Source organism: Chiloscyllium punctatum, chromosome 26, assembly GCF_047496795.1.
Source record: "Chiloscyllium punctatum isolate Juve2018m chromosome 26, sChiPun1.3, whole genome shotgun sequence".
NCBI classification, from domain to species: Eukaryota; Metazoa; Chordata; class Chondrichthyes; order Orectolobiformes; family Hemiscylliidae; genus Chiloscyllium; species Chiloscyllium punctatum.
The window spans coordinates 80,494,016-80,638,194 of record NC_092764.1 but is presented as its reverse complement, the minus strand read 5'-3'; the positions used below and the strand labels follow the sequence as shown (position 1 = coordinate 80,638,194).

The following is a 144,179-nucleotide window of genomic DNA, read 5'->3' as shown; positions in this document are numbered from 1 at the left end:
CCATTCCAGGCGTTATCATAAAGTTAAAAGATTTTTTTAAAGTACACAGAATTCCCCAATGTATCTGTTTTTTAGACCCAGATTGACTTAAAGCATGGTCTAGGTTTCTGTAGTTAACAAAGAATATTATTTATTACAAATGAACAGGCTCTAGCTACAGGGAAACAATTATGAGCCAGCAGCATATAGCTCCATGGGTTAAAACCCTAATCCCTTTATAAACTCTCCCATATACACATACACACACTGACACAGACAAGCTCAGAAAAAACCTGGGTGTTATAGGCAGAGGGAAAGACAAGGAAGATAGTACAGTGTTTCCTGTTCTCAAGATTCCTGAGATGATTCTTGCACTGATCAGAATACTGCTTCTCAGTTTCCTTTTCTGGATACCTCCACTCCTTTCCAGAAGACACAGGGTGGATTGCTCATACTTATAGAAACTTCCTAACATATTAATTAACTTGAAAAATCACACAACACCACGTTATAGTCCAACAGGTTCATTTGGAAGCATTAGCTTTCGGAGTGCTGCTCCTTCACATTCAGACTCACGGACACACTCTTTCACAGTCATACTCGCGCACACATATACACACAAATACAGACACATACTCTCTCACTCTCTCTCTCCCTTACATGCACACATATGTACACATATAAGTCTGTGGGGTGAATTTGCATTTGCAGATTTGTATTTGTAGATAGATTTTATTTTGTTTATAAAGCACACAATCTGTAGGCAGCTAGTCCAGGTGACATTTTATAAGTTCCTACTTTGGAAATACCACCAGTCTGTCTCAAATTTGGAATACATACAGATGCTAACATCACACCTTTAATGCATTGTCTGAGCTGAGATGTCACCTTTTTTTAAAACTTTACGTCATCTCGGGGATGTGACTTGAAAGAAGTTCTGGATTTACATATTAATGAGACCTCCAATCCATTCTAAGTGACTAAAGGCTTAACAGCAATCTAGGTTTATTCAGTACCTTACATCAGTTGTATGACACTTTGATCTTTTACTACAAATTCTGTGTCCTATGACCCTCCTCCACTCGCTACCTGATGAAGGAGCAGTGCTCTGAAAACTTCCAAAAAAACCCTTGGACTATAACCTGGTGTGGTGTGATTTTTAACTTGTCCACCCCAGTCCAACACCAGCACCTCCACATTTGGGCAGCACGGTGGCACAGTGGTTAGCACTGCTGCCTCACAGCGCCAGAGACCTGGGTTCAATTCCCACCTCAGGCGTCTGTCTGTGTGGAGTTTGCACATTCTCCCCGTGTCTGCGTGGGTTTCCTCCGGGTGCTCCGGTTTCCTCCCACAGTCCAAAGATGTGCAGGTCAGGTGAATTGGCCAATCTAAATTGCCCGTAGTGTTAGGTAAGGGGTAAATGTAGGGGTATGGGTGGGTTGCCCTTCGGCGGGGCGGTGTGGACTTGTTGGGCCGAAGGGCCTGTTTCCACACTGTAAGTAATCTAATCTAATCTAATCTGTAAGTAATCTAATCTAAAAAATTAGTTAAAGGTCACAGTGGATAGCAACTGCTGAAGTTAAAATCAATTGGTTTTCTTCAGGCTTAAAGTAATCGGGTTTTGCTGCAGAGAACAGAGAGAGATTTTGGTTTGGTGGAGATCTGGTGACTTCTCTGTATTTTGTTCAGAGTCTCACACCGTTCAACTATCGAAAAACCAATCACATTGTTGTTGGCAGAAAGAAGGTCTTTACTATCAATAACTAGACCTAGTCCACGGAACAATGAGTTACTTGTTATTAACTCAATGTCCATCTTAATCTCTACATATCCCATAACGCTAACTGGTCTGCACCTTCTCCGACTGCTACTTGAAACAAGGTGTGCAACTACTGCTTACAATGAGTGTTAAGTTACTTGTTCCAAAAATATACAATAATCCTTCAGCACAGTTCTTTTCCCATTTTAGTACATAATGAAAAACACAGTAAAAGTAAACAGATACCGTCTTTAAAATGCACTGCACAAAATCACCAAAGATCCTTCGACAGCACCTTCCATACCCACAAGTACTACCAACATCAGCAGATACATGAAAACATCACCATCTGAAACACCTCCTCCAAGCCATTCACCCTTCCTTATTTGGAAGTGCATGACCATTTCTTCACTTTCAAAATTCTGGAACTCCCACTCGAACAGCATATGGTCTGCAGCAGTTCAAGAAGGCAGTTTATCACCATCTTCTCAAGGGCAACTACATGTGGATAATAAATACTGGCCAGGTCAGTGATGCCCACATTGTAAGAATAAGTGAAACAATAGTTAGACTCCCTGTCACTATACAAAAAAAAAGAGTTTCCTTTAGTTTTCTGGCTAATATTTACACCTCAGTATCACCAAATTCAGCATGTTTGGCTGTTATTAAATTGTTGTGTCTGGATATTTGCTGCACACATGACTGCAGATACCAGTGCTCAAAGAGGAGTTCAGCTTCTAACACCAGTCTGTCCTCATTCAGACAACACAATCACTGAGGTGTCACCCTGTGAAAGTGCCAGTCGCTCTGTGGTACACTAACCTTTTAGTGTTTGCCAGATTGACTGTGTGTCTGCTCCCATCCCCAGCAACTCCAACAATGCACCTGCTGTGGTCTCTCAGTCAGCCAAGCCAGACTGTTGTTGCCAACGTTGAGGTGGTACAGTCCAAAACCAAGACCTGGCAGCCCAGAGCTACTCAGAAAGACATCTATATGAAAGACAGCAACCATTGTGGTAACAGTGCAGAGGAGCGTCAAGCCAGGCAAAATCATCAGCAAGGCAGGCAGTGAGGAGATATACCAGGGTGTGTAGTTCAGCTTTGCATTACTGAATGTGTTATAGTTGTTGTGGCATGTCTATTTTCTGTTGGTGGCTTTCATTGCAAGATTCTGGCCAAGAGAACCTGCACTTGCCTTTGAGCACTGGTATCCTGCAGCCATGATGGCAACTACTCAGTTACTGTATACATGAAGATAACTGTATTTAAGTAGAGTTTGAGATCCTATTTTTAGTGAGAGTTTTATTCCGGTTCACTACACTCCATAAACCTCACACCCCTCTGATTACAAATTCTCATAGTTATACAACCAATTCACACCCGGTTAACTTGGACTAGGGGCCTGTCGGGAGCAGTGAGTCACTGATTTGAACCTTTAAAAACTTACCTCGAGCACGAGAGTCCTCCATTTCTGTTTTCCAGCAGCAGCTTGAAGTGTGGGACCTCGGGACCAGGGGCCTGCTGGGAGCAGTGAGTCACCAATTTGAGATTTTATATTTGACATCAGAGAGCAGAGGTTTCTGGGAAAGGAGGGACATTTTTTTATTTCTGTCCAGCTATATAAGTGAGTGTTTTCTAAACCCAAGACCCTACCTTTGTAGGGCCTCCCACCCAACCACCTCCTCTAACCTTAAACACCAGGGACACAACAGGTAAGCTTCTTGTCTTTTTTACTTTGTGATAAGGGGGCTAGTAGGGATGGCAGTTCAGGGAGAGCAATGTTCCTCCTGCAGGATGTTTGAGGTCAGGGACGCCATTAGTGTCCCATCCAAGTGCGTCTGCAGGAAGTGCACCCAACTCTCACTCCTCCAAGACCGTGTTAGGGAACTGGAGCGGGAGCTGGATGAACTTCGGATCATTCGAGAGGCAGAGGCTGTGATAGATAGGAGTCACAGGGAAGCAGTTCCTCCTAGGCACAAAGAAAGCTGGGTGACTGTTCAAAGGGGAAAAAACAGTCAGTAGAGGGACTCCCTGTGGTTATTGCCCTGAAAAACATGTATATCAGTTTGGATACTGTTGGGGGGGGCCCACTTACCAGGGGTATGCAGTGGGGCCCAGGTCTCTGGCACAGAGCCTGTCCCTGTTGCACAAAAGGGAAGGAGGGAAAGGAGGAGAGTGTTAGTGATTGGGGACTCAATAGTTAGAGGGTCAGATAGAAGGTTTGTTGGGAACGAACGAGACTTGCGTTTGGTGTGTTGCCTCCTAGGTGCCAGGGTCCGTGATGTCGCGGATCGTATCTTTGGTGACCAGCCCCAAGTTGTGATCCACGTAGGTACCAACGACATAGGTAGAAAGAGGGATAGGGATGTAAGGCAGGATTCCAGGGAGCTAGGGTTGAAGCTGAGAGCTAGAACAAATGGAGTTGTTATCTCTGATTTGTTACCCGTGCCACGTGATAGCGAGGCAAGGAATAGGGAGAGATATCAGCTGAACACGTGGCTGCAAGATGGTGCAGGAGGGAGGGTTTCAGGTTCTTGGATAATTGGGGCTCATTCTGGGGAAGATGAGACCTCTACAAACAGGACGGTCTTTATTTGAACCACAGTGTTACTAATATCCTTGGTGGGAAATTTGCTGGTGCTATTCGGGTGGGTTTAAACGAGCTCAGCAGGGGGATGGGAACCTGAGGTGTAGTTGCAGTGCACAGGAGGATGAGAATAGGGAGGGCAGCGACAGGATTTCAGGGTCACAAGAATGTGCTGGCAGACAGTAAGCTGGTTTGAAGTGTGTCTACTTCAACACCAGGAGTATCTAGAATAAGGTAAGTGAGCTTGCAGCATGGATAAGTACCTAGGACTTCGATGTTGTGGCCATTTTGGAGATATGGATAGAGCAGGGTGAGGAATGGATGTCGCAGGTTCCAAGGCTTAGATCTTTCATTAAGAACAGGCAAGGCGGTAAAAGAGGGGGAGGTGTGGCCTTGTTAGTCAAGGATAGTACAACAGTGGCTGAGAGAACTTTTGATGAGGACTCGTCTACTGAGGTAGTATGGTCTAAGGTTAGAAATAGGAGAGGAGAGGTCACAGTGCTTGTAGTATTTTATAAGCCTCCGCAGACTTCCAGGGAGGTGGAGGAGAAGATTGGCAAAATGATTCTAGGTAGGAGTGAAAGGAACAGGGTGGTCATTATGGGGGACTTTAACTTTTTTTTAGATTACTTACAGTGTGGAAACAGGCCCTTCGGCCCAACAAGTCTACACCACCCCGCCAAAGCGCAACCCACCCATACCCCTACATCTACCCCTTATCTAACACTATGGGCAATTTAGCATGGCCAATTCACCTGACCTGCACATCTTTGGACTGTGGGAGGAAACCAGAGCACCCGGAGGAAAACCACGCAGACACTGGGAGAACGTGCAAACTCTACACAGAGAGTCGCCTGAGGCGGAAATTGAACCCGGGTCTCTGGCGCTGTGAGGCAGCAGTGCTAACCACTGTGCCACCGTGCCGCCCACTATTGACTGGAAACTTCCCCAACATTGACTGGAAATGCTATAATTCTAGTACATTGGATGGATCATTTTTGTCCAATGTGTACAGGAGGGTTTCCTGACACAGTATGTCGAAGGGCCAACAAGGGGGAGGCCACATTGGATCTGGTGCTTGGTAATGAACCAGGCCAGGTATTTGATTTAGTTGTAGGTGAGCACTGTGGAGAGAGTGACCATAATTCAATTATGTTTAGTTTAGCGATGGAAAGGAATTGGTACATGCCACAGGTCAAGAGTTATTGATGGGGCAAGGGCAATTATAATGTGATTAGGCAAGAATTAGGATGTATAGAATGGGGTAGCAAAATGCAGGGGATGCAGACAATCGAAATGTGGAGCTGGTTTAAGGAACAGATATTACATGTCATTGATGGGTATGTCCCTGTCAGGCAGGGAGGAAGTGATAAGGTAAGGGAACCATGGTTTACTACAGAAATTGCATCTCTTGTTAAGCAGAAGGAGGCTTATATGTTGATGAGACAAGATAGTTCAGATGAGGTGATGGAGAGTTCCAGATCAGCTAGGAAGGATTTACAGAGAGCTTGAAGAAGAGCAAAGAGAGGACATGAGCAGTCTGTAGCAGATAGACTAAAGGAGATCCCGAAATCTTTCTATAGGTATGTGAGGAATAAAAGGATTGACTAGGATAGGAATAGGACCAGTCAAAGACAGAAGTGGGAAGTTGAGTGTGGACCCTGTGGAGATCGGAGAGGTGCTAAATGAACATTTCTCATCAGGTTTCACTCAGACAAAGGAGAATACTGTAGAGGAGAAGAATGAGTTACAACATATTAGACTAGAAAGGATCAGTTAGTTGTGAAGAGGTGTTATCAATTCTAGAAGGAGTGAAAGTAGACAAGTCCCCTGGGCCAGATGGGATTTATCCAAGGATTCTCTGGGAAGCTAGGAGGAGATAGCGGAGCTTTTATCTTTGATCTTTGAGTTGTCATTGTCTACAAGTTTAGTACCAGAGGACTGAAGGAATACAAATGTTGTGCCCTTGTTTAAGAAGGATAGCAGAGATGACCCAGGTCATTATAGACCAGTGAGCCTTACTTCTTTGGAAAGGATTATAAAAGATAGGATTTATAATCATCTAGCAAGCAACAATTTGGTTTCAGATAGTCAACATGGTTTCATCAAGGGCAGGTCATATCGCGGAAACCTCATTGAGATTTTTGAGAAGGTGACCAAGCACATAGATCAGGGTAGAGCAGTTGATGTGGTGTACATGGACTTCAGTAAAGCCTTTGATAAGGTTCCACATGGCAGGCTGTTGGAGAAAATGCAGAGGCGTGGGATTGAGGGTGATTCAGCAGTTTGTTTTAGAAACTGGCTTTCTGAAAGGCAGCGAGTGGTGGTTGATGGAGAATATTCAGCCTGGAGTCCGTTTACTAGTGGTGTGCCACAAGGATCTGTTTTGGGACCACTGCTGTTTGTCATTTTATAAATGACTTAGACTCAAGCATAGATGGATGGGTTAGTAAGTTTGCAGATGACACTAAAGTCGGTGGAATAGTGGACAGTGTGGAAGAATGTGACAGGTTGCAGGGCGACTTGGATAAACTGTAGAATTGGGCTGAAAGGTGGCAAATGGAGTTCAATGCAATTAAATGTGAGTTGATGCACTTTGGGAAGAATAACAGGAAGGCAGAGTACTGTGTCAATGGAAAGCTTCTTGGTCGTGTGGATGTACAGAGGGATCTTGGAGTCCATGTACATAGATCCCTGAAAGTTGCCACCCAGGTTGATGGTGCTGTTAAGAAGGCATATGGTGTGTTAGGTTTTATTGGGAGAGGGACTGAATTCTGGAGCCGCAATGTCATGCTGCAACTATACAAAACGCTAGTGCGGTCACACTTGGAATACTGTGTACAGTTCCGGTCACCCCATTACAGGAAGGATGTGGAAGCATTGGAAAAGGTGCAGAGGAGATTTACCAGGATGTTGCCTGGTCTGGAGGGAAGGTCTTATGAGGAAAGACTGAGAGACTTGGGTCTGTTCTCATTGAAGAGAAGAAGGCTAAGAGGGGATTTGATAGAGACATACAAGATGATCAGAGGATTAAATGGGGTACACAGTGAAAGTGTTTTTCCTAGGATGATGACGTCAGCTTGGATGATAGATTTAAGACAGATGTCAGAAGCAGATTCTTTACTCAGAGCATGGTTAGGGTGTGGAATGCCCTACCTGCCAATGTAGTTAACTCAGCCATATTGGGGAGATTTGAACAATCCTTGGATAAGCACATGGATGATGATGGGATAGTGTAGGGGGATGAGCTGAGATTAGTTCACAGGTCGGCGCAACATTGAGGGCCGAAGGGCCTGTTCTGTGCTGTATTGTTCTATGATCTAACCCTTAACTAATATACCTATTAGCTGAGGGGCACTTGCAGAGGTAGTGTCCCTCCTTCTGAGCCAGGATGCTTGAGTCCCACCTGCTCCAGGGGTGTGCCTAAGCAGGTTGGATTCAAAATATCTAGTTCTGTCACTTATTTCTTTGTTCCGTTAGATCTCAGACTTCTCTTCAGATCTGTTTAGTTGGTAACAGGGAGTGCCCAGAGACTTCGATCTCTCTCTCTGAGGGTTCTGCAGCTTTGGATCTCCCTGCCTCAGAAGATGAGGTAGGCAGGGCCAGTGAATATTTTTAAAACTGAGGTGGATAGATTCTTGTCAGGCCATTAAATCAAGGGAATAAACAGAAATGTAGAATTCAAAACACAAACTGATCAGCTGTGATAATCGTGAATGGTAGAGCAGGCTTGAGGGGCTGAATGGCCTACTCTTGCTTTAGAGTCATAGACTCATACAGCATGGAAACAGAGTCTTCAGTCCAAACAATCCACGTCAACTATGTTCTCATAGAGATGTACAGCATGGAAACAGGCCCTTCAGTCCAACCCGTCCATGCCGACTAGATATCCCAATCCAATCTAGTCCCACCTGCCAGCACCCAGCCCATATCCCTCCAATCCCTTCCTATTCATATACCCATCCAAATGCCTCTTAAATGTTGCAATTGTACCAGCCTCCACCACTTCCTCTAGCAGCTCATTCCATACACGTACCACCCTCTGTGTGAAAACGTTACCCCGCAGGTTTCTTTTATATCTTTCCCCTCTCACCCCAACCCTATGCCCTCTAGTTCTGGACTCCCCCACACCAGGGAAAAGACTTTGCCCATTTACCCTATCCATGCCCCTCAGAATCTCGAACTAAACCTGTTCTACCTGCCTGCGCTTGGCCCATATCCCTCCAAACTCTTCCTATTCATTAACTTATCAAAATATCTTTTATACGTTGTAACAAAATTTGCATTTACTATTTGACTGGCAGTTCATTCCATGCATGAATCACTCTCTGTATGAAAAATTACCCCTCATGTCATTTTTAAATCTTTCACCTCTCATCTTAAAAATATGCCCTCTAGTTTTGAACTCCCACACTTCAGGGAAAAGGCCATTAACATTCACTTTAACTCTGCCCCTTGTAATTTTACAAACCTCAATAAGGTTGCCTCTCAACCTTTTACAGTCCAGTGAAGAGTTCCTGCCTTTCCTGCTTATTTTTCTATTGCAAACCCTCCATTCCCAGCAACATCCTCACATATCCTATTTAAACCCTCCTCCGTTTAATAATATCCTTCCTATAACAGGGTGACCAGAACTGCATATGGTATTCCAGAAGAGGCCTCACCAAAACATGACATCCCAACTCCTAAACTCAAATGTCTGTGCAAAGAAGGCAAGTGTGCTAAACATTTTCTTAACCATTCTGTCTACCTGTGATGCAGTTTCAAAGAATTATGTACCTGAACCCTTAGGTCACTCTGTTCCAAAACACGACCCAAGGCTCTACCATTAATTGCATTAGGTAAAAACAAGGACTGCAGATGCTGGAAACCAGAGTCTAGATCAGAGTGGTGCTGGAAAAGCACAGCAGTTCAGGCAGCATCCGAGGAGCAGGAAAATCGACGTTTCGGGCAAAAGCCCTTCATCAGGAATACAGGCAGAGAGCCTGAAGGATGGAGAGATAAATGAGAGGAGGGTGGGGGTGGGGAGAAAGTAGCATAGAGTACAATAGGTGAGTGGGGGAGGGGATGGAGGTGATAGGTCAGGGAGGAGGGTGGAGTGGATAGGTGGAAAGGAAGATAGGCAGGTAGGACAGGTCATGGGGACGGTGATGAGCTGGATGCTTGGAACTGAGGTGAGATGGGGGAAGGGGAAATGAGGAAACTGGTGAAGTCAATAAATATGCCACCTGTATGGGCCCCAGCTATGCCTGTCTCTGTGTTGGCTACATAGAACAGTCCATCTTCCGTAGTTATTCCACCACCACTCCCCTCCTCTTCCTCTGTTACATTGATGACTGCATTGGCGCCACCTCGTGCTCCCGCGAGGAGTTTGAGCAATTCATCAACTTTACCAACGCATTCCACCCAGACCTTGAATTTACCTGGACCATCTCTGATACTTCCCTCCCCTTCCTGGACCTCTCCATCTCCATTAACGAGGACCGACTTGACACTGACATTTTTTACAAACCCACCGACTCCCACAGCTACCTGGATTACACCTCTTCCCACCCCACCTCTTGCAAAAATGCCATCCCTTATTCCCAATTCCTCCGCATCCGCCGTATCTGCTCCCAGGAGGACCAGTTCCACCACAGAACACACCAGATGGCCTCCTTCTTTAGAGACCGCAATTTCCCTTCCCATGTGGTTAAACATGCTCTCCAACGCATCTCGTCTACATCCCGCACCTCCGCCCTCAGACCCCACCCCTCCAACCATAACAAGGACAGAACGCCCCTGGTGCTCACCTTCCACCCTATCAACCTTCACATAAACCAAATCATCTGCCGACATTTCCACCACCTCCAAACAGACCCCACCACCAGGGATATAGTTCCCTCCCAACCCCTTTCCACCTTCAGCAAAGGCCGTTCCTTCCGTGACTACCTGGTCAGGTCCACGCCCTTCCTACAACCCACTCTTCCTTCTTGGCACCCTCCCCTGCCACTGCAGGAATTGCAAGACCTGTGCCCACACCTCCTCGCTCACCTCCATCCAAGGCCCCAAAGGAGATTTCCACATCCATCAAAGTTTTACCTGCACATCCACCAATATCATTTATTGTACATTGGGAGACTGGACGCCTCCTAGCAGAGCACTTTAGGGGACATCTCTGGGACATCCACACCAATCAACCACACTGCCCTGTGGCCCAACATTTCAACTCACCCTCCCACTCTGCCGAGGACCTGGAGGTCCTGGGCCTCCTTCACTGCTGCTCCCTCACCACCCAACGCCTGGAGGAAGAACGCCTCATCTTCCACCTCAGAACACTTCAACCCCAGGGCATCAATGTGGACTTCAACAGTTTCCTCATTTCCCCTTCCCCCACCTCACCCCAGTTCCAAACCTCCAGCTCAGCACTGTCCCCATGAACTGTCCTACCTGCCTATCTTCCTTCCCACCTATCCACTCCACCCTCCTCTCTGACCTATCACCTTCATCCCCATTCACCCATTGTACTCTTTGCTACCTTCCCCCACCCTCCTCTCTGATCTATCACCTCCATCCCCACCCCCATTCACCTATTGTACTTTATGCTACTTTCTCCCCACCCCCACCCTCCTCTCATTTATCTCTCCACCCTGCAGGCACCCTGCCTCTATTCCTGATGAAGTGCTTTTGCTCGAAATGTCGATTTTCTTGCTCCTCGGATGCTGCCTAAACTGCTGTGGTTTTCCAGCACCACTCTAATCCAGAACCATTAATTACATTAGTCCTACCTTTGTGTAGGACAATACGTTGCATTTGTCCAAACTAAACTCCATCTATAACTCCTCAGCCCATTGGCTGAATTGATCAAGATTTCTTTATAACCTCAGATTACCTTCTTCACTGTCCACTCTTGCACTACTTTTGGTGTCATCTGCAGACGTACTGGCCATGCCTTCTATATTCTAATCTAAATCACTTATTTGAATGACAAACAAAAGTACAGATCCCTGTGGTCATAGGCCATCAATCTGCAAAACAACTCTCCACCACCCCCCTTTGGCTCCTACCATGAAGCCAATTTTGTAACAAAATGGCAAGCTAACCCTGAATCCCATGTGATCTAACTTTACTAATTAGTTCACCATGCAGAGCCTTATTGTATATGTTTCCAAGTTTCATACATTATATTGAATGAATCTCTTAATAATGTTTGTGCCAAGTGTTTTCCTCCTTTCCACAGAGGTTTTACCCATTGAATTGATACTTTGAGCCAATATTACAATCTCGTCTAACTAGCCTTACTGTATGAGTCACGTAAATGCTTAATAATATCAGAGAAATAGCCTAGTCTATTCAATTCTTATTTGGCTCAGTGGTTACTCACCTACTTTTGACCCATTATTGGGAATAATTTCCGGCAGATCCAAGTCCAGATAAAGAATTCTGGCTGGTCATGAGTGACAGTTCATACCTCCATTTAAATTAAATTTGTGTAACAAAGCTGGTTTCCACTATTCGAGGAAATCAAGCAGGTTGGTTGTTAATGCAAAATTGATGGCTAAGGCAAATTTCTAGCACAAATAGAATTCCTGTATTGTGTGTTCATGCATAGTGTGCAGGATAAGGAACTCACACATTAGGAGCTGATATCACTTTATCAATGTTTTTAATTTGTGTATTTTCACTGTTTAAGTACTGGATGACAAAGTAGGATATGAATTGTAAACATTCTTTTTAAATTTATTTCCATTAACCTAACCTTCCTGAGTGCAATCCAAATACTAAACAAACACTGAATTAGAAGTCAGGAATGCAATGGGTTAAGACCATAAGACATAGGAGCGGAAGTAAGGCCATTCGGCCCATCGAGTCCACTCCGCTATTCAATCATGGCTGATGGGGATTTCAACTCCACTTACCAGCGTTCTCCCCGTAGCCCTTAATTCCCCGAGACAACAAGAATCTATCAATCGCTGCCTTGAAGACATTTAGCGTCCCGGCCTCCACTGCACTCCGCAGCAATGAATTCCACAGGCCCACCACTCTCTGGCTGAAGAAATGTCTCCGCATTTCTGTTCTGAATTTACCCCCTCTAATTTTAAGGCTGTGTCCACGGGTCCTAGTCTCCTCACCTAACGGAAACAATTTCCTAGCGTCCACCCTTTCCAAAGCCATGTATTATCTTGTAAGTTTCTATTAGATGTCCCCTTAATCTTCTAAACTCCAATGAATACAATCCCAGGATCCTCAGCCGTTCCTCGTATGTTAGACCAACCATTCCAAGGATCATCCGTGTGAATCTCCTCTGGACATGCTCCAGTGCCAGTATGTCCTTCCTGAGGTGTGGGGACCAAAACTGGACACAGTACTCCAAATGGGGCCTAACCAGAGCTTTATAAAGTCTCAGTAGCACAATGGTGCTTTTATATTCCAACCCTCTTAAGATAAATGACAACATTGCATTCGCTTTCTTAATCACAGACTCGATCTGCATGTTTACCTTTAGAGAATCCTCGACTAGCACTCCCAGATCCCTTTGTACTTTGGCTTTATGAATTTTCTCACCGTTTAGAAAGTAGTCTATGCTTTTATTCTTTTTTCCAAAGTGCAAGACCTCGCATTTGCTCACATTGAATTCCATCAGCCATTTCCTGGATCACTCTCCCAAACTGTCTAGATCATTCTGTAGCCTCCCCACTTCCTCAGTACTACCTGCCTGTCCACCTAACTTTGTATCATCAGCAAACTTCACTAAAATGCCCCCAGTCCCTTCATCCAGATCATTAATATATAACATGAACAGCTGCAGTCCCAACACTGAACCCTGCAGGGACACCGCTTGTCACCGGCTGCCATTCCGAAAAAGAACCTTTTATCCCAACTCTTTGCCTTCTGTCAGACAGCCAATCCTTAATCCATACCAGTAGCTCACCTCGAACACCATGGGCCCTCATCTTGCTCAGCAGCCTCCCGTGTGGCACCTTATCAAAGGCCTTTTGGAAGTCTAGATAGACCACATCCACTGGGTTTCCCTGGTCTAACCTACTTGTCACCTCTTCAAAGAATTCTAACAGGTTTGTCAGGCACGACTTCCCCTTACTAAATCCATGTTGACTTGTTCTAATCCGACCCTGCTCTTCCAAGAATTTAGAAACCTCATCCTGTGCCATTCAGTGCCATAGATTTAATTTTGCTCTTAACTAACAAGGCAACCCAGCCCCCTCTGCCCGCCTCCCTGTCTTTTTGATAAGTTGAAAATCCTTGGATGTTTAACTGCCAGTCCTGAACCCCCTGCAACCACGTCTCTGTGATGCCTACCACATCATAATCATTCACGATGATCTGTGCCGTTAGTTCATCTGCTTTGTTACGAATGCTACGAACATTCAGGTAAAGTGCCTTAATGCTAACTTTCTTATCATTAGCGATATTGGAAGTCATAAGATGTCCTAAGTTATCCTTCCTTTTTGCTGCATTCCCAGTCTGCCTCGAGTTTAAATCTGCCTGCATATATGCTATCCTGCTGCTTATCTTTCCATTTAACTCCATACTCCCTGTCGCTTTCACTTTCCCTTCCTCCCAACTCAGAAGTTTAAAGGTTCATCCTATATTATGCAATTTCTGAAAAGTACTGAATATAAATGTTTGGTGTGATACACTTGAGCTTTCATAATCATTTTCTTGTGTGTGAGGCTTTGTGTGAATTTTTATAAGTACAATGATTAATGAAGTATTACAAACACTTATTGAATTCCCCTCAGCTGAAATGTGAACCCTTATGTATGCACTCTTTCGTGGACAGTTATACAATTGTTGCTGAGTTTCTTGGTCTATTATATTGTCTCACGTTTCCTTCCAACACTGTCATTGCCAGGATTAGTGAAACCTGCAGGAGGGGATCACATTGGCGAGGGAGGGAATTAGTGCACAACTTTGGGTGTACCTCTCGTGGTTTCAGAAACCTCTAACCTCCTCTGCTTAAGATTGGAGAGGGAGGGTTGATTGAATGCAACAATGCTCCTTCTGGTCTCTAATAATGTTGCAGTGGGTCACTCACATGGCAATCCACTCTGCACGAATACTGGGATCTTAGTCCCACGTCTGAAGATGAGTTTCTACTTAAGAAATTCCTGTCCAGTTTCTATGACCTGGTTTTTTGCTGTGGTAATGATACCAATGAAATTATCACTGTTTGCCATCATCTCTCCACTGAAGCTGACAGCAACTTTGGAAGTCTACACCTGCAAGAAATAATATGGATATTAAGAAGTTACTTTCAGTTCCATAGGGTGTGGTATAGAAAGTTCTACATTAAAAGTATACTTTAATAAAAGTATTCACTTTAATAGTTAATCATACAGAAAAGACTTTTAGAAAAACAAATCCCTGAAATGAAGTTCAAATGGGTTTTTTAATGGTCCACTAATTTTATAATTTGGTGAAACCTGCACTAACCCTAATTCATCAATTTTATTTTTGGGCAAGTCAAATCTCTCCATAGCATTAAAATATTCCCATTTTCTAAAAAAAGTTATTTCCTTTTTAATGTTTATTATTTTAACTCATCCCTTAACCCCATCATTGTCACTTATTTCCATGTTTGAAGGTTTAAACTGAAATCAAAGAGAATGAGTTTTTAACTTCCTGGTTTGATGGGTGTGAACACGTCAAAGTGATTGGCTCAGTTTTTCTGAGCCAAGATTTTGAAGTCTGCATATTTATATTTGCCGGCTCAAAGCAGTGTCCTTGTGAATTATTTTTCTCTGTTCACTGGATGTGAACATTGCTGTCTAGATCAAGATTTATTGTCCCACTCCGACTTGTCCTTGGGAAGATGGTGGCGAGTCACCATCTTGGAGCATTGTATTGCTTGTGATGTAAGGAACACCCAAAGTGCTCTTAGGAAGAAAATCAGGACTTTGACCAAGTACTTAATGAAGGTAAAACAATACATTCCAAGTCAGGATGATGTGTGCCTTAGAGGTATCTTGCAGGTAGTGCTCCCATGTAGCATTCGGGGTGGTATTTCTCAGAGTTGGAAGGTGCTGTCAGAGGAGCCTTGATGAGTTACTGCAGTGCATCTAATTTATCTGTACCCTCTTCATTGTTGCAACATTCTTCTTACAGCCTGGAGACTAAAACAGCACTCCAACTGCATGTTCATAACGTTTTATACAGGTTCACCATTATGTTTTTACGTTCAACACATTTTTCCATTGGTCCAGTATCTCAAATCGAGATCAGTGAAGTGTAACACACTGATCCCTTTACTGTTACAGTATGGCCTGGGTATCCAACAACATCACTAGGCTTGGGATGTGGGTGCTCCCTGCTGGTGCTGTCAATCAATACAGTCTCCAGTCTCTGATTGGGTAACAGGCTTGCTGGGAGTGGACTCCTCCATCTGAGGTCTTTGACTGCAGCTACTAGCTAGTTATGTGCCTGTGGAGGCCTTTCCTCGGTGAGCCAGAGTTCCTAGCTACCAAGTGCCCATTCAGTGCGGGAAACTTCCATCACCTCCATTACTTGGATTTTAAAGCAGGCTCAACTCCCAACTGCTAAAGCCAACACCAGTATCCTCAGCCTAACTATCACCCTTAACCAGGCGCTCACCTTAAACACTTCTTCAAACCAATGTCTCCAAATCACCACCTCAAACCATGAGGCCCATTGTGTGTAACTTTGAACTTGCATTTTCCATCTACTTGTTTGCATGAGTTGTGGGGGGGGGGTCTCATTTTTCCTAAATCTTCCATAGGTATATTTTTATTCTGTGATCAAAATATGTTGAATTATACAGTGGTTTGAACGTTCAGAGGAATCACAGTATAATTAAAGAGAACCTTTGATTGCTTGGATTAAATGTATGTGAAATGGCGCTTACCATGACATTATGCCATCAAGGTTACAATATTGTGACTCCTTTATTGCTCATCCCGAACTTACTGGGGAGGAGCAGGTGAGTATTTAAAACAAAGAATGACGGACAGAATTGCTGATGAAAAGCTTATTCCCGAAATGTTGATTCTCCTGCTTCTCAGTTACTGAGTGACCTGTTGTGCTTTCACCATTGCCACACTTTATCAACATTAATACCCAAGCCAGCTCTGTAATTATTTGAAAACCTGAGGGAATGACAAATCTATATCTGAAGAATTGATGGAACGTGACAATCAATTCAAACTGATTAATTCCAAACATGTCTGTTTACTTTTGAGCTCAGACTACCTGGGTTTTTATTTCCAGTCTCCGATCTCCTCAGACCATGAACTAACAAGGACAGATGAGCTGCCCTCAGCCTCTATCAGTCCCTGTTTCACTTGGTCACTCACAGCTGAGTCCCAGCAGCCTGACCACTCCATCGCCGTACAAATCTCAATAACTCCCCCCCCAAAAATTCACCGATCACGGTTATTTCAAGTGGAACATACAGAAAGAACTGGTTGACAGACAGAAAATGAAGAATAGGAATAAATGGGTCTTTTTCTGAGTGGCAGGCAGTGACTAGTGCGGAACTATGGTAATCAATGATAGGACCCAACAATTCACAAGATATATCAATGTTTTAAATGTAAATGCAATATCTCCAAGTTGGCAGTCAAAACAATGCTGGGTGAGAGTGTGAACTGTGAGATGCTTCAGTGTGATTTAGACAAAGTCAGCAAGTGGGAAAATGCATAACAAATGAAGGAGAATTTGGATAACTGTGAGGTTATCCACTTTGGCAGCAAAAACAGGAAGATTATTATCTGAATGATGATAGTTTAGGAAAGGGGGATGCACAACAAGACCTGGGTGTCCTTGTACACCATCCACGGAGAGTATAGCTGCAGCAGGTAGCGAAGAAGGAAAATGCTATGTTGACCTTCATAGTGAGGGGATTCAAGTAGAGGAGTCGAGATGCCTTGCTGCAATTGTACGGGGCCTTGGTGAGACTATGCCTGGAGTATTCTGTGCAGTTTTGGTCCCCTTAGCTGAGGAAGGATGTTCTAGGTGTGGAAGGAGTGCAGCAAAGGTTTATCTGACTGATCCCTGAGATGGTAGGACTGATGTATGAAGAGAGACCAGTTTGGTCAGGATCGTATTCATTGGAGTTTGGAAGAATAAGGGAGAACCTCATAGAAAACTATTAAATGTTCTCAGGACTAGAAAAGGTAAACACAGGAAGGATGTTTCCAGTGACCAGGGAATCCAGAACCAGGGGTGACTGCCTAAGGATATGGGTCATTTAGCACTGAGACAAGGAGAGATTTCTTCACCCAAAGAGTGGTGAGTCTGGGAAAGTTTTTTGCCACAGAAAGCAGTTGAGGTCAGAACATTAAATGTTTTCAAAGAGTTAGATATAGTTCTTTGGGCTAAACAAGTCAAAAGATATCTGGAGTAAGCAGGAACAGGTTACTGAGCTGAATGATCAGCCATGATCATATTAAATGGCAGCATAGCCACCTCAATGGGCCAAATGGCCTACTCCTGCTCCTATTTTCTATGTTTCTAACCATCATTTGTGTGATTCTCACCCTGTGCTCTCATATTCACAATGTTGATTTTCCAGAGAAGGAACCCAGTGGAAGATGCCTCTCAAAACCAGCTCCTTTCACAGACTGATCAACTCTCAATGCCTTCTGTTCTGTTTCTTCAGCTTTCACATTGGGAAAGGTAATTCATTTCTCAGCACTTCCTTTGTTTCACTTCTTTTAAAATCCCATGTTATTTTTGATGATTGTTTCAGGCTAGTGATCCAATGGGAAATGTGGATTCACACCCTAATGAATTATGCATCCCAATATGAACATTGGCCATAGTTAATAGTAATATTGTGTAATGCAATTTCTGTACATAATCAACCATTGAAAGACAGAAAGTTAACACTGTGCTGCACCACTTTATAAAAGGTAACATAACTAAGATAATTACAGAAATAAATATATAAGACAAATGCCACAACTGACTAAATGATTGGAAACTTCTCATGAGTTAATTTATCATTGTGAATCCTGTATTTTCCTGCAATAAGTGTAAGAATGTAAATAAATTCCACAGCAACATAGTCGTTCAATGTGATTAAAGTCCTCCCTTGTGAGCAGTATATAACATGGAATTCTGTTCCTGAGCTTCTTCCTTGCTGACAGGCTCAGGCTGAGGAAGGGAACAGACACGGCAGGAGTCATAGAATCATAGAGATGTGCAGCACAGAAACAGACCCTTCGGTCCAACTTGTCCATGCTGACCCATATCCCAACCCAAAGTAGTCCCACCTACTAGCAACCCTGCCCATATCCCTCCAAACCCTTCCTATTCATATACCCATCCAGATGCCTTTTAAATATTGTAATTGTACCAGTCTCCACCACTTTCTCTCGCAGGTTATTCCATACACACACCATCCTCTGAGTGAAAAAGTTGCCCCTGAGGTCTCTCTTATATCTTTCCCCTCTTACCTTAAGCCTATGCCCTCTAGTTCTGGACTCCCCCACCCCAGGGAAAAGTCTTTGTCTATTTATCCTATCCATCCCCCTCATGATTTTATAAGCCTCCAAAAAGTCACCCCTCAGTCTCCAACAGAATATTGTAAACTCTGTGAACACGTGATCTCTTTTCAGTGCAAAATCTCAGGCAAGCTCATTTCATCAAAGGTACAGGTTAAATTCAGAATGCAAATTTTATCTCTTGACCAATCTATTATCTCTACATTGTTGAACTGCTTTGGAATGTTAAGAACCAATTAAAAAGGAGTAGGAGTTGGCCATTCAGCCCCTTGAGACTACAGTGCCATTCAATTATGGCCATGGCTGGTCTTCAACCTCAACTCCATTTCCTGCTTCCCACGCCCCTTAATTCACAAAGCGATCAAGAATCAATCAGTATCTGTCTTGAACACATTCAGTGATGGAGCATTCTCACACCCCCACCCCCCCCACCCCCAATTCCAAAAGCTGGTAAGTGAAGAAGTGAAGACATTTCTCCTCATCTTAATCCAAAATGATTGACCCTTTTTCTGAGGCTTTACATCTGTGTGCTGGATTCTTATCCATGTGAAACAACCTCTCCAAGTCTACCTTAACAAGCCCTTTGAGAGTTGTGTATGGTTCAAACAGATCACCCCTCATTCCTCAAAACTTCAGACGAGTTAGGACCAGCTTACCTTGCCTCTACTCAACTTTTCATTCCAGAGACCAATCCAGTGGCCTTTTACTGTACCGCCACTAAGTCAAGTACATCCTTCCTCAGATTTGGCAACCAAATTAAGTGCAGTACTGTGGTATTTCCAGAAACCTATGCTATTGGAGCAAGACTTCCTTATTTTTGTCCTCTAAACTCCTTGCAAAAAAAAATGCCACTTGCCTTCCTAATTGCTTGCTGCTCACTTTCTGTGCTCCTTTGTTATGAAGGTTTGGGTGTACTGTACCTTTAAGAAAATTAAAAGCTAGCAGAACTACCAAACAGCACCAAGTGTTCTGAATAAGATACAATGTAACCTTTTGGTCCAGCAATTAGGGTAGCTGGTTGCCTGGAGATAAAAACAAATTTGAATTATGCCAATCAGTTTATATTATACCCCAGAAAAATAGCAACCTCCAATCAAGTTTGAATTTAGTATATTGACAATATTAAAAATCAATGACACAATCTGATGCTTTGAGGGTATAAGACCAGGAAAGATTGAACAGTTGAGGGAGAACTGCCAAAAGACCAATAGATGTAGTCTGCTAGTCAGAACTCTCTGAGAGAGACCTGTCTAGAGAAGGAGTTTGTACAGAGAAAAACATCAACACCAACCCAGAGAGCAGCTCTACAGAGGAAGAAATAAAGAGAAGACTTGACCATTGGCTGGTTTTGAAATTTGAATGGACTAGTATTATAGAAGAGAAAGTAAAAGATAGGTTAGAGGAAGGACTTGTAAATAGTTGTTAGAAATTATTCTCTGTCATACTTTAAGAAATAAAGCTGTTAGTTTTTACTTTAAATAGTCCTTGACCTCTTGAATTTTCACAGATAAGTCTTTTCTGTGGTGCTGGTTTAAATTAAGCAGGAGGGTATAGCCCATGATGTAGCACCTTATACAACTTTATCTGAGACTCTCCAAGCATCAACATTGACAGGTTTCATGCCCTTCAAAAGCATTTTGCTTTTCTATTTTTACTATAAGTGACTAATCTTCACTCACCCATATTATATCAGATCTGTCAATATGTTGCAGTGGGTGGCATGGTGGTTCAATGGTTAGCAATGCTACCTCACAGCACCAGAGATATGGGTTTAATTCCAGCCTGGAGCAACTGTCTGTGTGGAGGTTGCAGAAACAGAGTCAATGTTTGAATTGAATTGAATTGAAGTTATTGTCACGTGTACTGAGGCACAGTGAAAAGCTTTGTCTTGCAAGCAATGCAGGAAGATCACATAGTTAAGTAGCATAGATAGTAAATAATAGGTAAACAGTGGCAAAAACAAAAACACAGGTGCAGGTGAATGTTAAGAGTTTGTGAGTCCATTCAGTATTCTACCAACAATAAGGTAGAAACTGTTTTGAAACCGGCTGGTGCATGTGTTCAGGCTTCTGTACCTTCTCCTCGATGGTAGAGGTTGTAGAAAAACATTGCCAGGGTGGGATGGATCTTTAAGAATGCTGTCAGCCTTTCTTTGACAGCGGGCCTGGTACATGGATTCACCATTCTCTGTAACCATCTCCGATCTTGAATGGTACAGTTCCCACACCAGGTAGTGATACATCCAAAAAGAATGCTCTCGATATCGCACCCATAAAAGTCGCCGTTGTGCCAAATTTCCCTCAGCTGCCTGAGGCAGAAGAGACGTTGTTGGGCCTTTGTAACCAATGCATCCACATCAAGAGTCCAAGAAAGCTTGTTGTGGATGACCACTCCCAGGAGCTTGATATTCTCTGCTTGTTCCACCTCTGTGCTGTTAATGTGTAGGGAGGGCATGAATAACACCCTGCTGAAAGTCAGTAATGAGTTCCTTGGCTTTTCCAGCATTGAGAGTTAGGTTGTTCTCAGTGCACCATTTTTCCAGGTGATCCACCTCCTGTCTATAGTATGTTTCGTCACCATCTGAGATTCAACAGATGGTGTGTCATCAGCAAACTTGTAAATGGCATTAATCTGGTATTTGGCGATGCAGTCATGGGTAGACAGTGAGTACAGTAGGGGACTGAGTACGCACCCTGGGGGGCTCCAGTGTTGAGTGTTAGTGAGGATGAAATATTGTCCCCAATCTTCACTGATTGTGGCCTGTGAGTTGCAGAGAATGGGGCTTAGTCCAAGATCACTATCCAGCCCTCCTGTTGTCATACCCATAATGCAGTTTGTCAGTCATAGCAGCTGCTTGTTTCTTATCCACTGCATCTTCAGCAGAGAAACCCAGCATATGGAATTTCACCACCGCCTGTTTATATTCATTCATAGGAATGAATTAAGAGTTACTTGAAAGTGATTAACACAATACAAGTGTAAATAATGTGTTAATTTACAGAGCTTTAGAGTGTGTGTGTATGTTTATTGGCTTTGTCATGGGGATTTATTCAAAGTTAAGTGGGGTTATCAGGAGCTACTGCTGTGTTAGGGACATCTGGTCAGTATAGCCTTTCCTCATAAAGCAATCCGCTCATTCCAGGTATTGGTCTCGTCAATTTGCTTGAACTGTTTCCAATGCATTACCATCTTTCCATAAGTGCAGTGACCAATACTGTACCCCAGATACAGTCTCACTAATACCCTGTGGAACTGAAGCTTAACCTCCCTACTTTGGCATTCAAATTCCCTCGTAATAAACCACAACATTTTCTTCGCTTTCCTGATTGCTTACTGTACCTGCTTATTAATCTCCTGCAATTCACATCCTGCACCACACAGATCTCTCTGCATCTCAGAGCTTTGCAGCATCTCATCGTTTTGATGATATGCCTCTTTGTTATTCTTTCTGCCAAATCAGAGAGCTCCATCCTTTCCCATGTTGTACTCCCTTTGCCATATTTTTGCCCACTCACTTAACCTGTTTATATCCCTTTTTGAGTTCTTTATATTCTCTTCAAAACTCATTTTCCTTCCTGTCTTTGTGCCATCAGCAAAGTTAGGAAACATACTTTGGTCCCTTCATCCAAGTCTATATAAATTGGAAAGAGTTGAGGCCCCAGCACGAGCCCATGTCGTATCCTAGCCAGACTAAAAATGATCCACTTATTCCTACTCCCTCAAATTCTCACTCTGTTTCCAAGAGGCTGATTAATGTTTATTTTGTGATTGTATTTGCAGCAATAGTTGGTGCTGAGTTTATATTTTGTGGATACCTGAACAGTCACATTAATAAATCTCATCACTACATTGGCCCAGACCCATGTTCATTGAAAGTGTCTGTAAAGAAAACAGGCTTAGAAATAGAAGCTCATCTCTGTGGGAATGGTTCATCTTCCTGGACACAAGATCCTGCAGCACCTCCACCTGCAGCTTCATCAGAAATCTGCATCACCTGGAAAGGATCCGTTGGCCAATTCTACATAACCTGTGGTGATATTGGAAAGTCGTATCCAACTGTCATGTCCACTGGAGGGAAATGTTGTCAACATTTCACTCTCACCAATAGCAGTTCACACAATAGTTCACTGTTGCTGAGAGACATTATTTACATAAATCAGTCAGACTTCAGTCCAGTTCATATGGAAAATGCTTCTTATTTGGAATTTACTGGATCTGAAGGAGCGTGTGGTGAGTAGAATAATAACTGACACATTGTGAATCACATGTAGTTTTAAAATACACCATGGTTTATCACAGATAAAGAACAAAATAGAAATACGGGCCCAGGCTTTCTCTGTCTCTCCTACAACTATAAGAGGAGTTGGGGGATGTGCTACTCCCTGTCCTCAGCTCTGTGCATCTCACCCTCCCCTAATGAATACTTCCTTGTTATTCCGGGGTGTGGTCCAATCAGGCAGAATATTCCTGACCTCGACATGAATGTTAGTCTGTCAAAGAATGTAAATGAGAGAATGATGCTCTCCACCACATCTTCCCCATTCTGGATATTCAGACACTGTATCCAAGGTCTGCAGTCGGACGGTTGGTAGGTGGGGGTGCATTGGGACTTGTCTTGCTGTACAGCACACACCAGGACTTCAATCTACCACCTACAGCATGTGCCAACTGCACAATCGTTCAATCAAGTGGTCGTGTCAGAAACTGGGTATAACTCATCCTCAGTCCGAGTAAAGGAGAGCCATGGTCTATCAGTGGATCTTAGTGCTATGAGTCATGGTCATAGTGTTGATGTATATTTGGTTCTACAAATCCGGGTGATACCAGTTTCAGGACAATGGTAGATGCTTTATTATGGGACAGCCGGTGAGAGATTCTCAATGTCCCCAAAAGTAGCTGTGTGTCTATTTGTGGTGACACTTCTCCATGAATCTCTGCTTTACAAACAAAGAGAGTATTTTTATAGGAATTAAACAAAAGGTTGATTGTCATTACATAGTTTAAAATAGGCAATTATAAAATTACAAAGCCGAGTGAATGTCAATGTTCTGTGATAACAAGTGAATGGATTACAGGGACTGAATATTCATTCTTCATGATCATGTATTGATGGGAAGAGAGTAAAACAGAAGAGTTTTGCCTGTTTTCAATGAGGGATTCACATCCCTATGCTAATACAGAGGGGAACTATAATAATGGGAGTGGGAGGCAGTTTAACAGGGTTGTGGCCAAGGCTGTCAGTCTTGTCTGAGGATGATAAATACCTCTGTCTGAGGCTGCAGAGGAATCTACATGGGTGTCTCCAATGGATTCCTTTTCTAACATTCAGTCAGCCTCCTCCCTACTGAGCTGTTATGTCTATTCTATAAGAGGACAGACATGCAATTATTACTGCAGTGAGTCTCTCTGGTCGTGGAATGTTTAATCCTTGAGTCCCCAGTATGCCTTGGCAGAGAAGTAAAACATGGAACTAATCCCTTTGTGGCTTTCTAACTTCCTCAATAGTCCAGGGGCGTGGCCACGGTCAGTTGTCCACTTGGACCAGTGACAGTCAGGGGCTGTGTCTGACTGCAGGGAGGGGAATGGACAGCAGTCCGTCCTGTCAGGTCATCAGCAGCAGTCAGGGGAATTATGGATCATCACTCAGGGACCTGCAAAGACAGCAGACAGGAGTCTGCTCAGTCATGTCTAGGGACTGCTCATGGACATCCCGAAAAGCATATAAAGGCAATAGGAGTATACTTAAGAGCGAAATCAGGAGGGCAGAAAAGAGACATGAGAAAGCTTTGGCAAATAGGGTTAAGGAGAATCCAAATGAATTCCACAAATACATTAAAGACAAATAAACTAAGTTGGAGGAGAATAGGACCCCCTTAAAGATCAGCAAAGCTGCCTATGTGTAGAACCGCAGGAGATGGGAAAGATATGAAATGAATATTTTGCATCAGTTTTTACTGTGGAGAAAGAAATTGAGGCTAGAGAACTCAGGGAAATAAACATTGATATTTTGAAAATAGTTCACATTACAGAAGAGGAAGTGTTGGAGGTTTTAAAAAACATAAAGATTGATAAATCTCTGGGACCTGATCAAATGTGTTGCAGGTTGTTGTGGAAAGTTAGGGAAGAAATTGCAGGACAGAAATATTTGTCTCATCAATAACCACAGGTGAGGTGCCAGAGAATTGGAGTGTGGCTAATTCCATGCCTTTATTTGAGAAAGGCTAGAGGAAGGAGCCTGGGAATGACAGACCTGTGAGTCTAACACCAGTGGTGGGTAAGTTATACAGTCATAAGATGAAAGAGACATTCAGCATGGAAACAGACCCTTCAATATATGCCAGCCGGATATCCTAAATTAACCTAGTCTCATCCAGATCCCTTTTAAATGTGACTGTACCAGCCTCCACCACTTTCTCTGGCAGATCATTCCATACACACACCACCCTCTGTGTGACAAAGTTATCCCTTAGGTTCCTGTTAAATCTTTCCCCTCTCACCTTAAATGTATGCCGTCTAGTTTTGGGCTCCCCGACTCTAGGGAAAACACCTTGACCATTCACCCTATCCATACCCCCGTCATGATTTCATAAACCTCTATGAGGTTACCTCTCAGCCTCCAATGCTGCAGAGGAAATAACACCAGTCTATTCGACCTCTCCCTACAGCTCAAATCCTCCAAACCCGGCAAGATACTTATTAATGTCTTCTGCACACTTTCAAGTTTAACAAACATCCTTTGTATAGCAAGGAGACCAGAATTGAACACAGCATTCCAAAAGTGGCCTAAACAATGTTCTGTACAGCTGCAAGATGACATCCCAACTCCTATACTCAGTGCACTGACCAATAAAGATTGGGAGGAGCCAGCGTTGGACTAGGGTAGACAAAGTTAAAAATCACACAACACCAGGTTATAGTCCAACAGGGTTATTTGGAAATACTAGCTTTCGGAGTGCTGCACCCTTGTCAGAGGAAGGAACAGTGCTCCGAAAGCTTGTATTTCCAAATAAGCCTGTTGGTCTATAATCTGGTGTTGTGTGATTTTTAACTCTGAGCAACAAAGGAAAATATACCAAATGTCTTCTTCACCACCCTGTCTACCTGGGACTTCACTTTCAAGGAGCTATGAACCTGCACTCCAAGGTTCCTTTGTTCAGCAACACTCCCCGGGACATCATCATTAAGTGTATAAGTCCTGCTCTGATTTGCTCTAGCAAAATGTAACACCTCACATTTATCGAAATTAAACACGATCTGCCACTCCTTGATTAAGATCCTGTCGTACTCAGGGAACCTTTTTTGCTGCCCACTACGCCACCAATTTTGGTATCATTTGCAGATTTACAAACGATACCTTCTATAATCACAACTAAATAATTTATATAAATAACAAAAAGCAATGGACCCAGCACCGATCCCCGTGGGACACTGCTGGTCACAGGCCTCCAGTACAAAAACATCCCTCCACCACCACACTCTGTTGTCTAACTTCTAGCTGATTTTGTATCCAAATGACTAGCTGCCCCCATAATCTGCGATCTAACCTTGCTAATCAGTCAACCATGAGGAACCTTGTCAAACACCTCAACGAAGTACATACAGAAAATGCCAACGCTGTGCCTTCAAAAAATGTAGCCCAAAACAGTACTCTGGGGTGGCAGTGTAGTCCGGGCTGGTGTAGTCTGGAGTGGGAATCTAGATTGGCAATATAGTGTGGGCTGGTGTAGTCTGGAGTGGGAATCTAGATTGGCAATATAGTGTGGGCTGGTGTAGTCTGGAGTGGGAATCTAGATTGGCAATATAGTGTGGGCTGGTGTAGTCTGGAGTGGGAATCTAGATTGGCAATATAGTGTGGGCTGGTGTAGTCTGGTGTGGGACTCTAGGTGGCAGTGCAGTGTGGGCTGGTGTAGTCTGGAGCAGGACACTGGGGCGGCAGTGTAGATTAGATTACATTACATTACATTACAGTGTGGAAACAAGCCTTTGGCCCAACAGGTCCACACCGACCCGCCGAAGTATAACCCATCCCATACCCCTACATTTAACCCTTACCTAACACTACAGGCAATTTAGCATGGCCAATTCACCTGACCTGCACATCTTTGGACTGTGGGAGGAAACCGGAGCACCCGGAGGAAACCCACGCAGACACGGGGAGAATGTACAAACTCCACACAGTCAGTCGCCTGAGGCGGGAATTGAACCCGGGTCTCTGGCGCTGTGAGGCAGCAGTGCTAACCACTGTGCCACCGTGCCGCTCTGGGGTGGCAGTGTAGTGTGGGCTGGTGTAGTCTGGTGTGGGACTCTGGTTTGACAGTGCAGTCCGGGCTGGTATAGTCTGGTGTGGGACTCTGGTTTGACAGTGCAGTCCGGGCTGGTATAGTCTGGTGTGGGACTCTGGTTTGACGGTGCAGTCCGGGCTGGTATAGTCTGGTGTGGGACTCTGGTTTGACGGTGCAGTCCGGGCTGGTATAGTCTGGTGTGGGACTCTGGTTTGACAGTGCAGTCCGGGCTGGTATAGTCTGGTGTGGGACTCTGGTTTGACAGTGCAGTCCGGGCTGGTATAGTCTGGTGTGGGACTCTGGTTTGACAGTGCAGTCCGGGCTGGTATAGTCTGGTGTGGGACTCTGGTTTGACAGTGCAGTCCGGGCTGGTATAGTCTGGTGTGGGACTCTGGTTTGACAGTGCAGTCCAGGCTGGTGTAGTCTGGTGTGGGACTCTGGTTTGACGGTGCAGTCCGGGCTGGTATAGTCTGGTGTGGGACTCTGGTTTGACGGTGCAGTCCGGGCTGGTATAGTCTGGTGTGGGACTCTGGTTTGACGGTGCAGTCCGGGCTGGTGTAGTCTGGTGTGGGACTCTGGTTTGACAGTGCAGTCCGGGCTGGTGTAGTCTGGTGTGGGACTCTGGTTTGACAGTGCAGTCCGGGCTGGTGTAGTCTGGTGTGGGACTCTGGTTTGACAGTGCAGTCCGGGCTGGTGTAGTCTGGTGTGGGACTCTGGTTTGACAGTGCAGTCCGGGCTGGTATAGTCTGGTGTGGGACTCTGGTTTGACAGTGCAGTCCGGGCTGGTGTAGTCTGGTGTGGGACTCTGGTTTGACAGTGCAGTCCGGGCTGGTATAGTCTGGTGTGGGACTCTGGTTTGACAGTGCAGTCCGGGCTGGTGTAGTCTGGTGTGGGACTCTGGTTTGACAGTGCAGTCCGGGCTGGTGTAGTCTGGTGTGGGACTCTGGGGCGGCAGTGTAGATTAGATTACATTACATTACTTTACATTACAGTGTGGAAACAAGCCTTTGGCCCAACAGGTCCACACCGACCCGCCGAAGTATAACCCATCCCATACCCCTACATTTAACCCTTACCTAACACTACAGGCAATTTAGCATGGCCAATTCACCTGACCTGCACATCTTTGGACTGTGGGAGGAAACCGGAGCACCCGGAGGAAACCCACGCAGACACGGGGAGAATGTACAAACTCCACACAGTCAGTCGCCTGAGGCGGGAATTGAACCCGGGTCTCTGGCGCTGTGAGGCAGCAGTGCTAACCACTGTGCCACCGTGCCGCTCTGGGGTGGCAGTGTAGTGTGGGCTGGTGTAGTCTGGTGTGGGACTCTGGTTTGACAGTGCAGTCCGGGCTGGTATAGTCTGGTGTGGGACTCTGGTTTGACAGTGCAGTCCGGGCTGGTATAGTCTGGTGTGGGACTCTGGTTTGACGGTGCAGTCCGGGCTGGTATAGTCTGGTGTGGGACTCTGGTTTGACAGTGCAGTCCGGGCTGGTATAGTCTGGTGTGGGACTCTGGTTTGACAGTGCAGTCCGGGCTGGTATAGTCTGGTGTGGGACTCTGGTTTGACAGTGCAGTCCGGGCTGGTATAGTCTGGTGTGGGACTCTGGTTTGACAGTGCAGTCCGGGCTGGTATAGTCTGGTGTGGGACTCTGGTTTGACAGTGCAGTCCGGGCTGGTATAGTCTGGTGTGGGACTCTGGTTTGACAGTGCAGTCCAGGCTGGTGTAGTCTGGTGTGGGACTCTGGTTTGACGGTGCAGTCCGGGCTGGTATAGTCTGGTGTGGGACTCTGGTTTGACGGTGCAGTCCGGGCTGGTATAGTCTGGTGTGGGACTCTGGTTTGACGGTGCAGTCCGGGCTGGTGTAGTCTGGTGTGGGACTCTGGTTTGACGGTGCAGTCCGGGCTGGTGTAGTCTGGTGTGGGACTCTGGTTTGACAGTGCAGTCCGGGCTGGTGTAGTCTGGTGTGGGACTCTGGTTTGACAGTGCAGTCCGGGCTGGTGTAGTCTGGTGTGGGACTCTGGTTTGACAGTGCAGTCCGGGCTGGTATAGTCTGGTGTGGGACTCTGGTTTGACAGTGCAGTCCGGGCTGGTGTAGTCTGGTGTGGGACTCTGGTTTGACAGTGCAGTCCGGGCTGGTATAGTCTGGTGTGGGACTCTGGTTTGACAGTGCAGTCCGGGCTGGTGTAGTCTGGTGTGGGACTCTGGTTTGACAGTGCAGTCCGGGCTGGTGTAGTCTGGTGTGGGACTCTGGGGCGGCAGTGTAGATTAGATTACATTACATTACTTTACATTACAGTGTGGAAACAAGCCTTTGGCCCAACAGGTCCACACCGACCCGCCGAAGTATAACCCATCCCATACCCCTACATTTAACCCTTACCTAACACTACAGGCAATTTAGCATGGCCAATTCACCTGACCTGCACATCTTTGGACTGTGGGAGGAAACCGGAGCACCCGGAGGAAACCCACGCAGACACGGGGAGAATGTACAAACTCCACACAGTCAGTCGCCTGAGGCGGGAATTGAACCCGGGTCTCTGGCGCTGTGAGGCAGCAGTGCTAACCACTGTGCCACCGTGCCGCTCTGGGGTGGCAGTGTAGTGTGGGCTGGTGTAGTCTGGTGTGGGACTCTGGTTTGACAGTGCAGTCCGGGCTGGTATAGTCTGGTGTGGGACTCTGGTTTGACAGTGCAGTCCGGGCTGGTGTAGTCTGGTGCAGGACTCTGGTTTGACAGTGCAGTCCGGGCTGGTATAGTCTGGTGTGGGACTCTGGTTTGACAGTGCAGTCCGGGCTGGTATAGTCTGGTGTGGGACTCTGGTTTGACAGTGCAGTCCGGGCTGGTATAGTCTGGTGCAGGACTCTGGTTTGACAGTGCAGTCCGGGCTGGTATAGTCTGGTGTGGGACTCTGGTTTGACAGTGCAGTCTGGGCTGGTATAGTCTCGTGCGGGACTCTGGTTTGACAGTGCAGTCCGGGCTGGTATAGTCTGGTGCAGGACTCTGGTTTGACAGTGCAGTCCGGGCTGGTATAGTCTGGTGCAGGACTCTGGTTTGACAGTGCAGTCCGGGCTGGTATAGTCTGGTGCAGGACTCTGGTTTGACAGTGCAGTCCGGGCTGGTATAGTCTGGTGTGGGACTCTGGTTTGACAGTGCAGTCCGGGCTGGTATAGTCTGGTGTGGGACTCTGGTTTGACAGTGCAGTCCGGGCTGGTGTAGTCTGGTGTGGGACTCTGGTTTGACAGTGCAGTCCGGGCTGGTATAGTCTGGTGTGGGACTCTGGTTTGACAGTGCAGTCCGGGCTGGTATAGTCTGGTGTGGGACTCTGGTTTGACAGTGCAGTCCGGGCTGGTGTAGTCTGGTGTGGGACTCTGGTTTGACAGTGCAGTCCGGGCTGGTATAGTCTGGTGTGGGACTCTGGTTTGACAGTGCAGTCCGGGCTGGTATAGTCTGGTGTGGGACTATGGTTTGACAGTGCAGTCCGGGCTGGTGTACTACAGAGCGAGACTCTGGCAACAGAGAAGCAAACGTTGGACTGCCTTTAAATTAGCGTTCTGTATTTTTTATTCTAATGTAAGTTGATGAGAATGATGTCAATTCATGGCAATGGTATAAACGTTTCAGTATATTCAATATTTCAACCACCAGGAAAGACATACCAGTGGCCCAGGAACTAAAGACAAGCAGAGCCTGTCAGGGGCAACGCTTCCATGAAATGAAGTGAAGGGGGAGGGTCGCAATTAAATCAAAATATAATTGAGTGACTAATAAAGAACTCCACCCACTGGGGTGTGCACCACTCCCTAAAGGCATTGAGAGCATTGGTGGAAACTTTTCAGTTTGCATTTTATGTGGAATACGCATGACATAAATGATTCAATCAATCAAAGTTAGTGTTCGGGTGGGAGGCAGAGGTTGGTGGTGTTTTTTCCCTGAAGGGGGCAGTGTACTGGGAGGCTGCACTCTGCTGCCTGAACTTGGAGGCCGGATTGACAGTACCTGTTGCAACTAAGAGCAGCTGTAGTTGATGGGGGCCTGGAGACCTGGGTTCCTGGGTGCTGCAGCCTGCCTGCTGGAAAGGGCTTGGGGGTTGGCTGTGTCTGCTGCTGTGGGGAATGTGAGGACTGCAGATGCTGGAGATCAGAGCTAGAAATGTGTTGCTGGAAAAGCGCAGCAGGTCAGGCAGCATCCAAGGAACAGGAGAATCAACGTTTCGGGCAAAGCCCTTCTTCCTCATTCCTGAAGAAGGGCTGATGCCCGAAACGTCGATTCTCCTGTTCCTTGGATGCTGCCTGACCTGCTGTGCTTTTCCAGCAACACATTTTCAGCTCTGTGTCTGCTGCTGTGCCAAGTGTGGTGGCCTGCATTTCTTCCTAGCTGTTGCCCAGCAGGGCTGGTTACTGGAGCATGGATATTTCTGAAGTTTTCTATTCTGTGTGCTGCTGGGAGGCTTTCTCCTGGAGTCTGGACTCTTACTTTAGTTGGGGGACTCGGGCCTGGACAATAATGGTTTGGGGCCTAAGCCATTGTCTGTGAGTGACTGTGGTTTGGAGCTGGAACCTGTGATAGATTGAAGCCTGGCCCCTCTCCAGATTATGGCTTCCTAGCTGTGGCCTCTACTATTGTGTTTTGCTGCCAGTGACTGCTGTCTGTTGATAATAAATGCACAAGTGAACAGATGGTGCCCCCCCCCCCAGTTTCCCCTCACCCCTTGTGTGACCCGAAACCTACAGAAGGAAAGAAGAAAGGTTGGGAGAGCAGGAGAACAGTGGAGAGATGGAGGCATTGCTTGTACCCTCATCTCCCGGATAGGGTGCCATTCCTTGGGGTCGCAGTGACGGGGGAGCCAGTCCATTACTAACAAGACCACCCCTGGGGATGAGGGAGTTACATTCCCTGGAAAGTTCTCTACGTCCTCACTAGGAGAGAGGGACACCACCGTCCCCGCTGTCCACGTCGATGAGGACAGGCACCTCGGAGGCTGAGGTAGGCATTGCCACTGAGGTCTTGCCCATGCTGCATGAACTGGAAGGCCTCGAGGTGCTGTCTGCGCGGTCTGGGGATAGTTACCCGCAGGGCACCCTGGATGGTAGTAATGAAGGAGTAAGCCTCCTCACTACCTACCAGGCCTCCATGTAGGGCATGTCTGCCCTTACTGAGGATCTTTTCCCAGACACCGAGGGCTGCCTGGCGCCAAGAGTGGAGCAGTTTCTGAACCACTGCTGCCAGGAGGGGTCCTGACAATTTAGTCAAAGATCTGCTTGAGTCTGAAACACTCCAAGGCTTAGACGGCCCTGCAAAGGATCTGTGGGTGTGTCCAATTGGTGACCCCAGACTGTGCATGCAATTGGGGTGGGGGGTGGGGTTTAGGTCAGGGGTCAGATGCGATGACTTGGAGGGGTATAGGGCGTTGGTCATGGCCGTTACCAAGTGAGGTAAGGCGGAGAGAGACATGGTGCTCGTGGACAAGGCGCCCTCCTGTCTCCAACAGGGAACTTCAGGACTTTAGCTGCTTACTCGCTGAGACAGAGGCCTGTTGGTTATGGACCAGTAAAATTCTCTGCCGCTGGTAGTCATGTCTGCCCTGCGGCTGTTGGTGGTCCCAGGAATGGGCAAGAACAGGAAGCAGCAGTGCCAGGGATTTCTTTTGCAGCGTCCTTAGGGAGTGGAGGGAAAAAAGGTCTCTTCCCCACCTTCCTCAATAGGTACGATTTAATTGTTTTAACTGGTGGTTTTTTTTTCAACTGGAATTGGTTAGGATCAAGGAGCATCTTCCAGGCTGCCTGCTCGAACTCACGGTTAGTTTCAGAAGCACCGTGCTTCACTCTGTGAATGTATACATGTCTTGGATGGGACGTGAGCAGGCGCACTTCTTAGGCAGCACGCTGGCTCAATGGTTCGCACTGCTGTCTCACAGTGCCACGGACTCGGGTTTGGTTAGGGTGACTGTGGAGTTTGCACATTCCCCCTGTGTCTGCGTGGGTTTTCTCCAGGTGCTCTGGTTTTCTTCCACAGTTCAAAGATGTGCTGATCAGGTGAATTGGCTGTGCTGAACTGCCCACCATGTTCAGGCATGTGTAAGTTAGGTGCATTAGTCAGGGGTAAATATAGGGTAGGAGGAATGGGTGTCTACTTGTTGGGCTGAAGGGCCTGTTTCCACATTGTAGGGATTCTATGATTTTTGTCCACTCTCCTTAGCTCCATGGGTGAGGGTGAATTCATCCTCCTTGGGAGAGATTTCAATTGCACTCTTGAGAAGTGGGTGCATGGCAGTACCCAGAAGAGCTTGGGGATGTTGAGGGACTTGGTTAAGACCTTTTATTTGGTAAGTGGCTGGTGAAATCTCCATACCAATCCCATTGCCTTCACCTTTGTGAAGCCTGGGGTCAGTGCTTCGAGATTTGACCACTCTACATTTCCAGGGCACAGGCCTCCTGTGCTCTGAAGGCCTCCCTGCAGCAGGTGACGTTCTCCAATCACAACCTGGTGTGGGCGGAGCTCATTCCACTCAGCGCCAGGGTGAGGTCGGTATCCTGGCACTTTAACAACCTGCTGCTGGAGGATGAGTGGTTCTGGAATTCATCCCGTCACTTCTGTACTGACTCGAGAAGGAAGCACGGGGGACTCCCCTCCTTGAGGCTGTGGTGGGATGTGGGCAAGAACCTGTACATGCTGTCTGTCAGCAGTACGCGTGGAGGTTAACGAAGAGGCAGAAATCGAGGGGTTGGAGAAGTAGGTGCTTGACCTGGAGTCATGTCTCGGGCAGCCCGAAGTGGACCAAGCCCCGTGGGAGATGTATGATGAGAAGGGGGCCATGCTCCAGGATCTGCATCCCATTGGGTGCCAGGCTCCTAGCAACTCTTTGTGCTGCTAGCCAATGACGGATCCCTTGTCTTGGATCCAGAGGGCATCAGGCCCTCAGTGATTATTGTACCAATCTCTTCTCCAATCCATCCAGCGAGGAAACTCTCAAAGTTCTGTGGGAGGACCTGCCAGAGGTGCCGAGAGGCTCAATGCCCCTCTGAGCTTGGAGGACCGGCCTGGTGCCTCCAACATCTCACCGGGGCAAGTCCCAGGGCTGGACGGGCTGACCGTGGAATTCTTCAGGGCATGCTGGGACATCCTGGATGGGTGACAATGCACAGGTCCTGGAGGAATATGTCATCATCACTGTGCTACCTGAGAAGAAGGATCTTTGTTTGTTAAAGAATTGGAGTCCAGTCTACAAAATTATAGCCAGCGCACTTTCGACTCACCTTTGCATCTTACTGGACTATACAATCTACCCTGACCAGTCCTACACCGTCCCAGGCTGGAGTATCCACAACAATATTCACTTGGTCCAGGTTGTGATCCATATTCCCAGATGGCTGGCCAGTTGAGTGCCTTTCTCTCTTTTGATCAGGAACCGCTGTTCGACAGAGTGGATCGTGAGTATTGGTTCAGGACTCTCTGAGCTTTTGGGTTTGTGACACAATTTGTCGCCCAGTCCTGACTTCTCGGAGTGTCTAGTGAAGGTTAATGGGTCCCTGATGGCACCCCTAGGCTTTGGGAGAGGAATCCCTCAGGGCTGCTCCCTATGTATCCAGCTTTATTTGCTCTGCATGGACCCATTCCTACGCCTCTGGTTTAGCTTTGTATGGGCTGGGCCTGGAGTTGCTTCTTTTGGCGTACGCTGACAATGTGCTCCTCATGTTCACGGTCCAAGCTAACCTGGGGAGGATGTGCACGTGTCAGGATGGCTGCTCAGTGGGGTCCTCTGCCAGGCACAACTGGAGTAAATGTTTGAGGCTTCTGGTTGGTCCCTCACCCCCTGCCAGAGGAGCCCTGGTGCTTCACATGGAGTACCACTCACCACCTCTACCTGGGAGTCTGTCTTTGTCCTATCAAGGAATCCTGGCCAGTGAATTGGAATGATTGGAAACCAAGGTGACTGCACGCCCAGCACATTGGACAGGACTGCTCAGAGTGTTATCCTACAGGGTGAGTGCAAGTTATAAACCAGCTGATGGCTGCCCTGTTGTGTTATTGGCTTGTCACCTTGGTCCCTCTCCCTGGCTTTGTCACCAAAGCTTGTTGAGTTTTTCTGGGACAAAAGGCAGCACTGGGTCGTTGCTGTGGTTCTGAGTCTCCCGCTTGAGAAGGGTAGACAGGCTTTCACACCCAACTAGTGACCTTCCACCTTCAGTCCGTGCAGCGATACGTTAAGGTTGAGCCTTCTCCAAGGTGGTACGCCCGATGAAGTATTTCTCCCATCAGGTGCGCAACCTCGTTACGACTTGCAGTTCCTGTTCAGGGAGTGGTCCCAACCTTGGGTCTGCCTCCAGGAATGGCCTGTCTTCGGTCTGGGCCTGGTCACAGTCTGCAACACGGGTTGGCTCTCACCCTATGGGAGAGGTGGCTCTCGTCAGGGGGTCGCTGCTTAGGAACAGGTTCCTCTTCGAGTGCAGTTTGTGCTGGCCGCGGGAGGGGAGGGCTCGGAATGCAGAACTGACCAGAGTTGGGAATTCGTTGAATGGCAGAGAAGCAGGCTGGAAAACACAGGCACAGTTGACTGTCAGGGTATCAGTCTGCCTCCGGTTTGTGACCCGAGTTATCCTGAGCCTGACCGGGAAGACTCTGCCCCAATACCTCATGTGTACTCGAGGCAGCTCAGGAATTAGGTGGGCATCTGGACAAACTAGCTCCTGTCCTTCCAGAACTCATTGTTGGCCCCATGACATGGTGCCCCACAGTCTGAGCCACCTCAGGAATATCCTCCCAGGATGGCACAGAGGCATTATTTGTAAAGGTTGATTCTGCATACTCTCAACTGGTGTGCCTTCACCCACTGCCTGGACATACCCTCCGGTGGTAGAGGTCGTCATATCTTGCATCGAGGATCTGTGGGGAAGAGTGCTGTATACTGAGATTCCATGCAACTGGTGACTGAGCAAGTTTACCAGGTGCCAGACCACGTGCACGTTCTGTGGCCTGGAGTCCATTCGTCTGCAGCCCCTTTTTACTTGTTTGAAGGGGCTGCTGTGAATATTTTGGTCAATGTCACATTCCTTATTCAAGGGCACCCAGTGCAGGGACGGGTAGACAAGTCTATGAGTCTTCGTGTGGCATTGCTCCTGGGACTTTCCAAGATGGCCATTAACAAGTCCGGGCAGCAGGTCGAAGAGGTTATACAGGACATTGGTGAGGCCTCTTCTGGAGTGCAGTGTGCAATTCTGATCACCCTGTTACAGGAAGGATATTGTTAAACTGGAGAGGGTTCAGAAAACAATTACCAGAATGTTGCTGGGAATGGAGGGTTTGAGCTATAAAAGTTAAGGCTGGGACGTTTATCACTGGAGCATAGGAGGTTGAAGGGTGACCTTGTAAATGTTCATAAAATCATGTGAAACATAGTTAAGGTGAATAGCACGGGTCTTTTCCCTAGAGTGGGCGGTGCAAAAAATAGGGGGATTATTATATAAAGTGAGAGGAGGGAGATTTAAAATGGAAATAAGGGGCAATAATTTTGCAGGGAGCAATTAGTGTGAAAAATGAACTGCCAGAGGAAGTGATGAATTCAGGTACAGTTACAATGTCTAAAAGACTTTTGGATAAGTACATGAATAGGAAAGGTTTGGAGGGATCTGAACTAAACGCAGGCTGGTGGGTCTAGTTTAATTTGGGAACGTGGTGGGTATGGACTAGTTGGACCGAGGTCCTGGTTTCCAGCCCTGCCGTGTTTTGACCATTCCCCCAGACCTCCCCTTACTGAGGATGAACAATCAATCCTCAGCAAAGGCCTTGCCTTCATCCCACTATACTCCTGGATTAATGAGTTTGACACACATTGTGACATTTGAACATTTCTTCTGCCGACTCCACCTCTAAGCCCACTTTTTCCATCAAGATTCCTGTTCAGTCTCCGAGGACCCTTTTTCCCACCTCCAATCCACCCTATCCACCTGGACACTCTGTGCTGGTCTGTTACCCGCCCTAGATTTCTTCACTTCCAACTGCCACTGTGACATAGACCACCTCAACCTGTCCATTCCACCCCTCACCAACTCCAACCTCTCGCCCTCACAACACGCAGTCCTCCAGACCAACCCCAACCACATCATCAAACTGGCAAACAAGGGGGGGGGGGGGGGGGGGGGCGGCACTGTGGTAGTTTGGCGCACTGACCTCTACACCTCTGAAGCAAGGTGCCAACTCACAGACAGCTCCTCCTACTGCCCCTTCAACCATGACCCCACCTCCCAACATCAAACCATCATCTCCCAGACCATCCATAACCTCACCACCTCAGGGGAATCACCCATCCACTGCCTCCAACCTTATCATCCGAGAACCCTGCACCGCCCGATTCTACCTCCTACCATAGATTCGCAAACCTGACTGCCCCAGTCAACCCATTGTCTCAAACTACACCTGTCCCACTGAACACTCTCTGCATATCTCGGCACCGTCCTGTCTCCCTTAGTGCAGGAACTCTCCAGTTACGTTCGGGATACCACCCATGCCCCCACCGTCTTATCTTCACTATGGAATCCAGTACTTGTACACATTGATCTGCCACGATGAAGGCCTCCAAGCCCTTCGTTTCTTCCTCTCTTGCCGTCCCAACTAGTACCCTTCCACTGTTGCACTTTCATCTGCCTGGCTGAACAGGTCCTCACCCTCAACAATTTCTCTTTCCAATCCTCCCATTTCCTCCAAACCAAAGGGGCAGCCATGGGCACCCGTACGGGCCCCAGCCATGCCTGCCTCTTCATCAAGTACATGGAACAGTCCATCATCGACAGCTACACCGGCACCATTCCCACCTTTTCCTCTGCTACATCAATGACTGTATCGGTTGTACCTCGTGCTCCCATGAGGAGGTTGAACAGATCATCAACTTCACAAACACCTTCCACCCCAACCTCAAATTCACTTGGACCACCTCAGACACTTCCCTTCCCTTCCTGGACCTCTCCACCTCCATCTCCAGCAACCGAATCAACACTGATATCTTCGACAAACCCTCCAACTCCCACAGCTACCTGGACGACACTTTCTCCAAACCCCCTCCTGTAAAAAAAACATTATCCCTTATTCCCAATTTCTCTGCCTCGCTGCATCTACTCCCAGGAGGACCAATTCCACCATAGAACATCCCAGATGGCCTCCTTCTTCAAAGACCACAATTTCCCCTCCCACATGGCTAATGATGCCCTCCAGCACATCTCATCCACTGCTTGCACCTCTGCCCTTGATCCCTACTCCTCCAATCACAACAAGGACAGAAGCCCCTTATACCTCACCTTCCACCCCACCAATATCCAGATACGCTGCCACTTCTGCCACTTGCAAACAGACTCCACACTACGGATATATTTCTCTCCCTACCCCTAAAGTGTGTTCTAGAGAGACCATTCCCTCTGCAACTCCCTTGTCAGATCCACCCCACCCCCAACAGTCCGCACCCCACTCCCGGTACCTTCCCCAGCCTATGCAAGAAATGCAAAACCTGCACCCACATCTCCTCACTCACCTCCATCCAAGGCCCCAAGCGATCCTTCCACATCCGACAGAAATTTACCTGTACCTTCACACACATCATCGACTGTATCTGTTGCTCTCGATGTGGACTGATCTACATTGGGCAGACAGGACACCAACTTGTAGTTCATTTCACAGAACATCTCTGGGACACCTGCACCAACCAACCCCACCACCCTGTGGCTGAACACTTTTGACTCTCCCTCTCACTCTGCCAAAGACATGCAGGTCCTGGGCCTTCATCACCAAACCCTAACCACCCAACACCTGGAGGAAGAATGCCTCATCTTCCACTTCAGGACCCTGCAGCCACATGGCATCAATGTGGATTTCACCAGTTTCTTCAATTCCACCGCCCCCCCCCCCCGCCCCCCATCCCAGTTCCAACCTTTCAACTCTGCACCGCCTTCATGACCTGTCCTATCTGTCCATCTTCCTTCCCATCTATCTGCTCCAGCCTCCTCTCTGACCTGTCACCATTACTCTCACCCTTCATCTATCTATTATATTCTCAGTTATCTTTACCCTCAAGCCCCACATCCTCCCATTTATCTCTCAGCCCCCTGGCCCACAAGCCTCATTCCTGATGAAGAGCTTATGCCCAAAATGTCAATTCTCCTCAGATTCTGCCTGACCTGCTGTGCTTTTCCAGCTCCACACACTTGACTCTGATCTCCAGAATCTGCAGTCCTCACTTTCTCTTAGGTTAGACCATAACGTCTGTTCCATGACTCTATAACTCTGATCTTAACCTTTGCCAATGTATTCTCCTTTGTATGCTTTGTTAAATTTAATCTCAATGTTTGTACTGGAATTAGAATTCCTGCTAATTGTTTCTAATATATTAAACTCTTTTCTATTAGAATCACTTTTGCCTGTTTGCAAATTTCAAAAACGCAAATTGACTGAATTCTTAAGGAAAAAGCATCTGAAACTAAATGATGCTCGCTCGGCAATATTATTTGCCAACAGAATCCTGGAGGAATGTGATGGAAACATTTTCGGCAGGTAAGTGTTAAAAGTTGAGAAAAGCTGCTTAAAGATAACAGTCCAGAAAGAGCACATTCTAGTGAATGGTGGATATGACGCTGACATCAAACCTGATGGTCCAATAGGAGGTCCTCCACCTTAGAAACAAGCTACTTTTTTGAGAGAGAGAGGGGGAGAGAGCGAGAGCGAGATGTCTCACGATGTAGGCAACTTTCTTCAAGTCTTTTAACTTCAACACAGGTACACTCCAGGGAATAGAAGAGGGAGTGGAAAATTTACAAGATTCACAGTTGGTCTTTCTGTTTCTCTGTATATTAACAATGTGAGCATCGTTCATCTCCTTTTGAGTTTCTGCACAAGTGGATACAATATATTCCTGTTCTTTCTAGTTCAAGTGACATGTTAATTTCAGTAAAAACCTCCAAAAAAGGCAGAATTCATTTAAAATGCATTAGAAATGTGTTCAGGCACTTTATAATTTCTATTCCCAACACCAACGTATCCAAACAGTGCATTCCACTAATTTATTCCAGTTCAAATCCTCATTACCTTGAATGTATCCAAGTTCTTTGTTCTAACATCTTTATTGATAAGGAAGATGTTAGAAGCTATCACAGATGTTAAGCGACCTGGCCTGTAGGTTTTGTGCTTCTTCCCTCCCTTTTTCAAATAAAAGAGCTACATTAGCTATTTTCCAATCTAAATATATCTCCCCTGAATCTAATGAGTTTGGGAAAATTAAAACCAACGCATCAATTATCTCACTAGCTTTCAAGATCCTAGGATAAAATCCATCCGGATCTGGGGAGGTGTCAACTTACTGTTCCAACTCAAATAGTACTCAGAACACCTTCCCTGGTAAACTGTCATTATCTTGAGATCCTTCCTCGTTTTCAATTTCTCATCTACTCTTTCCAGGATGTTACTTGTTTCCTCTCTAGAGAAGACTGACACAAAATATCTGTTCAGGTCTCTCAAGTCTCCTTAACCTCCACTAAGAAGTCTCAGACTCCATTTCTATCAGAACAAATCTCCTCTTTTAAAATTCTTTTTTCAATATCTGAAAACAACTCATTTTATACTTTTGGCTAATTTTCTCTTGTACTCTGGTCTTTCTTTCATTATTAAGCTTTTAGTAATTTGTTGCTGTAGTTTATATTTTCTCCAATTATCTGACCTGCCAGCTATCTTTGTGCAATCATGTCTTTTCTTTGATACAATCTTTGACTTATTTTTAATTAACCACAGATGCTGGATCCATCCTTTTGAATTGTTATTGTTGGTTGGTGCGTATCTATTCTGCGCTGTCTGATATATCCCATTAAATGTTTGCCAATGGACCTCTGTTGGCCTACTCCTGAATCTAAATTGTCAGTTCAGTTTTGTTAGTTCTGCTTTCATGCCCTTATAACTGCTCTTGTTTAAATTCAAAATGACACTCTTGGACTGACACCTCTCCCCCTTGCACTGACTGTAAAATGCAACCACATTATATCAACTATAATTGTATCGAATGGTGGAGCCATTCTGGAATCCTGTGTGCCAGAAGGATTGTTGCTAAGTCCTCTGCTTTACGTCATTTATATAAAGTAATTTGGGTGCGAATATGGGAAGTATGATTAGCAAGTTTGCAGATGACACCAAAATTGGTAATGTAGTGGATAGTGAAGAACATTATTTCAGAGTACAACAGGACCTTGATTAGATTAGCCAATGGGCTGAGGATTGGTAGATGGAGTTTAATTTAGATAAATGTGAGGTGTTGCATTTTGGTAAGGTAAATCAGGGCAACTCTTTAATACTTAATGGCAGGGTCTGGGGAGTTTTGCCAAACAAAGACTTTGTGTTGAAAGTTCTTTGTTCCTTGAAGTTGGAGTCACAGGTAGACAGGGTAGTGGTGAAGGCATTTGGTAAGCCTGCCTTTCTTGGCTAAAGTATTGAGTATAAGAGTTGGGAAGTCATGTTGCAGCTTACAGAACATTGCTGAGGCCACTTTTGAAATACCTCATTCAGTTCTGGTCTCCCTGCTATAGGAAAATTATTGTTAAACCTGAAAGATTTCAGAAAAGATTTACAAGTATATTACCGGGGTTGGAGGGTTTGAGCTATTGAGAGAGGCTGAATAGGCTGGGCTATTTTCCCTGGAGTGTTGGAGGCTGAGGGATGACCTTTTAGAAGTTTATAAAATCATGCGGGACATAGATAGGGTAAATAGACAGGGTCTTTTCTCTGGGGTGGGGCAGTCCAGAACCAGAGGACGTACGTTTGAGGTGAGAGGAAAGATTTAAAAGGGACCCTAAGAGCAAATTTCTTTATGCAGAGGGTGGTGCATGTAAGGAATGAACTCCCCGAGGAAGTGGTGAAGGCTGGTATAATTACATTTAAAAGGCATCTGGATAAACAGAAAGGGTTTAGAAGGATTGGGGCCTCATTCCTGATGAAGGGCTTTTGTCTGAAACGTTGATTTTCCTGCTCCTCAGATGCTGCCTGACCTGCTGTGCTTTTCCAGCACCACACTCTTGACTCTAATCTCCAGCATTTGCAGTTCTCCTTTCGCCATATCCTTCTAAACCTTTCCAATCCATGTATTTGTTCAAATCTCTTTTAAATGTTGTTAATGTACCTGCCTTAACCACTCCTGCTGGCAGCTCATTCCATTTACGATCCCCCCTCTGTGTAAGAAAGTTGCTCTTCAGGTTCCCTTTTATTCTTTCCCCTCTGACCTTAAACCAATGCCCTCTAGTCCTCGATTCCCCAATCTTGGGAAAAAGACTGAGTGCATTCATCCTATCCATGTCTCTCATGATCTTATACATTTCAGTAAGATTCCCTCTCAGTTTCCTATGCTCTAAAAAAATAAGTCCTAGCTTGACCAACCTCTCCCAAAAACTCAGATTATTGAGTCCTGCAACATTCTTGTAAATTTCTTCTGCACTCTTTCCAGTTTAATAATATCCTCCCTGTAGCAACATGATCAAAACAGAATGCATTACTCTAAGTGTGGCCTCACCAATGTCCTGTGCAACTGCAACATAACTTCCCAACTTCTATACTCAATACCCTGACTGATGAAGTGCACTGTGTCAAAATCCCTGTTAACCTGTGACTTCACTTTCAGAGAACCATGCACCAGGACTCCAAGGTCCCTCTGTTCCATTACACTCCTCAAGGCCCTACATTCACCATGAAACTTTTACCTTGATTTAACTTATGCAAGACCTCACGTTTATCTATATTAAACTCTGCGTGGGCAGCACGATGGCACAGTGGTTAGCATGGCATTCCTCACAGCGCCAGAGACCTGGGTTCAATTCCCACCTCAGGCGACTGACTGTGTGGAGTTTGTACGTTCTCCCCGTGTCTGCGTGGGTTTCCTCTGGGTGCTCCGGTTTCCTCCCACAGTCCAAAGATGTGCAGGTCAGGTGAATTGGCCACGCTAAATTGCCCGTAGCGTTAGGTAAGGGGTAAATGTAGGGGTATGGGTGGGTTACGCTTTGGCAGGTCGGTGTGGACTTGTTGGGCCGAAGGGCCTGTTTCCACACCGTAATGTAATCATTAATCATCATTAATCCATTTGACATTTCTCGACCCACTTCCCCAGTTGATCAAAGTCCTGCTGCAATTTCTGACGACCTCCTTCACTGTCCATGATACCACCTATTTTAGTGTCATCAGCAGAATTACTAATCATGTCTTGTACATTCTCATCCAAATCATTGCTGGACAACTCTAAGACTCTGTGATCCCACTGAACCAAACCTAACACCTAAATTCTTAACTTATTATGTTTGAACCATCAACAAAGGAAAATATACAGTACTATCGTCCTTGTAATTCCTCATGGGATTTTGCCATTTCTGGCATGACCAGCATTTACTAAACACAGCTAATTCGGAAGGTGATGCTGAGATGTTTGAACTGTTTGTATGGTGATGCTGCTGTCACATGGCTGTTAGAGAGAGAATTCCAGGATTTTGACCCATAATTAATGAAGTGACAACAATACATTTCCCACTTCGGATGGCCTGTGAGTTACTGGGGAGTTTGGAGTTGATGATCCCATTCACTTTCACTATCGGCCCTTGAACCTCTCAGAATTTTCAGATTTGTGAGGTGATCAAATTGTGGCAAGATATTGTGATGCATCATGTAACTGATGCACACAAAATGGTCGGTGATGCTTTCAGTGTCTGAAGGATAGAGTTAGCTTGGATGGTCTCAATGATCTTTTCTCAACTTTATTTTGTATGTACCTAACCTTAGACAATTAAGATTGTGAGAGTTGGAATGCAAGTGGAGAATGGTTACAGCACCAAGAAAACATTTAAAAGACACATGGATAAGTCCATGAACTGGAAAGGTTTGGAGGGATATGGGCCAGGAGCAGGCAGGTAGGACTAGTTTAGTTTGGGATAATGTTTGCATGGACGGGTTGGACCGAAGGGTCTATATCTATGCTTTATGACTTGGTGACTCCATAACCTTCAGTCCATGCCCCCCCCCCAACCCCTACAACCCACCCTCCCATCCTGACACCTTCCCCTGCCACCGCAGGAATTACAAAACCTGCACCCACACCTCCTCCCTTACCTCCATCCAAGACCCTAAAAGAGCCTTCCACATCCATCAAAGTTTTACCTGCACATCCACCAATATCATTTATTGTATTCGTTGCTCCCGATGCAGTCTCTTCTACATTGGGGAGACTGGACGCCTCCTAGCAGACCGCTTTAGGGAACATCTCCGAGACACCCGCACCAATCAACCAAACCGCCCTGTGGCCCAACATTTCAACTCACCCTCCCACTCTGCTGAGGACATGGAGGTCCTGGGCCTCCTTCACCGCCGCTTCCTCACCACCAGACACCTGGAGGAAGAACGCCTCATCTTCTGCCTCGGAACACTTCAACCCCAGGGTATCAATGTGGACTTCAACAGTTTCCTCATTTCCCCTTCCCCCACCTCACCCTAGTTTCAAGCCCCCAGCTCAGCACTGTCCCCATGACTTGTCCTACCTGCCTATCTCCTTTTCCACCTATCCACTCCACTCTCCTCCCTGACCTATCACCTTCATCCCCTCCCCCACTCACCTATTGTATTCTATGCTACTTTCTCCCCACCCCGACCCTCCTCTAGCTTATCTCTCCACCCTTCAGGCTCTCTGCCTTTATTCCTGCAGAAGGGCTTTTGCCCGAAACATCGATTTTACTGCTCCTTGGATGCTGCCTGAACTGCTGTGCTCTTCCAGCACCACTAATCCAGAATCTGGTTTCCAGCATTTGCAGTCATTGTTTTTACCTAGTTGATTTTAACCCTACTGCGAATCCTCTTGCAAGGATGCCTGCTTTGAAGAAGTTTTCCTCCTCTCTCTACAAGAATCTCAGGGAGTCCCTCTCCCACTGCATCTCCCAGGTCATTTCCTCTGCCCTGAAGCTCTTCAACCATGTCCTGAAACAAACTCGCTACCCAGCCACATTCGCTTCCTCAGTGCCTGCCTCTGTAACCAACTCATCCCACACGGACTCCGGACCACCTTTAAACCAGCAGAGTTCGGACCCGAACAGGACAAACAGTACAGACTACAGATTCAAAAACACCAGCAACAGTTCTCCTTCAGGATCCTCCACTCCACGCTCGCAGCAATGCGCCGGCACCTAACCTCTCTACAGTCAGCCCTGCCTCAGCTGAGGGCCACACTGTCTCAGAATTGCAAAGGACCCACTCTGTACTACATCCTCAGGAGAATTCATACTCTCAACAAACAGTATTTCAACTCCATCTTAAACATCAAAAACTGTAAGTACAACAACCTTTTATCTACCCACCTCCATAACCAGCACTCGTCAGACATTCCAGAAGATTCCCCCAGCCTCTAGAACTGCTCAGACGCCATTAGCCATGCGGCTGGTGCAGCTGCCACCCCCACGCTGATTGATGTCACTTCCACCCCCATCATGGCCACTCCCACAGCCACTTCCGCCCCTCACAATTCCACATGCATCACATGTGACATCATTTCCGCCCCTCACATCATCGCTGATGCCACACGCTCAGTGACTTCTGCCACCCCTATTGCCGTGTCTGCCACCACTTCCGCTCTCACCAGCGCCACTCACCTGTATTCTGCTGACACGTTCCCCCCCACCCCCGACAGATCCCACTGTCACCATCCTCACCCCCCCAGAACCCTGAGGGGAACACCATCCCTGTTCATTACTCCACCCCCATTCCCCCCACCACCACACCCACTCCAGTTACCGGTTCTGCCCCCACTCCCAGCTCCACACCCACACCAGATCCCAGCTCCCGGCCCTGCCGAGTTTTCACCATCCCTCCAGACCTCCCCCTCACTGAGGACGAACGATCAGTCCTCAGCAAAGGACTCACCTTCATCCCCCTTCGCCCACGCATCAATGAATTTAATACACGCCGTGACATCGAACAATTCTTCCGTCACCTCCGCCTCCGAGCTTACTTTCACAATCAGGACTCCCGCCCACCTTCCGAGGACCCCTTCGCCCACCTCCAACACACTGCATCCACCTGGACACCCCGCGCTGGCCTATTACCTGCCCTTGACCATTTCATTCCCAACTGCTGCTGGGACATTAACTGCCTCAACCTGTCTACTCCCCTCCCCCACTCCAACCTCTCACCCTCACAATGCTCAGCCCTCCAATCCCTCTGCTCCAATCCCAACCTCACCATCAAGCCAGCGGATAAAGTGGTGCAGTGGTAATCTGGCACACTGACCTCTACACCACTGAAGCCAAACACCAACTCGAGGACACCTCTTCCTACTGCCCCCTCGACCATGACCCCACCCCCCATCACCAAACCATCATCTCCCAGACCATACAGAACCTCATCACCTCAGGAGATCTCCCACCCACAGCTTCCAACCTCATAGTCCGGGAACCCCGCACTGCCCGGTTCTACCTCCTTCCGAAGATCCACAAGCCTGACCACCCTGGCCGACCCATTGTCTCAGCATGCTCCTGCCCCACTGAACTCATCTCTACCTACCTTGACACTGTCCTATCCCCCCTAGTCCAGGAACTCCCCACATACGTTCGAGACACCACCCACGCCCTCCACCTCCTCCAAGACTTCCATTTCCCCGGCCCCCAATGCCTCATCTTCACCATGCTTATCCAATCCCTCTACACCTCCATCCGCCATGACCAGAGCCTCCAAGCCCTCAGTTTTTTCCTCTCCAGACGTCCCCAACAGTACCCTTCCCTGACACTCTCATTTGTTTGGCCGAACTGGTCCTCACCCTTAACAATTTCTCCTTTGAATCCTCCCACTTCCTCCAGACCAAAGGGGTAGCCATGGGCACACGTATGGGCCCCAGCTATGCCTGTCTCTTTGTTGGCTATGTAGAACAGTTGATCTTCCGTAATTACACCGGCACCACTCCCCACCTCTTCCTCCGCTACACTGATGACTGCATTGGCGCCACTTCGTGCTCCCGCGAGGAGGTTGAGCAATTCATCAACTTCACCAACACATTCCACCCTGGCCTTAAATTTACCTGGACCATCTCTGAATACTCCCTCCCCTTCCAAGACCTCTCCATCTCCATTAATGATGACTGACTTGACGCTGACATTTTTTACAAACCCACCGACTCCCACAGCTACCTGGATTACACCTCTTCCAACCCAACCTCATGCAAAAATGCCATCCCGTATTCCCAATTCCTCCGCCTCCGCCGTATCTGCTCCCAGGAGGATCAGTTCCACCACAGAACACACCAGATGGCCTCCTTCTTTAGAGACCGCAATTTCCCTTCCCACACAGTTAAAGATGCCCTCCAACGCATCTCGTCCACATCCCGCACCTCCGCCCTCAGACCCCACCCCTCCAACCGTAACAAGGACAGAACGCCCCTGGTGTTCACCTTCCACCCTACCAGCCTTCGCATAAACCAAATCATCCGCCGACATTTCCGCCGCCTCCAAACAGACCCCACCACCAGGGATATATTTCCCTTCCCACCCCTTTCCACCTTCCGCAAAGACCTTCCCCTGCCACCGCAGGAATTGCAAAACCTGCATCCTCACCTCCATCCAAGGCCCTAAAAGAGCCTTCCACATCCATCAAAGTTTTACCTGCACATCCGCCGATATCATTTATTGTATCCGTTGCTCCCGATGCGGTCTCCTCTACATTGGGGAGACTGGACGCCTCCTAGCAGAGCGCTTTAGGGAACATCTCTGGGACACCTGCACCAATCAACCACACCGCCCTGTGGCCCAACATTTCAACTCCCCCTCCCACTCTGCCGAGGACATGGAGGTCCTGGGCCTCCTTCAGCGCCACTCCCTCACCACTAGACACCTGGAGGAAGAACGCCTCATCTTTTGCCTCGGAACACTTCAACCCCAGGGCATCAATGTGGACTTCAACAGTTTCCTCATTTCCCCTTCCCCCACCCTCCTGAAGAAGGGCTTATGCCCGAAACGTCGATTCTCCTGTTCTTTGGATGCTGCCTGACCTGCTGTGCTTTACCAGCAACACATTTTCAGCCCTTCCCCCACCTCACCCTAGTTCCAAACTTCCAGCTCAGTAACTGTCCCCATGACTTGTCCGACCTGCCTATCTTCTTTTCCACCTATCCACTCCACACTCCTCCCTGACCTATCACCTTCATCCCCCTCCCCCACTCACCTATTATATTCTATGCTACTTTCTCCCCACCCCCACCATCCTCTAGCTTATCTCTCCATCCTTCAGGCTCTCTGCCTGTATTCCTGATGAAGGGCTTTTGCCCGAAACGTCGATTTTACTGCTCCTCGGATGCTGCCTGAACTGCTGTGCTCTTCCAGCACCACTAATCCATAACCTTTTGTGTCCATGCTGGTTCATCACAACTTAGCCTGTTTCACTGCTCTGCCCTATTTGCATAACTCTGCAATTTGTTCCCTTCAGGTTCCTATCTAATCCTCTCTTTGAAAGGCTAATAGTTTTTCCTCTCTGTCTCAGGAAGTACAGTCCAAATCCTAAACACTTGGTGGAAGTTTTCTCACACCACAATTGCTTCTTTCACAAATCGCCTTTTAATCATTGTCCTCAATATTGTATAAGGTATAATGGGTTTTGTGACACAGTGGTAGTGTCCCTACTGTGGGCCAAAAGTCCTGGACTCAGGTCCCTCCTGCTTCTAATAACCTGTTCTGAGATGTTATTTTTTAAAAAGTAATGGTTTTGAAGGGGTTAATGTTCATGTTACATTAAGGTTCATTCTGATGTCACACCCAGTTCATCACTCATGTTTGATGTGGGAAGGTGTATTTGGTACAGCTTTTGAAAGTCCTGTTAGTTGTGGCTGACCAGTGATGTATATTGTAGCAATTGTTAACATGCAAAAGCCATAATTAATTCAGTACAGGACCTCTTCTGTAAAGACTCAACAGTGGCATATCCTGCTGTACGATTCACAAGGTTAGGCCCCAGAAACACTCCTGGAATCCCTTCCTCGGGACATGGTGGGTCAAGCAACAGTAAGTGGACTGCAACAGTTCAAGAAGACAGCTCCTGACCATCTTCCCAAGGACAACTAGGGATGGACAATGAATACGGGACCAGGCAGCAATGTCCACTTCCCACAAGTGAACAAAAAACAGTATAGATGAAGGAAGATTGGTTGCAACAAGCTACCCCAAGCAAACTTTACCCTGTGCCACAGACTCTCAGAGATAGCAGGTACCATGGAGAGCAATCAGAGCAAAACTACCCTCTGGTTCTTGAGCCTCCTGCCAATAGAAACAGTTATTCTGTGATTTTGTGAAACTATCAAACCCCTCATGACTGTGAACATTTCGATCATATCTTCCCTCAAATTTAATGACATGGTGAATATATAAAGTGGTCGACAAGAGTTTACTCGCATTCGCTTCTGAAACTATCCCACTGAAACCTGCAAATCAGAGGACCGGAAATTTGGGTGATGTTGGAATTTCAAGTGTCCTGCCGAAGCATTTAATTTATGTTCTAAGTAATTTAGTTCCAAACTAAATAGGATTTATTATTGTTGAGTATCTCAAGGTATAATAATACGGAACAAGTTTGCATTTCAGATGAATGTAAGTATTTCATACCACAGCACACATATACACTGTATCATGGTGATGAGTGAAGTTGATAAATAAGTAAATTTTGGTAAAGTTTATGCAGAAGCCAAAAGATGGGATTATTGTAGCTGTAACTTGCCACAGCCTCCATTAGCAATCCAGTTACAAAAGCAGCTCAAAGGCTAATGCTGACTTACTGCAATCTCATGAAACCATCTTGCTCAAGTTTCATTTCCAGTGTTCCGTCATTGGACAAAACAATCCACTCTAATGTGTGAATTCCTCTGGTTCTTATCCAGTCCAATGTTAACTGTCTGTTTATTCTTCAGCCTGAAATCTGATCTACAAAAGATCCTGGCACAAATGGATTTACCAGTGGGTAAAAAAACCGTTGTACTTCTAAATGTCAAGGTTGCTGCAAGAGAGGTGGGTCAGACAGTTATTTCTGAATTTAAGGTTTCTACCAGTTTCTTTTGGGTAAGTGTTTTCACAGGAATGAAAAATGCTGGAATTAAAATGTTATATTGTCTGCCTGTTGATAACATTTTCACATTAATTATCCCCTGAGTAATCATCATGCAAATGTTTTAGGCCATAAAATACAGGAGCAGAAACCTGGCCATTCACTCCATCAGGTTTGCTCTGCCAGTCAATCATGGCTGACAAGTTTCTCAACCCCGTTCTTCTTCTGCTTTCTCCCTGTAACCCTTGATCCCCTTGACAATCAAGAACCTATCTATCTCAGTCTTAACTATACTCAATGACCTAGCCTCCACAGCCTTCTGTGACAAGGAATTCCATAGATTCATTGCTCTCTGACTGAAGAAGTTTCTCCTTATCTCTGTTCTAAAGACTCTTCTCTTTACTCTAAGGCTGTGCCCTCTGTCTTAGTCTCTCCTACCAATGGAAACATCTTCATAACATCCACTCTATTTAGGCCATTGAGTAGTCTGTATGTTTAATTAGACCCTCCCCTTTATTGTTCTATACTCCATTGAATGTAGACCCAGAGTCTTCAAATGTTCTGCTGCTGCTGTTGGGAGCTTTTAAATTAATGTGGCAGGGGGAGGGGAACCAGAAATGAAAACAAGTAGGCAGCGAGGTGGAGACTGTAAAAATTATGAAGATACCATTAACAAAGGGGAGAGTAGGCAGAGAGCAGATGAGTGCAAAAAACTGGTGGCCTGAAATGCATCTACTTTAATGCAAGGAGTGTAGCATGTAAGGCAGATGGACTTAGGGCTTGGATTGGTGCCTGGGAGTATGATGTTATTGCAATCACAGAGACTTGGTTGAAGGAAGGGCATGATGATTGGCAACTAAATATTCCAGGATATAGACGTTTCAGACAGGACAGGGAGGGAAGTCAAAGGGGGGTGGAGTTGCATTGCTGGTCAGGGACGATATCAAGGCTGTGCTAAAGGAGCACACTATGGAGGTCGTAGGTAGTGAGACATTATGGGTGGAGCTGGGAAATAAGGGTGCAGTTATATTGTTGGGGCTGTATTACAGGCCTCCCAACAGTGAGCATGAGGTAGAAGAACAAATAGGTAAACAGATTATAGAGAGGCAACAGGGTCATGGTGATGGGAGATTTTAAGTTTCCCAACATTGACTGGGATACACCTAGAGTCAGAGATCTGGATGGGGTAGAATTTTTAAGAAGCGTCCAGGAGAGTTTTCTAGAGCAGTATGTCAATAGTCTGACTAGGGATGTGGCCATATTGGAGCTGGTACTGGGGATTGAGCCAGGCCAAGTGTGGTGGGGGATTTCTTTTGGGAACAGTGACCATAATTCTGTAAAATTTAGAATACCCGTAGATAAAGAAGATAGTGGTCCTATGGGAAGAGTACTAAACTGGGCCAAGGCCAATTATATCAAGATTAGGCAGGAGCTCGGAAATATGGATCGGACACAACTATTTAAAGGGAAGTCCACATTTGAAATGTGGGAGCCTTTCAAAGATAGTGCAGGATAGGCATGTCCTATTGAAGGCAAAGGACAGGAAGGGCAAGATTCATGAACCGTGGATGACAGGAGAAATTGTACGACTAGCCAAGAGGAAAAGGGAAGCATATATAAGGTCCAGGCAGCTAAGAACAGAGTGAGCCCTGGAGAAATATCGGAAGAGTAGGACAAGTCTTAAATGAGGAATCAAGCAGGCTAAAAGGGGTCATGAAATAGCTTTAGCGAGCAGAATTAAGGAGAATCCCAAAGCATATAAGAAGCAAACGGGTAACTCTAGAAAGGATTGGTCCACTAAAAGATAACGAAGGAAGGCTGTGTGTTGAACCTGAGAGAAAGGGTGAAATTCTGAATGGTTACTTTGCATCAGTGTCCATGGAGGAGAGGAACATGATGAATGTTGAGATTTGAGGTAGAATTTTGATTAATCTGGATCATGTTGACGTAAGTAGGGAAGATGTGTTGGGTAGGCTAGAGGTTATTAAGGTGGACAAATCCCCAGGACTGGATGGGATCTATCCCAGGTTGCTGAGGGAGGCGAGAGAGGAAATAGCTGGGGCCCTGACAGATATTTTTGTGGCATCCTTAAATGTAGGTGAGGTGCCGGAGGACTGGGAGGTTGCTCATGTTGTACCCCTGTACAAGAAGGGTAATAGGGATATTCCAGATAACTACAGACCAGTGAGCCTGATGTCAGTGGTGGGAAAGTTGCTGGAGAAGGTACTGAGGGATAGGATCTATTTATGTGTAGAAAAGAATGAGCCTATCAGTGATAGACAACATGGTTTTGTGCGGGGGAGATCGTGCCTTACCAACTTAATAGAGTTCTTTGAGGAAGTGATCAAGTTGATAGATGAAGGAAGAGCTGTTGATGTCATATACATGGACTTTAGTAAGGCGTTTGATAAGGTTCCCCATGATATACTAATGGAGAAAGTGAAGTCACATGGTGTGCAGATAGGTGGATAAAGAACTGGTTGAGCTACAGGAAAGAGAGAGTAGTAGTTGAAGGGAGTTTATCAAAATGGAGAAAAGGTGACCAGTGGTGTTCCACAGGGGTCAGTGCTGGGGCCACTGTTGTTTGTGATATACATAAATGATCTGGAAGAGGGCACTGTCAGTATGATCAGCAAGTTTGCAGATGAGACAAAGATTGGTGGAGTAACAGAAAGCATAAGGGACTGTAAAAGAATTCAGGAGAATATAGACTGGAGAGTTGGGTGGAAAAGTGGCAGATGGTTTTCAATTCAGACAAATGTGAGGTGTTGCATTCAGGCAAGACTAATTCTAGAGCGAATTATACAATGAATGGAAGAGCCTTGGGAAAAGTTGATGGGCAGAGAGATCTGGGAGTGCAGGTCCATTGTACCCTGAAGTTTGCTGCACAGGTGGATAGAGTGGTCAAGAAGGCATATAGTATGCTTGCCTTCATTGGACAGGGTGTTGAGTATAAGAGCTGGTAAGTCATGTTGAAATTGTACAAGACATTGGTTCAGCCGCATTTAGAATACAGTGTACAGTTCTGGTCGCCACATTACCAAAAGGATGTGGACACTTTGGAAAGGGTGCAGAGAAGGTTTACGAGGATGTTGCCTGGTATGGAAGGTGCTAGCTATGAAGAGAGGTTGAGTAGGTTAGGTTTATTTTCACTAGAAAAAAGGAGCTTGAGGGGAGACCTGATTGAAGTTTACAAAATCATGGAGGGTATAGACAGGGTAGATAGAGACAAGCTTTTTCCCAGGGCGAAGGATTCAATAATGAGAGGTCATGCTTTCAAGGTGAGAGGTGGAAAGCTTAAGGGGGATACACACGGCAACTACTTCACACAGAGGGTGGTGGGCGTTTGGAACGCATTGCCAGCAGAGGTGGTGGAGGCAGGCACGGTAGATTCATTTAAGATGTGTTTGAACAGATGCATGAGTAGGTGGGGAGCAAAGGGATACAGATGCTTAGGAATTTACCAACAGGTTTAGACAGTACATTTGGATCGGCTCAGGCTTGGAGGGCCGAAAGCCCTGTTCCTGGGCTGTAAATTTTCTTTGTTCTTTGTTCCCTCTATGGCCTCTCATTGCTGGATCATTCTCGTGAACCTCCTCTGGAACTGTTCCAGGGCCAGTACATCCTTCCTGAGGTATGAGGCCCAAAATTGTTCACGATACTCTATGTGTAGTCTGACCAGAGCTTTATAAAGCCTCAAGTACATCCCTGTTTTTATGTTCCAGTCCTCTCAATAAATGCCAACATTGTGCTTGCTTTCCTAACTGCCAATGCAACCTGCAAGTTTAGATTAGATTCCCTACAGTATGGAAACAGGTCTTTCGGCCCAACAAGTCCACACCTACCCTCCGAATAGCAACCCACCCAGACCCATTCCCCTACATTTACCCCTGACTAACACTATAGGGCAATTTAGCATGGCCAATTCACCTGATCTACACATCTTTGGACTGTGGGAGAAAACTGGAGCACCTTGAGAAAACCCACGCAGACACGGGGAGAATGTGCAAACTCCACACAGTGGCCTGAGGCGGGAATCAACCCCAGGTCCCTAGCACTGTGAGGCAGCAGTGCTAGCCACTGAGCCACTGTGCTTTATCCTAAGAGAATCCTGGACAAGGACTCCCATGTCTCTTTGCGCTTCAGATTCTGAATGTTGTCCTCATTTAGAAAATAGTCTATGCCTGTATTCTTCCTACCAAAGTGCAGGACATCACACCTTCCCATGTTGTATTCCATCTGTCACTTCTTTGCTCACTCTCCTAACCTGTCCAAATCGTTCTGCAGCTTCCCCACCTCTTCAGTGCTACCTGTCCCTCTACCTGTTTGTACCATTTGCAATCTTAGCTAGAGTACCCTCAATTCCTTAATCTAGATTGTTAATGTAAAGTTGTAGTGAAAAGTTGTGATCCGAACACTGAGCCTTGTGAAACATCACTAGTCACTGGATTTCACCCCGAGAAAGTCCCTTTTATCCCCTCTCTCTGCTTTCTGCCAGACAGCCAAGCTTCTATCCTTGCTAGCATCTTGCCTCTGACACCATGGCCCTTATCTTACTCAGCAGGGTCCCGTAAGGCACCTTGTCAAAGGCCTTCTGGAAGTCTAGGTAGATAACATCCATTGGCTCTTCTTGGTCTAACCTGCATATTCTGGATTAGTGGTGCTGGAAGAGCACAGCAGTTCAGGCAGCATCCAAGGAGCAGTGAAATTGGATGCTGCCTGAACTGCTGTGCTCTTCCAGCACCACTAATCCAGAATTTGGTTTCCAGCATCTGCAATCATTGTTTTTACCTCGTTGATTCTAACCTGCATATTACCTCCTCAAAGAATTCTAACAGATTTGTCAGGCAGACCTCCCCTTGATGATATCATGCTGACTTTGTCCTATTTTACCACGCACTTCCAAGTATTGAAAAATTATATTCTTCACAATGAACTTCAAAATCTTACCAACAACCAAGGTCAGGCTAATCAGCATGTAATTTCCTGTCTTTTGCCTTCTTCCCTTCTCAAATGCGGAGTTACAATAGAGATTTTCCAGTCCTCTGGGATCCTCCCTGACTCCAGCGATTCCTAAAAGATCACCACTAATGCCTCCACTATCTCCATCCGAACTCTGGGGTGTGGGCCATCCCACCCAGGTGAGTTATCCACCTTCAGACATTTCAGTTTTTCGAGCACCTTCTCCTTGGTGATGGCCACCATACCCACCTCTGCCCCCTCACTCTCTCTTGAATTTTTGGGATATTACTCATGTCTTCCACTGTGAAGATTAATGCAAAATACTTATTCAGTTCCTCAGCCATTTCTTTGTTCCCCATTACTACTTCCCCAGCATCACTTTGCAGTGGCCCAATATCCACTTTGCCTCTCATAAGTCCTTTACATATCTAAAGAAACTCTCATAATCTTCGGGATAGCTTACCCTCATGTTTAATTTTCTGCCTCATTTCTTTTCCCAGTGTCCTCTGGTCTTTGTAGGCTTCCCAATCCTCTGGCTTCCCACTGCTCTTTGCCACATTATGTGCTTTCATTTTTGCTTTTATGCTGTCTCTGACTTCCCTAGTCAGCCGTGGTTGCTTTATCCTCCCTTCAGTATGCTTCTTTTCTCTAAGGATGAATGTTTGCTGCATCTCCCGAATTACTCCCAGAAACCCCTGCCACTGCTGTTTCACTGTCCTTCCTGCTAGGCTTGTCTCCCAGTCAATTCTGGTCAGCTCCTCCCTCATGCCTCTGTAGTTGTATTTATTCAACTGTAATACTGTTACCCCTGATTCTATCTTTGGCTTCTCAAATTGCAGTGTAGATTCTATCATATTATGGTCACTGCCACCTAAGGGTTCCTTCACCTTCAATTCCCTTATCAAGTTTGCCTCATTGCACAACACTAAATCCAGTATTGCCTGTTCCCTAGTGGGGTCTGTCACAAGCTGCTCCAAAAGGCCATCTAGTAGACATTCTATAAATGCCTTTTCTTGCGATCCACTACCAACTTGATTTTTCCAGTCCGCCTGCATACTGAAATCTCCCATGTTCACCGTAACCTTGCCTTTCTTACTTGTTTTTTCTATCTCTTGGTGTATCTTGTGCCCCAAATCCTGACTGCTGTTCAGAGGCCTGTACATAACTCCCACAATGTACTTTTATTTTACCTTTTGTGGTTTGTCAACTCGACCCACACAGATTCTACATCATCTAACGGTACTTCGTTTCTTGCTACTGATTTAATTTCATTTCTTATGAATGAGGCAACCCCAAACCCTCCGGACCTGCCTGTCTTTTCGATAGAATGTGTATCCTTGGATATTCAGCTCCCAATCCCGATCCCCTTGTAGCCATATCGCTGTGATGCTCATCACCTCACACCCGCCAATTTTGATCTGCACCACAAGCTCATTTAACTTATTCCTTGTACTGCGTACATTCAGATATACCTTCAGTCCTGTATTGATTGTCCCTCTTCTCAATATCATTTATTAATCGAGTTTGCTTGAAGTTTGATTGCTAACCCTTTCCAGACACTCTCTCCTAGTTTCTGTGCTGGAGCTTGAATAACCTCTCCTGAGTTCTTTCTTTTTCATTTTGTATTTTTCTGTGCAGTTGAATCCACCCCTGCAAATATTAATCTGCTGCTTTGTTTCCCATTGGCCATGATACTACTTGGAGATTTACCCATCCTTTCCCTCACCCCCCAAGTTTCTAGTTTAAAGTCCTGTTGACCACCCTATTTACCCTTTTCACTAAAACAGTGGTCTCTGTTTGGTTCATGTGGAGGCCATCCCAACGATATTGCAAAAGTTGAATAGAATCAGATCACTTCTAACTGGATAATCTGAACAATGACCAAGGGGGAAAGTCCCAGCTTTGTAGTGTTGCTTGTGATGAGACTACATGAGCCCTGTGCCCCCCTGGAGATGTGTGCTGTTGTGCCAGCTGTTTCCAGGATACCCCACATGGTACAGCCTCTGGAGAAGGTGCCCCCTTAGCCCTGTGTGTTACTGGAACCAGGTGATGAGCTGCTATCCTGGTTTTACACAGCAGCCTCCCTGCCTGATGTAATACTGAATTCCCCAACTTGGACCACCCAGGGCCAAGCACCAAACATGTGCATCACAGAATCTTTATTCAGGAACATAGCCAGTGACATGGACAAATGGGAACTGATCATCCTTGTGCAGTGTCCGAGTGCCTGTCCTGGTGTTCCTGTCCAGCTTTACCCCATTGGTTACTGCATGGTTAGTGGAAGGCAGCTGACTTCCAATGGGGGAGACTGCAGGTGGCTTTTGCAGGATTTCCTGGGGAAACCCTGGGCCTGGCTTCAGACTGAACCATCTCACAACAGACAGCAGCTGTCTGGACTGACAGGGTAAGGGACAACAGCAAGGGGACTGGTGGAGTGGCCACAGTGAGAGCACAAATGCTGTAACCCTGAGAGAGGGCAGCAGGTTGATGCTCCAAGGTGCCTCTGCCAGTACCCCAGGCAGCATCCCCAGATCCCTAGTGATCTGTTGGAGGATGAGCTGCTGGCCTGCTCCAAGAGCCTGCAAACCCCTTTGCCCACTGGGATCCACAGACATGTTCACAGCAGGTCTGAGCCTGCATGGGACCAAGCACGACCTCAGTCTGAACTCACACTGCAGCATTGAGGGGTTTCTTGGCTTCTGTCTGTGCTTCAGTAGAGGCTGGGACAGTGAGCACAGATACTGGATCACTGCCCTGTCAGCTGCTGCACTCAAGGAGCTGGCTCCCACTGTCCCAGGGGGAAATGATGGGATCCAAGCTCTGTACAGTGCCCTCTGTCACATTGGGACTGAGCTTCACCATGCCCTTTGATAGGCTGTCTGACATGGCCTGCTAATGTACCAAGCATCTCAGTGTGCATTCCCATCAACCTCCTTCTGTAGGCCTCCCATTAATGTCCCCATCTGTGTTCCCTGCAGCAGAACCTATCTCATTTGTTGCTCTGTACGTAGCATCACCGGCCTTCAAAGATTTGAAAATTTCAGGGATTTAAATTCAGGGATTAAATTACAGGGATGCAAATAGATGTGTCGTTCTGTGAGGATCATCAAAATCATAATGTTTCTTTCCCCATTCGTTCCTGCATCACTTGCAGTAAGATAAATCAGCCCATTCTTCTGTTGTCAGAGTGAACTGAAGGCTGTTGCTGACAAGGTGGCAAACTGCTTCCTCTTTACTCCTGGGTTTTTCTGCCACACAATGAGTTTTGGGTTTGAGACAGACTGGTTGAGGGGAAGGCATGTGAAAGCCTATCTCAGACCTGTTCTTCAAAGTAACACTATTTATGAGACTTATACAAATACTAAGATACATGGCAGTCTTATACCAGCATCTGACTTCTCATTACAGCAGGGAATGATTAATCTGTTTCCTTCCAGTGTTGATGCCCATGTCTTCCAGAGAGTCACACCTTCCAGTGTTTTTCCCAGTGTATTTATACCCAGTGATGTGCAGCTCTGTGACATCTCAGCAAGCTTGCTCCAGGGTCCTATTACCCTGACACAAAGGTCATTTGGACCCCATTATTTCAGATACATCTGCCCAGTTTCAGGGAAGTCTCCCATTTAGTTGCTGAGTTCCTGCTCATGCACTTAGACTTGCCATTGCTCCTAAACACAGTCATTCCAAAATCACCTTTCGTCAGATTTTAGCTCAGCAGTGTATAACTTCCCTTTCAGAGTGACAGACAACCTTTTAAAACCTCCTCTGTCTGAAAAAGTTACCCCTTAGGCCCCTTTTAAATTTTTCCACTCTCACCCTAATTCTGGACTCCCCCCACCCCAGGGAAAAGACCTTATTTATTTCTCCTTTCCATGCCCCTCATGATTTTATAAACTTCTATAAAGTCACCCCTCAGCCTCCGATGCTCCAGGGAAAACAGCCCCAGTCTATTCAGCCTCTCTCTATAGAGACTAGAATTGCACGCAATATTCCAACAGTGGCCTAACCAATGTCCTGTACAGCTGCAACATAACCTCCCAACTCCTTTACTCAATGCTCTGACCAATAAAGGAAAGCATACCAAACACCTTCTTCACTATCCTATCTGCCTGAGACTCCTTTTTCAAGGAACTATGAACCTGCACTCCAAGGTCTCTTTGTTCAACAACACTAGGACCTTACCATTAAATGTAAAAGTTCTGCTCTGATTCGCTTTTCCAAAATGCAGTACCTCACATTTATCTAAATTAAACTCCATCTGCCAGTCCTCAGCTCATTGGCCCATCTGATCAAGATCCCATTGCACTCTGGGGTAACCTTCTTCACTGTCCACTATACCTCCAATTTTGGTGTCATCTGCAAACTTGCTAACTATACCTCCTATATTCACATCCAAATCATTTACATAAATGATGAAAAGCAGTGGACCCAGCACCGATCCTTGTGGCACTCCACTGGTCACAGGCCTCCAGTCTGAAAAACAACCCTCCACCACCACCCTCTGTCTTCTACATTCAAGCCAGTTCTGTATCCAAATAGTTTGTTCTCACTGTATTCCATGAGATCGAACATTGTTCCTCATGAACTGGCTAGCATTGTCGAATGCCTTACTGAAGTCATATAGACTATGAACACCACTCTGTCTTCATCAATTCTCTTTGTTATTTCTTCAGAAAACTCAATCAGGTTCATGACATATAATTTCCCATGCACAAAGCCACGTTGACTATCCCTAATTAGTCCTTGTCTTTCCAAATACATGTACATCCTGTCCCTCAGGACTCCCACCATCAATCTCAGCCTCACCAGTCTATAGTTCCCTGACTTTTCCTTACCACCTTTCTTAAATAGTGGCACCATGTTAGCCATACTCCAGTCTACCAGCACCTCACCCGTAACTATCGATGATACAAATACTTCCCTAGCTTCCCACAGAGTTCTGGGGCACACCTGATCAGGTCCTGGGGATTTATCCACTTTTATGCATTACAAGATATCCAGCACCACCACCTCTGTAATATGGATATTTTTCAAGATGTCACCAGCTATTTCCCCACATTCTATATCTTCCAGGTCCTTCTCCACACTAACACTGATGCAAAATACTCATATAGTACCTCCCCATCTCCTGTGGTTCAGTAATTTCAAAAGGAAATTTCATGGGCACTTGAGGACGATAAACTGGTAGCCTACAGAGTAAATCAAGGGAAATGGAAGGGAGTAGATGATTCTACAAAGAGTCATCTTGAACTCAATGGTCTGAATGCTTCCTTCTGGACAATAATGCATAGTAATGAAAATGACAAAGTGAGACGGGAAAGTAGTTATGAAGAAGATGCAAAGAGATTGCAAAAGGAGGTGGACAGCTAAAGTGAGTGGAGAAGAACATGGTTGGAATATAAATGCATCAAAGTTATGCATTAAGACCTGGACAATAGTCAGGTGTGTGTTCAGAGATATTCAGTGCAGTCACTGGGATTCAGAGGTATTTAGCACAGACACTGAGGTTCAAGGAATGTAGGTTATTCAGTATAGAAACTGGAGTTCCGCAGTAGTCACACCAGCCATAGAGGTTTTCTCTGTAGCCATGGGGATCTCCAGCACTGTTGACAAGACAGCTCTGTACATACGATGAACAGTTGTTTTGAGAATGTGCCAGCCCTTGTCTGTCAGTGATGGGACAATGGGATTGAGACATCATTGCCCACTCCCACTTGTCCATTCCACATTTCCCTCACTCCCAAGTCCTATTGCCATTGGGCCTTTTTTTGACCATGGGAGCAACACTTGCTCCTGTGCCAACACCAAGATGGGCACTTTGGGAATTACATTCTGTTGTGGTTCTGTTCGCCAAGCTGGAAATTTGTCTTGCAAATGTTTTGTCCCCTGTCTAGGTGACATCCTCAGTGCTTGGGAGCCTCCTGTGAAGCGCTTCTGTGATGTTTCCTCCGGCATTTATAGTGATTTGTACCTGCTGCTTCTGGTTGTCAGTTCCAGCTGTCCGCTGCAGTGGCCGGTATATTGGGCCCAGGTCGATGTGTTTATTGATTGAATCTGTGGATGAATCCCATGCCTCTAGGAATTCCCTGGCTGTTCTCTGTTTGGCTTGTCCTATAATAGTATTGTTGTCCCAGTCAAATTCATGTTGCTTGTCATCTGCACGTGTGGCTACTAAGGATAGCTGGTCGTGTCGTTTCGTGGCTAGTTGGTGTTCATGGATGCGGATCGTTAGCTGTTTTCCTGTTTGTACTATGTAGTGTTTTGTGCAGTCCTTGCATGGGATTTTGTACACTACATTATACACTGATTGGGAGCAGATGTTCGCAGGTAAAGAGTTGGCTGGAAAATGGGAAGCCTTCAGAAATGAGATAATGAGAATTCAGAGAAAGTATATTCCTGTCAGGGTGAAAGGAAAGGCTGGTAGGTATAGGGAATGTTGGATGACTAAAGAAATTGAGGGTTTGGTTAAGAAAAAGAAGGAAGCATATGTCAGGTATAGACAGGATAGATCGAGTGATTCCTTAGAAGAGTATAAAGGAAGTAGAGTATACTTAACATGGAAATCAGGAGGGCAAAAAGGGGACATTAAATAGCTTTGGCAAAGAGGATTAAGGAGAATCCAAAGCGTTTTTTCAAATACATGAAGGGCAAAAGGTTAAATAGGGAGAGAATACAGCCCCTCAAAGATCAGCAAGGCGGCCTTTGTGTGGAACTGCAGAAAATGGGGGAGATACTAAATGAGTATTTTGCATCAGCATTTACTGTGGAAAAGGATATGGAAGATATAGAAAGTAGTGAAATAGATGGGGACACCTTGTAAAATGTCCATATTACAGAGGAGGAAGTGCTGGATGTCTTGAAATGGTTAAAAGTGGATAAATCCCCAGGACCTGATCAGGTGTACCCTCGAACTCTGTGGGAAGCTAGAGAAGTGATTGCTGGGCCTCTTACTGAGATATTTGTATCATCGATAGTCACAGGTGAGGTGCCGGAAGACTGGAGGTTGGCTAACGTGGTGCCACTGTTTAAGAAGGGCGATAAAGACAAGCCAGGGAACTATAGACCAGTGAGCCTGATGTCGGTGGTGGGCAACTTGTTGGAGGGAATCCTGAGGGACAGGATATACATGTATTTGGAAAGGCAAGGACAGATTCGGGATAGTCAATATGGCTTTGTGCGTGGGAAATCATGTCGCACAAACTTGATTGAGGTTTTTGAAGAAGTAACAAAGAGGCTTGTGGGCACAGCGGTAGATGTGATCGATACGGACTTCAGTAAGGCGTCCACAATGTTCCCTATGGGAGACTGGTTATCAAGGTTAAATCTCACAGAATAAAGGGAAAACCAGCCATTTGGATACAGAACTGGCTCAAAGGTAGAAGACAGAGGGTGGTGGTGGATGGTTGATTTTCAGACTGGAGGCCTGTGACCAGTGGAGTGCCACAAGGATCGGTGCTGGGTCCTCTACTTTTTGTCATTTACGTAAATGATTTAAATATAAGCATAAGAGATACAGTTAGTAAGTTTGCAGATGACACCAAAATTGGAGGTGCAGTGGACAGCGAAGAGGGTTATCTCAGATTACAACAGGATCTTGTCCAGATGGGCCAATGGGCTGAGAAGTGGCAGATGGAGTTTAATTCAGATAAATGTGAGGTGCTGCATTTTGGGAAAGCAAATCTTAGCACGACTTATACACTTAATGGCAAGGTCCTAGGGAGTGTTGCTGAACAAAGAGACCTTGGAGTGCAGATTCATAGCTCCTTGAAAGTAGAGTCACAGGTAAATAGGATAGTGAAGAAGGTGTTTGATATGCTTTCCTTTATTGGTCAGAGTATTGAGTACAGGAGTTGGGAGGTCATGTTGTGGCTATACAGGACATTGGTTAGACCACTGTTGGAATATTGCGTGCAATTCTGGTCTCCTTCCTATCGGAAAGATGTTGTGAAACCTGAGAGGGTTCAGGAAAGATTTACAAGGATGTTGCCAGGGTTGGAGGATTTGAGCTACAGGGAGAGGCTGAACAGGCTGGGGCTGTTTTCCCTGGAGCATCGGAGGCTGAGGGGTGACCATATTTATCCTATCCCACAAGGGCAGCATTATGTGGGGCATGGATAGGATAAATAAGCAAAGTATTTTCCTAAGGGTCAGGGAGTCCAGAACTAGAGGGCATAGGTTTAGGGTGAGAGGGGAAAGATATAAAAGGGACCTAAGGGGCAACTTTTTCACGCAGAGGGTGGTACGTGTGTGGAATGAACTGCCAGAGGATGTGGTGGAGCCTGATATAATTGCAACATTTAACAGGCATTTGGATGGATATATGAATAGGAAGGGTTTGGAGGGATTAGATTAGATTAGATTAGATTACTTACAGTGTGGAAACAGGCCCTTCGGCCCAACAAGTCCACACCGCCCTGCCGAAGCGTAACCCACCCATACCCCTACATCTATATCTATATCTACCCCTTACCTAATGCTATGGGCAATTTAGCATGGCCAATTCACCTGACCTGCACATCTTTGGAGTGTGGGAGGAAACCGGAGCACCCGGAGGAAACCCACGCAGATACGGGGAGAACGTGCAAACGTTATGGGCTGCGAGCTGGCAGGTGGGACTAGATGGGGTTGGGATATCTGGTCAGCATGGACGGGTTGGACTGAAGGGTCTGTTTCCATACTGTACATCTCTATGACTCTATGACTTAGAACAGAATAGATTAAACCCTCGAGATCACTGAACCTAAATAAAAACTAGCATCACTCTCCTAGTTCTGACCTAGTTCTTGAGTGGGACCTAAGAAAACAATCATACACTTATATAAAAGGATGTAGGAAGCAGGTAATGAATCATATTGAGGATTTATCCCCTTCCAGAGATGCTCAGGCATTTTCTTTGGGAATGACAGAGTCAGGACAATCTAGCTTGAAATGTTGATACTTTAACACCTTTTTTGTGTCACTGTCTTGGCCAATGTTTAATACCCATAGTAAATTGCACTGGAGAGGAGCAAATCCTTGGAGTTTAGGTACACTAAGAGTGGTGTGAGGAAGAGGTTCAGTTTTTTTATCCAACAATAGTGATGGAATGGCATATAATTCCAAGTCAGAATAACATAAGACTTGGAGAAGGGACTCGCAGTTTGTGGTGATCACTTGCATCTGCTGCCCTTGTCCTTCTAGATTCTCGGATCATGGCTACTGGGAGAGTATGGATGAGATTTTTTTAAGTATCAAAAATATACTTTATTCACTGAACATGAACAAAAATATACTTTATTCATTATGTACATACACAGTTCGTGAACTCATTTCAGATCAATAGTCTTTGCTTACAGAGCAGAAAACAAACATTGCTTTTGGCATTCTCTATATATACAAATCAATGCTTGGCATTGAACTCAGGCATCAGAGAGGGTCCAATTACTGGATGGACCCCCATTATGCTTTGGTGGAAGGACCTTTTATGGTGATCTTTCCCCACTGCACCTTGGTAATAGTTTTCCCAAGCTTCACTGCGTCCCTCAGCACAGTCCTTGATCTTGGAATGTCTGTAACACTCAAGCAGTGTCAACTCTTTCAACTGGAAGATCAGCAGGTTTTGGGCAGAACAAAGAGCATCGTTCACTGAGTTGAAGATCATCCAGGCACAGTTGCTGTTTTCCAAAGTGTGCATTCCGTGGGACAGACGAAAGAGCATAGAGTCCCGCGTCATGGATCTGCTCAGATCAAACATCGACAGAAACCCCTGCATCCCTCTCCAGACTTCCTTCCCATAGGCACATTCCAGAAGGTGGTGTGTGACAGTCTCACCCCCTCCACAGCCGCTTCAAGGGCAGCGTGTGGTGGTACACAGAGTCCGGGTGTACATGAAGGATCCCACCGGCAGAGCCCTTCCCACCACTGGCAAAGCAATGCCCTTATGTATGTTAGAAAGTTCTGGTGCTGAGGCATTCTGCCAAATAACTTTGACAGTCTGCTCAGGGAACCACTCGATATGATCCACCCTCTCATTTTCCCAAAGTGTCTTGTGGACGCTGTGTGCAGACCACTTCCTGATAGACTTGGGGTCAAAGGTGTTTTCCTCTACAAATTTCTCTACAAGAGACAGGTGATATGGGACGGTGCAACTACTTGGAGCATTCCACAGCAGCGAGGCCAGCCCAGTCCTTCGTAACACCAGGGACAGGGAGAACCTCAAGAAGTAGTGACACTTGGTGTTTGCGAATTGAGTATCTGTGGACAGGTTGTTGCAGCCGCACACAAAGGTGGCCATCAGGGTGAGGGTAGCATTGTGTATGTTGTCCCCCCATTTGTCAAGATCTTTATAACTAATGTCCCATTGGACTTGGTCCATCTTTCACCTCCTAATAAACTGCAAGATAGCCTGGGTGACTGCAGTGACACATTTCAGGGTAATAGGTCAGGGCCAGTGTCACGTATAACAATACTGAGAATACCTCACACCTGATTACCAGATTTTTCCTGTAAATGTGTTCCCATCTGCCTAGTTTCTACCTCGCTTTTGTGACACGCTCCTATCAGGTTCTGGCACACACCCCAGCCCCACTGTACCAAATAACCAGCACCTTCAGGTTCTCTGTCCTTCCGGTGAAAGGGATAAAGGATTGGTCGGCCCAGTTACCAACAAGCATGGCCTCGCTTTTGCCATAATTTACTTTGGCAGCCGAGGCCCATTCAAACTGGTCACAGGTGCACATCAGGCTGTGCACTGACAGCAGCTTTAACATCAAGGCTCCTGCTGCCTGCAATAGTCGCCCCTCTCGACCTCACATCCCTCCTAATGGATTCGACAAAAGATTCTATACAGCATACAAACAAAGCAGGAGAGAGTAGACAGCCCGGCCTGACTCCAGCTCAGATTGGGAAGCTTTCTGTTTCTCACACATTGAAAGCCCATTTTGGAGAATACATCCCACATCTAAGTGTATGATATCCTGGCAAAGGTCTCCTCCTGGTCCAGGCTGATGAGATGTGTCCTCCAACCCACCCACCCCACCCCCTGTATCCTCTCATTAGGCGATCATAACCATGGGGAGCTCAAGGCTCTCAGCCATCTTCTTGCTCGGTACAGCACATGTTTGGTCAGGGTGAATTACCGGTCCCTCGGCAGGTCTGCCCCGATTGGATATGACGACCTCAGTCAGGATTTTGAAATCGACGTTCAAGAGCGAAATTAGTCGCCAATTTCAAATTTCCTTCCTCTCACCCTTTCACTTGTCAATGAGGGTGATGATATCTTTCCTCGTGGATTCGCACATGGTACCTGCCAGATGCATACTATCATACACCTCCAGCGGGTCCTGGCCAATCACGTCCCACAGAGCGGAGTACAAGCAATATTACAGTGCATCTTGTAGATGTTAACTATGAACACTAACTGGCTCATCGGAGGTGACAGAAAAGATGCATCCATTTTAGGATTGGGTTGCCCTGGAGCAGCCAGTGCCAGGTGTACTCAGTAATACCAGACCATGGGTCCTCCTGACATCACAAGATGAGTCTTTCATATTTACTGACCTGAATACAGACCCTGGGTATCAGGACTGCTCTTCCTGACAATACATTTGAGAAAGTCTTGCTGCCATTCCCCCTCTCTCATTGGTGTCACGTACTGGTACCATTGGTATCAGATTCCAACAGTCTGAACCTCAAACTCCTGGAGTGCCATCTTTGCCCATTCAACCTCTAACCTCAACCCCTGATTTTGTTTACCTGAGGACACTGTCACTCTATCAATAATCTGGTCTCGGTCTCCTGTCTGCCAAGAGCTACTGATTCAACCTGACTCCAACCAAATGCAGCCCTTGTATCAGAATCAGGGGGTGACTGGGCATCATCATTACTGACAGGGTTTGCACCCCATGTCCTTCCACGTCCCAAACATCACTGTCTCTGTATTTCTGTTTCTGTCCCTGTGTAAAGTGTTGATCTGTCTCTCTGAACTCCCACTGGGGTGGACATCACTGATGTACTTTAATGTGTTAATGACCCATCCCCACAGTCTAGGGCAGGGCAGGCAGAAAGCTTCATGGAGGGTCTGGAGTTTTATCATTCACCCATTTCTGACAGCAAAGGGAGCTTCTGGGATTACAGTCCCTAAGGTAATATTTGTTACAATGAGGAAGCCTCCTCTGTTCACCCTCACCACAGAAATGAAGATCATTGAAATGTTTCTGTGTGTTTTGTAAATCCTCTGAGTGGATGTTTAACCATTCACTCTGTGTGTTGTTACAGGGCCAGGAGAGGAAAGTTGTCTCGGCTCATCTTACAATCCAAATGGGGAGCTCGGATTACTTCACCACAACTCTGAAAATTACATTTCAGAACCTACTATTCAAGGTGAGATAAACCTCCACAATATCATTGAGCTGAGCCTGTGAACAGCCAGGTCTGACTGGATTGTGCAGCACAGTCTGGGTCATCTCCAGTGTTGATGAACAAGTTAAATTGTATGACCCAGAAATTCTATAGCCCTCAGGCCCTGTCTGGGCAGGTTTAAGGATTCGGAGCTGATCTCCTTGTCTCTTTAATGTCCAACAGAAGCTGTGATCATGATGAGGGTGTGGAATGTTATGATGCTGTACAAATGAGGATCGCTGTGCCTTGTGAGATATTTCCCATCACTTGTGTCCTGAAATTCCTCTGGAGGGTTTAGAAATGAGGGTCTGGGACAGGACAGAATGATTGTCCATCCCATGGAGGAGATGCTCAGGCATTTCCTTTAGGAATGACAGAGTCAGGACAATCTAGCTTGAAATGTTGATCCGGTGACACCTTTTTTGTGTCTCTGTCTTGGCCAGCGTTTATTCCCCATTGCAAATTTCACTGGAGAGGAGCAAATCCTTGGGGTTTAGATACTCTAAGAGTGGTGTTCGGACGGGGTTCAGGATTTTTACCCAACAATAGTGATGGAATGGCATATAATTCCAAGTCAGAATAACATAAAACTTGGAGAAGGGACTCGCAGGTTGTGGTGATCACTTGCATCTTTTGCCCTTGTCCTTCTAGATTCTCGAGTCATGGCTATCAGAAGAGCATGGATGAGATTATTTTTAGTATCAAAAATATACTTTATTCATTGAAGGATATCATTATGTACATACGCAGTTCGTGAACTCATTTCAGATCAATAGTCTTTGCTTACAGAGCAGAAAACAAACATTGCTTTTGGCATTCTCTATATTTACAAATCAACTCTTGGCATTGAACTCAGGCATCAGAGAGGGTCCAATTACTGGATGGACCCCCATTATGCTTTGGTGGAAGGACCTTTTATGGTAGTCTTTCCCCACTGCACCTTGGTAATAGTTGCCCCAAGCTTCACTGCGTCCCTCAGCACATAGTCCTTGACCTTGGAATGTCTGTAACAGAGCTGAAACTGTGTTGCTGGAAATATGTAGCAGGTCACGCAGCATCCAAGGAGCAGGAGAATCGATATTTCGGGCATGAGCCCTTCTTCAGGAAAGAGGGCTTCCTTAAGAAGGGCTCATGCCCGAAACATCGATTCTCCTGCTCCTTGGATGCTGCCTGACCTGCTGTGCTTTTCCAGCAACATATTTTCAGCTCTGATCTCCAGCATCTGCAGTCCTCACTTTCTCCTAATGTCTGTAACACTCAAGCAGTGTCAACTCTTTCAACTGGAAGACCAGCAAGTTTCGAGCAGACCAAAGAGCATCTATCACCAAGTTGATGATCATCCAGGCACAGTTGATGTTTGTCTGAGTGTGCATTCCGGGGGACAGACCATAGATCACAGAGTCCCACGTCATGGATCTGCTCGGGCCGACCCTCGACAGAAACCCCTGCATCCCTCTCCACACTTCCTTCGTATAGGCACATTCCAGAAGGTGGTGTGTGACAGTCTCACCCCCTCCACAGCTGCTTCAAGGGCAGCATGTGGTGGTACACAGAGTCCGGGTGTACATGAAGGATCCCACCGGCAGACCCCTTCCCACCACTGGCAAAGCAATGTCCTCATGTATGTTAGAAAGTGCTGGTGCTGAGGCATTCTGCCAAATAACTTTGACAGTCTGCTCAGGGAACCATTCGATATGATCCACCCTCTCATTTTCCCAAAGTGTCTTGAGGACACTGTGTGCAGACCACTTCCTGATGGACTTGGGGTCAAAGGTGTTTTCCTCCACAAATTTCTCTACAAGAGACAGGTGATATGGGACGGTGCAACTACTTGGAGCATTCCACAGCAGCGAGGCCAGCCCAGTCCTTCGTAACACCAGGGACAGGGAGAACCTCAAGAAGTAGTGACACTTGGTGTTTGCGAATTGAGTGTCTGTGGACAGGTTGTTGCAGCCGCACACAAAGGTGGCCATCAGGGTGAGGGTAGCATTGTGTATGTTGTGCCCCCATTTGTCAAGATCTTTATAACTAATGTCCCATTGGACTTGGTCCATCTTTCACCTCCAAATAAACTGCAAGATATTCTGGGTGACTGCAGTGACACATTTCAGAGTAATAGGTCAGGGCCGGTGTCATGTACAACAATACTGAGAATACCTCACACTTGATTACCAGATTTTTCTGCCTAGTTTCTACCTCGCTTTTGTGACACGCTCCTATCAGGTTCTGGCACACACCCCAGCCCCACTGTACCAAATAACCAGCACCTTCAGGTTCTCTGTCCTTCCGGTGAAAGGGATAAAGGATTGGTCGGCCCAGTTACCAACAAGCAAGACCTCGCTTTTGCCATGATTTACTTTGGCAGCTGAGGCCCATTCAAACTGGTCACAGGGGCACATCAGGCTGTGCACTGACAGCAGCTTTAACATTGAAGCTCCCAGCAAGACAGAACATGCGCAAAAGAGTGAGAATGTTTGAGCGAGATTGTGTGTGCATGCACAAAAGAGAGACCAGGTGTGCACATGCGAGGCAGAGAGAATGGGCATGCGAGAGAGAATGTGCTTGTGAGGAGAAAGAGTATGTGCGTGCGAGAGAGTGTGCGTGTGTTCGAAAGAGTGTGTATGCACTTTGTATGTGAGTGGGCCTGCGACAGAGGGTTTGCCCATGAGAGAGAGAGAGACTGTGTGCATGCCTGAAAGTGTGTGTGTGTGTGTGTGTGCGCACGCGCATGTGCGTTCGTGTGTTAGCATGTGTAACAGGAGAAGTTTTGGAGACGGAGAGAGAGACTGAATGTATGTGCATAAGTGTGGGAGTATGTGAAGGGTGAGTGTAGGACAGTGTGAGTGTGAGAGAGTGTTACAGTGTGTGTGAGAGAGATGTATGTATGTGAATGAGTGAGTGAGAGGGTGAGTGTGAGAGAGACAGTGAGTGAGAGGGTGAGTGTGAGAGAGACAGTGAGTGAGAGGGTGTGTGAATGTGCATGATCATGGTAGTGTGTATGAACGGTTCAAGTGTGCATTTGTCTGTAAGAATGAGTCTTGGATTGTGAGTGACTGTGTGTATCAGTGTGTGCACATCATGTGGATGTTTGTGTGAGTGTGTGTGAAGGACTGAATGTGGCGTGCAAGGGGGTGTGTGTGTGTACACATGTGAGAGAGCAAGTGAATGAGAGTGAGGGATGGTTTATGGTTTGTGAATCATAACTGGGTCAGGTACATAAACACGTGGTTTACGCACAGTCACATTATGGTGTGACAGCACTGACACTGAAACTGTGCACTCAGGTGGACACAAACACAGGCATGATCTCTCTTTCACACACACATACGTGGAAAAGAATTGTGGAGTTCAGGACGTCGCTAGCATCTTTACCAGACTGGGTGAGTTCTGGGCTGGGGTGGATAAAGGGACAAAAAGATGGAGAGGGAGCTGCTGCACAGTCTGTTCACACAGAGTGCGTTGTTGTATTTGTTCTTGATCCATCCATAAGAATCCAATCTGTAACTCACTCATGTTTATCTGTTATTCTAAATATAAACCACACCAAACCCTTTGATTAGATTCCAGTCTGTAACTCACCCAGTCTGTACAAACACCCCGCACTCCTCAATAAAATTCCAATCTGTAACTGGCTTCCATTTATTTAGGACTCTGTGCATAAACCACCTCAAACCCTCAATTAGATTTCGATCTGTAATTCACTCCTGGGTATGTGTTACTCTGCATAAAACCTACCCTGAACCCTATCAATTGATTCCAATGTGTAACTCACTCCCATGTGTCCGTGATTCTGTTTCTGAAACACCCCGAAAGGTACAAATGGGACTAACTCAGTTCAGGAAAACTGGTCAGCATGGACCAGTTGGGCCGAAGGGCCTGTTTCTGTGCTCCATGACTTTATAATTTCTATCATCTTGATAACTCACTCCTGAATAACTGTTACTCTGTGTAAAAACCACCTTGAACCCCTCAATTCGATTCCAGTCTGTAACACAGTTCTGGGGATCTGTCACTCTGTGTATAAACCAGCCAGATACCTCGATCAGATTCCTGCCTGTAACTAACTCCCAGGCATCAGTTACTGTGTGTATCAATCCTTCCCTACATCTCAATTAGATTCCTACCTACAATTCACTCACTGGTATCTGTTACTCTGAATATAAAGTCTCACCCCGAACCCCTCGATAAAATTCCTTTATGTACTCTCTTCTGAACTCCCTGTTATTCCAATTATAAATCCTCCTGAACTCTTCAATTGGATTCCTGTCTGGAGATAATCCTTGGTACCTGTTACTCTGTATATAAAGTCCATGGCCCGAAGTTCTCGATTAGATTCCTGTGTGTAACTCTCTTCTGGCTCTCTGTTGTTCCATTTATAACTTGCCCTGAACTCCTCAATTAGATGTTGTGGTTCTGTTCGTCGAGCTGGGAATTTGTGTTGCAAACGTTTCGTCCCCTGTCTAGGTGACATCCTCAGTGCTTGGGAGCCTCCTGTGAAGCGCTTCTGTGATCTTTCCTCCGGCCTTTATAGTGGTCTGTCTCTGCCGCTTCTGGTTGTCAGTTCCAGCTGTCTGCTGTAGTGGTCGGTATATTGGGTCCAGGTCGATGTGATTGTTGATAGAATCTGTGGATGAGTGCCATGCCTCTAGGAATTCCCTGGCTGTTCTCTGTTTGGCTTGTCCAATAATAGTAGTGTTGTCCCAGTCGAACTCATGTTGCTTGTCATCTGCATGTGTGGCTACTAAGGATAGCTGGTCGTGTCGTTTCATGGCTAGTTGGTGTTCATGGATGCGGATCGTTAGCTGTCTTCCTGTTTGTCCTATGTAGTGTTTTGTGCAGTCCTTGCATGGGATTTTGTACACTACATTGGTTATGCTCATGCTGGGTATCGGGTCCTTCGTTCTGGTGAGTTGTTGTCTGAGCGTAGCTGTTGGTTTGTGTGCTGTTATGAGTCCCAGTGGTCGCAGTAGTCTGGCTGTCAGTTCAGAAATGCTCTTGATGTATGGTAGTGTGGCTAGTCCTTTGGGTTGCGGCATGTCCTCATTCCGTTGTCTTTCCCTTAAGCATCTGTTGATGAAATTGCGTGGGTATCCGTTTTTGGTGAATACATTGTATAGGTGTTCTTCTTCCTCTTTTTGCAGTTCTGGTGTACTGCAGTGTGTTGTGGCCCTTTTGAATAGTGTCTTGATGCAACTTCGTTTGTGTGTGTTGGGGTGGTTTCTTTCGTAGTTTAGGACTTGGTCTGTGTGTGTGGCTTTCCTTTGTGCTGAATTCTCCGTTCGGTGTTCTCTGTACCATCATGGCATCATTGACACTCAAACTGTTCCCTCAGATGGACACACACACAGGCCCAGTGTCTCTCGCTCACACAGATATGCTCACTTACAGTCAGAAACATAGACAGACACACACATACACATAAAGACAAAAATAGATACATTTGGTGGAAATATAGAAATAGGAGACAGACAGAGTGAGTTATATCTGGGAGTCACTGGGACAGCAAGAATATTCTTAGGCAGAAACTTAGCAATTATCCCACAATCTGGGGATCAGATGAAATGGCTGCCAGGAACATACCAGTTAGATTGTGTAAGGGAGAGAACGATAGTGAGATGAAGGATAAGACAGAGAGTGAGATTGTCTATGAGAGAGTTGGGAAGAATGAGTATGAGGGAGAATGACACTGTGCATGACAGAGAGATAGTGAGATTGTGCATGAGAGAGAGAAAGAGAGAGTGAGATTTTGCATGAGGGAGATAGTTTGTGTATGAAAGAGGGAGAGATAGTAAGCCTGTGTATGAGAGAGGGAGCGATAGTGAGACTGTGTATGAGAGAAGGAGAGATACTGGGATTATGAGACAGATGATGAGATTCTACATGAGAGAGGGATGGGAGATTGAGATTGTGCATGAGAGAAAGTATCTTGGTTATCAGTTATTCTGTACATAAAGCATCCCAAACCCCTCAATTACATTCCAATCTGTATCTCATTGATGAGTATCTGTTCTTCTATAAATAAACACCCCGCCCCTCTTGATAAAATTCCAACCTGTAATCCCTTCCATTTATTCGTTGTTGTAAAAATAGACCACCCCGATCACCTCCATCAGATTCCAGTCAGTAACTCATTCCTGGGTATCTGTTATTTTATGTATAAATCACCCTGAAACCTTCAATTAGATTCCAACCAGTATCTCACTCTTGAATATCTTCAATTCTATATAAACACCCCAAACTTGTCAATTAGATTGATCTCCCCATTATCGTTTAGTCAATATGTGAACCACATCTTATCTCTCAATTATACTCCGATCTGTAACTCACTCACTGGTACCTGTTACTCTATATATAAAGTACCCAAATCCCTCAATTAGATTTCAGACTGAAACTCACTCCCCCCATTGTGTTATGAAATACATAAACTCACTGAGAACATTGACGAAATTCCAGCCTCTAACTCAGTATAAACTAAATGGTTGAATATTAAATTGGGAGCAGCTACAGAGAAAGTTGGAGTTTAATTTCTGCTACATTCTGTTTCTCCAGAAACATTAATTTGATGGAGTGCAGCGGTTCAATAAGGCAGCTCCCTCCCACCTTCTCAAGGGCTGGTGAGAATGGGGGATAAATGCTGGGCTCAGCCAGAGGTGCTCAAGTCCCATGAACGAATGAAAACAACAATCCCTTTGCCTCCCTGATCACTCACTGCCCCTGCAGACTGAGTCTGCAGACACAGCCAGGCTTCCTCACTTCTCTAGTCCCATGCCTGAGCAATAATTGGCAAACCATTCTGATATCTGGTGACAGCATCACATTAGCTTTCTGTATTTTGTGTACAAGGGTCTGGAAAATAATATTTAATACTTAATAAGTACTGGGGTACAGGAGTACCTGACCCAGTAATGCAGGGTTGTGGTCTCTCTCTCTCTCACTCACACATACCTATATACACACACACACATATACACACCGAGTTACTGAGGGACAAGGAATGAGAGGACAATATGAGCTTTTTCAAATATTGTTAGTTCCATTATTTAACTTTGTTAAACAATCTAAGGAGTGTTTGATGGGGACAGTGTAGGGGGATCTTTAGTTTGGAACATAGGAACCGGAGGAGGCCATTCAGCCCCTCGAGCCTGTTCCATCATTCAATGGGATCATGGCTGATCTGTGGCCTAACTCCACGTGTCTTCCTTTGGCCCATATCCCTCAATATCTTCACTGAACAAAAATGTATCTCTCTCCGATTTAACCTGAACGACTGATCCAGCATCCACTGCTGTTTGTGGAAGAGAGTCCCAAACCTCTCCCACCCTTTGTGTGTCAAAATGCTTCCTAACATCTCTCCTGAACACTCTGGGCCCTCATTCTCAGACTCTGCTCCCTCTCGGTCTAGAATCTCCAACCAGTGGGAATCGTTGATCTTGATCTAGCCTGTCTCATCCTGCTTATACCTTGAAGGCTTTGATCAGATCACTCCTTAACTTTCTCAATTCTGTAGTGAGATGGCCTCATTTGTCCAGTCTCTCCTCAGAATGTAACCCCTGAGGCCCAGGATCATTCTTGTAAACCTCCTTTGTGCTCCCTCTCTGTACTCTAACCTGATAACCACACGCTTGCACTGAACTCCATCTAACACAGCTTTGCCCATTCACCCAGTCTATCAATATCCCTTTGTAATGTTAAGGTACCATCTGTACTGTCTACAGTGCTTCCTAACTTTGTACCAAACCTTGTGCTGTCCCTATCCTGTGCATGTTTGATAGGAACAGTATATAGGCATCTATACTCTGTATCTAACCCCATGTTGTCCCTATCATGGGAATAAATATGCCATTGGCTCAGAGACAGGAGACATGATAGGGGTTAATGAGATTTTCAGACTGGAGGGAACTACAGGCACGTACAAGTTGGAAACTGTTTTCAGTAAAAAGCTATTATTCCCAGGTCACTGCAAAGTGTAATAAACTGATACCTTTCTCTCACTATCCTCCTCCAATCCCTGGTAAGATCTGCTCCCACACCATGTTCCATCCTAACTGCTGACTGTGTTAGATACATTAATCCATTGGCGATGGGTGGGGGTGCTGTTACACTTGGGATCTTGCTGTGTAACTTGGCTTCAAAATGCTTGTTTTCCCCCTTTTAACTAATCTTTTCTCTCTTTTATTCCAATGAACTTTTGTTTGGAAAGATGCAACATGAAGATCCAAAATGTTCGAGGCCAGGAAAGAACAATTTTCAGAGGGGGAGCATGGGCCTGAGGCCTGAAGCCTAGTTGACCAGCTACACCTCATGGGGGCTCATGGGAGTTGTGTGTTTATTTACCCTGAGGTTTAATCTCCTCTGGGAGACCCTGGGTTTTAGGGGCATCTGGTTAACTGGCTCCTGTCGGATTGTGGCCTTGCCATTTTTAAAACAGGTTTGAAGCCTGGGGTTAAAGTATGTCAATCCCCAGGATCTGAGAGGCAGGACTCCTCAAGGGCAAAATTAAAACTCAAATAATGTGTGACAATGTCTAAAGACTTGTCATAAAGTCAGTTGGTTATAGAGAGGGCAGGATGAGAAAATACAACAGTGAGAGAAAGAGAGTGAGAGGAATTGAGTGAAAAATTGAGAGAGCAGGGGAAACAGAAGGGGAGAGAGAGGAGAAGCATTTTGAGATTGTGAAATCGCTGTACTGTTTGATTCTGGAGTGACAGGAAATAATTAAACTGACACAGCATCACAGAGGGGAAAAATGATCAGAGTAATTAGCTCCTGCTGCATTGTTGCATGTGGGATCTTGCTGTGCACCAGCTGCCCCCAATACTGTCATTGCAGGCAGTGAATATTTTAATTAGCTAACCTGGCATTTCAAAGTTTTACTTTAGGATCAGGAGATCTTTGAACAAGACCTTTCTCCAGAGAGGGAGCATGGGCCTGAGGCCTGAGGCCTGGTTGACAGGCTGCACCCCGTGGGGGCCCACATGAGTTGTGTGTTTATTTACCCTGAGGTTTAATCTCCTCTGGGGGACCCTGGGCTTTGGGGCCCTCTGGTTAACTTGTTCCTTTCGGATTACGGCCCTATATTTTTAAAACAGGTTTGAAGCCTGGGGTTAAAGTAACCAGGGCCGTGGGATTTGATACAAGTACATCAATCCCCAGAGAGTGTCTAACAGACAGGACTCCCCAAGGAGGGAATTAAAACTTTAAATGAGAAACTCTATCCAAAGACTTGTTCTAATGTCAGAGTAATGTGAGATGTATACAGGCCTGGGTGATCAAATGTGATAATCGCATAAATAAGATGCAGGTTGGCCAGTTCAATTCAATTCAATTCCCTGAGTATCTGGGAGGGGATCTCTCAATCTCTCTCTCTCTCTGTCCTCTCTCTCAACCCCTCTCCAGCTTTCTTTTGTTGTTTTTTTCACGTAAATAAAACTCCCAAACGCAAAAAAAAAAGAGGCTTCCGCTGCCTGCAATAGTCACCCCTGTCAAACTCACAACCCTCCGAATGGAATCGACAAAGGCGTCTATACAGCACACAAACAAGGCAGGAGAGAGTGGACAGGCCGGCCTGACTCCAGCTCAGATTGGGAAGCTTTCTGTTTCCCACACGTTGATTGAGACTGCGTGAATGATGTTGGTGTCAAACACTCCGATCCAATAACAGATACCTTCCCCAAAGTCCATTTCGGGACTTGCACCCCATCCCACCCACCACCCCCCACCGTATCATCTCATTAGGCGATTGTATCCATGGGGAGCGCAAGGCTCTCAGCCATCTTCTTGCTCGGTACAGCACATGTTTGGTCAGGGTGAATTACCGATCCCGGGACAGACCTGACCCAATTGGAAATGATGACCTCAGACAGGACTTTGATTGACGTTCAAGAGCGAAATTAGTCGCCAATTCCAAATTTCCTTCCTCTCACCCTTCCACTTGTCGATGAGGGTGATGATATCTTTCCTCGTGGATTCGCACATGGTACCTGCCAGAGGCATACTATCATACACCTCCAGCGGGTCCTGGCCAATCACGTCCCACAGAGTGGAGTACAAGCAATATTACAGTGAATCTCGTAGATGTTAACTATGAACACTAACTGGCTCATCGGAGGTGACAGAAAAGATGCATCCATTTTAGGATTGGGTTGCCCTGGAGCAGCCAGTGCCAGGTGTACTCAGTAATACCAGACCATGGGTCCTCCTGACAACACAAGATGAGTCTTTCATATTTACTGACCTGAATACAGACCCTGGGTATCAGGACTGCTCTTCCTGACAATACATTTGAGAAAGTCTTGCTGCCATTCCCCCTCTCTCATTGGTGTCACGTACTGGTACCATTGGTATCAGATTCCAACAGTCTGAACCTCAAACTCCTGGAGTGCCATCTTTGCCCATTCAACCTCTAACCTCAACCCCTGATTTTGCTTACCTGAGGACACTGTCACTCTATCAATAATCTGGTCTCAGTCTCCTGTCTGCCAAGAGCTACTGATTCAACCTGACTCCAACCAAATGCAGCCCTTGTATCAGAATCAGGGGGTGACTGGGCATCATCATTACTGACAGGGTTTGCACCCCATGTCCTTCCACGTCCCAAACATCACTGTCTCTGTATTTCTGTTTCTGTCCCTGTGTAAGGGGTTGACCTGTCTCTCTGAACTCCCACTGGGGTGGACATCACTGATGTACTTTAATGTGTTAATGACCCATCCCCACAGTCGAGGGCAGGGCAGGCAGAAAGCTTCATGGAGGGTCTGGAGTTTTATCATTCACCCATTTCTGACAGCAAAGGGAGCTTCTGGGATTACAGCCCCTAAGGTAATATTTGTTACAATGAGGAAGCCTACTCTGTTCACCCTCACCACAGAAATGAAGATCATTGAAATGTTTCTGTGTGTTCTGTAAATCCTCAGTGAGTAGATGTTTAACCATTTACTCTGTGTGTTATTACAGGGCCAGGAGAGGAAACCTGTCTCAACCAAATTTACAATCCAAGTGGGGAGCTCGGATTATTTCACCACAACTCTGAAAATTACATTTCAGAACCTACTATTCAAGGTGAGATAAACCTCCACAATATCGTTGAGCTGAGCCTGTGAACAGCCAGGTCTGACTGGATTGTGCAGCACAGTCTGGATCATCTCCAGTGTTGATGAACAAGTTAAACTGTATGACCCAGAAATTCTATTGTCCTCAGGCTGTGAATGGAGCACTCTCTGAGTAGATTTGGAGGATTTGGAGCTGACCTCTTTGTCTCTTTAATGTCCATCAGAAGCTGTGATCATGATGAGGGTGTGGAATGTTATGATGCATCTCGGGGGACAGACCATAGAGCACAAAGTCCCACATCACAGATCTGCTCGGGCCAAACATCGACAGAAACCCCTGCATCCCTCTCCAGACTTCCTTCCCATAGGCACATTCCAGAAGGAGGTGTGTGATAGTCTCACCCCCTCCACAGCCGCTTCAAGGGCAGCGTGTGGTGGTACAGAAAGTCCGGGTGTACATGAAGGATCCCACCGGCAGAGTCCTTCCCACCACTGGCAAAGCAATGCCCTTATGTATGTCAGAAAGTTCTGGTGCTGAGGCATTCTGCCAAATAACTTTGACAGTCTGCTCAGGGAACCACTCGACATGATCCACCCTCTCATTTTCCCAAAGTGTCTTGTGGACGCTGTGTGCAGACCACTTCCTGATGGACTTGGGGTCAAAGGTGTTTTCCTCCACAAATTTTTCTACAAGTGACAGGTGATATGGGATGGTGCAACTACTTGGAGCATTCCACAGCAGCGAGGCCAGCCCAGTCCTTCGTAACACCAGGGACAGGGAGAACCTCAAGAAGTAGTGACACTTGGTGTTTGCGAATTGAGTGTCTGTGGACAGGTTGTTGCAGCCGCACACAAAGGTGGCCATCAGGGTGAGGGTAGCATTGTGTATGTTGTCCCCCCATTTGTCAAGATCTTTATAACTAATGTCCCATTGGACTCGGTCCATCTTTCACCTCCAAATAAACTGCAAGATAGCCTGGGTGACTGCAGTGACACATTTCAGGGTAATAGGTCAGGGCCGGTGTCATGTACAACAATACTGAGAATACCTCACACCTGATTACCAGATTTTTCCTGCAAAGGTTCTCCCATCTGCCTAGTTTCTACCTCACTTTTGTGACACGCTCCTATCAGGTTTTGTCACACACCCCAGCCCCACTGTACCAAATAACCAGCACCTTCAGGTTCTCTGTCCTTCCGGTGAAAGGGATAAAGGATTGGTCGGCCCAGTTACCAACAAGCATGGCCTCGCTTTTGCCATGATTTACTTTGGCTCCGAGGCCCATTCAAACTGGTCACAGGTGCACATCAGGCTGTGCACTGACAGCAGCTTTAACATCGAGGCTCCTGCTGCCTGCAATAGTCGCCCCTCTCGACCTCACATCCCTCCTAATGGATTCGACAAAAGATTCTATACAGCATACAAACAAAGCAGGAGAGAGTAGACAGCCCGGCCTGACTCCAGCTCAGATTGTAGTTGCTGCTGGTATGCGGACTCTAGACAGCAAAAGAGTCCCACTAGACCTGAATTGAGTAAGAGAACTCAGAAGCCAGTTTCCAAGTGAGTGCACACCTTGGAAAGCGCATTTACATCTGGCTTGGACGTGGAGGTGCTTGTGTTGGACTTGGGTGGACAATGTTAAAAATCAAACAACACCAGGTTATAGTCCAACAAGTTTATTTGGAAGCACTAGCTCTCCGAGCATCACTCCTTCATCAGGTGGTGAAGGATGATGAAGGAGCAGTGCTCCGAAAGCTAGTGCTTCCAGATAAACCTGTTGGACTATAACCTGATGTTGTTTGATTTTTAACTAACTATATCTGGCTTGGAACAGTTACATTGCTGAGCAACATCCAAGTCAGAACCAATCAAAAGAAACATCTGCTTAAATGGTCACCCAGTTTTAATAGGGGTTGATAGCAACCCAGCTGTATCAGTGATTGCAGAATCAGCCATTAACAAAATTCGCTCTGGACTCCAGTTTGTATAGGACCTTGGCTACATTGAGAACCTATACTGAGGAACCTTCACAGATTAAGGGTACAACTTTGGTTCTGGTCTCTTACAAGAAGCAGTTGGTTCGGATCCCACTGATTGTAGTAGAAGGTTTGGGCTAAAGCTCAATGGGGTGAAATTGGTTGAGAAAGGTTCAACATTTTTGATTACAAAATGGATGCCTGAGTGAAGTCCTCATTAAGTACCCGAATGTTTATCAGGCAGGTCTTGGGACTATCAAAAGTGCCAAAGCCACCTTGCATATTAACCAAGAAGTAATTCCACGATCCTGCAAGGCCTACCCAGTGCCATTTGCCTTACGTGCAAAATTAGGGACAGAAATCGGAGGGTTGGAAAATGAAGGAATTATAAAACTAGCCCCGTTTGCAGAATGGGCAGCACTGGTCATGCCGATTGTGAAGCCTGATAGGTTGGTTTGCCTTTGTAGGGATTTTAAACAAATGGTAAACTCCTTCCTGCAGCTGGAGAAGTACCAAATCCCTTGTATAGAGGATTCAAATCTGGTGAGGGTGCTGACTTTCACAAGGCTGGACATGAACCATGTGAACCCGTAATTGTGGTTGGATGAAGATTCCCAGAAGTATGTGATAATTAATGCCCATAAAGGTTTGAATCAAGATACATGACTGCCATTTAGGGTATCATCAGCCTGTCCCATTCCTCAGCAGATGTTTTTCTGAGAAAATGTTACAAGGTCTATCCCAGGTCACCATTTATCTGGAAGGTGTGCTAATAACAAGGAAGACCAATAAAGAGCACTTAGAGAAATGAACATAGTCCTTGGAAGATTCTCTAAGAAGGGCGTACACCTTAGAGGGGAGAAGTGTGTGTTCCAGACATTCAAAGTGACCTACTTGGACTACAGTGTCAACAAGACTAGGTTATACCCATTGGAAGATAAAGTGAGGGTGATCAAAGGTGCCCTGACTCCCATGTCTGTACTGGACTTTCCTTGGATTAATGAATTATTACAGAAAGTTCATACATAATCTGAAAAAGCATCTATCATTTGTCTAAACTGTTGGCACACTATGATGCAAAGCGAGGCGTGTGCTGAGTGCAAGGCCTCCCCACACAGTTGGGCTAATGAGGAGGAATGCCCATTAGCACATGCTTCCCGGACTTCAGCTCTTGCAGAGTGCAAATACACCCGGGTAGAGAAGGAAAATTTGGCAGTCATCTTTGGTATGAGTCTGTACCTTTATGGTCATAAATTTATAACAGTAACAGACCAAAAATCCCTGCTAGGGCTACTCAAAGAAGACTAGGCCATGCCACCCATCGCTTCAGGTTGAATTCAGTGGTGTGCTTTCATTCTGAGTGCATACAATTACAAGTTGGAACACTGTCTCACAGGCCATGTAGCAAATGTGGATGCATTGAGCCACCTCCTCCTGACAGATACATCACTGGTGGAGCCACTACTGCAAGAGTTCCTTCTGGTTTTAAACTGTGGATGCAGAAGGATCCAGCCCTGGCAAAACTAAAACTGGGGGAAACAAAAAGACCGTCACAACCAGAATTGAACCCTTTTTGGATCTGGTGAGACTAGATCACCATAGTGGACGACACTTCACTCTGGGAAGCAAGAGTGATTTTCCTGATCCAAGCTCGCCACCAGATACTGGCTGAACTCCATCAGGGTCATCCAGGGGATTCCAAAATGAAGATGTTGGTGAGAAGGTATATCTGGTGGCCAGGATTGGATGCAGACATAGCTGTGTTGGTGAGGCAGTGAGCAGAGTGCCAACAAAGACAACAATTGCTGCTGGGAGCCCCCCAACATTCATGGGAATGGTTGGCTAAACCCTGGACTTGGTTACACGCCGGCAATACATACACTTGCATCTGCTCAACATTCTTAGTGATTAAGGAAGCCCACTCAAAGTGGTTGGACATACACAGAGTTCATTGATCAAACCCGGGGATAATGATAGAAAATCTGTGAGCATCTTTTGCAATACATGGGCCCCAGAAAGTGTTGGTCACAGACAACACATCATCATTTACCAGGAGGGAGTTTGAGTGTTTCCTGAAGTCTAATGGCATTTGTCCAATGGTCTGCCAGACAAAGCAGTCCAAAATGTGCAGGCAGGCTTAAAAAAAACAGCCTACAGCTTCACCCAAGTGAGGAGAGTGCAGCAACATTAAGAGTGCCAATACCTGTTATAATCCTCCGCTAAGTGACAGAGAGACAGTTTACTTACGGGGTGAAGTATTGTACCAAAACCACAGAAATGGAGCTAATGGATAAGAGCCACTGCTTTCATCTCCAAACTCTCTTCCCCAGCTCCCAATTCCATTTGACCCCGGCAAATAGTCTGATTTAAAATCTGTTTTCATCCATGATGCTGTACTTAATCCAGAGATAAACTATCAAACTATAGCATGACTAAGACCCGGATGTTGACTGACTTCACCCTAGCTCCACTTAGCTGCTCAATCATGCCTTTGTTACCGACACCTTGATTATTCCAACACACCCCTGACTGCTCTCCCATATTCTACCCTTTGTGAACTTAAGGTGAGCAAAGTTCTGCTGCCCATGATTTAACGTACGGTGTGTCTTGTATCCCCGACCACTCTGTACTCAACAAGTGACAGTCAGCTCCCAGTTAGAAATTCTCACTTTCATTTTCAAATCCCTACTTGGCCCTCCCAGCACCATATTTAAAAACACTCACCATGTCAGACACTGCATTCAGAAACTGAGCTCACACTGTTGCACCAAACATTCCGACCAAGAACATGGCCCACAGGAAAGTTCTGATCACTGCCCTAATAGAAGGATGTGCACACACTGAAGGTGATGCAGAGGAGATTCATCAAGATGTTGCCTGTGATACAGTATTTCAGCTATGAAGAGCTGCTGGAGCAACTTAAGTTGTTTGCTTCAGAGCAGAGAAGGTTGAGGGTGGACCTGATTAAGGTTTACAATATTTTGAGGGGCACTGACACAGAGAATAGACAGCAGCAATTCTGATTTCTTGAATGGTTAATAGCCATGGAACAAATCCAGTCAAATGGGGAGTATTCCATCACAATCCTGACCTAAAGCTTGGACATAGTGGGTAGGTTTTTGGGAGTCAGGAGGTGAGTTACACCCTTCAGGATTCATCATCTCTGACGTGCTCTTTTAGTCACTGTGATTTTGTGGTTTATCCAGCTGAATGTTGGTCAATGGTGACCCCAAAGACACAATTAGTGATGATAATGTCATTGAATGTCAGTGGGTGATGGTTTGATTGTCTTGTATTGGAGATGGTCATTGTCTAGCACTTGTTTGATGTTAATATTACTTCACACTTTTCAGCCCCAGCCTGGATATAGCCCAGGTGTAGCAGCATTTAGACAGGGTCTGCTTCAGTACCTGAGGAGGTGAGAATTGTGAGACCTCTTTGGGCAGACAATCGATTGAGCTTCATTACACTGCTCCCCCATTAATACTGGGATCAACTCATTCATAATTTGTGCAAACCATAATCCATCTTCAACAACTAATTCTGCTTTTCTTCATGCCGCAGTCATCAACGCATAGTAAACCAAATGACGAACAGGTAACATCAGCAACATCTAACAGCAGCTCCAGTCCTGATCACACAACCATTGAACCCAAGAGACATTCATTGGTAAGCCTTCACTTGCCCCCTCCACCAGCTCAGAGTCTTTCATCTCAGTGGGTGTGCTTTCCAAATTAAACTCAGGAACATAATCCAGAGGAGTGGTCACTGACATGGATGCACATCAGATTGTTGTTCACTCAATGGTTCACACCAACTTCATCCTCCTAAATACTGATTGTTACTCACCAGCCCCAGCTTCATAATCATTCATCGGAGGCATCTCACCACCTGTCCTACCCCTACATCACCACAAACACCTCTACCATCCACTTACATTGTACACAAGCCCACCCCTTGCCTCACCAAAGGAAAAGGTAGCCTCTACCTAAATCCAGTGGACCGATTTAGGAGGAGGGATGAATTGTGACTGACATGATGATCTTTGCTCCGGACATGTAGACAATACTCAATCCAGATAAAGAAGAGCAGACTGATCATGTGGGGACTATTTTCATTCATTCATGGGACATTGATATCATTGGCTGGGCCAGTGTTCATCGTACATCTCTCATTGCATTCACAAAGAGGGTGGGGAGCTGCTCTGCAGTAGATTCACAATGCCATAAGGAAAGAAGTTCCAGGGATTTAGCAGAGCAACAGTGAAGGAATGGCAATTTATTTCTAAAACAAGGAAACTCAAGGGACAAATTGATCTCGATATGTTTGTCAACAGATCCCTGAAGGTAACAGAGCAATTAGGCAGGCACGTGGAGCACTTGCCTTTAACTGATGTGGCATAGATTATAAGAGAAGTGAGGTCATATTGAAGCCATAGAGGTCATTGATTAGACCACAGCTGGGAGTATGGTGTGAAGTTCTAATCACTGCTCTAATAGAAGGATGTGAATACACTGTAGCTGGTGCTGTGAAGACTCATCAGGATGTTGCCTGTGATACAATATTTCAGCTATGAAGAGATGCTGGATCAACGCGGGTTGTTTCTTCAGAGCAGGGAAGGCTGAGAGTGGGCCTGATTGAGGTTTATAACATTTTGAGGGCACTGACTGAGAGAATAGACAGCAGCTATTCTGATTTCTTGAAGGGTCAATAACCATGGAGCCTTATTCAGGCAAAAGGTTTTCATGTTTTTTAAAAGAAACGCCTGTCCAATGAAAGGGAGTGGCCAGTTCTCCCAGTTCAGCTTAGCCCTGGTTTGGTTTGGTTTGGTTTTTTTGGTTTTAACAGTCTGGCTACTAACTGAAAGCAGTCAGGCTGTTTTCAAGCTGCTGATCCAAGTCACAGCTCCATTGAAGAGGGTGTTCCATGCTGCCATCTCTCTCTCTCTCACACACCTGTAAAACCCTGTGTGTGAGTTAACCTTTTGTGCCAAAAGGTGTTTTTGAGAATTGTTACAAGTATGTGGAACAGCATCATTAAGTTGGAGTAATCTGTTGGGTTTTCAGATAGGTTGAGTTATTTGGTATTCTGTTTCTTTTGTTTGTGTTTCATTTGGTAATCTTGAAAATAAATTCTGCTTTGTTTAAAACTAAGTGGTTTGACCAGCTGCATCTTTCCTGGAATAACCACATACACCTGCTTAAAACAACGAGCAAAGTTAGGGTCTGGTCTACTTCCGTGCAATGTTTTGAGAGAGTCTGGCCTGGTCCATATCGTAGTGGATGCAAAGTATTCAGCCTGGAGCTCCGTGACCAGTGGTGTTCCACAGGGATTAGTAAGTTTGCCGATGACACGAATGTTGGTGGAGTTGAGGATTGTGTGCGGGGCTGTTGTAGGTTGCAACAGGACATTGACAGGATGCAGAAGTGGCAGATAGAGTTCAAGCTGGATAAGTGTGAAGTGATACATTTTGGGAGGTAAAATTTGAATGCTGATTACAGGGTTAAAGACAAGATTCTTAGCAGTGTGGAAGCACAGAGGGATCTTGGGGTCCAGTGATGGCCAAATTGAATTCTGCAAAGGCCAATCAGCACCTGACCTCAGTACAGCCTTGGCCCAAACATGGACAAAAGAGTTGAGGTGAGAGTGGCAGCTTTTGACATCAAGGTCGCATTGAACTGTGTGTGACAACAAGAATTCTGAGCTGAACTGAAGTCAATGGGAATCAAGTGGAAAACTTTGCACTGATTGGAGTCAAAACTAAAGCAAAGGAAGATGGTTTTGGGTGTCAGAGGTCAGACATCTCAGCTCCTGGACATCTCTACAGGTCTACATCAGGGCTATCTCCTACGCCCAACCATCTTCAGCTGTTTCATCAATAACTTTCCCTCCACAGTGAGGTCAGCAGTGAGGGTGTTTGCTGATGATTGTACAATGCTCAAAATAATTCCTGACTCCCAGATACTGAAGGAGTCCATGTCCAAATGCAGCAAGATTTGGAGTTAGGCAAGGGCTGAAAAATGGCAAGTAATATTCACACCACACAAGTGCTAAAACGATACAATCTAACCATCACCCCTTGACATTCAAGGAAATTACTATCCCTGAATCTTCAATTGTCAAAATCCTGGCGGTTACCATTGACCGGACACTGAATAGGATCTCCAAATAAACACAGTGGCTACAAGAGCAGTTCAGAGGCTCGGAAGGTTGCAGTGAGTAACTCACCTCCTGACTCCCGAAAGGCTGTCCACTAACTACAAGGCACAAGTCAGGAGTGTGATAGAATACTCCCCACATGCCTGGATGGGTGCAAGTCCAACAACACTCAAGATCATTCAGGACAAAATAGCCGATAAGGCACGTTATTTTTCATTCTTAATGTACACAAATTCATTTCAAAGAAAGGAAATACTATGTCCTCTCCTTGAGGGAGCATGCTAATGAATAAGTAACCAGGGTCTCGAAGATGTGATGAGCAGCCTTTGCACCATCTAGCTTGTAGTATCTTATCACTCGCACATTAAGTCTCTTTCTTTGATCACTTACAACAGAAGAGTTTAAATCCTCGAAATCACTGAACCTCAATGAGAAATAGCATCAACTCTCCTAGTTCTGACCTAGTTCTTGAGTGGGACCAAAGAAGACAATCATACACTTGTATAAAAGGATGTAGGAATCAGGAAATGAATCATATTGAGGATTTATCCCCTTCCAGAGATGGTCAGGCATTTCCTTTGGAAATGACAGAGTGGGGGCAATCTAGCTTAAAGTGTTGATCTGGTGACACCTTATTTGTGTATCAGTCGTGTCCAGCATTTATTCCCCATCACAGATTGCACTGGAGAGGAGCAAATCCTTGGGGTTTAGATACTCTAAGAGTGGTGTTCGGAAGAGGTTCCGTTTTTTTATCCAACAATAATGATGGAATGGCATATAATTCCAAGTCGGAATAATATAAGACTTGGAGAAGGGACTCACAGGTTGTGGTGATCACTTGCATCTTTTGCCCTTGTCCTTCTAGATTCTCGGGTCAAGGCTGTTGGAAGATCATGGATGAGATTTTTTTACTTCAAAAATATACTTTATTCATTGAAGGAAATCATTATGTACATACACAGTTCGTGAACTCATTTCAGATCAATAGTCTTTGCTTACAGAGCAGAAAACAAACATTGCTTTTGGCATTCTCTATATATACAAATCAATGCTTGGCATTGAACTCAGGAATCAGAGAGGGTCCAATTACTGGATGGACCCCCATTATGCTCTGGTGGAAGGACCTTTTATGGTGGTCTTTCCCCACCACATCTTGGTAATAGTTTTCCCAAGCTTCACTGTGTCTCTCAGCACACAGTCCTTGATCTTGGAATGTCTGTAACACTCAAGCAGTGTCAACTCTTTCATCTGGAAGAACAGTGAATTTTGGGCAGACCAAAGAGCATCGTTCACTGAGTTGAAGATCATCCAGTCACAGTTGCTGTTTTTCTGAGTGTGCATTCGTGGGACAGACCAAAGAGCACAGAGTCCTGCGTCATGGATCAGCTCAGGCCGACCCTCGACAGAAACCCCTGCATCCCTCTCCAGACTTCCTTCCCATAGGCACATTCCAGAAAGAGGTGTGTGACAGTCTCACCCCCTCCACAGCCGCTTCAAGGGCAGCGTGTGGTGGTACACAGAGTCCGGGTGTACATGAAGGATCCCACCGGCAGAGCCCTTCCCACCACTGGCAAAGCAATGCCCTTATGTATGTTAGAAAGTTCTGGTGCTGAGGCATTCTGCCAAATAACTTTGACAGTCTGCTCAGGGAACCACTCGACATGATCCACCCTCTCATTTTCCCAAAGTGTCTTGTGGACGCTGTGTGCAGACCACTTCCTGATAGACTTGGGGTCAAAGGTGTTTTCCTCTACAAATTTCTCTATAAGAGACAGGTGATATGGGACGGTGCAACTACTTGGAGCATTCCACAGCAGCAAGGCCAGCCCAGTCCTTCGTAACACCAGGGACAGGGAGAACCTCAAGAAGTAGTGACACTTGGTGTTTGCGAATTGAGTGTCTGTGGACAGGTTGTTGCAGCCGCACACAAAGGTGGCCATCAGGGTGAGGGTAGCATTGTGTATGTTGTCCCCCCATTTGTCAAGATCTTTATAACTAATGTCCCATTGGACTTGGTCCATCTTTCACCTCCAAATAAACTGCAAGATATTCTGGGTGACTGCAGTGACACATTTCAGGGTAATAGGTCAGGGCCAGTGTCACGTATAACAATACTGAGAATACCTCACACCTGATTACCAGATTTTTCCTGTAAAAGTGTTCCCATCTGCCTAGTTTCTACCTCGCTTTTGTGACACGCTCCTATCAGGTTCTGGCACACACCCCAGCCCCACTGTACCAAATAACCAGCACCTTCAGGTTCTCTGTCCTTCCGGTGAAAGGGATAAAGGATTGGTCGGCCCAGTTACCAACAAGCATGGCCTCGCTTTTGCCATAATTTACTTTGGCAGCCGAGGCCCATTCAAACTGGTCACAGGTGCACATCAGGCTGTGCACTGACAGCAGCTTTAACATCAAGGCTCCTGCTGCCTGCAATAGTCGCCCCTCTCGACCTCACATCCATCCTAATGGATTCGACAAAAGATTCTATACAGCATACAAACAAAGCAGGAGAGAGTAGACAGCCCGGCCTGATTCCAGCTCAGATTGGGAAGCTTTCTGTTTCTCACACATTGAAAGCCCATTTTGGAGAATACATCCCACATCTAAGTGTATGATATCCTGGCAAAGGTCTCCTCCTGGTCCAGCTGATGAAATGTGTCCTCCAACCCACCCACCCCACCCCCCGTATCCTCTCATTAGGCGATCATAACCATGGGGAGCTCAAGGCTCTCAGCCATCTTCTTGCTCGGTACAGCACATGTTTGGTCAGGGTGAATTACCGGTCCCTCGGCAGGTCTGCCCCGATTGGATATGACGACCTCAGTCAGGATTTTGAAATCGACATTCAAGAGCGAAATTAGTCGCCAATTTCAAATTTCCTTCCTCTCACCCTTTCACTTGTCGATGAGGGTGATGATATCTTTCCTCGTGGATTCGCACATGGTACCTGCCAGAGGCATACTATCATACACCTCCAGCGGGTCCTGGCCAATCACGTCCCACAGAGCGGAGTACAAGCAATATTACAGTGCATCTTGTAGATGTTAACTATGAACACTAACTGGCTCATCGGAGGTGACAGAAAAGATGCATCCATTTTAGGATTGGGTTGCCCTGGAGCAGCCAGTGCCAGGTGTACTCAGTAATACCAGACCATGGGTCCTCCTGACATCACAAGATGAGTCTTTCATATTTACTGACCTGAATACAGACCCTGTGTATCAGGACTGCACTTCCTGACAATACATTTGAGAAAGTCTTGCTGCCATTCCCCCTCTCTCATTGGTGTCACGTACTGGTACCATTGGTATCAGATTCCAACAGTCTGAACCTCAAACTCCTGGAGTGCCATCTTTGCCCATTCAACCTCTAACCTCAACCCCTGATTTTGTTTACCTGAGGACACTGTCACTCTATCAATAATCTGGTCTCGGTCTCCTGTCTGCCAAGAGCTACTGATTCAACCTGACTCCAACCAAATGCAGCCCTTGTATCAGAATCAGGGGGTGACTGGGCATCATCATTACTGACAGGGTTGGCACCCCATGTCCTTCCACGTCCCAAACATCACTGTCTCTGTATTTCTGTTTCTGTCCCTGTGTAAGGGGTTGACCTGTCTCTCTGAACTCCCACTGGGGTGGACATCACTGATGTACTTTAATGTGTTAATGACCCATCCCCACAGTCTAGGGCAGGGCAGGCAGAAAGCTTCATGGAGGGTCTGGAGTTTTATCATTCACCCATTTCTGACAGCAAAGGGAGCTTCTGGGATTGCAGCCCCTAAGGTAATATTTGTTACAATGAGGAAGCCTCCTCTGTTCACCCTCACCACAGAAATGAAGATCATTGAAATGTTTCTGTGTGTTCTGTAAATCCTCAGTGAGTAGATTTTCAATCATTCATTCTGTGTGTTGTTATAGGGCCAGGAGAGGAAACCTGTCTCACCCGATGTTACAATCCAAATGGGGGATTCAATGATTGTTGATCTCACCAGCCCTCTGACAGTTACCTTTCAGGACGTGCCTTTCCAGGTGAGATAAACCTCCACATTATCATCGAGCTGAGCCTGTGAACAGCCAGGTCTGACTGGATTGTGCAGCACAGTCTGGGTCATCTCCAGTGTTGATGAACAAATTAAACTGTCTGACCCAGAAATTCTATAGTCCTCAGGCCCTGTCTGGGCAGGTTTAAGGATTCAGAGCTGATCTCCTTGTCTCTTCAATGTCCAACAGAAGCTGTGATCATGATGAGGGTATGGAATGTTATGATGCTGTACAAATGAGGATCGCTGTGCCTTGTGAGATATTTCCCATCCCTTGTGTCCTGAAATTCCTCTGGAGGGTTTAGAAAGGAGGGTCTGGGACAGGACAGAATGATTGTCCACCCCATGGATATGGCCCTGACCCCATCCAAAATCCCATAGTCAGAGGGATTTCTCTGTCACAGGTGGACCCCACAACATTCCTGGTAAACAGGTTGTTCCCCTCAGGTCAGGTGACCCTGTTTCTTCACGTTTGTGGAGCTTGGGGGAAAAGATCATTAAAAATGGCCACGTTCCGGTTTGGTCACTTCATGAAATGTAATTGATCACACCGAGTCCCCGATAGCCCACATTCTGGGGACCATAAACAACAGAAAGAAGTTCAATGGGGCATTTTCCTCATTTACATCAATAAACCCACAGCCCCCATGGCCACAATTTCAGATCAGCAGGAGAAGGACAGGGACTTGGTGTAAACATGTGCTGCCCTATTAGCCATCCAAAACACCCAAACACCATTCCCTTTACAGCCCGAGAGACTCTAGGAGTGAAACCTGTTCATGGAGCATCACTACAAACAGAGATACACAATGGATGTATGTTTGCTCTCTGAGCTGGAATTTTTATTTTTAGACGTTTTGTCACCATACTAGGTAACATCTTCAGTGGGCCTCCGGACGAAACACTGTTGATGATTCCTGCTTTCTATTTGTCTGTTTGGGTTTCATTGGGTTGGTGATGTCATTTCCAGTGGTGACATCATTTCCCATGGTGATGTCATTTCCTGTTTTTATTTCTCAGGGGCTGGTAGATGGGGTCTTACTCGATGTATTTGTTGATAGAGTTCCGGTTGGAATGCCATACTTTTAGGAATTCTCGTGCTTGTCTCTGTTTGGCTTGTCCTAGGATTAATGTGTTGTCCCAGTCGAAGTGGTGTCCTTCCTTATCTGTATGTAAGGTTACTAGTGAGAGGGGGTCATGTCATTTTGTTGATGTTCATGTGTCAAGAACAGGAAATGACATCACCATTGGAAATGATGTCACCACAGGAAATGACATCACTAGCCTGAAGAAATCCAAACATATACACAGAAAGCAGGAACTATCAACTGTGCTTTGACCAGAGGCCCACTGAAGATGTTACCTAGTAGGTTGACAAAATGCCTGGAAATGAACCTTCCAGCTCAGTGAGCAAATCTGCATCCAAAACCTCAACTGGAGCTACAAATCTTCTCAAAACCCACCAACAGATACACAATCTCACCTCAATTCCCTGGCAGTAATAGCCATGTCTTGCCTGTCCTCAGGGAATTGAGATAAGTCTTTACTTGAATCTCCCCAAGACTGTTGAGTTTTGAAGCTGTCATTTTTCCTTCATTAGGACAATTGCTGTTTTGTTAAAAATACTTGAAGCTTCGGCCAATTTATAACTCTGTTAATGAAAATACAGAAACAACTGTATTTTCACAGCAAGCAACACATTTCCTCCTAATTCTCTGCTTCACACTCTTCAATGGGCTGATGTAAAATGCCAAAATTTTTTTTTGCATTTATACAGCTGATTCAAATGTTTATTATTGATGAATCAAATGTTAAGATTTATCTTCTCCATTTTAGATAGTTTCTACATTGTGCAACGCCAAAGGTGTAAAAGGTAAATGAAAATTTTATTAAAACCATACTGATTGTCAGGAGGTCAGCCTCGTTAGTGGACTTCATGGAATATAAGTTCCCTGACTGGGGCTGTTAATCTGGTCCAATCAGCGAGCCCTGGCTGACAGACATAGACAGGAGTGTCAGGAGTTCTGTTCATTTTGACAGTAGGCTCTGAGGGAGCTGGATCAGGTCAAGGATTCTCCACATGTAAATAAAGGGTGACTTGGTGACGGGATACCGGCCTCTGTGGGGTTATTTCAAAAACACCGACTTCAATCAACACTGGAATGTATAAATGAAAGAGGCTGAGGGGTGACCTGTTAGAGGTTTATAAAATCATGAGAGGCATGGATAGGGTAAATAGACAAGGTCTTTTCGCTGGGGTGGGGGAGTCTAGAACTAGAGGACATAGGTTTAAGGTGAGAGGGGAAAGATTTAAAAGGGACCTAAGGGGCAACCTTTTCACACAGATGGCTGTGCATCTATGGAATGAGCTGGTGAAGTGGTGGAGGCTGGTACAGTTAAAACATTTGAAAGGCATCCTGATGGGTGTATGAATAGGAAGGGTTGAGAGGGATTATGGGCCAAGTGCTGGCAAATGGGACTAGATTAGGTTGGGCTATCTGGTTGGCATGGACAAGTTGGACTGAAGTGTTTGTTTACATGCTGTACAGCTCTATGACTCTAATGATTCTCATGATTAATAATTCTACAATGCAGGCTCTTCCAATAAGCATGGATGGAAAATCCTTCAGAACAGAAACTATATGATCACTTGCAGATGTAACCATCAAGGTTTCTTCTTTGTACAAACAGTGGAATTGAAGGTACATATCATGCTGGTCCCCACACTGTAAATAAACTTGGATATAACTTTGCATTAGGCTGAGAAAGCAGACTGGCTTCACATTCTCACTGTGAAGCCTAGTCAACCTCTACCCATTTTTAAAATTCTGCCCAGCCCGCCATCTGCCCCATCAATTTGTGCACCATTCTCATTAAGGGCCAGCACAATCTCGAAAGAGATCCTCAGAAATAACAGACAGGGTTTGCATTAAATTCAGATGGACTGGAGACATTTCAGTGAAGTCAAACAAAGGGAGTGGCACTGAAAGCCTGACTCCCTCCTGTTAGTCTGCTGTGTCCTGAGCCACCAGAAGTGCCTCCCACTGAAATGAAACAAAGCTCCAACATGCACCCAACTGTCCTCTGCAAACCCCCTGCTTTCCTGCTCACTCATGACAAAAATAACAACAACCTGCCTTTATCCAGCACCTTCAATTGCGAAAATAATCCATGGCACTTTACTGGAAAGAAATCAGAGAACAAACTGACTCTGAGACAATGAATGAAGTGCATACCATAGAAATGTGGGATTAAAAAGGTAAATTTTATGGTGCAACTTAAGAAGGAGAGAGAATTCAAGAGGTGAAATGGTTTCAGAAGGGAATTCCACAGTTCAGTGCCAAGAAAGCTGAGAGGACAGACACTGAGGATGGATGAATGAAGGTTGAGTGTTTTCAACTCTACCTTTCTCCATGCCCCTTGACGCCCTTACATCTCAATATTCTTTTTTGTCATTGTCCTGAACAACTCCTTGGGAGAGACTCCATAACCAACTGTTGTAGATAATTCCAAAGATTTACAATCTATGCAAAGTGAAAAAAAATCCTTTTTATTTTAGTTTCAATTGGGTCACCCCTTACCCTGAGAGGATAGCCTTCACTTCTTCATTCCTCAGCCAGGGAGTAACAACTTCTCAGAATCCACCCTAACCCAGTTTCAGATTTGTAAACGTTTCCATGAGATCACAGTTCATTCTTCTGAGCTGCAGAGAATATAGATCCATTCTATACAAACTCTTTTTAATCCCAGGAATCAATCTAGTGAACATTTGTTGAATCCTCTCTGAGAGAAATTATATCCTTCCTCAGTTAAGGAGACTCCTTCTCTGGTCTCACCAAAAACCTTTAACAATGACAACAAGAGATTCTAACTTTTATACTGTACTCTTCCCCCCTTTACAATAAAGGTCGACATCTCATTTGTTTTCTTGATTGCTCATTGTATCTGCAAGTTAACTTTATGTGATTTCTGCTGTCACTTCTGCCAGTCTGGAGTGGTCATTAATATGTGACTGAGATTGAATCTCTCTTTGGAGGATCAGAGTGTTGCAAGTGGCAGTGGCACCATTCTCCAAACTGCCTGATACCATTTTCCAAGGAGTTTGTCTCAGATCGGGGTTTCTGACAGCTCAATCTCCAGTGCAGCTTCTGACTCTGTCACCACAGACACTCATTGTAAATAGAACCCTTCTTTCTGCTCTTAGGTAACAACGCTCAAGAACAAGTTCAACTCTCCTGCATCTCTACAGCAGCCTTGTAACGGCTGCAGGTACTTCCACATTCCCCCAACCTCTTGCTGTAGTGAAAACCCAGTGCAGATGCAGGACTCTCGCTGAAAGCCAGCCTGAAGTAATTGTTAGTTTGTACATGCACACTAATGAAGGCCAGTTTTATCACACCAGCACCTCCCTCAATTCCTCCACTGCTGCTAAATTATCAGGATGTTTAATCTAGTATCCAATACTGGCTCAACAGAAATTTCCTCCAAGAAAATTTGGAGAAGACAAAGTTTCATCTACAAACTCTCTTCCCCAGCGACTGATTCCATTTGTCCCCAGCAAATTGTCTGATTTAAAATCTGTTTTCATCCATGATGCTGTACTTAATCCAGAGATAAACTATCAAACTATAGCATGACTAAGACCCGGATGTTGACTGACTTCACCCTAGCTCCACTTAGCTGCTCAATCATGCCTTTGTTACCTACACCTTGATTATTCCAACACACCCCTGACTGCTCTCCCATATTCTACCCTTTGTGAACTTAAGGTGAGCAAAGTTCTGCTGCCCATGATTTAACGTACGGGGTGTCTTGTATCCCCGACCACTCTGTACTCAACAAGTGACAGTCAGCTCCCAGTTAGAAATTCTCACTTTCATTTTCAAATCCCTACTTGGCCATCCCAGCACCATATTTAAAAACACTCACTGAAGGTGATGCAGAGGAGATTCATCAAGATGTTGCCTGTGATACAGTATTTCAGCTATGAAGAGCTGTTGGAGCAACTTAAGTTGTTTGCTTCAGAGCAGAGAAGGTTGAGGGTGGACCTGATTAAGGTTTACAACATTTTGAGGGAAATTGTGAGAGAATGGACAGCAGATGTTCCCATTATTTCAAGGGTCAATACCTATGGAACATAATCCAGGCAAATGGGGAGTATTCCATCACAATCCTGACCTAAAGCTTGGACATAGTGGGTAGGTTTTTGGGAGTCAGGAGGTGAGTTACACCCTTCAGGATTCATCATCTCTGAAGTGCTATTTTAGCCACTATGTTTTTGTGGTTTATCCAGCTGAGTGTTGGTCAATGATGACCCCAAGGACACAATTAGTGATGGTAATGTCATTGAATGTCAAGGGGTGATGGTTAGATTGTCTTGTATTGGAGATGGTCATTGCCTAGCACTTGTTTGATGTGAATATTACTTCACACTTTTCAGCCCAAGCCTGGATATAGCCCAGGTGTAGCAGCATTTAGACAGGGACTGCTTCAGTACCTGAGGAGGTGAGAATTATGAGACCTCTTTGGGCAGACAATCGATTGAGCTTTTCATTACACTGCTCCCCCATTAATACTGGGATCAATTCATTCATAATTTGTGCAAACCATAATCCATCTTCACCAACTAATTCTGCTTTTCTTCATGCAGCAGTCACCAACATATAGTAAACCAAATGATGAACAGGTAACCTCAGCAACGTCTATCAGCAGCTTCAATTCTGATCACACAACCGTTGAATCCAAGAGACATTCATTGGTAAGCCTTCACTTGCCCCCTCCACCAGCTCAGAGTCTTTCATCTCAGTGGGTGTGCTTTCCAAATTAAACTCAGGAACACAATCCAGAGGAGTGGTCACTGACATGTATCCACATCAGATTGTTGTTCACTCAATGGTTCACACCAACTTCATCGTCCTAAATACTGATTGTTACACACCACCCCCCTACTTCCTATTCATTCATCTCACCTCACCACCTGTCCTACCCCTGCATCAGCACAAACACCTCTACCAGCCACTTACATTGTATACACTCCCTCCCTTCACCTGACGTTCGGATAAGGCAGGCCCCACCTAAATCCTGTGGACTGATTTGGGGAGAGAGGTGAATTGTGACAGACATGAGGATCCTTGTTCCCTACGAGTAGGCAATACTCATTCCAGCTAAAGAAGAGCAAACTGATCATTTCCATTCCCTCATCGGACATTGATGTCACTGGCTGGGCCAGTATTAATCGTCCATCCCTAGTTGCATTCACAAAGAGGGTGGAAAGCTGCTTTTTAGAAACACTACAGGCGCTGCAGTAGATCCACAGTGACCTAAGGAAACAAGTTCCAGGGTTTGAGCAGAACAACAGTGCAGAATGGCAGCATATTTCTAATACAGGGAAGCTCAGAGGAACAAATTGATCTAGGTATGTTTGTCAACAGATCCCTGAACTTAACAGGGCGTGTTGATAGGGTAATTAGGCAGGCATGTGGAGCACTTGCCTTTAACTGATGTGGCATAGATTATAAGAGAAGTGAGGTCATATTGAAGCCATACAGGTCTTTGATTAGACCACAACTGGAGTATGGTGTGAAGTTCTGATCACTGCATTAATTGAAGGATACACTATAGCTGGTGCTGTGAAGATTCATCAGGATGTTGCCTGCGATACAATATTTCAGCTATGAAGAGATGCTGGATCAACTTGAGTGGTTTCCTTCAGAACACGGAAGGTTGAGGGTGGACCTGATTGAGGTTTATAACATTTTGAGGGAAACTGAGAGAGAGTAGACAGCAGCTGTTCCCATTAGTACAAGGGTCAATACCTGTGGAGCATAATCCAGGGAAATGGGGAGTATTCCATCACAATCCTGACCGAAAGCTTCGACATGGTGGATAGGATTTTGGGTATCAGTAAGTGGGTTACACACTTTAGGATTCATCACCTCTGACGTGCTCTTTAAGCCACTGTGTTTTTGTGGATTGTCCAGCTGAGTGTCTGGTCAATGGAAACCCAAGGACGCAATTAGTGATGGTAATGTCATTGAATGTCTAGGGGAGGGTGCTAGTTAGATTGTCTTGTATTCGAGAGGCTCATTATCTGGCACTTATTTGATGCAAATATTACTTCCCACTATTCAGCCCAAGCCTGGATATAGCCCAGGTGTAGCAGCATTTAGACAGGGTCTGCTTCAGTACCTGAGGAGGTGAGAATTGTGGGACCTCTTTGGGCAGACAATCGATTGAGCTTCATTACACTGCTCCCCCATTAATACTGGGATCAACTCATTCATAATTTGTGCAAACCATAATCCATCTTCAACAACTAATTCTGCTTTTCTTCATGCAGCAGTCATCAACATATAGTAAACCAAATGACTAACAGACAACATCAGTAACATCTAACAGCAGCTCCTGTTCTGATCAGGGAACCATTGAATATTGCTTTCCAAATTAAGCACAATCCAGGGGAGTGGTCACTGACATGTATCCACATCAGATTGTTGTTCACTCAATGGTTCACACCAACTTCATCTTCCTAAATACTGTTTGTTACTCACCAGACCCCTGCTTCCTATTCATTCATCGGACACACCTCACCACCTCTCCTGCTCCTGCACCACCGCAAACACCTCTACCATCCACTTACATTGTACACACACCCTCCCCTTGCCTCACTTTCAGATAAGGTGGACCCTACCTAGATCCAGTGGACTGATTTCGGGGTAGGGATGAATTGTGACTGACATGATGATCTTTGCTCCCGACATGTAGACAATACTCAATCCAGCTAAAGAAGAGCAGACTGATCATGTGGGGACTATTTTCATTCACTCATGGGACATTGATGACACTGGCTGGGCCAGTATTCATTATCCATTTCTTGTTGCATTCACAAAGAGTGTGGAGATCTGCTTTCTTGAAACACTACAGTCCAGGCTCTGTCGTAGATCCACAATGCCATAAGGAGAGAATTCCAGGGTTTCGGATATAGCCCAGGTGTAACTGCATTTAGACAGGGTCTGCTTCAGTACCTGAGGAGGTGAGAATTGTGAGACCTCTTTGGGCAGACTATCGATTGAAGTTAATTACACTGCTCCCCCATTAATATTGGGCAACAGCATGGCTCAGTGGTTTGTATTACAACCTCACAGCACCAGGATCCTAGATTCGATTCCAGCCTCGGGTGACTGTCTATGTGGAGTTTGCACGTTCTGCTGTGTCTGCGTGGGTTTCCTCCAGGTGCTCCGGTTTCCTCCCACAGTCCAAAAACAAATGTGCAGGTCAGGTGAATTGGCCAAGTTAAGTTGCCCACAATATTAGGTGCATTAGTCGAAGGGAAATGGGTCTGGGTGGCTTACTATTCAGAGGGTTGGTGAGCACTGGTTGGGCCGAAGGGCCTGTTTCCACACTGTAGGGAATCTAATCTAAACACTCATTCATAATTTGGGCAAACCATTATCCATATTCACCAACTAACTCTGCTTTTCTTCATGCAGCAATCGTCAACATATAGTAAAGCAAATGAAGAACAGGTAACATCAGCAATGTCTAACAGCAGCTCCAGTTCTGATCACACAACCATTGAATCCACGAACATATCATCGGTAAGCCTTCAACTGCCCCCTCCATCAGCTCAGAGTCTTTCACCTCGGTTGGTATGCTTTCCAAATTAAACACAATCCAGAGGAGTGGTCACTGACATGTATCCACATCAGATTGCTGTTCCCTCAATGGTTTTCACCAACTTCATCCTCCTAAGTACTGATTCTCACTCACCAGTCCCCTGCTTCCTATTTATTCACCGGAAACACCTCACCACCTGTCCTGCCTCAGCATCATCACAAACACCTCTACCATCCACTTACATTGTACACAAGCTCTCCCCTCGCCTCACTATAGGAAACGTTCGCCCCCACCTAAATCCAGTGGACTGATTTGGGGGGAGAGGTGAATTCCGCCTGACATGAGGATCCTTGCTCCCTACGAGAAGGCAATACTCAATCCAGCTAAAGAAGAGTAGACTTATCATGTGGGGACTATTTCCATTCCCTCATCGGACATTGATGTCACTGGCTGGGCCACTATTAATCGTCCATCCCTACTTGCATTCACAAAGAGGGTGGATAGCTGCTTTTTAGAAACACTACAGTCCAGGTGCTGCAGTAGATCCACAGTGACCTAAGGAAAACAGTTCCAGGGTTTTAGCAGAGCAACAGTGCAGAAATGGCAACATATTTCTAATACAGGGAAGCTCAGAGCAACAAATTGATCTAGGTATGTTTGTCAACAGATCCCTGAAGGTAACAGGGCATGTTGATAGGGTAATTAGGCAGGCATGTGGAGCACTTGCCTTTAACTGATGTGGCATAGATTATAAGAGAAGTGAGGTCATATTGGAGCCATACAGGTCTTTGATTAGACCACAGCTGGAGTATGGTGTGAAGTTCTGATCACTGCACTAATAAAAGGATGTGAATACACTTTGTAGCTCGTGCTGAGAAGATGTTGATCTGGGTGTTGACTGCAATACAATATTTCAGCTATGATGAGGTGTTGGATCAACGCGAGTTATTTTCTTCAGAGCAGAGAAGGATGAAGGTGGACCTGATTGAGGTTTATAACATTTTGAGGGAAATTGAGAGAGAATAGACAGCAGTTGTTACCAATATTTGAAAGGCAATACGTGTGGAGCATAATCTAGACAAATGGGGAGTATTCCATCACAATGCTGATATGTGTTTGATATGTTTTTCGGAATCAGGAAGTGGGTTACACACTTTAGGATTCATCACCTCTGACGTGCTCTTTTAGCCACTGTGTTTTTGTGGATTGTCCAGCTGAGTGTCTGGTCAATGGAAACCCAAGGACGCAGTTAGTGATGGTAATGTCATTGAATGTCTAGGGGAGGGTGATAGTTAGATTGTCTTGTATGGAGATGGTCATTGCCTGGCACTTGTTTGATGTAAATATTACTTCCCACTATTCAGCCCAAGCCTGGATATAGCCCAGGTGTAACTGCATTTAGACAGCGTCTGCTTCAGTACCTGAGGAGGTGAGAATTGTGGGACCTCTTTGGGCAGACAATCGATTGAGCTTCATTACACTGCTCCCCCATTAATACTGGGATCAATTCATTCATAATTTGTGCAAACCATAATTCATCTTCAACAACTAATTCTGCTTTTCTTCATGCAGCAGTCACCAACATATAGTAAACCTAATGACGAACAGGTAACATCAGCAACGTCTATCAGCAGCTCCAGTCCTGATCACACAACCATTGAACCCAAGAGACATTCATTGGTAAGCCTTCACTTGCCCCCTCCACCAGCTCAGAGTCTTACATCTCGGTGGGTGTGCTTTCCAAATTAAATTCGGGAACACAATCCAGAGGAGTGGTCACTGACATGGATCCACATCAAATTGTTGTTCACTCAATGGTTCACACCAACTTCATCCTCCTAAATACTGATTGTTACACACCACCCCCCTACTTCCTATTCATTCATTGGACACAAAGAGGGTGGAAAGCTGCTTTTTAGAAACACTACAGTCCAGGTGCTGCAGTAGATCCACAGTGACCTAAGGAAAAAAGTTCCAGGGTTTTAGCAGAGCAACAGTGCAGAATGGCAGCATATATCTAATACAGGGAAACTCAGAGCAACAAATTGATCTTGATATCTTTGTCAACAGATCCCTGAAGGTAACAGGGCGTGTTGATAGGGTAATTAGGCAGGCATGTGGAGCACTTGCCTTTAACTGATGTGGCACAGATTATAAGAGAAGTGAGGTCATATTGGAGCCATACAGGTCTTTGATTAGACCACAGCTGGAGTATGGTGTCAAGTTCTGATCTCTGCTCTAATAAAAGGATGTGAATACACAATAGCTGGTGCTGTGAAGATTCATCAGGATGTTGCCTGCGATACAATATTTCAGCTATGAAGAGATGCTGGATCAACTTGAGTGGTTTCCTTCAGAACACGGAAGGTTGAGGGTGGACCTGATTGAGGTTTATAACATTTTGAGGGAAATTGAGAGAGAATGGACAGCAGCTGTTCCCATTAGTACAAGGGTCAATGCCTGTGGAGCATAATCCAGGGAAATGGGGAGTATTCCATCACAATCCTGACCGATAGCTTCGACATGGTGGATAGGCTTTTGGGTGTCAGTAAGTGGGTTACACACTTTCGGATTCATCATCTCTGACGTGCTCTTTAAGCCACTGTGTTTTTGTGGATTGTCCAGCTGAGTGTCTGGTCAATAAAAACCCAAGGACGCAATTCGTGATGGTAATGTCATTGAATGTCTAGGGGAGGGTGATAGTTAGATTGTCTTGTATTAGAGATGGTCATTGCCTGGCACTTTTTTGATGGAAATATTACTTCCCACTATTCAGCCCAAGCCTGGATATAGCCCAGGTGTAGCAGCATTTAGACAGGGACTGTTTCAGTACATGAGGAGGTGAGAATTGTGAGACCTCTTTGGGCAGACAATCGATTGAGCTTCATTACACTGCTCCCCCATTAATACTGGGATCAACTCATTCATAATTTGTGCAAACCATAATCCATCTTCAACAACTAATTCTGCTTTTCTTCATGCAGCAGTCACCAACATATAGTAAACCAAATGACTAACAGACAACATCAGTAACGTCTAACAGCAGCTCCTGTTCTGATCAGGGAACCATTGAATATTGCTTTCCAAATTAAGCACTATCCAGGGGAGTGGTCACTGATTGTTGTTCACTCAATGGTTCACACCAACTTCATCTTCCTAAATACTGTTTGTTACACACCAGTCCCCTGCTTCCTATTCATTCATCGGACACACCTCACCACCTGTCCTGCTCCTGCACCACCACAAACACCTCTACCATCCACTTACATTGTACACACACCCTCCCCTTGCCTCACTTTCAGATAAGGTGGACCCTACCTAAATCCAGTGGACTGATTTCGGGGTAGGGATGAATTACGACTGACATGATGATCTTTGCTCCCGACATGTAGACAATACTCAATCCAGCTAAAGAAGAGCAGACTGATCATGTGGGGATTATTTTCATTCACTCATGGGACATTGATGACACTGGCTGGGCCAGTATTCATTATCCATTTCTTGTTGCATTCACAAAGCGTGTGGAGATCTGCTTTCTTGAAACACTACAGTCCAGGCTCTGTCGTAGATCCACAATGCCATAAGGAAAGAATTCCAGGGCTTTGGTGGAGCAACACTGAAGGAATGGCAACATATTTCTAAAACAAGGAAGCTCAGAGCAACAAATTGATCTTGATATGTTTGTCAACAGATCCCTGAAGGTAACATGGCATGTTGAGAGGAGGACTACGGAGGAATGTGAAGAACTTGCCTCTAAATGATGTGGCATAGATTATAAGAGAAGTGAGGTCATATTGGAGCCATAGAGGTCTTTGATTAGACCACAGCTGGGAGTATGGTGTGAAGTTCTGATCACTGCTCTAATAGAAGGATGTCAATAGACTATAGCTGGTGCTGAGATGATTCAGTATTTCAGCTATGATGAGGTGCTGGATCAACACAGGTTGTTTTCTTCACAGCAGAGAAGGCTGAGGGTGGGTCTGATTGAGGTTTATAACATTTTGAGGGAAACTGAGAGAGAGTAGACAGCAGCTGTTCCCATTAGTACAAAGGTCAATGCCTGTGGATCATAATCTAGGCAAATGGGGAGTATTCCATCACACTCCTGACCTAAACCTTCGACATGCTGTTTAGGCTTTTGGGTGTCAGTAAGTGGGTTACACACTTTAGGATTCATCACCTCTGACGTGCTCTTTAAGCCACTGTGTTTTTGTGGATTGTCCAGCTGAGTGTCTGGTCAATAAAAACCCAAGGACGCAATTAGTGATGGTAATGTCATTGAATGTCAAGGGGTGATGGTTTGATTGTCTTGTATTGGAGATAGTCATTGCCTGGCACTTGTTTGATGCAAATATTACTGTCCAATTTTCAGTCCAAGCCTGGATATAGCCCAGGTGTAAGTGCATTTAGACAGGGTCTGCTTCAGTACCTGAGGAGGTGAGAATTGTGAGACCTCTTTGGGCAGACAATCGATTGAACTTAATTACACTGCTCCCCCATTAATATTGGGCAACAGCATTACTCAGTGGTTTGTATTACAACCTCACAGCACCAGGATCCTAGATTCGATTCCAGCCTCGGGTGACTGTCTATGTGGAGTTTGCACGTTCTGCTGTGTCTGCGTGCGTTTCCTCCAGGTGCTCGGGTTTCCTCCCACAGTCCAAAAAAAAATGTGCAGGTCAGGTGAATTGTCCAAGTTAACTTGCCCACAATGTTAGGTGCATTAGTCGAAGGGAAATGGATCTGGGTGGCTTACTATTCAGAGGGTTGGTGAGCACTGGTTGGGCCGAAGGGCCTGTTTCCACACTGTAGGGAATCTAACCTAAACACTCATTCATAATTTGGGCAAACCATTATCCATATTCACCAACTAACTCTGCTTTTCTTCATGCAGCAATCGTCAACATATAGTAAAGCAAATGAAGAACAGGTAACATCAGCAATGTCTAACAGCAGCTCCAGTTCTGATCACACAACCATTGAATCCACGAACATATCATCGGTAAGCCTTCAACTGCCCCCTCCACCAGCTCAGAGTCTTTCACCTCGGTGGGTATGCTTTCCAAATTAAACACAATCCAGAGGAGTGGTCACTGACATGTATCCACATCAGATTGCTGTTCCCTCAATGGTTTTCACCAACTTCATCCTCCTAAGTACTGATTCTCACTCACCAGCCCCCTGCTTCCTATTCATTCACCAGAAACACCTCACCACCTGTCCTGCCTCAGCATCATCACAAACACCTCTACCATCCACTTACATTGTACACAAGCTCTCCCCTCGCCTCACTATAGGAAACATTCGCCCCCACCTAAATCCTGTGGACTGATTTGGGGGGAGAGGTGAACTCTGCCTGACATGAGGATCCTTGTTCCCTACGAGTAGGCAATACTCATTCCAGCAAAAGAAGAGCAGACTGATCATTTCCATTCCCTCATCGGACATTGATGTCACTGGCTGGGCCACTATTAATCGTCCATCCCTACTTGCATTCACAAAGAGGGTGGAAAGCTGCTTTTTAGAAACACTACAGTCCAGGTGCTACAGTAGATCCACAGTGAGCTAAGGAAAAAAGTTCCAGGGTTTTAGCAGAGCAACAGTGCAGAATGGCAACATATTTCTAATACAGGGAAGCTCAGAGGAACAAATTGATCTAGGTATGTTTGTCAACAGATCCCTGAACTTAACAGGGCGTGTTGATAGGTTAATTAGGCAGGCACGTGGAGCACTTGCCTTTAACTGATGTGGCATAGATTATAAGAGAAGTGAGGTCATATTGGAGCCATACAGGTCTTTGATTGGACCACAGCTGGAGTATGGTGTGAAGTTCTGATCACTGCACTAATAAAAGGATGTGAATACACTGTGTAGCAAGTGCTGAGAAGATGTTGATCTGGGTGTTGCCTGCAATACAATATTTCAGCTATGATGAGGTGTTGGATCAACGCGAGTTATTTTCTTCAGAGCAGAGAAGGATGAAGGTGGACCTGATTGAGGTTTATAACATTTTGAGGGAAATTGAGAGAGAATAGACAGCAGCTGTTACCAATATTTGAAAGGCAATACGTGTGGAGCATAATCTAGACAAATGGGGAGTATTCCATCACAATGCTGATATGTTTTTGATATGTTTTTCGGAATCAGGAAGTGGGTTACACACTTTAGGATTCATCACCTCAGACGTGCTCTTTTAGCCACTGTGTTTTTGAGGTTTATCCAGCTGAGTGTCTGGTCAATGGAAACCCAAGGACGCAGTTAGTGATGGTAATGTCAGTGAATGTCTAGGGGAAGGTGATAGTTAGATTGTCTTGTATGGAGATGGTCATTACCTGGCACTTGTTTGATGTAATTATTACTTCCCACTATGCAGCCCCAGCCTGTATATAGCCCAGGTGTAACTGGATTTAGACAGGGTCTGCTTCAGTACCTGAGGAGGTGAGAATTCTGAGACCTCTTTGGGCAGACAATCGATTGAGCTTCATTACACTGCTCCCCCATTAATACTGGGATCAATTCATTCATAATTTGTGCAAACCATAATTCATCTTCAACAACTAATTCTGCTTTTCTTCATGCAGCAGTCACCAACATATAGTAAACCAAATGAAGAACAGGTAACATCAGCAACGTCTAACAGCAGCTCCAGTCCTGATCACACAACCGTTGAATCCAAGAAACATTCATTGGTAAGCCTTCACTTGCCCCCTCCACCAGCTCAGAGTCTTTCATCTCAGTGGGTGTGCTTTCCAAATTAAACTCGGGAACACAATCCAGGGGAGTGGTCACTGACATGTATCCACATCAGATTGCTGTTCCCTCAATGGTTCACACCAACTTCATCCTCCTAAATACTGATTGTTACACACCACCCCCTACTTCCTATTCATTCATTGGACACACCTCACCACCTGTCCTACCCCTGCATCAGCACAAACACCTCTACCATCCACTTACATTGTATACACACCCTCCCTTCACCTGACGTTCGGATAAGGCAGGCCCCACCTAAATCCTGTGGACTGATTTGGGGAGAGAGGTGAATTGTGACAGACATGAGGATCCTTGTTCCCTACGAGTAGGCAATACTCATTCCAGCTAAAGAAGAGCAGACTGATCATTTCCATTCCCTCATCGGACATTGATGTCACTGGCTGGGCCACTATTAATCGTCCATCCCTAGTTGCATTCACAAAGAGGGTGGAAAGCTGCTTTTTAGAAACACTACAGTCCAGGTGCTGCAGTAGATCCACAGTGACCTAAGGAAAAAAGTTCCAGGGTTTTAGCAGAGCAACAGTGCAGAATGGCAGCATATATCTAATACAGGGAAACTCAGAGCAACAAATTGATCTAGGGTATGTTTGTCAACAGATCCCTGAACTTAACAGGGCATGTTGATAGGGTAATTAGGCAGGCATGTGGAGCACTTGCCTTTAACTGATGTGGCATAGATTATAAGAGAAGTGAGGTCATATTGGAGCCATACAGGTCATTGATTAGACCACAGCTGGGAGTATGGTGTGAAGTTCTGATCACTGCACTAATAAAAGGATGTGAATACACTATAGATGCTGCTGTGAAGATTCATCAGGATGTTGCCTGTGATACAATATTTCAGCTATGAAGAGATGCTGGATCAACTTGAGTGGTTTCCTTTAGAGCAGGGAAGGCTGAGAGTGGACCTGATTAAGGTTTATAATATTTTGAGGGAAACTGAGAGAGAATGGACAGCAGCTGTTCCCATTATTTCCAGGGTCAATACCTGTGGAGCATAATCCAGGCAAATGGGGAGTATTCCATCACACTCCTGACCGAAAGCTTGGACATGGTGGATAGGTTCTTGGGAGTCAGGAGGTGGGTTACACACTTTAGGATTCATCACCTCTGACGTGCTCTTTTAGCCACTGTGTTTTTGTAGATTATCCAGCTGAGTGTCTGGTCAATGGAAACCTAAGGATGCAATTAGTAATGGTAATGTCATTGAATGTCTAGGGGAGGGTGATAGTTAGATTGTCTTGTATTGGTGATGCTCATTATTTGGCATTTGTTTGATGCAAATATTGCTTCCCACTATTCAGCCCAAGCCTGGATATAGCCCAGGTGTAACTGCATTTGGACAGGGACTGCTTCAGTACCTGAAGAGGTGAGAATTGTGAGACCTCTTTGGGCAGACAATCGATGAGCTTCATTACACTGCTCCCCCATTAATATTGGGATCAATTCATTCATAATTTGTGCAAACCATAATCCATCTTCACCAAATAATTCTGCTTTTCATCATGCAGCAGTCACCAACACATAGTAAACCAAATGAACAGACAACCTCAGCAACGTCTAACAGCAGCTCCAGTCCTGATCACACAACCATTGAATCCAAGAAACATTCATTGGTAAGCCTTCACTTGCCCCCTCCACCAGCTCAGAGTCTTTCATCTCAGTGGGTGTGCTTTCCGAATTAAGCACAATCCAGAGGAGTAGTCACTGACATGTATCCACTGACATGGATTTGGTGTATATGGATTTTAGCAAGGCCTTTAATAAGGTTCTCCTTGGTAAGCTCATTAAGAAAGTAAGGAGGCGTGAGATACAGGGAAATCTGGCTGTCTGAATACAGAATTGACTAGCCCATAGAAGACAGAGGGTTGGTAGTCCTGATGATGCTGCTCCTTGGTTTTTCTTTCAGAGAGGTCATAAAAGCAGCAATTCCAAGAAGTGTTTCCTGGGTGGGTTTTAGGACTAATTTGAATATAGCCAACAGAAACTGCCTCAGGCAAAAGGCTTTCACATTTTTAAAAGAAACACTTGTCCAATGAAAGGGAGTGGCCAGTTCTCCCAGCTCAGCTTCTCCATGGTTTGTTTTGGTTTTAACAGTCTGGCTACTGACTGAAAGCAGTCAGGCTGTTTTCAAGCTGCTGATCCAAGACACAGCTCCATGGAAGATGATGTTCCATGCTGCCAGCTCTCTCTCTCTCCCTCTCTCTCTCTCTCTCACCTGTAAGACCCTGTGTGAGCATTAACCTTTTGTGCCAAGGGGTGCTTTTGGGGATTGTTTGAAGTATTTGGAACAGCATCATTAAGTTGAGGTAATCTGCTGGGTTTTCAGATAGGTTGAGTTATTTGGTATTCTGTTCTTTTTTGTTTGTGTTTCATTTGGTAATCTTGTAAACAAATTCTGTTTTGTTTAAAACTAAGTGCTTTGACCAGCTGCATCTCTCCTGGAATAACCACATACACCTGCTTAAAACAACGAGCAAAGTTAGGGTCTGGTCTACTTCCATGCAATGTTTTGAGAAAGTCTGGCCTGGTCCATATCGTAGTGGATGCAAAGTATTCAGCCTGGAGCTCCGTGACCAGTGGTGTTCCACAGGGATCTGTTCTGGGATATCTGCTCTTTGTGATTTTTATAAATGACTTGGATGAGGAAGTGGAAGGGTGGATTAGTAAGTTTGTCGATGACACGAATATTGGTGGAGTTGAGGACTATGTGGAGCGCTTTTGTAGGTTGCAACGGGACATTGACAGGATGCAGAAGAGGCAGATCGAGTTCAAGCTGGATAAGTGTGAAGTGATTCATTTTGGAAGGTCAAATTTGAATGCTGAATACATTGTTAAAGACAGGACTTTTGGCAGTGTGGAAGCACAGAGGGATCTTGGGGTCCATAGATCTCTCAAATTTGCTACCCAAATTGATTGGGTTGTTTAGAAGGCTAATAGTTGTATTGGCTTTCATTAGCAGGAGTATTGAGTTTAAGAGCCGTGATTTTTTGCTGCAGTTCTATAAAGCCCTGGTTAGATCACACTTGGAATGATGTGTTCAGTTCTGGTCACCTCATCCTAGGAAAGATGTGGAAGCTTTAGAGAGGATGCAGAGGCAATTTCCCAGGATGCTGCCTGGACTGGAGGGTATGTCTTATGAAGGAAGGTTGAAGGAGCTAGGGCTTTTCTCATCGGAGTGAAGAAGGATGAGAAGTGACTTGATAGATGTGTGCAAGATATTGAGAGGCATAGATAAAGAATGGATAGCCAGAGACTTTTCCCATGGCGCAATGTCTATCATGAGGGGGCAAAATTTTAAGGTAATAGGAGGAAGGTGTGGGGGGAGATGTCAGAGGTAGGTTCTGTATACAGAGAGTTGTGGGTGCATGGAGTGCACTGCCAGCAGTGATGATATAGTCGAGACATTAGGGACATTTAAGTGACTCTTGGATACACACATGGATGATAGCAAAATGAAGGGTATGTAGGTTAGTTGATCTTAGAGTAGGATAAAAGGTCGGCACAGCAAGAGCTGAGCGCCTGTCCAACATCCTCATCTTCCCATTGATCTGCAATGATATCTTATTAAAACACCCCCTGCAACATATCACTAAGAACACACAGCCTATTTTTGTGGCTGAAATGCTAATTTACTTGATTTTAATGCAGACTTCTCCTGGATAATCCAAGTTCAGCATTTTCTACCTATTGTTGAAAGGATCAGAACTTAGTTAACCTGTATTATTTAGCAAATACAAAATATACACTGCACAGGATTTTAGTTTTGGAGCATTTTTTCATATTTTATCACGTTTATTTTCAGAGCATTGTTCACTCTGACTCAAGGAGTGATCCAACAACAATTCTAACACAGAGTAATCATTCCAATCATGTCACTGTCACTAGACCAGTGACAGGCAGTTCTCATGAAACATCCCAGATAAGACAGAATTATCAGATGGTATCTCAGTTTTATTATTTATAAATGCCCATTTTACTGAAAAGATATCTGATGCTTTAAATTTCTACTTTAGGAATCAGCCACCAGAAAGTTCTCTTCAGCAGGTAAATAAATGTTTTCATGAACTCTGCTATCCAATTCTGGAAAATGTCTACTTAATTTCAATAAGTTAAACCAATATTAATTCATAATTATTAATAGGGTATTGTGGCAGTTTACAGACAGAGGCCTTCAATTCTCACACTCTGTTCTGCTGCAGTTGTGAAAGAGATCCACCAGAGATTTTGGTTCATCTCATTTCTTTATCAATTGAAGGATATTGGCAGAGATCTCACCTCAATGGGACTCATACTTACAAATTAAAGTACAGCCTTTATAAAGTCAATTCTGGGTACTTTGTGCACAATGGTAGCATTTTGACCTCTGGACCAGGAGACCTGCGTTCAAGTCCCACTTGCTCCAGAGGACTGTCATAACATCCCTAACAAATTGATTACAAAATATCTAAAGTCAATTCTTGCTGAAGGTGACAACAGCAAATGCACTGTAGCAACTACAATTAGGCTCATTCAGTTCATCCCGAATGGGAGTAGGCCAGTCAACCCAACAAACCTGCTCCCCCATTCAGTTAAGGTGATTGCTGATCATTAATGTTTCCCTGCACTATCAACATACGCCTTGATATTATCACTCTCCACAAATCTATCAATTTTGGTTCTGATTGATCAATAATTGACCTTCCACAGCTCTCTGGGGTAGAGAATTCTAAAGAATTATCACCCACAGAGTGAAGAAATTCCTCACCTTGGTTTTATATCACATAGCCCTAATGTGAGAATATTTCACTTGTTTCTAACCTGAACATCCAAGGGAAACATCTTATCTAGCTGCACCTTATCATGCCCTGTGAGAATTGTGTAAATTTTAATAAGATCACCCGTCATTCTTCAAAACTTTAGAGACTACGCATTCAGTTTCCTCGATGTGTCATCATGGGAGGATTGCAACATCCCAGGGTTTGGGCTGACAAACACTATTGTACTCCCTCTCTGGCATGTACATACTTCCTCACATAGAGAGACCAAAACTATACACATTACCCCAGGAGCAGTCTCGCCAAGGCTTGATACATTTGCATCTGTACTTCTATCCTCAAATCCTCTTACAATGAAGGCAACATAGTTTTGTCTTTCTTACTGTTGTTCCACATGCAGTTTAGTTTTTAGTGACAAGAACACCCAAGTCTCTTGCATACTTTCACTTTCCAGCTGTTCAACATTTAGGATATAAGGTACATTTTGCATCTTGTTTTAGCAGGAGATTCACAAGGCTACCAATGTAAAGGGGGAAGCAGCACTTTTATACTTTGTGAGAAGAGCACGCTGATTTGTTGGAAAGTGGACTCTAATTGTCATGGAGAATGCACCAAGTGTACGATAACAGGCACATAACTGTCAAGCTTTGTTTAAATTTAAACCAGGCAGGTTGAATCTGATTGGCAGTGCCTTGAGAATTAAACCAGATAATGGTTATCATCTAAGTTGTTGAGTTGAAGTAGACACAGTGTGTGCAGGAGTTTTTTTCCATCTGCAAGGAAGAGGATCTCATGTGTCTAGGTTCCAGTATGCGTAAGTTCGCTACTTTGTGAGCCTGACTGGCAATCTTAACTTAGTTGTCAACATAATTTTTGTCAACATAAAAAATTAGTTCAATCATAGATTCACAGCTAATGTTGGACACTGTGAACATAAGAACATACAACATGGGAGCAGAAGTAAGTCTATCCTGTTATTCAGCAAGATCATGATCTGCCCCTTGCCTATCTCCTCTTTCATACCCACTAACTCCTTGATATTTCAAAACTCTAACTGCTTTTCCCAAATATTTCCAGTGATCTAGTCTCCACAACTCTCTGGAGGAGGGAGTTTCAGATAGTCACTACCCTTTGAGAGAATCTCAGTTTTAAATGTGTCCCCCCTTATTCTGGAACTATGTCCCTTCATTTGAGATTCCCTCACTCATGAAAACGTCTTCTTAACATCAATTCTGTTCAGCTCCTTCAGAATCTTATATATTTCAATAAGACCACCCCCTTGTTCTAAACTCTGAGGAATAAATGCTGAACCTGTTTAGCTGTTCTTGATAAATCAATCTATTTTTAAACACTAACCTGCTCGCAATTATGACCAAAATTCCAATTGCCTTATAAATGACATTCTGCAAGCTAATCTTTTGTGTTTCATCCCTTATCCCTTTTACATAATAGTCTGCCTTTTGATTCTTCCCACCAAAGTGCAAGACCTCACAGTTCCCAACATTAATCTATACCTGTCATGATTTTTGGCCATTTACTCAACCTATCTATAAGCCCTTGCAGGCTCCTTGTGTCTTATTGCAAAATGCCTCCCATCTACTTTTGTAGCATCAGCAAAGTAGAGACATTACACCCTGACAAGTCATCAACATAAATAGTAAATTATTGAGGCCCTAGGACTGATTCTTATGGCAGGCCATTAGTTACATGTTCCAACCTAAAAAAAATCTCGTTTATCCTAACTCTCTGCCTTCTGTTTTAATCATGCTTAATTCATACCAATATATTATTCCCCGATACTATGAGCTCCTATTTTGTGTAATAACATTCTGAGTGGCATTCTGGAAATCCAAATACTATTTTTTTTTGTCTTTGCTAATCACAAGTCATTCATCCTTCTCATCAAGTCATTCCTTTGCACCAGAATAATTGTTTGCTGAGTGTTATGAGATACCCTACTTAAAAGTTTACTACTGCTCATCTACTCACTCTCCCCTTAATCTATTTTTCTTTATTCCTCCCTCAATAATTCAAGTTGAAGTCTAAATTTCTCTCCCTCAAAGTGAATTTAAAATTTTACTATGTTGTGATCACTACTCCCTAGAAGATCTTTAACTTCGAGATATCTTAGTAATACCATCTTAATACAAATTATTGATCTAGAAAAGTTTGTTCCCTGGTTGATTCTGCAACATATTGCTCCTAGAATCAGTCCCTGATGAAATAGAGTTTTGTCTTCCATGTCACCATTGCCAAAGTACAGACTTTTAACTATTATTACTCTCTGTGGTTCTAATGCCTGTTGCTCTCATCTACACATATTTTCTACCCCTTCCTGTCATATTTTGATTATCATTTGCCTCTTCACTAACTTGCACTTCTCTTTTTGTTTTGTTTTAAACTTGCCCACACTAATTAGTTGAAAGCATTATCTACAAGTCTGGCTATAGACTTGACTAGAATGCTGTCCCCAATTATGGTTCAATGAAGCACATCCCAATGAACCTTTGTTTCCTCAGTACTGATGCCAGTGTCCCATGAACAGAGCCCACTTCCTCCACACTAATCTTTGAGCCATACATACCCTCCCACCCTGCCAAATCCATGTTCATCTTCATCCCAGAAAAGATATCCTAAACATTAGTACCAGGTAGGCAGCACAGCCTTCAGGATTCCTTGTCTTTGCTCAGGCTGAGGTTCATTCAAAGCTAAATTCTGGATCTCCATACTTGCTTCATCAACAGTCCTCTGCCTGACCATGGACCAAATTTGGTGTAATTACTCCAAGGAGTGTGACTGATTCTTGAAACACAGTTTTCAGGGAACACCCAACTTCCCTGATACATCAGTGTCCACAGTTCAGATTCCAGCTCCTCAACGTTTCACCAAGGTTCCTTGAGTAGTCAATACTTAGTGCAGATTTGGTCACTGTGGATTACACCAACATGCACTAGCTCCCACATACTATAGCTGCGATGCATCGCATGCCTAGTCATTTCTATTCTATTTAATTCATTAATTTGAATAATAAATACATTAGGGTGAATTTCCTATCCGTACTGTTTAGCTGTAATGACATCTCCTGACTTAAACCAATTGACCAATGAAAGGCATGGAAGAAATTTCCACCAATCACCTACCTGTTTTTCTGTGATGTTACACCTTGCTCTTACAGGAAGAAACATGCTAAAGGGGCTCTTTGTTGCAAAGTTTTATCTCCCTCTGTCACTGCCCTTCTCATGGAGGTTTGCTGCATGGAGCTATAGGCCTGCTCTCTCAAACAAAGCAGAAATTGCTGGAGAAACTCAGCAAGTCAAGGCAGCATCTTCGGAGAGGAAGCAGAGTTAATATTTCAGATCCAATGACCCTGTTTCAGGAATAAAGACCTGCTCTCTCATGTTGCTTGAAAAGCTGCTTACTCCTCAGGCTCTCCCATTCTTTTTGAAACTGCTGTCTGTAAACTCCCCCATGCTGTTCGAGAAGCATGACTTCCACCTCTGTGTTGCTCAGGCTGACTCACGGTGCACTCCTCCCAACACACTTTACAGTGATGTTGATTCACTGTACATCCATCCACATCCGACAGAGATTTATCTGTACTTCCACACAGATCACATATTGTATCCGTTGTTCTCAATCTGGTTTCTTCTACATTGGGGAGACAGGATGCCAACTTGCAGAATGTTTCAGAAAATATCTCTGGGACACATGCACGAAACAACCCCATCACCCTGTGGCCAAATACTTGAACTCCCCTTCCCACATCAAGTCTGAGGCCTCCTCCACTGCCAAACCCTAACCACCTGACACCTGGAGGAAGAATACCTCATCTTCTGCTTTGTGACCCTCCAGCCACATGGGATCAATGTGGATTTCACCAGTTTCCACATTTCCCTTCCCTGTACCTTATCCCAGTCCCAACCTTCCAATTTGACACAGCCCTCTTGAACAGTCCTACCTGTTCTTCCAACCTATCTGCTCCACCCTCCTCTCTGACCCATCACCTGCACCCCACCTTCATCTACCTATTGCATTCCTAGCTACCTTCCCCCAAGCCCCAGCCCCGCCCCCTCCCCTTCCCATTTATCTCTCAGCCCCCTTGGCCACAAGCCTTATTCCTAATGAAGGACTTACGCTGGAAAAGTTGATTCTCCTAATCCTCGGATGTTGCCTGACCAGCTGTGATTTTACAGCACCATACTCTTTGACTCTGATCACCAGCACCTACAGTCCTCATTTTCTCCTCCTCACTGCTCTCTCCTTCCAGGCCACTTTGTAGTGTCACCACGCACTCATTCCAACCCACCACAATGTGATGTTGACTCACTGCACACACTCCCCTTCACCTCACAGTGATGCTGACTCACTGCATGCACTGCATCCGGGTGAGGATCCAGAGTCATCATCCCTTGCCTGAGCCATGGTAGCCCTCAGGTAGAACAACCACCAGTCACCTCTCTGTAATGAGAGAGCAGGGCTATGGCAACGCTATAGATGATAGATGTGGATATACCTTTTCACCAATAAAGTCAGCTGTTTCTTTTTGCCCTTTCCACAAAAAAGGGGACAAAAAGAATTCATTCTGGGCACTATCAGGATGACAGGCTTTTACACAAATATTCTGTCATCAGTGATCACAGGCTGACCCTAATAAAGGAGCCGAAACCTATTACTGACCCAATGGAATGCAGTTGCCGCCCTTAGTGTAAATTTAGGACTAATCAGTGACTCTTTACAGCCTGGGAGGGCCAGAAATGTAGAAGGAACCACTCTCCCTGCCCTGTTGGTGTTACTGGTCAGTGTGAAGCTGGTGCCATGCACCCAATTAGTGCAAGAGTCACTTTATAATGCAGCAATGATCAGTGAACTGTCTGATGTGTGCAACATGAACAATGGGGTTGTGAAATGATCCTGTTCCAGAAAAATTAAGTACTACAATTCTTCATGCTGATTTATTGGGACAGCATAGCTGCTTGATGGTTGCTGTTGGTTATGGTCTCATATAAATTTGCAAAATTCACAGCTGGATTGAGCTGCCACGTGCAATTTTGCGTATCATTTTTAACAAATTCTGATAAGAGGTTCAGCAAAATCCTTACAGCTGCACCTTAATTCACTTCAGTCCACACACAAACATACAGGAAATGCAGAGTTCGTAAAATTAAGTCCCAGTTTCAGAATGAAGATAGGGTCTCACCGGGGATAATGGAGAATTAGACTCTCAAGTGTCTGGAATGTGTAAATGAGATATAAAACCTGAAATAAACCCTAGCCTCTCCAGTCTTGAAATCTAATGTTTAGAAAAAAATGTTGTCTAGAAATATTTTGAGTGGAGTTGAATAACTGTAACACCATTTCAATGCAATATTTGGTGAGTAGAAACAGTGAGTAATGCAATTTTTTTACTGTCTTACAATGTTTTATCAGTGTTTTTTGCTGTAGGCAAACATTTATAAGTTTGAGATTCTCCAGTTGTGTTTCTAATGTTATTCTATAACCCAGAAAGTTCCAAAATCCAGAGATACATTGATCATAAGCATTCTGGACTGGAGGCATTACAGTCTTTCCATTTCATTAGGCTCCATTTTGTTGCTATGACGATAAGGATCTTAATGTAGACTGGCCCAAATGATCCCTCTGTCAGATTGTGGATTGGCTGGGGACCCAGTCAGTGATTATTCCAGTGTTTTGGAACATTTGAAAAATTTGAATCATTGTAAGAGTGTGGGATTATTAAAATTTAATAATCCCATACTCTTTAATTTAATTTAAATTAAATTTAAAATTTAAGTTATTTCTAACAAGCTGATTGATGTATCAGTTTGAACATCTTCTGCTTCCGATTTAATTTAAGTTTTCACTGATACATTTGAGTCAAAACTGGAAATTTCTCTGAATCGTTAACCAGTCAATTAAAGAGCTGAGAAAGGTATTCCATTTCCAGAATAAAACAAAGCTGATTTACCCCAAGATCATACTGTGAGTGCTTCCCAGTAGGTATTTCGAAGGGCTGGATCTGGTTTGTATTGACCTGATTATTTAATCCTCTCCTTCTCCACTCAGGGCCGAATGAGACTTGTGAACATTTGCGGCGCCAGCTGAATGAAAGAGAACAATGCACGGCTGCAGTTGGAATAGTGAACAAATTCCTCCAGAGATGTACCAACCACACTCCTGACACGTAAATAATCATTCTTCTAGAAACACAAAACACAATAAATTTCAAATATAAATGGAAGTCATGAAAATTTTTTAAAATTCTCCATTTGGCAAATAACCCTGATTTTTTTTTTTCTGACCTTCCCCTCATTCCCAGCCTTCTGCTGGGCTGGGTGTCAAATCTTAAGCAGCCACCTGACTTCCCTCTAATGTTATGCAGGCAAATCGCTTTCCAATTTTTCGGGGCAAATACAGTTTGTATTCCTTATTTTTCATCAGCTAATTTTAAAAATTATGTAAAAGATAAAAAAAAATTATTTCTTGCTGCAAAATCTTAAACTGGGAAGTTTTGTATTGAATTCCTGAAGTAGTCATGCAAGTCACATACCTCCATTCAGTTTAGTTGCATGTTCAAAGCTCAGGGCAATGCTGAAAATGATATATAATTCCTGAAATGGAACTACTATACAACAAACATTTGGCAGTTGTGAAACCAGCATTTCCAGTGTTTAACCTACTTTTGTCTCTAGTTTGGGAGGGTTGCAGAATAATTGAAGTATATTACGTGAAATACTATAAAAGCTTATTGACAAGGAACTACACATCAAACTCCATGAAAGAGAAAAGGGAACAGATATCCACTGTAGAGCACAGTTGTGCTGGACACTCAACTGTAATTAGTTTTCCTTTAAGTGTGAATGTGTCTCCAATAGTGCTTGTGCTTGTTGAGGTAACTTCACCATACCGACAGACGAAATATAATCTTTATTTTTAAAGTTCCAAGTTCCTCCTGGCTTTCACAGGATATTTTCTCCCTGCCAAATCAGATGAATTTTCTGAAGTATAGACAGACAATGTTGTAGAAACTCAGCATGACTGACAGCATCTATGGAGAGAGAGAAACAAAGTTAGCATTTCAAGTCTGGTATGACTCTTCTTTAGAGCTATAAGTTCAGATGATTGAGAATGGTGTGAAAGTCCCAACCAGTTTTGAAGTGCCCCAAGAAGAAACCACCAGGGCATTTGTATGTTGTCGCTTCACCTGAGTACAGCCCTCTATCTGCTTGTGAGGAAATGGTACTTGGAGTGAGGATAAAATTCCTTGCCACCCCCTGCGCCAACCCATTACCTTGCAAATGGTGTCTAACACCAAAACAGATAGCTTGAAGGTCTAACAGAGTATGCCAGACCTGGCCTTCCATGACAGCTGCCACTCTGTCCATGTATGTAACTGGATATTTGGATGCCTGTGCAGCAGGATGTAAACTAAGTTGGTGAAGTCCTCCAACATTTGAGTCAGTTTGCCTGATGCTCTAACACCTGTGCCTGCTGCTTGTTCCACTTGTGTTTCTTAGTTGGTTGTTGAGACTATGGTAAATATGAATATATAACTACAAAGTAATGCATGTTGAGCTATTATGTCAGTGTAGTGTCTGGGTTGCGTGCTTGAGTCAGCCTTGCGTGACTACAGCCTGTCAGGTGACAAAAGGTGAAGAAAGATGAACACGGCCCAACGTGAGGTCTAGAGCAATTCAGAAGACAATTGTGGCAGAGTCTGATTGGTTAAGGGGATGTAATGTAGGCTTAGTGCGATTGGTTATGCTACTGTAACAGGGATAGGGCATGACTTTTAGAACAGCATAAACATTAGAGTATGCTCGCTGTTTGCGGGTTTTCAGGGTTGTCTGCTCTGATGGCCACAGCTTTTGTTTGCAAATAAAGGCTTATCATCTTGAGGAATTCTCTGTGTCTCCTGGTCATTCCTAAAGATGCTATCTACCACAACAAGACACAGAGCTTTCTGCGTCACCACGTGATTCTCACTGTCCCCCTGACTCAGACAAGGATGCTCTCCTGGTAGGAGGGAGGAGAGAAATATTGAGAACACCATCACCCAACTTGGCTCATGCAATCTTTCAGTGCAACATTTGCTTGAGGAATGAGACAAAGGGCAACACTGAATGAGACAAAAGTGACCGGCTCAGCTTTTAGTGATTGTACGAGTGGGACATGGTTACAGTTGCAGAGATAGAGTGAGTGAGAAAGCAGAGAGAAACAGTAGTATTCATCCTCCGAGAGTGAACTGATGAAATAACACTGATGGTGGTGGTGAATTTGAATCAGGCTCACAACATCTGATGCCATGGTCTCCCTGCCAGTCCTGAGGGAGGATGGCAGCTGTCCTCTGCACTAGCTCATCCTGTCTCTAAAATGCTGGCATTTATTAAAATCTGTTATAGATGCTGATAAAGTGCATATCTCGATGAGATAAGAAAGTAAGAAATCAAAATCACCACATCCAAGAAACTTTCCCAAAATGCTGGCATCTTCTTAAAATCTCTTGTAGATGTTACTGAAATGCATACCTCACTGAGGTAAGTAACTTGGCCCACCAACATCTCCATTTCTAGCAATGTTCTTAAAATCTGTTGCAGATGTTACTAAATTGCATATCTGGGTAAGGTAAGCAGGTTTGAACACTAAAATTATCATTTCGAGCAAACTTCTCACAAGTTGGCATGTCCTGAAAATATGGGTCAAAAGTGTGGTGCTGGAAAAGCACAGTGGTCAGGCAACTTCCGAGGAATAGGAGAGTCGATGTTTCAAGTATGAGCACCTGCTCCTCAGATGTTGCCTGATCGGCCACGCTTTTGGACTCTGATATCCAACATCTGCAGTCTTCACTTTCTCCATGGCCTGAAAATACATTGTAGATGGTACCGAATTGCATAACTCAGTGAGATAAGTAAATCGCAAATGCCATTTCTAGCTAATGTGCATATCATGGTGAGATAAGCAAGTTTGAGCACCAAAATCACTATTTCCAATAAATGGTATCCAAAATGCTGGCAAATTTATTGGGGTTCAATGCCAGTGAGGACTTTCACATGAATGGCCCCAGAGGCCTAAATGGGTAAGGCACTGACCTCCTAAGCCACGTTTTATGGGTACAATTCCCGTCTGGGTTGAGTTGAGTTTAGGCCAGCATGGTGGCTCAGTGGTTAGCCCTGCTGCCTCACAGCACCAGGGATTCGGGTTTGATTCCAGCCTTGGGCAACTGTCTATCTGGAGTTTGCACATTCTCCTTATGTCTGTTCGTTTTTCCTCTGGGTGTAGCAATTTCCTCCCATAGTCCAAAAATGTGCATTGGCCAGGGTAAATTACTCCATAGATTCCAGGGATGTACAGGCTATGTGGATTAACCATGGGGAATGCAGGATTATGGGGGGAGGGGGTGGGTGCACTGCTCTTCAGAGGGTCAGTATGGACTTGATGGGCTTTTATTCCTGATGAAGGGCTTTTGCCTGAAACGTTGATTTTGCTGCTCGTTGGATGCTGCCTGAACTGCTGTGCTCTTCCAGCACCACTAATCCAGTATTTGATGGGCCAAATAGCCTGCTTTCACTCTGTAGGGCTTTGATGATTCTTAACCTCTGTTCGAGATGATACAAAAGGGCAGATTGCACATTTTAAGAATATGCCAGCATTTTGGAGAAGTTTGCTGGAAATTGTGATTTTGCTGTTCAGACCTGCTTACCTCACCCAGGTATACACGTTAGTAACATCCACAACAGATTTTAAGTACATTGCTGAAAATGAAGATTTTCATGTGCTAAGTTGCTTAACTCAGTGAATTGGGCACTTTAATAGCACCTACAACACAGTTCAAGAAGTTTGACAGGATTAGAAATGTTGGTGTGCAAAGTTGCTAATCCTCCAGGTCCTTGTCCACAAAGCATGGAGTTAACGTGCCTCTGTCCACTGTCTCTGGAGCAATTCGCCATGCAGGACAGCTCCAGACTGACTGACCTTGACCTGGTGTCTCCTGTGTTTTAAATATCACACCAGCACTGAGAGAAGGTTGGACAAGCTAGGTGCCCGAGAAATGTGGTGCATTGGAGAGAGTACTGTGAGCAATCTCACAAGGGCTTACAGAGGGAAACTTGTATTTAGCTAAATTTTGGGGAGAATTCAGCACATTTATTGTTGGCTGTTTAAATCTCCTCTACAGATCAGTTCTATCAAGACTGATCTTCTTCCTCACCTCCACCTTCTCTCCCTCACCTCATATCCTTCAGCATCTGTCCAACTCTGTTGCAACTATTCCCAGTGAGTGAACATGCCCAGCTTGTTGGAGAAACAATTCCAAAATTCACAGCCATTTGAGTGAAGAGCTTCCTCTTCACCTCAGTTATCACTGGCTGACCCTTTATTCTGTGAGTATCACCCTCCTAACCATCCACCTTTCTTGTTTACAAGGTCTTCTGCTCCAACACATCCACAATGTCCTTTAAATCTTTCTCTGCCTCTCTATTTTGGAATTGATCATGAATAAACCTGCTGAAATCATGTACTTTTATGGAATTACTCAGCTAGACAAATATCATATCTCAATCACCACAAACATACAATCTTTAAAATGTTTTAACAATGATATTTATAGATTTCTATGCACATAAGTAATTTAGTCACTTCCCTGAATCACATTGGTGATAAACACCACGATCTGTAATCCTACCAAGTGCAGCGAGAGTGCAGTGTCTTCCTACTTTGTTCAGTGCCATCCTGCATTTCCTGAAGCGTCTGATCCTCCCTTCCCTCAGCACTCCCCCATTGCCATTTGCAAACATCTACTGTCGTGTTGAATAACTGAGCTTCCTGGGAGCTATCCTTTCCCTACTCTGGGCCTCAGAATGATATCTTCTATCAATTACACAGCTTTTATGGCTAATGACTGAATAAACCTCATGGGTCTGATAAAGTCCCCCAGTGCCTCTGCACAAACTGGTCTGACCCCACCAGATATCTCCAGGCCAATTGATTGGCATCATTCTGTCTTATTTCATGTGAGTGCTGCATGTTATGCAGAGAATGTAATCAAAGAGCATTGTCTGGATGGCATTGTGCAGAACCAGGACATTCTTTGGCCTAGAGCAAGCTGCTCAAGGCACTGGGCAGATCCCAGGATGCTAACAGGAAGCAAAATGTGTGAATTTATTATAATCAGGAATGCAGCCTCACATTTAGACCCGTACCAAATGAGCAAACTGGTCTGGTTACTCCATGAGGAAGTGCCGTATTTACACTGAAGATTAAGATCCTCATGAGCTGGCTGTACAGGCTCTCCAAGGGCTTCAGGCCTCTCTCCTTCACCTCCTTCACCCAGACGGGCAGCTACAGTGCAGTGCGGGCCTCAGGCCAATGCACTGTGTAAAGCAAATTGTCCTGATGCAGCAAGTTATCCCGAGCCCAGTGCTGCTGAACCCCAGCCCTCTATTACTGATGGGCAGTAACATTCTTCCTTTACCAATCTTTTGCAGAGTCGTCTCAGTTTTGGAAAATAACTTACTGTTCAGTGATTGTAAAGATGGAAAACAAGTTGTTGAAGAAGAGAATATATTATTTTACATTCAAAATGTAGACGCTGAAAATTTCCCAGGTCTCCAGTTCCCTAATCCAGATATGGTGAGTGTGTTTGGAAATCCTCTCATGTCCCAGTTAGCGTTCTGCTGGTAGGATGAGTGGCTGGACAGAAATGTACACACACAACATACACAATAAGGATGAGCAGGACCTCATCAAAAATTGACGGGACTAGACAAGGTAAAATCAGGATGTTCCTTGTGATGAGGATGTCCAAAACCAGAGGATACGGAGTAAACCATTTAAAACTGAGATGAGGAGAATCCAGAGAGTGGTGAGCCTGTGGAATTCACTACCACAAAAGGTGGTTAAGGCCAAAGCATTGAATGATTTCAAAAAGGAGTTAGCTATAGTTCTTAGGGCTAAAGGGATCAAAGGGTATGGGAAGAAAGTGGAAATCGGCTACTGAGTTGGATGATCAACCATGGTCATATTGAATGGCAGAGCTGGCTCAAGGGGCCAAATGGCCTCCATTGCTCCTATTTCCTTTGTTTCTGCACACACACACACAAACACACACACGACACATGTACAAACACATTGCACATATAACACAAGCACTACAAACACACACACACAACACACCCAACTACACATTGCATACATAACTCATGCACTACAAACACACATGCAACACACCCACTACATGTGTATATATACATTTCAAAACAGATCCAACACATCCACTGCACACATATAAACACATTTCACAAACACCCCCCCCCCCACCTACTAAACACATCCACGCAAACACAAACAAATGCACACAGAACCACTACACGTACACTACACGGACACACACACACAGAACCACTACACATACACTACACGGACACACACACACAGCACATCTACATTCCCATTACACACACAGACAACACACCCATTATACAAACACACAAAACACCAACTACACACACACACACAGCATACACAAAATACATCCACACATATACATTTACACATGCAAGCGCAGACACACAGATGTATACACAGAAGCATACACACACATACAAGGAATCAATCGCATACATACACACACACACATACACAAACATGCACACAAAAGCACAAACATACATACACATATATAGATAAGCACAAAATCATACATACATACATATATACATACACATAGTAACTCACCATCCACAGGACAAACATACGTACACAACACACCCCACACAAAACACACACAAACCACACCTCACACACATACATAAACACAAGACACATCTGATATACACACATGTGCATGCAGTACATACACACTAAATAGCTGAAAATGTGTTGCTGGAAAAGCACAGCAGGTCAGGCAGCATCCAAGGAACAGGAGAATCGACGTTTCGGGCATGAGCCTGAAGAAGGGCTTATGTCTGAAACGTCGATTCTCCTGTTCCTTGGATGCTGCCTGACCCGCTGCGCTTTTCCAGCAACACATTTTCAGCTCTGATCTCCAGCATCTGCAGTCCTCACTTTCTCCCCATACACACTAAATATACAACTTATCACACACACAATCTCAGAAACACACAAGACACCATACATATCACACACAAAAACACAAAGCACACATAATATGCCACATATGCGACATACATACCAAACATGCACAACACACTACATCACACATAAAAACACAATATGTACAACAGAAATACACGCAACACACAAACATAACACATAGGCACACACATAAATAATGCACGCAAATATATGCAAATACACGCTGATATACACATACAGACACATGGACAAACACACACACACATACACTTGTTTACTCACACACATACACCCTACTATGCATACATACACACAATCATGGCATACATACATGTATACCAATATACATGCATATACGTGAAGACAAAACATATGCGAACAAGCACATAAACACATACAAGCACATACATTGACGTATATGCATACACAATTGCGTGCACATATCCACACTCTTACACACAAACACACATATGTACATGCAAACACATGCACACAAACATACATATACACACATATATATATATATACATACATAGATCCACACAAATCACACATACACATACATGTACACACAAAGTCATGCATAACTACATATAAACATACTCACATACACACACACACACACACACACACACACACACGTACATATAGCCACAAGCACATGTACACACACAAACATACCATACGCACGCGCACACTGATTGTGTGAGTCAGCCTCTATTTTCTGGCCCCACTGTCATTTCCCTGATGGTCATGCAGGCCCCAGGCCTCTGGTACCATATTGTGAGGTGGAAGATGCTCTGAGTGCTGCTAAAGAACTCCCACAGCGAGTGTTAGAATTTCCACCAAAGGTCAACAGGTTTTTAAAAGGAAGGAAAGAAAGAAATTGGATTTATTTGGCATTTCTCAAACCACTTTACAGCCAGTGACGTACTTTCTGAAGTGTGGACACGGTTGTAGGAAACAGGGCAGTGAACTCATGCACAGCAACCTCCTCCAAACAGCAATATAACAATGACCCAGATTACCTGCTTTTCTGATGTTGATTGAAAGATAACTCCTGAGCTCCTCTTCAAAATAGTGCCATAGGGCCTTTCACATCCAACCAGGCAGGTAGAAGGGACCTCCGTTTCATATCCCATCTGAAAGACAGCCCCTCCAACAATGCAGCCCCCCCCCCCCCACCCCAGTACTGCACTGGTGTGTCAGCCTTAATTCTTATGCTCAAGTCCTAAAGTGGGACAAAAGGCCAAAAGTTTGAAACTTCTTCAGCATGTTACTCCTGAAGGGAAGAGGGAAATGGCATTGCAGATTCTTGTCAGTTAACCAAATGTATTATTTCTATTGAATGTAAAACCCAGGAGAATATCTTTGACCCAGCGATTAGGATCAGTCTGTCACCAACTCTCCTGGACAACGTCAACATTGAAATGAAAATGATACAAAGCAAAGTTATATTACTCAGGGATACAAGACTGTTCCAGGTAACATTATCACTTTTTTCAGTGTGTCATGAGTATTGGATTTTATCAGAATGTGGTAAAATAATGTAATAATGCTGGGAAAGATATTAATTATCATTTCACATGCTACATGTTGCTTATTGAGCATTTTATCTGAGGCGATGGTTTTAATTCTTGTTGTGCATTATTTAAACAGTTGTTGAACTCTTGCTGTGCTAAAGTGATGCTTTGAGCAGATACTTATTTGTGTTTTAGGTTAGTACATCATCTTGAATGCTGAGGTTTCCGAGGCCGAGCAGAGTAACATGAGCAGAGTATATCGGGGGTGGTGGAGGGAATGGAATAAAAGGACAATCGTTGCTTACAATCATGATTGTCAAACATTTTGCTTCAGGCTACTTCAGAGGGCCGACAATATCAGTCACATTGCAATGCATCACTCCACAGAGCATGTACCTGGTATGTTTGTATGACAGTAAACATATACATCACCTTATTGTGCAGTGATAGTGGCATATCTCTGAGCCAGGAGGCCTGGGTTCATGTCCAACCTGCTCCAAAGGTGTGTAATAATGTTCTAAACAGGTTAATTAGAAAGCATCTAAATATTCCCTTTCTGGTGGACAACAGGGAGTGACAGCTTCAAGCTTTAGATTTCCAATAGGGTCACTCAATGCAACAATAACAGTTTGGATTTAGGTAGCAACCTGCCATGAAGAAAACTGTCCCACTGCTGCACAATAGCTGTAATCAACCAAACATTATCCAGGGTATCATTTCAAGCACCTAACATCCCTTGATGCTCCTGCATTTGGGAGTTTGATAAGGTACCACATGCAAGGCTATTTCATAAGACAAGATGTTCGAGATAATATATTAGCATGGATAGAGGATTGGTTAGTGAATAGAAGACAGAGAGTTGACATAAAAGTGAGTTTTCAGGATTGCATTGAGCAATTAGTGGAGTACAACAAGGATCAGTGCTGGGCCACGCTTATTTACAATGTAATAATGACTTGGATGAGGAACATGAGTGTACCATTGCCAAGTTTGCAAATAACACCAAAGCGGATGGAAAGGCATCAATGTCCTCATTTCCGTTCAAGTTTCAGTTATTTAATGCCCAATCGATACTGCTTTGTCTTACAATAGCCCGCCTACACTTTGTACATTCGACTATAGCTCTTGGAGTCTGACTTTACACAGAAATTGGGCTGCTGTCCATTCCGTTTCTTTGCTTGATTTTAATAAGACATTCTGCGACAATTTATTTGTATATCTTTTCAGGTTAAAAATCAAACTATTCTAAATAAGGTGGTTGGAATTCAAGTGGGGAATGGAACATTTGATAATCTGACAGACCCTGTGATAATTGTATTTAACAAACCATCACCGGTAAGGACATTTTTCACTTTTCATTATTCAATTGATTAACAGGAAATATTTAGAATCATAGAGATGTACAGCATGGAAACAGACCCTTCGGTCCAACCCGTCCATGCTGACCAGATATCCCAACACAATCTAGTCCAACCTGCCAGCTCCCGGCCTATATCCCTCCAAACCCTTCCTATTCATATACCCATCCAGATGCCTATTAAATGTTTATGTTAAAGGTAGTAAAGATTTATCATTTCTTTCATATTAGGTAAAGGCCATTCCAAAATGTGTCTTCTGGGAATTACAACAAAATGGTAAGGAAAACGGTCATGTTATCAAAGATTTCAGTTATCCTAGGCCCAAGGATTGAGTTCTCAGTGCTGTCCCTTTCTGTTGCAGGGAACACAGCTGAGGGTCACTGGAACGATTCCGGCTGCACAACACAAAACACAGTTAATGAAGTCATCTGTCGGTGCAATCACCTGACTTTCTTTGCTGTCTTGCTGGTAGGGTCAATGTAATGCAATATTTTGTATCTTTTGGCCTGTTCCACTTTGGCTGCGATCAACCAACTTTCACACCAATAATCCTTCATTGCATATCAAAATGCAAAAATGGACAAGAAAATCCAATTGTCTTATTAAGACAATCCCGTCCCAACAGGCAGCAAGCTACTCAGCTTCAAACCGATTTCCCCCCATTTCTTTCTTCCAGAGTTATTCCATCTTTACAGGGAGGCAAGAGAAATTAAATCTGAGGGAGGAGCTTTGGGAAGTGTCACACTGACCCTGATAGGTCCATGAGACAATGACAACTGATGTCACAATCGCTGTTAATCCACTCACCTTGGGCAGATCAAGATGTCTCCCACTCACCAAAACTCATCCAGCTCCCTATGGATTGGTTGTAGTAAATCTCTCACTCCCAGTGTGTGCTGGTGATTTCTGAATATGTAACCCAAGTGTCTGCTTTTATAAACCATACTGATTCCCACTCTCCCACTTGTCATCCCCCCTGCTTCCCCCCCCCCCCCCACCCCACCTCCAGCATCATTTTCACTGCCTATCCCACCAGGATTGGCACCATTAGGATTGGGAGTTTCATTGAATTGGCTTCTGTTCTGATGCCATAACTTTTCCAGAAATATGGTGAAAGCCTGTTTTATGTGCGGCAGTGTGATTTCTGCCCGAACCCATTAGATTGATTGAGGTGGAGTGGGAGCAGCTCTGGGAAAATTCCCAGTCCTCATCAAATCACCTCAAAGACAGCATTTTTCCAAAGTGAGAAGGCCCAGCTTGCTCAGTTTGCTCTGATCTCCATGAAGCCTCAGACTCCGTGTCAATAATGTCGCTGTCCTCAAAACCTCTTCCAGGGACTCAATTCCCCAACTATCTGAGGGGACCAAACCTAAAACAGTCAGTGAGATGTGGCCTGACTAGGGTCTTGTGCACAGTATGGACAGACTTCTAGTTTAACGTCGAATTGTTCCAGTTATATGTTCTGATACCTCATTGCCTTTTTTCAGCTGCCAAATGACATTAGTCATCGACTTTCATTCCCATTTATCCTTGTAACAATGTTTTCTTTAGGGAATCGAGGAAACTTGCCTTCCTTGCATGGTCTATTTCTATGAAGATGGCCCCTACCTGTTTTTGGCTTTCTGGGTAATTAGTCCAGGCAGACAATGAGCTGCCTGCTCTGTTATGAGCAGTGATTCCAATAACACAACAGTGTGCTTGTTTCTTAACCACCATCAGTACCTTAGCAAGGCTCTGAGTTATACGGAACAAGGAGGATTAGAGAGAAATGTTGGTTTTGCTCAGCACTCCCAGAATGAACTAAGTCAATAGCAGTGCATCAGAATATGGACATCAGCTATTCCCCCATTACTCTCCAGGTGCTGAGTATCTGATGTGGAGCTTGTCGTTCTGGGGATTGTGTGGAGGCCCAGTAGCTCAGAGTAAAAAAGAGAATTGTTCAGAGTGTGTACATCATTGTGGCTGCTTTCAGACTGACCTGGCCATAGAGCAGGTGTTTGTGAGGCTTCTCAACAGGAGATGAGTAGATATCACAGGGGGACCCCAATCCGGAGGTGAGGGAAAGTGCAGTGAAAGTAGGGTGTGTCACTCAGTTGAAGAAAACGTTACCCAATCCTCACGTCAATGGTCTTGTTTTCTGTTATAAAGCAAATCGATGGGAACCAACACTTGGATGAGAAGACATTGAGATCGCTAACATACATCACCCAGATTGGTTGTGGTGTTTCTGGCATTTTCACAGCAATTACTTTAATCATCCACTTTATTCTCAGGTAGGAACATTAATCATCAAAGATAAAATTTCATGTCGAAGAAGCCATTCTCAATGATCTCACTGTACAATCACAATATATCATAAATGTCTCCTTGAAGATAGAGCTTATGAGTAATTCACAACAACAAGTTCATTAAACAAAGCTTACTTCTGTTTTAATGTTTGACATTAATTCTAAGAGTATTGTAGCTGAGTAATGATTCACTTTACTTTCAGATTGTACCTCAGTATGTCATGGTCAGAGATCGTATCCGCAGTGAGCAGTGTCACTACCTCTGAGTTAGCAGCTCTGGGTTCAAGTCCCACTCCAGGACTTGAGGACCATAGAGGGTGCATCCACACTGAGGCATGACAAACTGATTATTGACCAGAAAAGAAACAGCCATAGGCTTCATGCTCAGACATCTCCAGATGCAGGAAGTCTTCTCAGTCAATGTTTATCAGCTTGCATTATTGTCTCCTAAATGCTGTTTCTTCTCCCTTCATTCAGAAAAAGACAAAAGGAAGCTTCCATCCAGATCCACGTGAATCTCTCTGTTGCCTTGTTTCTTCTCAATGTGAGCTTCTTAACCAGCACAGTGTTCAGTTCCGAGAGCACTGATGAGCTGTGTAAAGCCATTGCTGTCCTGCTGCATTACTCACTGCTTTGCAGTTTCACATGGATGGGAATTGAAGCATTTCACCTGTACCTTATGCTGATCAAAGTCTTCAACATTTACATTCGGTTTTACATGCTGAAACTCTGCCTTCTTGGTTGGGGTGAGTGTAAAGTATTCTGTCACTGAGTTGTTTGTAAATGTATGGTCTGATTCTCATGTGGCAACAACTTTTAGATTAGATTAGATTCCCTACAGCGTGGAAACAGGCCTTTCAGCCCAACAAGTTCACACGGACCCTCCGAAGAGTAACCCACCCAAACCCATTTCCCTCTGACTAATGCACCTAACACTGTGGGCAATTTAGCATGGGCAATTCACCTGGCCTGCACATCTTTGGACTGTGGGAGGAAACCTACGCAGACACAGGGAGAATGTGCAAACTCCACACAGACAGTTGCCCAAGGCTGGAATTGAACCTGGGACCCTGGTGCTGTGAGGCAGCAGTGCTAACCACTGTGCCACTGTGCCACCCTGATTTCATTGTTACAATGAAAAAGAACTGAAGTATAAAACAGTTATTCTTTAGTAGTTCTAGCTGTACTTGTCAAAATAACAGGAGAAAATCTCTATGAAATTTCACATCAAGTGTGATTAAGGATCAAAGTTGGTGAAACTAGGAATCTTAATTGGCAAGGGAACAGAGTCAAACCTAGACAGAAAACTGCGAATTGGAGTGATGTTTGACAGTCCAGGTTTATAACCATAAGCATGCAATGATAAAAGAAGCTATTCCCTCTTGTGAGAGTGGAATTAATGGTGTTAATAGATAGAGGGTTTCTCTTGATTAATTAGAGAGATTCCTCCAGCAATGAACTGTGTCTCTGATTGAAAGCTGAGTGTTAGGAATCTAAATTCAGTGCTGAAAGGTTCAAGGGTGAGGTCCCCCAGAGTCATCACTGAGAGACACATGTTAATATGTGCCAAGCATGACCATACACACAGGCCGGGATTTTAAACCAAAGAACAAGTTTTCTTCCAAACGCTGCCACCTTCTTGTTGCTGTAGCAGGAAGTGAAGGATTCAGACAGCAACGTTCACTTTCCAATCTGTCACCACTCCCCATAACAGAGCAGGCAGTTCATTTCTGACTGTACTCACATTACTCAGCAGAAAAACAGGCAGAGTCAGGGGACAGCTCCATGTTGGGTAGAAGCCCTGCCAACTGTATTCAACATTCCCAGTGCAGCACCCCACAGCAACCTGCCAACATCTGAAGTCTGAGTCTTAACGTCAGTGACCTCTTTGTGTGTCTGACACTCCTGTATACTGGAATCTAGGGGGAGTGAAATTTGTATATACCAGCTACACAGCAGGGGCTCTGAGTGAATTCAGCAGCTTGTCATACACTGTCTCAGTTTATATTCTGACAAATATAACCAAGAGTTTTCATTTCAAGCCAAACAAAACAACATCGAGGCTAGGAAACAAGTCTTCAAAAGCAGTTTGAATAATTGTTCTGTAAGTTCCAATGGAAAAGAGGAGATACAGTGAAACATCAGCTGTTAATTCATTATGACACCATTGTGTTCTGCTGCTACAATGCAATTTCTCCCCCAGTAACTCTTTGTAACTCTGTTCATGTGTATTCCCAGGATTCCCAGCTGCTGTAGTTTTAATCATCATTGCAGTAAGCACAGACAATTATGGCCGGTATTCAATTCCTGTCAATGGTAATTACAACACGACTGACATGTAAGTTTTAGTACTTCAGTTACTGAATAATAGAATAATGCAATACAGAGGAGGTCGTTTGGCCCATCATCCCTGTGCCAAATCCTTTAATCCTACTTTGCTCCTCCTTCTCCATGGCTGTGCAGATACTATACCCTTCTGGTGTATATTCAATTCTCTTTTCAAAGTTACTCTCTGCTTCCATGATGCTTTCAAATCACAACAATCCATTGTGTAAGAAAGCTTGTCTTCCTGTTGACTTTGTTTGCCAGTTACAATATTTATTGACCATGCTACCTTGAGAAACAATTTACCCATTTATTGACTCTATCTTCAACATCTCTATCCAATAGGGGTTTCTCAGCTCAGGCCCAGAGGAAACAACCCAAAGCCTCTCCAGTCTCATTGTGTAACTGCAATCTCTGATCTCCAGCACAATTCAAGTACAGTACTCTTCTGCCCCCTCTCCATGGCCACAATATCTTTTCTGAAATCTGGTGCTCAGAGTTGAACCAAGGACTATAACTGGGCTTAACCCATTATATACATTTTCAATAATTTCCTTGCTTCTGTACTTCATTATTGTCTTAATTATTTATTAGCAATTTTAAAAAAAGTATCTTTTCATCATTCTCTTCAATTTCATCTATCATTTGCAAATTGCAGTGCACAAACAGCCTCAATTTCCAAAGTCCCTTTAGAAACAATCACTCTCTTCACAATTGCAATACGTTTTTATTGTCTCTCCTTATTCCTTTCCAGAAATTTCATCTGTCATGTAGCTGCCCATTTCACCAGTGTGTCTATGTCGTCCTGAAGACTGTTTTTCCCCTCCTTGCAGTTTACTGAACTTCAGCGGTTTATATCAACTGCAATCATTGAAATTGTGACAACCAGTATACAGACTTAGGTCATGAGTGCATTAAGAGGAGGCAAAATACTGACTCACGAGGAACACCATTAAATGGGATAAAAATGCAGTACTGTATTAATATTCCTCCAAGCGTGCCATCGTTATGTGACCTTTAGCATGAACATACTCACAGCTGACATCCATCTTACACCTAGTTAAAAAAAATACACGGCTCAGACACTATTGAAGTCATACAATGGTGTCAGAAGTGGAGCTGAGATTAAGTGTTAACAGGTTGCATAGAGGCATAGCTACAAAAAGAGGAACACAGGAATGTTCAGAGTTATCAAAAGCCACTGGAAAGAAACAAAGAAACTGACTACAGCTGAAAAATTGGGTAAGACCCAGCCCTGGTCGAAATGAAAGAGAATGAAACCAAAACTGGCAGCTTTTCTACTCTCATTGGCAACATGGCGATGCAGTAATGAAGCTTTCGAAACTAACATTGAGACTATGTGATAGCACCAGAATCATATTGGAAGGACAGATCATTCAGAGAGCCCAATGCAAAGATAAGAATAAATATGTGCAGCACGCAGCAGCCTCTCATCACAGCCAGAGCAAGCAAGCATGGTAATCCTCAACATGTCACAACACATTAAACTGGGAGAAATCCCAGAGGAGTATAACAATGTGTTTACAGGGTTAGGGTGTCTTTCTGAAGATTATCATCTCAAAGTAGATATGAATGCATGACCAATTCAGCATCTGCCACAGGAAGTCCCAGCAGCCCTCAAGTCCAACCTAAGAGACAAAACAGATGAGCTGGTGAAGAAGGGAGTAATCAAGAAAGTGATAACACCTACATAAGGCATTTGCAGCGTGATAGCTGGTGTAACAATTAACCAGGATGTTGCCTGGTCTGGAGGGAAGATCTTACGAGGAAAGGCTGAAAGACTTGGGTCTGTTCTCACTGGAAAGAAGAAGGCTAAGAGGGGATTTGATAGTGACATACAAGATGATCAGAGGATTAGATAGAGTAGATAGTGAAAGTCTTTTTCCTAGGATGATGATGTCAGCTTGTACAAGGGGGCATAACTACAAATTGATGGGTGATAGATTTAAGACAGATGCCAGAGGCAGGTTCTTTACTCAGAGGGTGGTAAGGGCATGGAATGCCCTACCTGCCAATGTAGTTAACTCAGCCACATTGGGGAGATTTAAACAAAACTTGGATAAGCACATGGATGATGATGGGACAGTGTAGGGGGACGAGCTGAGAATAGTTCACAGGTCGGCACAACATCGAGGGCCGAAGGGCCTGTTCTGTGCTGTATTGTTCTATTTTCTATTTAACACTCAGTGAGTGCTCCAATCTAAAAGGACTAAATAAAGCTTGGAGCGAATCTCACATCATATTCCAACAAAGCGATTTATCTACAACTTGCCAAGGCAAAAATCTTGACTTGAAAGTGAAGGACAGTTGCAATCAAGTGACGCCAATTAAACCAATAGGTTCTTAACCTAGTTTTGGATACCACTCAGGTGATACAAATGGTTGCATGTGCTGTTTGACATTTCCACACTTCCAAAGAGCATGAAATAATTAGTAAACTTTCTGCAATGTAAATTATAGTGGATAATCTGCTGATTTATGGTGATATAGTGACTCCGTGGAAGAAACTATTGCTAACCACATTCGAAAATGTGCCTGCTTGACAGAGATCAACAGATGAACCTGAAACTGACCAAGAAAAAAATTGTAATTAAAAGTACCCAAAGTCATGTACATGGTTGATGTATTTAAATCAAATCGTCTTCATCTGAGTCCTGAAAAAGTGAAAGTTGTAGCAGTGAGGCAATGAACAATGCAAATAAATGTAGTGCTGCAATTTGTTGGATTCATCACCTGCTTAGCAAAATTTTGCACAACTTGTCTTTAGCGTGTGAATCATGACACCAACTCACTGCCAAGGACACACAGTGGTACAAAACACAGGGCATAGAACAAAACTCAGCATCCGCTGAAATCAAACTACCAGTGATAGTAGCGATTGTGTTAAAGAATAATGACAAAAATGATGATGTCACCCTTCAGTGTTCAAGACTGAGCCAGAACCCAGAGTAACCCTAATGCAGCAAAGACGCACATTTGCATCGAGGATATTAAGACAAGCAGAATGATGCTACACTCAAGAAAGTCTGCCTGACCATTGTATTTGTTTGTGAACATTTTCCTCAAAATCTACTTGGAGCATATAAAATAACGGTCAGATTTATCCGTGAGCCACTTCAAAGAGTTTCCGCCAACTGCTACTGTCTGCTCCAAAGTGCCTGCAGAATGTTACTTTGGTTATTGAGGCATCATCTGGACATGATATTTAAGCAAATACTGACATCCTGGTGAGAGCAGCACTCACTATGAAAATTAGATTAGATTCCCTACAGTGTGGAAACAGGCCCTTCAGCCCAACAAATCCACACCAACCCTCCGAAGAGTAACCTACCCAGACACATTTCCCTTTGACTAATGCACCCAGCACACAGGCCAGTTTAACATGGCCAATTCACCTGACCTGCAGATCTTTAGGAAACCCACACAGACACAGGGAGAATGTGCAAACTCCACACAGACAGTCGCCCAAGGCTGGAATTGAACCTGGGACCCTGGTGCTGTGAGGCAGCAGTGCTAACCACTGAGCCACCATGTTTGAAATCTTCCAGATCCAATGACGAAACTGCAGCTTGACATGCTCCAGACAGAATCAACTCAGCAAAGATTTTGAAGTTGACAGATAAGCACCTTGCTTATGAAGCACACTTCCCAGCGAGATGCAACTCCTGAAATGTTGCAAGAAGCAGTGATTATAGGACAGCCTGAAACCGTGAAGGATACTCCTGATGTTGCAAAAACTGGGACTGTAGTTGATTTGACTCCATGCAGACATCAAATTCATGTTTTTCTGATTGGATCACCTTCAGTGAAAGTGCAACTTTTCCAGTTTTGTGTATGTGTCTCTGTGTTTGCAATGGTAGATCTGGTCATTCACTTCCATTGTGTATGATCAAAGTGAAAACTGTTTGATTTGAGTCCTGGGCTTCCACAGCAACTAGCTTTTCTGGACTGGTTTGTACCCTGTCTGACTCTAATGCTCAAGCTGACAATGATTTGGCAGCTTTAGCAAAATGAAATTTGGCTTTCTGCTATTTCACTTTGATTTCATTACTCATGTCTATTACTACTTCTGGCTTCAGTAGGTTTTTTGCAGTTTGAAGAATGGTTTGGGTGGTAGGTGACTGGACTACATCCCACACCTTCAGTCAGTGTGTTTCTCCTCTCAAGAATTGCCTTGTATATATCTGTGCTGGAATGGCTTGATTTCTATGGGATGCATTTTGTGATTTTCACTTAACCTCAGCCTTTCCCTTTGTCTGGGGATAATAAGGAGATGATGTGTGATGTTGGTTTTCCCAATCCTTTATCAAAGGGCCCAATACGTCATTCATGAATTGTAGGTCAATGTGGTTCACCACAATGTCAGGAATACTGCAATCAACGGAAGGGTTCTTTCAGGCATTCCACAGTCTCACTGAAGTCAGCTGCTCTACCTCCCTGTCATCATTTCCTGTGAGAGTGAAGACATCCTTTTGCAGCTTCATCCAAGGTCCGTGTGGAATGACCTGTGCCATCAGCGAGTCTTGAGCTTGTTTAGTCTGTTGCTCATTACAAACACAACACTGACTGACGTGGTGCTTGATTTCATTTCTGATGATTGGCCAGCAAAGCCCTCCTTCTGCCTTCCTCTAACTTGAATCCATTTCTTACATCAATATGTGTCAGTGTCTCTCTCTCTCTCTTTCTCTCCCTTTCTCTCTCTCTCTCTCTCTCTCCCCCCCCACACCACCCCCTCCAAGTCCTTTCACATAATGACTGTATTCCCTTTGTAAATTATGCCATTTCATTTTGCTATAGCTGCCAAATCATTGTCATCTCGAGCATTAGAGAATCAGTCAGGGTACAAACCCTCAACACTTTCCATAAAAGCCAGTCATTGTGGAAGCTCAGGACTCAATATGAGCAGTTTTCACCGTGATCATACACAATGAAAGTGAATGACCAGATATACCATTGCAAACACAGACACACACACACACACAAAACTGAGAAAGTCGCACTTTCACAGAACGTGGCCCAATCAGAACAACATGCATTCAATGTCTGCATGGAACCAAATCAACTTCAGTCCCAGAAATGTACAGCACCACAACAATGGGTCAGCAGTTACTGCAACAACAATAAGTTTCCCAGCGAAGGAACATTGCCTAGATGGGCAGATAAAGGCAAAGCACACATGTATCATTAAAAGACCAGCCTGATTTAAAGACTACATGTGCAATGCATGTTCACAGTCTGCCAAGAATAGCAACATTCTAAAGCATGAGAAAAGTTATATATGTCACGGATAACTTTGGTAACACAGTGTAAGTGATTATGCCCTGATTTTTGAGACCTTTTTGTGTGAAAAGAAAATGTTTCAGATATAATTACAATGCCATTCTAATGGGCCTCATGGCTTGCTGTTTATCATGTTATCTCTATCATTAGGCACATTCACTGCAAGCGTCTATATTACTGCCAGTTCAATAAAAAATAGACATCATGTAGCACTGTGTACTACACAGAACTCATAACAATGAGACACTTTCCACTCATCTGTCAAACAACTGTAGATTCCTACTCTATTTTCTTTCATTTGCATTCTAGTTGTCACTTGACCTTTTTAAGTCCAGTGCCTTTAATTTTGCAATCAACTATGTTATAGTTTAACAAATATTTTGATAGTTCATATATCCCCATCACCTCTTGCTGTTACTTTAAGCAACTCAATCAAGTTCGTCATATACGAGTTATCTTTTTAGAATTGCATCCTGACTTCCATTTCTGAACACATACTTCACCAAATGCAAATTAATTTTTGTCCAATGCCATTGTCTTTAAAGATTCCCATCATTGACATTAAGCTGTCTGCCTTTACTTGTACCTCCCTAGGTTCCCCTTCCTCCTCAGCCCATCTGCTGCGAAAACTCTCAAATATCTTTGTTGCCTCCAGCCTCAACTATTCCAACATTCTTCTAACGGCCTCGCTTTCTCCAACTCTGTGTCCTTCAGCTCATCAAGAACTCTGCAGTCATTTCTTCTTCTGCACCAAGTCCTAGTTATCCACATTCCCTCCTCCTCACTAATCCCTCCTCCTTCTCAGATATAAGATTCCGATCCTCGCATTAAACACCCGATGACTTTGCCCTCCCTGTATCTCTGAAAACACCTCCCTCCCTACAACTCTCCTAAACAATTATTTTGAGTACTCCTTACTCCCTTTGCTTCATCCTTCTCTAGCACTACCTCTTGAAGACCCTCCGACTCTCCAACTCACTTCTTTTTTCACTAAACTCTTTAAAAATATCTCTATATCCAAACTTTTTATCATACCTCCAAATCTGTCCTTTGGCTTTTTGACCTCTTCATTCTCTTGTCTCTGTGAAGCACTTTTGCCAAAAAATAAAAACCATTGTAGGCCACTTACAAATCCTCACTTGTCAATATAAAATGTATGAAGGGAGTTTTGGGAAACCAAAAATTACTCTTACAGCCACAACAGTACAACATTGCTCTGTACATTATTTTACCTGAACTATTGAACTGTTTTATATAAATGAGTCATTTCTGGTTAATAAAACAGCAGCCAGCAAAATGTCATATTCATTCTTTGAACATCTACCCAATGATATTGAACTGTCATTTCTCAGCTTCTGTATAACAGGGACTGCTTGAATGGAGTTGTAAATACAGCTTGTGATCCAATATATGTCACAGCTTGAATCGTTTATCTTTTACTTGGTAAAACTCTTCTTTATACCTTGTACAGACAGCTAGTGCTTTGTGAATATTGTTGACTTATTTAACACCTTTAAATTGTTCAATTATTTAATGATTTTGTGAAAAGGCTGCAAATAGAAATGTTAAATGAACGCATTAACCACTAGCTGCTAAAATAGAAAACAAAGGTACAATCAGAGCGAAAAGGTTGTTTCTCCATGTGAGTTCTCACAGAGCTGCTCTCTGATTAGACAGAGACACCTGGTGGTGATTTAACCTGAGAGTCACTGTACTTCAGTTAAGGGATAAGGTTGAGAAGGAAAGACCTTCATGTTAACCATGGCCTGGATGGGAATTGAACCCATTCTGCACAAAACTCTTCTTGGGATAATTTTAGGGATCTTAATTAAAGTATTTTTCTGTCCTCTCAACAGGTGTTGGATAAAAAACAAGACGGTGCATTATGTTACAAATATTGCATATTTTGCACTTGTGTTCCTGAGTAACTCAATCGTGCTGCTAATTGTGGGTGTGAAGATGTTCAGATTGAAAGGGAGAGATAGAAAGAGTGTAATCACTGTACTTGGCTTGACCTGTCTACTGGGCATTACCTATGGCATAGCTTTCTTCTCATATGGACCTCAGAGTGTAACTGCAATGTACCTGTTCTGCATCCTCAACCCTCTCCAAGGTCAGTCAGACTATTACTGGAACTGTACGTATTGACCAGACACATAAAGTTACAATATAAGTTATTAATTGATTTTAACAAACTCTGTTAAAGAATTTAAAAATTAGAGCAGAATGCAATTAATTGAGCTGATGCAGTAACACGTTAGTGCAGTTCTATACAATAGTTGGTACTAATTTGTATCTAGGCAGACGATACAAAGATTGGTGGAGATGTGGATAGTAAGGAGGGCTGTTGTCGGCTGCAAAGGGACTTAGATATGATGCAGAGCTGGGCTGAGGAGTGGCAGATGGAGTTCAACCCTGTCAAGTGTGAGGTTGTCCATTTTGGAAGGACAAATAAGAATGCGGAATACAGGGTTAACGGTAGGGTTCTTAGTAAGGTGGAGGAGCAGAGGGATCTTGGGGTCTATGTTCATAGCTCTTTGAAAGTTGCCACTCAGGTAGATAGAGCTTGTAAGAAGGCCTGTGGTTTATTAGCGTTCATTAGCAGAGGGATTGAATTCAAGAGTCGTGAGGTGATGTTGCAGCTGTACAGGACCTTGGTAAGGCTACATTTGGAGTACTGTGTGCAGTTCTGGTCGCCTCATTTTAGGAAAGATATGGAAGCTTTGGAGAGGGTGCAGAGAAGATTTACCAGGATGTTGCCTGGAATGGAGAATAGGTCGTACGAGGATAGGTTGAGAGTGCTAGGCCTTTTCTCATTGGAACGGCGAAGGATGAGGGGTGACTTGATAGAGGTTTATAAGATGATCAGGGGAATAGATAGGGTAGATAGTCAGAGACCTTTTCCCCGGGTACAACAGAGTGTTACAAGGGGACATAAATTTAAGGTGAAGGGTGGAAGGTATAGGGGGATGTCAGGGGTAGGTTCTTTACCCAGAGAGTGGTGGGGGCATGGAATGCGCTGCCTGTGGGAGTGACAGAGTCAGAATCATTGGTGACCTTTAAGCGGCATTTGGATAGGTACATGGATGGGAGCTTAAGCTAGGACAAATGTTCGGCACAACATCGTGGGCCGAAGGGCCTGTTCTGTGCTGTATTGTTCTATGTTCTATGTTCTATGTAGGCAGAAGTGCGTACTGTAGATGCTGGCGATTAGAGTCCTGATGAAGGGCTTTTGCCTGAAATATTGATTTTCCTGCTCCTTGGATGCTGCCTGTGTTTTTTCAGCACCACTCTAGTCTTGATACTAATCTGTATCTGTCATTTCCCCACTTATCAAGTGCTCAAACCCTGTAGTGATAGAGACATGAAGTTGAAGTCTCATGATTCTATACCGGGAGAGTGTAAAACTGGCAAAGCCTGGGCCAGTCTGGACAAAGGAAGAAAGTCATTGGTGGATAGGAGAGAGATAATCCTAAAGCCACCATTCTTAGTGTGGAGATTAATAACTCAGAACTCTATGAGCACCAAAATTAACCTCTAAGGAAAGTTCACTTGACCCGAAACGTTAACTCTGATTTCTTTGCACCGATGCTGCCAGATCTGCTGAGCTTTTCCAGCAATTTCTATTTTTGTCTCCAATTTACAGAATCCGCAGTTCTTTTGTTTTTTACTAAAATTAATCTACCAAAATAAATCTATTAATGGAATGATACTCCTTGTGATAGGGCATCAAACTAACATCAGTCATCTCAAAAAGAATTATAAAACTTTTGAATCATGGTAAGAGACCACATATTTTTCATTTTTGCAACAATCGCCTGAAACAGAAGTTGGACAGCTATGACTGGAATGCCAGGAGAGGTTTGCAACTTGAAAACCAAATGTTACATATGGTTAACCTGTACAATACAATGCTACTTTTTGGAAGCGATAGGAAGGAGAATTGGAGACTGAACAGCATCAAGAAGTTTTCTGAGTTAAGCAAATTCTGGCTGACCTTAGCCCACCGATTGGTTGAGCCAAAAGCAGCAGACAGGGGAAACAACGCCCAAAGCCTGCAGAGAGAAAGTGACCAGTCCTCCCTCCCTCCACACTGCGCTCCCCACCCAACCCTCCCAGGACAATGACAGTAAAAAAACCAAGGAAGCTAAAAAGAAAGAATTCATACAAAGGAAGACCAAAGTTGACGTGATCAGCCGTTGTTCTGAAGGATGGTATCACCTGACAGACTTCAGTGTATCATTACAAAAATCAAAAATCCTACCTTGTGGTGTAGACCTTTAATCTTCAGAATTTTGTTTATCTATATCCTTTTTGTGTCTGGAGTATCTGTCTTAAAGCATTGTTCTTTTGTCATTATTGAATGTGTGTGGTTTGGTGAGTTTGAATGGGTATAGTTTTCCTTGGTGTTATTAAAGTTGTGTGTTACAATAAATATTTACTTTCTGTTTGAGGTGAAACCTGGTGGAATAGCAGTCAGGCAAATTTGTCACCTTGGTGGTCCTTTTGGGATTATATACATTGATATATTTTGTGACAGCTTGTGGAACAGTGAGGCACATTTCCCAGCATGCTCTTCTCTAGTTAACTTGTGGCATTATTAATGATGAAAAGTATACTTACCAATGTTAATATACTTTACATAAATACTGGAACAAGTTTCTGAAATAGTTTGTTTTGCTTGCAGGCTTTTTCGTATTTCTGTGGTACTGCATGTTAATACGATTGCCCAGTAGCACGGTCAGCGAGACAAGTAAAAATACAATCCCTGAATGAAGACAACTGTAATGTTCTGCCATCTCTTTCTGAATCACAATGTTAAACTTTCATCTTTAATTTCCCAGCACACAGCAGCTTACCAGTGACGTATTCAGGGAATTCTGCGAGGGCCCCATAACTTTCCATCACAGATAGAAAAGGATGTGGCCTCTGTACCTGAATTCCTGGTGCACCCCTGAAGCTGTACACTGGAAGGACCAAAGATCAAAGAGAGTCACCCCTTCCATGTGCACAGATTTCCCACCAATTGATTCCAAACTGTGTTCAGGCTGTTTCAGCTGAGCCTGATACAGAAGCTATCCAGCATTGTCCAAGAATGTTGGAGCCATACGCCAAACCAGTGAGAGGAAGATGAAATGAGGGAGGCTCATGTGCAGCATAATCAGTGACACAGCCCAGTTGGGCTGAATGGCCTGTTTTGTGCTGCAGAGTCGATACCATTCTGTTTAGGATTACAGCCTCTGCTGTTCTTTTATGCATTCAATATGCTTTTTTTGTGTAGTTTTAAAAATGTTTTTAATCCAAAAGGATAGATGGGCATAAATAGAATATGCTTTAATATTTTCTTTAGTATACAAAATATTTTTGACTTAGAAGTTTGAATCAGACAGTAAAGACTTTGTACACTTACATTTTGCTTTGATTTAATTTCTAATTATGTTTCAGCCTCACCTCTCACAGTAACTTGGATCTAATGCCTAAATAGTACAATAACAGTAGTGATTGCATATCCAGCTTCAACCTTGTGTCATTTGTACCCTGAAGGTTTTAGTGTGGTTCCTTTATATGAAGAGAGATATCATTATTAGATCAATTGTCACTGACGTATCTCATGTTAGAATCACCATGATAAAATAATGGTTATATGAACTGGTAATGTTGAAGATTGCTTTTGATGAAAGCTTTGCTTGTCTTGTACCACAGCTTGTATTTTTATCAGTGTATTTTAAATGTAATCTATCTATTTAGGCTAGTGGACGATAATGGACCAGATATTTGTGTAGTTGACAATGGTCACCATTCAACCAACAATCTAAAGTCTTCTGACATATCAAAATATATTACATTTGAAATCTCAGTTGCAGTAAGACAGTGCTACATCCTTGATATCATAAACTTGTTTCTTGTGTTCAATGAGAGCCATTTAGTGGATATTCAAGCTGAACTGATGTCACCTACAAACCAAAACAAAAAAAAACTCTTTTCTAGAATCTCTATTTGAAGGTGGAACATATCGACCTGATGGCAGACCAGACTTTAGCATCAATAAAAACCTCCATCTTTGCAGAAAATGAGGGCCCTTTATCAGCCATTATTTTGAAAACACCTACCAGCTCCTACTCTCAGTTTTCACTAGACTACTGAAAACCCAATTCTATGTCCAATCTTTTTATCTGAATCTCTCCTTTGATTTTTGTTTTGTCCTTTTCATTCTCATATCTCCTTAAGCACCCTTGCACAATTGTTTTTAAACCACTGAAGAACTGTGATAAATCCAAGTAGTTGTGCACAGTAGGACTCATATGTGAGTTAGCAGTCCTATTTAAAGATGTAAAACAAGATTGAAAATGGTTTGCTGAAGACGGGAGATTTACAATGCATCCCCCAAGAACATTCTTACACACTTACATACTTTCTAACGTTGCCTTGGCAGGTTCAAAACCTGAAATTTTCACAAAGCCTTTTTTACATTCAGGGCATCTGTGATGAAAAATCACCAAATGAATGCAGCAATTAAAGGGTTAAACCTAAATCAGAATTGGGAATAAGGTTTAAGCTAAAAAATTGTCATAAGCAAACTCACAAGCAACCCTGGAGACAGCACAGGGAGACATGAATAAAACACAGGCTCCAAACAGCTGACTCAAAACATTGAAAATTGATTACTGTCAAAATAGACAATTTCAAAACTTATTTTTATCAATAACAAAATTCTCCCTATATAAGAAAACTTAACAATAAACAATAAGAGTTCTCTCTCAACCCCCTGAAAGTATACAGAATCCACCTTAATGCTTGTTTGCAGGTGATTACATTTTCAGGATCAGTCATGTTTAAGACAAAGTCAAGGTCTGGACCAGTCTGCCACCCAAAAGTTGGATTTATATGAGGATTACATGTATAAGTTTGAGAAAATATCTTTGTATATGCTCTTTATTCTTAGCCAGATTTGAAAATTGTGTTATACCTCTATGTCAAAACTGTTGTATTACATTTCTTTCTAATGAAATGTACATAAGCAACATTTCTGTAGCTGGATTCATTACTGCAACAGTTATTTTCAGATGTATTAGCTACTTGAATGATCTTGTGCTATATAATGTTGTCACCTAATCCAGAATTGGTTATCAAATTAAAATACCTTGAAGCAATCATTAAAACGTCATCGACTCTCATTTTAATGCCTCAAAGGCCTGACAAATGAACAAATAATTACAATATTCTAACAGGTATGATTCTATGGAATGATATGGGTCAGGTTAAGTCAGTTCGTTTTGCTGAAACTATCTCATCCAATGTATATATATAATATATAATATATATATATATATATATATATCATCCTGGGGTAAGTAGCAGACTGAAAACTCCTGGGAGTAAGGGGAATAGACCACTTCATCTTAGCATTCAAACTGACTAAATTCCAGTTATAATTCAAAATATCTCCTCA

At 44.5% G+C, this 144,179-nt stretch overlaps 1 protein-coding gene across 1 annotated transcript; it reads left to right on the top strand.

Annotated features, from left to right (window-relative positions):
- The first annotated feature begins 35,986 nt into the window (after window positions 1-35,986).
- Window positions 35,987-141,506, top strand: LOC140496227 (uncharacterized). Its single transcript, XM_072595728.1, has 25 exons — window positions 35,987-36,254; window positions 39,461-39,605; window positions 49,996-50,143; window positions 67,347-67,451; window positions 78,423-78,527; window positions 90,577-90,687; window positions 92,535-92,571; window positions 93,294-93,400; window positions 96,349-96,456; window positions 99,188-99,295; window positions 104,209-104,316; window positions 105,896-106,003; window positions 107,600-107,704; window positions 110,105-110,135; window positions 116,909-117,026; window positions 122,326-122,470; window positions 125,296-125,418; window positions 126,685-126,792; window positions 127,046-127,091; window positions 127,177-127,283; window positions 128,964-129,088; window positions 129,581-129,849; window positions 131,342-131,441; window positions 138,586-138,842; window positions 141,417-141,506. The coding sequence occupies exons 1-25, from the start codon at window positions 35,987-35,989 to the stop codon at window positions 141,503-141,505; spliced, it is 3,081 nt and encodes a 1,026-aa protein (XP_072451829.1). The 3' UTR covers window position 141,506.
- Window positions 141,507-144,179: the final 2,673 nt, after the last annotated feature.

Coding starts and splice junctions, on each gene's coding strand:
- LOC140496227 (XM_072595728.1), top strand. CDS start 35,987: ATGCAACTGGTGACTGAGCAAGTTTACCAGGTGCCAGACCACGTGCAC. Junction 117,027..122,325: donor ACCAACCACACTCCTGACAC/GTAAATAATCAT, acceptor AATCTTTTGCAG/AGTCGTCTCAGTTTTGGAAA. Junction 125,419..126,684: donor GGGATACAAGACTGTTCCAG/GTAACATTATCA, acceptor ATATCTTTTCAG/GTTAAAAATCAAACTATTCT.